Genomic DNA, 107,235 nt, shown 5'->3' with positions numbered 1-107,235 from the left:
TTGTATTCAATTATATAGAGGTTGAAGATACTTGGCAAATAAAGATGATCCCGATTTTGATTCTGAACATGATTTGTAAATCATTGTATTCTGTTTTTATTTATGTTTAACACAATGTCCCAACTTCATTGGAATTGGGGTTGTATTAAATAACATATAAACAATGCAAATACAAATTTTAACTGACTCCATAACATCTTTGTCACGTGACCTTTAAGATGTGTGACCTTCATGATTGAGACTGAGGGGACTGTGCCACCTCACATTGTCAATGGAGGTCTAAATAATAACAACCAGTCGTTCTGCTCCTTGTTAAACACACTTGGTGTTTTATTTACATATGTTAAAACAAGAAAATGTGCCCTTAATGTCAGTCAAACACCTTTTATCAAACCATTATCTGGTATGCACCAGCTTCCAATCCAACATGATTCATGCTCAGCCTCAGTACAAAACATAAGGATAATAAAAAAAAATTACAACAATGTAATACATCCAGAGATCCATTAACCAAACAGACATTTCCCTGGACACCTTGGACATGAATAACAGAATAAAGCAAACTTTTAAAACCAGGCTAAATGGGATAATGGGGATCTTTTTACTATGGCAGTGAAATTCAAAACAGAATTTCAGCACAGTCATTCAAAACAAAAAACCACGATGTGGAAGAAAGAGCCTGTTTTGATTCATTTAAAAAAAAAAAAGATTAGTTGAATAAGATCTTTTTATGACTGTAAAATAATAACCTGTTGAAATTGTTTCTTTTGTTTGATATTTGTTGTTACAGTGCTTCGCTCTACTGTTTTCAAGTAAATTTTCACGGGGACACACTGAATACTAAGCTGACCTCAGATGAATCAATATGACAACATTGTAAATATTTTTCACTCATTTTATATCTCAGGGAATTCATATTTACTGTATAGTTTGCAACCAAATGAATTGTGATCAATAAGAATTTTTCATTTTAACGTTAAAAAAAAAGATTTGGTTACAGTTGACTATCACACCTTGCTAACATGACCCAACTTCTACAGTAGAAATAACTTTTATTGCCTGTGTCTGCACCACAATATGCCTTCTGCAGTTTCATGAAACCTGCGAAACAAGCCTGAGGGGGGGGGGGTAAAAAAAAACAAAAAAAACGGGTCATGCAAAGACCGACTGACTTGGACATGCGGGCGCTGGACACAGTTGCAATGTTTCGGTTTCGAGAAGATTTAAGTGTGAATATTTGGACACCTTTCCAAACCAATTTTAATGGGATGTGAGAATGTTCTTCACTCCTGTTTCGTTTCATCGTATTAATAATAATACGCCGGCCGGATCTCACTCAACTTCCCATTGTCATCGTCATGTCATTCTTCTTCAAAACAATCTTCAACAACCTACTCCACACAATCGGCAAAAATGCTAACAATTATTTGATTATTATGCGCCTGTTAAGAGTACACGGTGAAAAAAAATAATCCAAACATGTATTGTGAGTTCACCAATGCTGTTATAAATGCATGTTAAACAACCTATAATAATGTCATCACCAATTCAATTTACAAAAAAAGGTGACCATCAAATTCTTTTTAATTAAATATATGTTAGTGAGCTACACGGACACATTTGGAAGGCCTGAGATTTCAAGTATGTAGCAAGAAAATGAAGAGAGAAGAATAGAATCATAATGGAGCTGGAAGGAAAAAAAACAATGTATGCAAATATGAACGGTGTTGCATATGCTGTGACTACATGTACATATGCGTTAAACTGTACCCCGTGTATTATTGGCAGAAGTGGACATAATGGAGAAATGCCATTAGAAATAGCTGGAACATATGAAGTGCACTTTTTTTTCCCCCCTTTTGTCCTCGTATGACTCAAATGAATTGATGCCACCAGCTGGTAACTGCAGTGGTGGTGATGTTCAGTATATGCGGCTCCCTCACTGGCTCTCATTGTTTGGAATCTTTCACAGGGCAGAGAGGGTAGGAAAAGAGATTAGGACAAGTGTGTCCATGTGCTGCCTTTTTTCCCTCAGATATCTGAAATCAATCCATCCTATGTGTATGCGTTTGTTTGTTTTTTGTCCTGATTTGAGCAGTAAAAAGGCACTGAGCTGAGAATCGCGTTTGAACTGTCACTTCTGAACATACTACCTGAAATGAAATGGCTGGATTGTTGTAGACTGCAGTTTGCTGTGAGTTAGAAGCAGAAAAAGGCTCGAGTTCTAGCATTTTTTGGCATTAATATTTTTCTATTAGCTTTTTTCAGAACTATCCCCACATTATCGCTTCTCGTCTGTCTCTCCTCAGCCCCGTCCAAATGCTCCTCGAGGGGAGGTGCTGTTGTAATGCACGTCAATGTCCGCAGGACAAGAATTCGGTCGGATGGAAGGAGGTGTGTGTTGTCGTTCACCAGTGGTCCTCAGACGCTCCCACAGTAGTTCACAGAGACTCCCTTCATGGTTTCGTCGTGAAAATCCTAATAATCATTCAACCGACGCATCCGGATCTTGTCAATGCATGAGACCTTTTGAGATTGGAAAAGTTCTTCTTATGACACAAAAGACTGCAGAGGAGAGCTTCCACGAGTGGCTAAAAAGAACCCCGCAAACTAAACGTGCTTGGTTTTCTCCACTATTTAATCCCATGTAAAAATCATATTCATCATCTGGGATGAAAATAATATTTTTGTATGTTCTTCCATCCCACAGCAGTGAGCCCAGGTTGTCAATTGCATATCCACGATGTGTGTTATTTGCTGTCCTGCCGGCTCCACACGTTCAGTTCTGGTAGTCATGTACGCTTGTGTTTGTGTGACACCTACAAACTTGTTTCTCTTAGAAACATGGTCCCAATGCTGTAGGACACTTTCCTCATAGAGGCCGGAGGAGCGGAACGAGAGCTGGTCAATGATGCGTGGCTGTGTGACGTTCCCACCTCCAGGAAGTAGCAGGTTCCTGGAATCTCTTTGGGAAAATTCTCAGGGAGCTCCAGTTGTGAACGAGGGACGAAGGAAAATGATCGGTCGTCTTTTAGCAACCTGAAGTCGGAAGGGAATGAGACATCATGAGTTTGGACGGAATATGTGTGTTTATATATACAGTATAGTACTTCAGGTAAGTCAAAGACCCCGCCATCCAAACAATTCAGAGAGTAGTGGGGGAAATACGACTCTAAAGTCACACACAAACACACAGTATGAACCACTGTCAAACATGATGTCAAACCTCTACAGATCTCATAAGACCCCAGCTCAGTGAGAAGCAAAAATTTACTCTGACATTTTCGTTGTGTTTTTTAATGTCACAACGGGACTGTACCTGTGATGTCAAAGAAGTGTGATGATGACCAAAAAAACGGAAATTGAATTGTAATTTGGGAAGGTGTTGCACTCGTCCTGGCTCTTCCTTACTGTACAACGGATCGATTTGTAGATTTTATAGGGGGCAACATAGCTTCCGTTATATGCAAAAATAAATGCAATAAATGCATGCCACTTACTGGTAGGTTGTAGGACTGACATTGATACACCTGGGATGACTCCCTGATTCAAACTTGCTAGCCAGCGTCACATTGTTCCCAAATAGGCAATACCTTGGCATTTTAACTCCAACCACACCAGCCAGGACGGAGCCTGTGTGGATACCGATTCTAAGCTAGGGAGACAAGAAGAACGACAACAAGTGGTTTAATAAGGTGGACCTACATTTTAGAAGTAACATTTATAATAAAAGTATAAGAAGAAATAAACCAAAAGTCTCAAGAATACAGTACAGTACATTAGGACCACTGTTTAAACACTTTTGGTTCCTCACAGATCAAAATTTACTCTCACACAAGTCTAAAATGAAATCAACTACGACTGTAATGTTAAATGTTAAAACAACACAACACAACATAACACAACACACACGCACACACACTAAGTCAACCTTTCGACAACACGACAAGATTATTGGCAGCTAGCCAGTCAACAGCTGGCTAGCGGCTGACACGAGAAGTCACCAACTTCACTCGGGTTCAAGTAACACAAACAGATGTGATGCTGGCTGAAATGAGGCCGAGTGAGTTGCACTTGCGTGATATGTAGACGTCATGCATTCAGTCTGCATGCCATTGACAACACATTTGTCCTGAAAATTCCAAAACTCCAAATGTTACGAGCTTTAAGACATTCAACATACCATTGTGGTAAAAAAGGGTAATGATTCCATTTCCACACCATTTCACTAACTGGCCACTCGATACAAATTAGATTGTCTTCCTCTTGTGGACTCACTCACATTTGGTGAACAGACAGGGGGAGGCCATGGAACCCAGTAGATTCCTACTGATCTACGAGAGAATCTCATCACCGTGGAAACCCACGCTACTGTCTGCATGCCAGCACAGTGCAAGGTAGTCATGGCAACAGCAGGGGATGGGGGTAGTGAGGCAGAAAGGACAGCGAGAGATAGACCAGGAGACAATTTAGATAAGAGGGAGAAATAGACCTCATCAAAGCATTAGATGGAAAAAGATTAAGGGAGTACAAGCCGAAAGGGATACAAGGGTAATCGTGTTTAAAAAAAAAAAAGTTTTAAAAATAGGTTGTTATGATCTTTGCATCTGATTACAATTTTATCTGGATTACTATAGGATGAGTGTCTGCACCACAAAAGATGAAAACTTGATACTCAATATAAATATGAAATAAACCTATTCTGTTTCCTCACACCGCATTGCAACCATTGTGTGCAAGAAAAGCCATGACAGGTTTTAAAATGAAAAATACATCCCTGGGGATGACAGTTACTCAGCTACTCATGCATTATCACTATAAACCTGATCTTGAAGCAGTAATAAACTCATAATATTAGGCCTCTATGGATATAGTTCTCTCCAAATCTCTATCACACCCTCTCCATCGCTCGGTCACTCGAGCTTTTTTTTCCTCCCTCTAAGCTCTCATGTTAGTTTGCATAACAGTGCAACATTGGCTGGAGTTGAGTGCGCTCACTAAACAGCATTTATCAAGTGTTATGACCATAACATCCATTTTGGACCAACACGAGAGGAACTGGACATTGACAAGCTCAAGAGAGGGTGGGTGTGGGGTGCAAAGAAAAGCAGGCAGAAAAAACCTCTGTGACAAAAAGCAAGACACTACTGTGGCGTGAGTTAGTTAAAATGGAAGGTGGCAGAGAGACAGGAAGAAGAAGAGCAATGGCATAGGGAGAAAGTGGAGGAGCGAACATGCAGGCCAAAAGCGCTTGGCAAGGCCCTTCTAATTCAAGACAAATGGAAAGCACAGAGAACCTCTGTGCAGTCTGTTAATCAGCAATTATGTTGCTGCTTCTCTCACACACACTGTTTCAGTGTCATCTTTTTGATATCCTTAATACTTGTTCATATAGATGAATACAACATTACGTAAGAGGATATGGCTGCTTAACAATACAATAGTTTAAATTATTTGGCGCATGGAAGAACATATGGCAGGAATCTTGAAATCAAATTATATCTTGTTGCTCAGTATAAAAAAAAATAGGGTGTTGTTATTCTGTCACGAAGAAGACACACTATCACAAAACTCAGTGATGTTTTTTCTGTTTGTTCACTTTCTTTGGTTCAAGGCTGTTTGGAATTTGGTTCAAGGTAGTTTAAAAGAATGTAGAAAGTACATGTGTCTTGTGACAGGGTAGGCCAGACCATCCTTAGGAGGTTACCAAACACACACCCACAATACACATTCGTCAACATCTGGCCATCCAATCCAAAAATGAAAACAGGATTATAATAAGAAACCCACTTTAATCGCATTCAATCCACGACACACGTACACATCAACATACACACAAAGAGGACGTGCTGTACATTAACCTGCTGTTAATCTGATTGGTTTTGTATAAAAAACACTTAACAGTAATCAATGTGCATCATTCATGTCTCTTGCTGTTTTCATAAATCCTCATCAGTAAATTGCATTCAATGTGATCATGAACAAATTCATTGTAAGCGGACAGGCCTCATATTACTGGAATTGTGATGGATGCTTTGCAATGCACTGAAGATAATGTTAGTTACTTCAGGTTTTCTCATGCAATTACAACAATGGTGAGGAGGTGTGTTCGTTTGTACTTTAACTGTGCCCGTACTCACCTTAATAGGTTTTCCATCAGGTGTGAGTACTTCTTCAGAAAGTTCCATCATCTTCAAAGCCATGTGTGCGATGGGCTTTGCATGACTGTCGACCTTCTTGTGAAGACCTCCTGCCACACAGTAGGCGTCACCTATGGTCTCTATCTGTGTGTGGGAGGGAGGGGTGAAGTTTAGGACCTTTCTATTGTAACCAAAAAATTTTTACACACACTGGGCAAAAAAAAAAAAAAAAGACTTTTGGATTTAATTTAGCACAGGACTGACAGCAATACCCTCTTAGTTATTTGCAGAGTTGCAAACAGTACTGTTGATGATGACAGACAATTCAAAATGTACAAGTACCAAATGGTGTAGGAAACAAATACAGTACTGTAACAGATTTTTTTTTTCATCAATGGATATTCACTTCTCATTTTTTGTTTAGCGTTAACCGTCTCATTGAGAATCTTCCTCTTTGTTTTTCTATTTGTGCCTTCCAAACATAGAAAGTAGTACATACGTTTTACGCCCAAGGAGGCTTCAAATTACAATTATCGCATTGATTGTAACACAAGAACTGAAATATATCTTTTAAAAGTTATATTTGCAATGGACTTTTTACATAAACACTAAGTTTTCTTCTCAGCATGAATCCAACGAATAGAGGCTCCATATTTGGGGAATGCCAAAGATCCTTTTTCAATTTCATCCATCCATCCATCCATTTTCAACACCGCTTATCCTGATGAGGGTCGCGGGACGCTGGAGCCTATCCCATCTGACTTCGGGCGAAAGGCGGACTACACCCTGAACTGGTCGCCAGTCAGTCACAGGACACATTCGCACTCACATTCACACGTTACTGAGTGGGAACTGAACCCACTACACCATCAGTGACCCATTTTTCAATTTATTATACTGATTATAATCACTCCGGGGGAAATTCAATTTACATTGTACTGTATATAATTTGTGTTGCACTCCACACACGCCCTTGGAACCATATCACACGCAAGGAGAGATGTCAAGAGTGAAAGGAGAACACAAGCAGTGCTACACCTCCAGGTGGTACGTTGCTCAAGGGGACCTCGACAATAGCAAGTCAGCATACTAGAATCTCTCCAACAATTTCCATTTTTACATTTTGTTTACAACGGGACTCGAACTTCACTCACGAAAGTCAAAGCCCTCACGAATCAGCTCCTGCCGCTCCATCATTTATTATTTCTTTTAGCCAAACTTGTGTGGCTTAAACAAACAGGATGGAGAAGACCACAAGACAAGAGAAAAAAAGGGGTGAAGAATTGCTTTCATTTAAACGTTCCAGCGGGTAAGTCATTTAGACAGTAACCATGACAATGTCAATATACGGCTGCCCCAATTTCCTTACTGTGTCCACCTGTGTTTGCATTCTATTTTAAACACATATTCTTCTTCCCTGCACATATACATATATTTACTCTACTCTAAAATAGGGAATGAGTAAAATTAAAAAGCAAGTATCATATCAACAAAAAAGTAAAAATAATGGAATATGGAAAACAACAAGGCAATTGTTTCAAGGCTAAAAATTGAGGAAAACAACGCAGAGGAGCATCTCATCTTTTTATGATTTTTATTTTTTAAGATGTGCCTCTAAATGAGGTATTTTAACTTCACCATCAAACTATGCTTTTCTTATACAGTTGCTTTCAGAATCCTAACACCCAAGTTAGCCCCTTTCACACTTCCAGTAAAAGCAGGCATTTTCCCAGCTTTTTTTCTGTGTCACTGTTTTGTATAAACACCACCAACACAGAATGGGGGTATTAATGTTCCAGCTTCGATTATTCCACATTGCCAGGACAATGCCGGGTTTTGGGGGGGGGGGGGGGGGGTGAAGTTTAACTCTCTAAAAGTCACTCCTCCAGCCCTGTTGTGTAAGAAGCAATCATAAGCTCAGAAGCTGTCACACATAATTATCTGACTGTCGGTTGCCATGTCAATGACACGTTTGTCTGCGATGCACCAATTATGCGGGATCTCTGTGTGAAAGAGGATAGTGTTTATATGGCTCACCCAAAAACAAACATCTTTTTCTTTTTTGTCTACTAACCTTATAAACATCCAGAATGCCACACTGGTAGTCAAAGCGAGTGTACAGCTCATTCAGCATGGAGATGACCTGCATGGGCGTGCACTGAGCGCAAACAGCAGTGAAGCCCACGATGTCAGAGAACAGCATGGTGACGTCATCGAACTTGCGAGCGGGTACCGGTTGACCCTGCCACAGTTTCTGGGCCACATCCCCCGGAAATATGGAATACAGGAGGTCCACGGTTCTCCTCTTTTCCTCCTCCAATGCCTGGTGAGTGCGCTCTAATGTGGCCTAAAAGAGGCAGAAGAGGAGGAAAGAAAAAAAGAGATTAACAGGTTTTCTTTGGGGTGTTGTGCTCTGATGAAGGCGCTGATGACAGTGATGCTGGGATGTGGGAGTACTGCACTGGACTAAAACAAAAACAAAAACCACATGTACATGTATCTGTTTGTTGATTTGATCTATTTTTGTGTGTGTTGTTGTGTGTGTCTGCTTGCGATTACTTGTGTGTGTGGGCGTGCTCCTCTGAGTCTGTCTGATGTAGTGTGCTACCGCTGTTCATCCATGCAACTTGAGTTAAATACATCTATTTATGAGAGTGGCCTGGGGGAGTAGTAGCAGCGAGAGATGATCCACAGAGCAGATGCATGGATTGGGTCAGGACCCAGTGACTTGCTCATGGATGCTTTGAAAGCAAATTATGAGAGCAAGTCCCAGGAGCTGCGCTCATCCAGTCAGTGTGGCAACGTTGAGATTTGACTCATCAGCAGAAGCCATGCAACAGATTTGCCATAGTTGCTCAAGGGAAAGGTGCATGATGGGAACCCCGCAACAGAGCAAGGATTCTATATTCATATGCAATAACGTAGTGTTGTGACTCGAGAATGATCTTGGGCCTGTCTGGGACTTGACTGCCAAAAGTATTGTTCTTGTCTCTGTCCTGGTCTGACCAGTCTGTCGAGACCAGCACAGAGCTGCTGTCCTTTAATGTAATGAGGATAAGCACTTGGTGAAACAACAAACATTTACAGTTAGTTACAAACGCACCCCCCCCCCCCCCAGCCCCGTAATGACTGCAACCTGTGACTGACAGACCCCCCCCCACGCCAAAGTCTCTTATGTTCCTTGAATGCAACCAAGCTTTTCTTTCAATCTTCATTTTTTTAAACACATACATTGATTTATGTTTTTCAGAATTTAGTTGGGGAAAAAAAGAGTTACAGATACCATGTTTTTTTTAATTGAAGAGAGAATGCTCTTTAACTGTTCGATCTTTTCTTGGTTTTTAAAATGGCTTTTTATGGTCTTGTCTCAATCTTGACTTCCAAAGGTCTTGGTCTCAGCGAGTGTGGTCTGGAGCACAACACTACAGTAGAAGAACGGAAAGCACTCTGCAAACTGAGCTGTATTTAGTCTCTTACGGCCAAGCACTAACCCATGTCCATGGTGCATCATGAAGGGGCGGGTATACAATTTATCATTTGAGCATTTTACTATTTACAGTGGTTCGCGTCTCTTCATAATTGTCTGGTGGTTGAGAATACAATAAAGTGTGATGCATGAAGTCTTAACACTCGGCAACTCGCCTTCAGCAATCTCACAAGTCATCAAAAGGAGAGAACATTATTTATTGCTTTATTGTACAGGGTTAACTTATGAAATGTTACTTAAAATATTGCTGTGCAGTAAATAAATGTTTTATGATAGTGACTTGTTTCAATTACGATTATTATTATTATTATTATTATTATATTAAAACTGCTTCTAAATGTAAACAAGTCCATGGTCAAGATGCATTCGGAATGGATTTCCTTTGCAATTGGAAGTTCCATTCTATTAAAAATTTCTACTACATAATAAAATGACCAGCTGCCATTCTACCTTGAGTTTGTCCATTCTCTTTTTCAGGCCGTCCTGAGCTTTGGCCTGCTCCCCCACCAAGATGACGTCCCGCGTGGCATCGTGGATGGGGATGTCTGACAGGTGCAGGCCCCGGCCCATAAGTTCCTCCAATTTGTCAACACGAGGTGAGCCCAGAAACATCAGAGAGCAAGACTCTGGCACATGGATCATCTGACCCTTCAACTCCATTACCTGGCCATGAAATGACAAAGAAGACACAGATGAAGTTACACAGAAGTTTTTCCTACTGCTTTTCCAAATTGGACATCCGTAATTTCCTGATTTTATTTGGAAAAAATGTTTTGCTTGCATTTTTGCACACATTCAGAAACCAAACATTGTACAACAAAGATAAAAATAGCAACATAGGATCTCTGTGGTTTAGACATGAGGAAAGCCTTTAAGTAAGGCTTAATGTATAATGCATGTCCGCTTGTATGGAGAGCAAAAGCTTTTAAAAAGCAAGTGAACTGGTGTCCTACTTATATAAACATATGTCCATCTAAATGTCCTCAAACCACAAATATATGGTAAGTGCTTGTACACATGCATCTCATATGAAACAAATGTCTCACTTGGTGACAAAACAGGTTTCTGGTATGCTGTCGTAAGCTTGATATGCAAACGTTTCCAGCAGTGAGATCAAAATGGCATGGCGGCATAACAGCTCAGGAGATGAAGACAGACAATATACCTCTTTTGAATATGAATACCAGTAAAGGCAAGTTGTAAAAGACAGTTCATTGACCCAATAGCCTTTCGCTCCACATGATTTCTTTTGGCCAGCCTCCACCCTCGTTTATTCCTTCTATTTCATTTATCTCTTTATCTTCACCTGCCTTTCACACACTCTCTCTCTAAGCATCCCCTCCATCCCCTCTCTGTCGCTCTCCATAGTGTCAGATAGATTATTCCGCCGGTGAGCACACTGCAGCTGTTTTATTTATAGCACAAGGCTCTCCTCTGTCTGCATAATACATACAGTCTGCATTATATACACACAAACACACAATCACCAGGGAGATGTCTCTTTTCCAAGAAACACCGACATCAAAAACATGCAACCATAAACTCACATGGAGTATAGACCACACAGGGTTCGAGTTCGAAGCGCACACCCTGGAAGACAGTGGAATGAGTCGTGTGAACTACTGTGTGATGAAAGACTCAGCATATTCACACATACAGGTGAATGCACATGTTATTGCACAAGTGTGGCAGACGGGGCTTCTCTATAAGGAATACACATTTGCGGATAGCTATATAGGCTGCCACACAAAAGCAAGCAGGCATGGCATCACAGTGTTTAACCAATTCGAATTACAATACAAATTTCCAGGTTAGAAAGACAGCAATCAGAAGGGCCAACCACCTCATCTCCATGGAGACAGTACAATCAGGGAACGGAGATACAGTATGCGAGGCGTGTGGGAAAGATTCCAAAACTGGTATCACAAAAGATATATTTCAAACCCAAATCACAAACTACAAGTATTTCCCTTGAATCTGAATCAGATGATCAACTACCACATCAACAAAGACATTATGCGGTGTTTGCTTTGTTTTGCGAGAGATTGGGCGAGAGTTGCGACTGGACAACACGGCTGCTCACAAAGCCCTGAGCATCCGACAGTTCCTGGCTGTGTGTGAAATTTCCATGTCTGTCTCACAGTATAATGTAACTGGAAACATTTTGATTGTGTGGTCTTATTAACGTTGTAGGACAGTGGTGGACAAATATATTTTAAGCAGCTATTAATCTTTTCAATATGCCCTTACACAATTTGTACTAAATAAAATAAGAGAGAGGTTGTGCTGGCTCTCTCTGTTTGGTGTGGCTTAGTGAAATTGCACAGCATGGCAGATATTTATATTCCCATCACAACAGGGCTTGTGTTTCATGTTTTTATTGCTTTATGACCCAATTAGAGTCTAAAATGTGGTGTTGAGACATTTAAACATTTGTATATTCTAAACGAGTACAAATGCCCTAAATTACTATTGAAAAGCTTGAACAATTACACAAAGTACTGTTTTCAATAGCAACAAATCTTACTTCCGTCACAACTAGAAGCACACAAAGAGTAAAACAAGCCAGCTCAGAAACACACAAGTGAAATAAAATCACACTTTTGAGTAGCTGAGCCAAACATGCTCCTTAAAGTGTCTAATCATGCTGGATAGATGTCTCTGTCCCTTTTACTCAGTGACCTTGTTTGTTTCTTTGTCACAAACACACAATACTGTACATACAGTGACACACTCATCTGCACACATTATGGAGGAATTTGTGTTGGTTTGGCTGAGCATCTGTTGAACTCAGCAGCAGTCTGTCCTGCTTGTACTTATGTCACACAGAAGGAAACTGGAAGATGGAAGCAAGAAATATACAAGCAGGGAGATGAGGGTGACTGAACAAGAAAAGGTTAAGATACATAAAAGAAAGTAAATCTGGACAATGTGAAAAATGGGCTTAGAGGTACAGTACAAATATGTGAATCAGTGAGAACTGTTTCATTTGTTGACATATTACAACTCAGGGCGTAGAAACAAAAACATTACTGACAACGACTGTTTTTAATAACCCTGCCATTGATTGATGAAAAAAAAACGTATATAAGTTTATAAAATGAGGCTCCATAATCGTGTAATATCAGGTCGTTGTCTGCGCTCTCACATGCTGTGGGCGTGTCTGCTCGAATGCACTGAAGCTGTGCCCTGCTCAACTGTCAGTCAAATACCCACGCCTAGGACCTGAAAAGAGGATGCTAATTTGTCTCTGAACTGTACTGAAATACTTCTTTTTTTTTTTTTTTACCATATTCTAGTTTATTGAGATGTACCTGTATGAAATTTAGCCATAGTGTCCAATGTACTAACAAGGAAGTACTTACTCCATCCCACCTAGAAACTGTGTTATAGTATTTAGTTTCCCTTCGAGAACCATATGCATTTGAATCTCTTTGAAGCCGGTTTTCTAAATTACTTCTGACCCACTGACAATTTGGTAAATTTTGAATGCAAAAGAAATTTGGTAACAAATTTGGGGGAGGTTTAGCAAGTCAATTTCCAAGACGATGTACTAGTGTTTAGTTTTTGTACAATTCTCTACGAAATGACATGGCGTAAAAAACGAATACAAATATCCGAGATCGATGCAAACACCATTGTTTCTGTTGTGGTCATTTGTCCATGTAGAGTACCTCAAAATATTGCACTGGATATTTAATCTTTAAATAATCTCTCAACAAATCTTACATCCCAAATCTATGCCATGCTGTTGTACTATTGTAGCTCTGTGGCATGTATTTGACCTCTGTGTAGTCCCCCCACCCCAGCCCACCTTGTGTTTACTGGTACACATCAAGTAGGCGAGGTGGGATTTGACCTTTACAGTAGGGCTTTGGATGTCTCTTGCACAGCCAATGTCCCTGGGTGACAAAAGGAAAGACATCTAACTGAAAATGTACTACACAGACACATGCCCACGCGCACACACACATGCACACACGCAGGCACGCACACACACAAGAGTGCGGCATTGGGGGAGTGTCAGACTCTTTACTTTGGCCTGTCGCCTTCTCTTGCTGCCCTTTCTCCTGAAAATGTCAGCTCATCCCTCTCCTTTCTCTCTGTAGTCGATGTTCTTGCCTTGCTCACCCAAGACGTATTTAGCAAAGCACAAGAGGAACAATCTACTCTGCAAAAAGCATGCAGCTGCTGACAGTTGACAGATTTAGACTTAAACCTCGGCAGTACCCACGTGGAGTGTGGGAGAGAGGGAAGGCAACTACGTCGTTTTTGGTCTGCCAATCCTCAGAGGAGAACTGTGTGTACCCTACTTTGTCCCTCGTATAGCCGAATGTCACGACGTGATGGGGTTCATTTTAAAATGTAATTATTACCGTTAATTATGCCATCTTTGACTGCCGATATGCCACTATTATTACACCTTATTATTAAACATGATCAAAATGTGTTTGCTCTCTTGGGGTTAAACAAATTGAAGACGTCGAATGTAGCTCGCTCAATAACTACATCACTGTAATAATGCAATCATTGTCATATTCCCTTGTTTTATAAAGTTATTGTTTGATTGAAATTGAGCCAACTGTGGCTTCAAAAAGAAACTGCATTAAAGTGGTTTTGTCAAGTAAATGGCAACGTGTTGTTATTATTAGCCACAAGTTGTACCGCATACACCCCTTGAAGTCTCGGCGCCCTTTGCACAATGGTCATTGCACCAGACTATTGCAATATTAGTCATTCGAACTGCTCTAAGTGCTAGAAGACTCTGCATCTTTTTGCACAATTGTCCAAAAAAAAAAATTTATCTAAAGGCATTACCAGATAACTAGCAACCCTTTATTGGTCAGCGACTGTTTTTTGTTGTTGTTTTTTTTGTCAATGTCTATGTCTCAAAAGTGTTCTCTGTCAATTGACTGACTGTTGTCGTACTAGAGCAGCTCCAATTACCGGAGACAAATTCCTTGTGTTTTTTGGACATACTTGGCAAATAAAGATGATTTTGATAAAAATAAAAGTGCGCAGAAAGACGACAACAAACATTCAACTGTATCCCTCAACAATAAATAATGGATGTACATAGTCTCAGTACAGTGATTTATACTTCATGCAAACAATAAACATTTAGACATTAAGGGCTATTTAACACATGAAAAAACTTTACAGTCAATCAACTGACCTCCCCCAAAGGAAAATATGATCCGAAAGTCAAAAAAGACGGATGGAGGAACTACACTCGACACTCTTTCACTTTTCGTAAGGACATTAATGATAATAAATCAAAGAGATTAAAAAAAATACAACAGACTGCTAAAAGTGATACTCATTAAAGCTTATATCTGCTACACATAAGATCAGTTTTACCATTAACAATAACTATTAGAATTCATTTTTGCACTTACATGTCAAGCACTTACATGTCAATTAATAATAAATGCTTAAGTATTGTTTAAAACAGTGCTAGTACAGCATTTAGGAATTTGAAACTGTGTAGCAAAAGTTAGTTGGGGTTTTATGGGGAACACTGCTTTAAAAACCATTGCTTTACCATCTATCCATCTTCTGAGCCGCTTCTCCTCACTAGGGTCGCGGGCGTGCTGGAGCCTATCCCAGCTATCATCGGGCAGGAGGCGGGGTACACCCTGAACTGGTTGCCAGCCAATTGCAGGGCACATACAAACAAACAACCATTCACACTCACAGTCATGCCTACGGGCAATTTAGAGTCTCCCATTAATTCATGTTTTTGGGATGCAGGAGGAAACCGGAGTGCCCGGAGAAAACCCACGCAGGCACGGGGAGAACATGCAAACTCCACACAGGCGGGGCCGTGGATTGAACCCGGGTCCACAGAACTGTGAGGCTGACGCTCTAACCAGTCGTCCACCGTGCCGCCCTCATTGCTTTACATCATTGGATAATGTTGGTTTCAATTTTTAAAAAATCTGCCATTAAATCATAAAGCTCACATGCGGGTTCCGACCGAGCCTTTTAGAATGCGCAGTATCAAACTTTTAAATTTATTCCTGCATTTATACTGTGAAAGTATACCCACAAAACAACATTCAGCAGTTTGAACATAAAATATCTTGTCTTTGTAGTGCATTCATTGTATGCTGTTTTTGTTTATGTTTCACACAACGTCCCGACTTCATTGGAATTGAGGTTTGTAAATGTCAGTTCTCCTCACCGCATTTGTTGTTGCGGCTTACTGATCCAATCAATAAAGAACTGGATAAAGCAAACAATGCGGATTGATTTAATGGCGAGTTCAAATCAATGCAAACCTCAGTCCACACACAACAGTCCTGCGGGTGTAATACATAACCGAATGACTTCCATTAGAATGCTCAATAGTTTTATTTTCCACTGGGAATCTTTCTTTTTTTTTTTTAAGTTGTGCTGCTAGTCACCAGCAGCATGTAATATCACTGTTACTCTTTCATCGAGAACATAGTATGATAATAGTGTTTCACATGCCATTATCAATGTTTTGTTCAGATGTAATATTTATGAAGAACTTCAAACCAGATTTGTGTCACATTACTCTTGTCCAAAACCTAATCAAGACACAGACAGGTGTTGTGTGACATTTGTATCTCATTGTGACATTTGTATCTCATAGAACTTTATTCAGGCTGCCAGCCCCCCCAAACCAGTGGATGTTTAACACGTTTCACTTCCAATAGTCCAGTACTTGCCATACTTCCAAGTTTGTTTGCCAATGTGGAAGTGGGCCAAAGCACGTCTTAGACTGCTAGACTGCGTTGGAAGTGAGCCAAATCACACTTGTTTCTGACATTGTGCATCACTTTGTCTAAATGATAAGGAAACGTTAGTCTCAGAAAGAAAAACAAATAACTACGATCCCGACAAAAGCGGAGAGACTTTGTTGCTGCCCTATACGACAACTGGCACGACGGAAATTAGTGAGTGACTGAGATCCAGACCTCAGCGACTTCATAGATGGCTCTTGGCGTGCCCGGAGAGGGGGCGCCAATTGGTAAGGGAGGGGTTAGCGAGGCAGCTGACACTGTTCAGGAACTTGTTTCAACTCAAATCTTTTTAAAATTATGACCGCTAATTCTACAAATCTTTTTGAAATTATGACCGCTAATTCTATTTTTCTACTGTTGAACTTCATATTAATGTGACAAAGATTGTTTCTTGAATACAATAATGTTTGTTTTTGTTAATTTTAGAGCAAGTGTGCAGTGATAAAAGTGGATTTGAGTTAAGCCACATTTAAGACACATTTGGTTAGCCTACCTTTTCTGCGGTGCCCAATTGTGTGGTGTCTGGTCTTGTACGGATGGTAAAAGGAGATGCAAGCCTCAGTAGTATCCCCTGGAACGAAGGCTCCAACTTGGGTGAGATGATCTCAAAACAGTCCCCGAACGAGAGAGTCCGATGAGGATCGATGCGAGCCTGCCTCCTCAATCCCTCGCCAAGCTGCAGAAGTTCCATCCGAGGGCCGAGAACAAGGTGAAATGGAAAGGCACGGCAAAATGTGGCCAAGCCTATGCGTAAATCACTAGGATTTGTTGAAAGGGGAAAGGAGGCCTTCTTGGGAATCACTGGGGCAGCATTTTGAAGGGAGTAGGTAGGGCATGTTTCCTGAATTTGGAAGGACACACAAACTGTAGGAACAGCGGTTGGGAAAGTTGAGGGTGGAGAAGGAGAAGAGGAGGGGGAGCCACATGGGGATGCAGTTGGAGTTGCTGTGGTGGAATCACCATAGCTGTGATGTGTGTCTTCTTTGGGCAATAAAGGAGTCAGAGGGGACACTTCTTCTACTTCCACTTCTGAATGAAAGATCTGTCTGGAAACTGCTCTGATAAGCCCAGGCATGATCAATCCTACCACAGGGGCAGGGTTAAAACAATGTAGGAGCAACAACTTCCCGCGGCTATTTTGTGTTCCTTTCTCTCCAACTTTGTCCAATTTTCTTCGGCCCTTCTCTTCCTCGTTAGGATCCTTACACTGAAAGGAAGGGCTTTCCGAAGAGGCACGGCGACCCGTGGAGGTGCGAATGCGTTCCAAAATGGCATCAAAGCCGTTAAAAAAGTCCTGGAGGTTGCCACTTACAGCTCTGAGCACACGTTCATTTTCTTCAAAGCACAGGCCGAAAAACTCCTCGCCAAAATGCTCACGCAGCTCAAAGAATGGTACTCCTGAAAGAGAGCGAGAAGACACAAAAAGTCAAGCAGGGTCGGAAATCGGAAAAGGGATAGGTATTGGGACACCAGGCCAATAAACCTGCAGCAATTGAAATTGCATGAAAATATAGAGTAGTTAATTTTTTGGGATCCGATGATCTGGAAGAACATTTGAGAGGTCAGATGTCACTGAAAATGGGCAAGAGGGCCTGGCTCACAAGCGCTGTTCTATTTTTTCCCTTAGGTTCAAGTCAAGGCTCTCAAATTCCTTCACACCAAACTCATCCAACCATACATTTGACAAACACATAACAGTAACGATTTAGCAGGCCTGCATTTTGGTTTGCTGTCTTTCTGCATACTGGAGCACATGTTTTATTTTTTTCCCTGTGACACCTTTAGTTTGTGTTAATTAATTAAAGCAACCAAAGAAAATCGATCCGCAACATAATCAAATATTAATGCTTTGTGAAAATAATGAATATGGATGGCATTAAATAAACCTGTTACATGGGTACTGACAGCTTAAAAAGATCAAACATTTAGAGTAAAAATTAAAAGTGACAGTTGATCCCAATAAAATCTGGAAAATCAATCAAAAGCGTAAAAGAGTATTCGTAAACAACTGCAAATGATACTGCTGTTGAGGATTCCATTTCAAAGGCATTGTATCCCAACACTGTCAGAGCAGTATTCATTTAATTTTAAATTAAGATGACAGTCGTGCGCAACTATTCTGCATTATACACATTTTTGGGTTACCCATTATACAAATTTTTTGGTTACCTAATTTACCTAATTGGTTGAATTTTTTTTGTTTAAATGTACTACACTATACATTCTTTAGGCTGTGTTCACACATGATGGGTTTGGCTCAGTTACAAGAAAATATCTGATACCTGATATCTGATTGAGGGTCTCAATTGTAGTAGTATAAGTGAATGATACATGGACAAAAGACATCAACATACTAAAATGACAGTGGAAAGCACAAACAATAACAATCAAGTTTGTACAGGCAGGTTTCCTTCAGTGGGACGGAATAAAAAGAATTGAGAGATAAAGAAATACATAAGTTCCATTTAAACTCAAAGAATGCTAAATGACATGGACTGTATCTCGCATGTAAATAAACTTTAGCGTTTCTTTTGCCAAACACATAGATGTATCTACGTCTTACCCAATATGGTGGCCATGTACTGTAGGATTTGAAGGACATCCTCTTCTGAACCAGAATTTTCTAGAAATGGGCACTTCTCATCTTTACTTTCCCTTTGCCGGTCCTCTTTACCAGAATCGGGAAACCTGAGTAACCCAAAGACAAACAATGACTAGAAAAAAGCAGCAACATACTCGATATTATTAAAGTATTACTTTATTATTAGGTACAGTCATAAACTATATCAACCCTTCATGTGAAAGTTTTCTATATCCTGTAACTAAATGCCATACAATAATAACAGTCATTCATAAGTCTGTCAAAATTGGAATGCATTGTGATCTACTAGGGATGTGCATAATAACCCAGTGTAATGATCTGTTTTTGTTGACTTGGTTTTGATTATATTTAGTTTGTGTCTTTGTCAAGCGTCACCTTCATGTCTCGTCTGGTCGTTTGGTCTGGTCGTCTCCACCAGTTCTCGTCAGCCCTCTACCTTGTGTCAACCAATCATCTCCCTCCAGCCACTCGTGTATTGTCCAGGTGTTCATTGTCTCGTCAATTTGTATTTAGTGCCCTGGTTTCTTTCAGTCGTGGTTGTTGCATTGTTGTCTGCCTTCATAGCCCATGTTGTCTTGTCCCATTGTGTTTCTTAGTGGTCAGTGTTTTGTTTCGTTCGAAGAGAGATTATACCAGCCCTCACTTGTAACTCTCCACACTGATGACTGCCCACTATAACTTAGACCTAGGAGTACAGGTGACAAATTGCAAGCATTTCACATGTGAGAATTTGTGTTCTGTGTGTGTATGTGCGTGCGTGTGTGTGTGTGTGTGTGTGTGTGTGTGTGTGAGTGTGAGTGTGTGAGACAAGGTAGCAGAGAAAAGCTGTCAGGCAGCAGGTAGGCAACACGTGAGATATAAAGCAGTTGAACATAGAGACAGATGCCACAGACAAGACAGCCAGGAACAATCTACCTGATCTCTTGTTGCCTGTAAAACTTCAGAGTCCTCTGCAGAGCCTCTTGAACAGTCTGTGTCTGCAAGAAATTAAAACATTTCATGAAGAGGTACCGCAATTTCTCGTGTATAATGCGCACCCCCAAAGTTGTTGGTCTCAAAATTCTGGAAAACCCTTCTACCTATGTATAATGTATTTTACAATGCTTGATTTTGCTTCTACCCGTATGATCAAAACTAAGTATTTTTTTAAATAATTATTCTGAAGTTCCATCCATCCATCCATCCATTTTCTGAGCCGCTTCTCCTCACTAGGGTTGCGGGCGTGCTGGAGCCTATCCCAGCTATCATCGAGCAGGAGGCGGGGTACACCCTGAACTGGTTGCCAGCCAATCGCAGTATTCTGAAGTTAAGCACTTTATTTGAACATGTAATACTTTTTTTTTATTTACTTGCTCTCATTTTGAAATTCACAGCCTTACTTTTATTTAGTAAATGAGAAAACACACAGTTGTGTGTTTGCTTACCCAGTCAGAATTTGTAAGATGGGTACAATTCTTTAAAGAAAACATGAAGGGCTAGGCAAAACACATTTAATTTTATTTTAATGGGATACAAATTAAACTGTCAAGCATTTCAGAAAATCATTATCACTAAACAAAACATAAGCATAAAGAAATGAATGATGGTTGTTGTTCAGTCATATTTAAAAAAAAAAACAATTTCACAAATTCTGCCAGGATATGTAAACTTATGAACACAACTGTACATACAGTATTTGCAGCCATACATACCCCTGTCATATAGGAAAGAAAGTTTAGGCGACACCTTTTTCATAACCACTAGGTGGCGCCATATTATATGAAAGTGTGCACCTTTCTCATAACCTCTAGGTGGCGGACATTGGAATGAAAGTGTACAGCTTTTTCATAACCGCTAGATGGCGGCATATATATATAAAATGCGAAAGTTTTTTCCTCCTTTCGTTTTCCCCTATACCTATGTATAATGCGCACTATTGACTTTTGATTAAAAAAAATTGGGGGGGGGGGTGCGCATGATACACCAGAAATTACGGTAATTCATGTTTCCTTACACATCCCTGCCTGTTGCCGGTCTCATTTGGCTACAGCCTAAATCTAAAATCGTGTTTCAAAAAATAACAGCATGATTATCAATGATATCAGTAAGAATCCATGTGAAAACCTGTTAATTTCTAATAAATTCCTTTTTGGTGGTGTTGTTGGACCTAAATCTGAAACTCACTAGCTATGTTCTAAACTTTTTAATTGATTTGTACAGCTTAAGAGTCACATCAATTGTTGCCGATTTTTTAAAATTATTTATCCTGGCCTCATTTTTTTTACATAACAAAAAATGGCATTTGAACAGTGTTGCGTAGACTTTTTATATCCAGTTTGTCCGTAGTAGTGTTCATATGTACAAACAAATACTGAGTGTATGTGTGGGCTTGTCAAAGTGTCGATCAACACTGTGCATTAGCATCTTTGTATTTTGTATGTTTCTTTGTATTAAGAGGATTACAGTATATTCACAACACATTCACATCTACATTTTTCTACTGTGGGAGGAAACTGGAGAGAACCCATACAGACATAATGCAAACTGCACACAGAGAAAGGCCTGAAATTAACACATATTTGGATCCAGAACCTTCTTTCTGCAATCTCATCAGATGAGCTGCAATTCTTCTAACTAACAGCAAGTCCGGCCTGCGTGTATTTTTGTGTGTCCGCACAGCTGGTGTATTTTGCACATCTGACACAACAGGCCTGAGAAGGCGGGTCCAATGTGATTATGTGTGATGCAGCTCAAACGCGAGGCTATAGTGACAATACTAGAACACAGTGTGCCAGCTGGAGAGGTCATTCAGAGGCCTACGCCCACTACGGACATTTACAGGAGTGATTTCAGCCGTGTGTATGCGTGCGTATGTGTCTGTGCGTGCATGCGTGCACATAGAAACAGATGAAGCAAAAACAGTACAAGGCAAGTGAGCAATGGGGCAGCAGAGGAAAAAAAAACAAAGGCAGCCGGTAAAAAAAACAACCTTTTTTTCCAATCATGCATTGTTATAAAAAAACAACTTCATTCACCGACTGGCACTAAATGTTGACATTTATAATAAGTCAAAATACACCTGATGAATGTGACTGATGGGATAAAAAAAAAAAAAATAATAATAATAATAGTGATTTCCCACATCACCTCACGCTTGTGTACATGTACGAGACTGAAATGTACTTTCCCATGCCTCTGACTGTGCCCTTGACTCAGCAAGGTATTTATGGCAGAGCATGACCAAGTTTGTGTGCGAGCGAGTGTGTGTCACAGGTACTGTTATGAGCTGCGTACGCATGTGCATTCATGTACACATAAATCATCATTTAGTCTTGGAGTCACTGGCATGTTTACTACCGGTCTGGCTCACGCATTTGCAAAGATAGTAGTCGACCAATAATGGTCCAAACTTAGTCAGTTTTAGCACAGGAACACGTTTTTAGAACCAGGCCAACGATGATAAGTGTGTAGAATGAAGAAAGTTGACAGGGATAAGAGCTTCACTTAAAATAAGATGGGGGGGGGGAGTCTAGTTCCCATATTATTTATCTGGTCTGACATTTCTCTGTTTGCGCTCTCTCTTTACATTGGGAGGGCGGTAGAATCCCACCATTACTCTTTCCCTCCTGCAGTCGCTACACTGCTGTATGTGCAGTTGCCATTACACTAACAGAATACAACCTCAAAATTGATACTAAAATTTGGAAACAAACCAAAATTTGGAGGATAATACACCTCTAAAGTTGTAAGATTTCCGCTTAGTGAGTCATCCATTAGGTTTCTTTGGCTTTTTGTGCCTGCCAAATGATGGAGAAGAGGAAAATTGTCGATGACCATATAACTGGAAATGCGACACTATTGCAATTGCAATGCAGCGGGAATGGTACATGTCTCTGGAATAACCAATAACAAAATATAAAATATTGAATATACACCACACAATTAGCTGTATTTAGAGTAATTGTGAAAAGACATACAGTACGTGTGTAGCTGACTCCAGTTAATGGTGGTTACATGTTAACATTTTACTTAAAACATTGACTGCTGTTAATGAAAGTGAAAGAAAAGGAAGGCATTGGGGTCAAAGTCCCTAGTACTAGGCAGCAAGAGGTTGGGTACATCCTTTGCCAACATACAGTATGTATAAACAGACAAACATTCACTGTGACAGTGCTGGTATTGGCCTTGATTTTAAAAAATGTTTTTAAAAGAATCTATGAGATCATTAATACTGACAAATCAATACTTTGTCTCAGTTTTTAAAAAAGTCGCTAGGTGGGTGTCCGGTTTAATTATGATGACACAATACACTGTATGTAGCCCATAGGCCAGATCGCACCACTGGACGCACTCACTCACTTTTTTTCACACCTTTCTGCATTTGTGGCCAACGTGCTGAGGCCTTGATCAGCGTCATGGATCACTAAGCTGATGAAACGTGTGTGTGCGTGCATGCGCGTGTCATTGCTTCTGGGTCAGCATGGCCAGGGAGTGAAGACAGCCAGAGAGAGAGAGAGCGAGAGAGAGAGAGAGAGAGAGAGAGAGAGAGAGAGAGAGAGAGAGAGAGAGCGAGAGAGAGAGAGAGAGAGAGAGAGAGAGAGAGAGAGAGAGAGAGAGAGAGAGAGAGAGAGAGAGAATGCTCTGTTCTCTCTTGTCACGGTCCATTGCAGTCAACAACAGGCACTGCTGCTGCACGCAGCAGTATGCAGACAGCAATGGTGTTTGAGAGAGAACACAAAAGATAATAAATACAGGAGTGAGTGAAATTGCCTGCTCTACACACTGATACAAATATAGTAGCATTTTCTAAAAGAGGAAATGAGTAGAAATTGTCTTTTTCTTTGTTCATAATTATTATTACATTTAAATAATGTGCCCTAGTCTTCTCTGAAAAGTTAAAAGAAAATAGGGCTTTTTCCTAGCTAAATATAATATTTTCAAGACAATATTGCGATTTAATACAGAAAAACAATACACTTGCATTGAAATATCTGCAGTATTGTAATTGGCTGCCGACCGGTTTAGTTTGTATCCCCGCCTCTCGCCCAGAGTTACTTTGGTCTCACTCGTGACCCTAATGTGGACAAGCGGAAAATGAAATAGAAATATAGAAATATAGAAAATGGATGCACGGATGGATGGAAATGTTTTCTTACTTTAAATCACATTAATTTGCGAAATGTACAACCTTTTAATCGATAGCCACTTTAATATTGACTGCTTATACTATTTACAGTAGATTTATGTAACTAGTTTGTAAACATTGCAAATAAATTGTATTTATAATGGGCTTGAGTAATTTTGAGGACTGTACATTGCATAACATGGACCTTTAGAGCAGAAAGCACTATTTACATTTTGAAGACTGCAAAGTTATTAACGGAAAAACGATAAAAACATTATTTTTGGCTGTTAGTTAACTTGACAACAGCATTTTGGAGGCCAAAAATGCAAACATTTAAAAATGTGAGTTCATTGGAAATGACATCATTATCTGTAAATACGTTTGCAGTATGGTCACACACGAGTATAAGTCAACACCAAAACAACAATCGTGGAGCACAGCACTGCAGAATTGTTTCCGTTTATGTTGGCGCTTCAATAAAGAGAGGCAGGAACTTATGATCTGAAGGCAACTGAGACCTCATTCATCAAGAAAACAATTGGTAACACGATGTGCCATAATGGACTGAAATCTGGCAGAGCACGCAAGGTCCCCCTGCTCAAGAAGACAAATGAACAGGCCCACCTTAAGTTTGCCAGTGAACATCTAAATGACTCAGAACGCTTGGGAGAAAGTGCTAATGGTCAGATGAAAACTAAGTTGTGCTATTTGGCATCGACTTGACCCGCTGTGTTTAGAGGATTAAAAGAAATTCTTCTATTACCCTAAGTCAAGTATGGCTGTGGAGACATGTTTTGGGGTTTTTTTTTCTGCAAAGGGTACAGGGCGACTTCATCGCATTGAGGGCCCAGTGAACGCTGCAATACACTGTACAATTCTGGATGAAAACCTCCTTCCTCAGCCAGAAAACTGAACATGGGTTATGGATGGGTCTTCCAGTATGACAATGACCCACCATATACTGTAAGGGAAACAAAGGAGCGGCTCAAGAAGAACCATATTCAGGTCGTTGTGTGGCCTCGTCAGCCTCCAGACTTCAACTTAATAGAAAACCAAGAAAAACTACATGAAACGTCTCATTGCCATCGAGTACTAACTTGTTTTACAAATGTACAAATTCAACTGGGGATCAAGTAATTATTTCCCCCATTTGTTTTCACAGCACTATTCTACTCTACACCTGAACATTTTTGAAAATTAAAAGATAATACTTGTGGGTACTTTAAGTATACAAATTCTGATCAACGGAATGTACAGAACATTACCACTACATACAGGCCATGGGTGTTCACTCTCAGTGTTGTACTTGTATTTAGCTATCGAGTAATGGCAATTTGTACCACATTTTCCTAACTGCAGGAAAGTGACCATGTTACTAATTTACAACCGTACAAGCGGTGCATGACTCTGATTTTAACTTCTAAATAGAGAGGATTCCTAGAAACAAAAGGATGATGTTGTTGAACTAAATAAAATACAATTAAATTATTCTCAGTAAATTCTACATTATTTTTAAAACCGTATAATTGACAATGAAGTAAGAAATTACTTTATCACGTGCTACCATATACTGTTGGATGTAGGGAATGAAAAATACATTGATGAATGATGAGGTTCGTAGTTTGTTCTCAGTCAACATGTTTCATTATTGTCTCATTTACTTTTAAACTTTTAAATGCAAAGTGAAACTGATATGCAGACCTTCTTTTTAATTTTTATAATAATAATAAAATAATAATAACAATAATAGATGAGACCCCTTTGAGAGGTTAATAAAACAAAGCAGAATAAGGACAAAGAGTTTTTAACATTCTCATGTTTTAACATTCACATTCAGCTACAGTCTACCTGGTTAAGTATGTCGGTGGCCTTGAGAGTATGCAACATTTGAATGTCACATTCCTCTTGTGTGTGACATTTCAACAATTTTTGAAAATCTCTCATAATCTTTTGTATTACGTATTAATTAAGTATTCCAGATGATTTATCATCTGCGATGCAATCACAAAAAAAACATGCAATGGCAAAAACCCACAACGATAGGTATCGGTATCGGCTGATATGTAGCATTTTATGCTGATCGGCTGATCGGCTTTAATGTCATAATTCGCCGATCCGATCAATGACGTCAGTGATCGGCTCCGCAAAAGACATTTACTCTGCGTCGCCATCATGCACAATATATTTTAATCCAAAAGCTAGTTCATTTTCAGCCTTGTATTGCCTTGGGTGCTTTCATTTTCAATTTCCACACCCGCTGCCGTTGTTCCAGTCCACTGTGATTACCACAGTGATGTTTGGCTCAAGTTCACCAATTAAACGACACAAGAAAGTCACATGTCCGCGCAAAATATTCGATTGGGCTTCGCGGGCCAATCAAAGTGAGTCGTGACAGCCGCGGGCGACTCGTGTTTACATTATAGACGAAAAACAACAGCTTTACAACAAATGTGGATGTTTCACCCCACTTCTAACTTGAGAAAACACCTTGCGCTAAGTTGCAGATGTTTTTGCTGTTGGTTTGGCTGTGCATATGGCCGTTAGCCCTATTTTATGGTCATAAGAAATTGCAAAACATGTTATCTTGTTCTCTCTCTTCTCACACAACACACAAACACACAGACACACACACACTATCAATCGGTCTGGTCAGAAAGCAGCTTCTTCATTCAGCCATTTTACTGGATAAAGCAAATAATGTTTTTGTAAAGCCCTATGCATGTGTTGTTTTTTCCCACTGAAAAATTGAAATCGTGGCAGGTGTGTGTGGACTCCCATTGAACACGAGTTTGAATGTGATCTGTTACTTCTGAACACAGCCACATGCCAGTTATAAGAGGGAGTGTAACCAGATGTATTTATTTTATTTAAATTTTATTTAACCAGGTAAAATACCAGTTAAAACAGAACATCTCTTTTGCAGTGGTGACCTGTCAAGTCCAATTCAATCTCATTCAAGTTTATTTCAGTTGTATATTTTGACCTCCCCTTTCAAAAAGATAAATAGATTCTAGGTCACATTATTGGCGGAAAAGGTTTTAAAATGATTCATCTTGGTCAAAAATTTTCTACGACACGAAATCCTGGTATTTGAACAGGGGTGTGTATACTTGTATATCCACTGTAGCCTTGTTCCTGTTTTCTCCCTGGTTAGCCTACAGTATTGTGCTGTTTAACAAGTTTAATTTAACAAACAATATAGTATAAGACCATTTCTTGGAGCTGAATTTGCCTTAATTTGTTATTTTACAAAGATTTTATTTATGTATTAGATTAAGTGATATTGTTCAGCAATATCTTGATTCATTCATATTTCATTTTGTTATTTGTATTTCATTTGATGTTCATGCTCTGATTTAAAAAATAAATCAGAAGTTACTTAATAGTTACTCCGTACTTGAGTAATTTTTTTCACTGAATACTTTCTTACTGTTACTCAAGTAATTATTTGGATGCCTACTTTTTACTTTTACTTCAGTCATATTATTCTAAAGTCACAGTTCTCTTACTTGATTACAATATTTTAGTACTCTACCCACCTCTGCAAACTACATTCTAATATTTGTTCCAGGAAATTCTATTATTCTATTGTTCCAGGAAATTCTATTATTCCCAATTCCCAATCTATTAGTCTCTTCAATTCATATTGCATCCAATCAGATTTCAGCCTCTATGTGTTGCCATGTCAATCGACTCTAACCAGGACTTTCGGTATCAGTAGTGCTGGCCGATGTAACTATTAGCAATGGGACTGTTTCTATAACCAATCAGATTTCAAATTTGTCCTCAATGGACAATAATGTCACACGTCTGTCTGCACACATTAAAAGCCTACTTACATCATGTTTTCTTTAATTTTACTTTATAATCTTTGATGTCCTTTTATCAGATTTGCAAGATAATTTTAGGTTGGAAATGCCCCAAAAAAATTTCAAGCTATTCTAGTTGGTCTTTTTCGTCTTGCATTTGAGACGCTACATTTACTCTAACATTTACTGAAATGACTTTTTTTTTTTAATAAATAATACTTGTCAGATTAGCTTTAATCCAATATACTTTTCAATTGTACTTGAGTATTTTTGTTTAGAAGAAACATTACTTTTATTCTGTTACATTGAAGTACATTCCACCCGCTACTTGTATTTTTATATACGGGTATTTATTATTGCTTGCACGAGCTATTTTAGTTTCTCAGAGAGACTTCTGTCACATGACTGCTGTAACGAACAATCCAACGTAAGTGACCACACAAAATCTCTGTGGCGCCATACAGAAGCAAAGGTTTCAAAATAATTAATTAGTACAAGGTCAAAATCTACCTTACGGATAGGTTCCAGCTCACCTGTAACCAGAGTGAGGATAAGCGGTAAGATGGATGGATCGTCTATGAAAACGAACAGCTAAAAGTGTAAGTGTTCCAACCTCTAAGAACTCCACTTGGATCTTAACATACACCAGGCTGTCTCAGTCTGCCTTTGTAAAATGTAACGCTCTGTGGAATAAAACCAGCAGGTCAACCACAAAACGTGAATGTGAATTGCAGTTCACCCGACCCAATCGGACTCACTTGATTTCTCTGTTCCACGCTGTAGAAAGAGTTGTGTTCATTCAAAAGGGGCAGGAGGAAAAGCAATCCCAAATTGATGCACAGCACTGAAGATAAAGGCGGAGGTTGGCAGAACTCAAAATAGTTTTGGAGTCATGAAACGAGATGTCAGCATTGCTGATAAATGTGGGTGAATCCAGCTGTCAAAGTTAAATATTGTATAATCAGATCATGATTATATGATTTTTTTTCCCCAATTGTGTAAACAAAAAGATTAAAGAACATGTATTTTGGCTGAATTTGCCTTAGTTTATTTTATTTAAAAATGAGTATTGTTTTAAAGTGATACTGTTGGTCAATGTTAGAATTTGCACTTTCCTGTTTTATATTTGTTTGTATTGTCATGTGCTATTTAAAATAATAAATAAATGAGAGGTTACTCACCAGTTACTCAGCAGTTGAGTAATTTTTCGCTGAGTACTTGCTTATATCAGGAATTATTTAACGGACTACTTTGCTTGACACATATTATTCTAAGGTAACAGTACAGTAAGTAGTCTTACAATATTTGGCTACTCAACCCACCTCTGTTGCTGTGTGATGCAAACCCCTATAAATCCTGTTTGATGATTTTACACTTTGAACATAATGTTCTCACATATGCCCTTTGATGTACAGTTTATAGCCAAACAAACAATGAAAACTAGTTTGTAACAGCATAATAACAGTGTCTTCGTTCCATGCAGAACTATCCTTCAAAACAAGTACTTCTATTTTAGAACATTCCGCTTCGAGTCACTTTGTATTGGGAATGAGCAACGAAATACAACGCGCTGGAGAGGAAAACTGATCACTGACACTTTATTTTAATGACCCAAGTGACAACTACCCTGCATTATGAACATAGTGTTTTTTGCCAAGGAGGCCTATATTTTTCACAAAACCAAGCCCGATCAGGTCAATATGGTGGCCGAGACAACAATTGCAAACACCACAACACAACACACTAAAACCACAACACAGCGACATTAAGGTACAACAGAAACGAGTGCTGGACTCCCCTCCGACTGTATCATTCGTCCAGGTTATCAGTGACTCATTATTGACGGAACAATGGACTTCCCTTTATTGTAAATTAGGAAAAACCTATTAAGAAAGATCCCAATGAAATTAAAATTGGGATTAGAGCTTCATACTTAACTCTACCCATATCACCAAAAGCAAAAGAAACACATTTCAAAACCCTAAAAGATATCTATACTTGTAATGACTTATGAATGAATGACTGATAAATAAAGTTGACAACAAAAGTAACTCAGTTTTAATTATTGATGTTGAAAAAGTAAGTGAAAGTAAGCTATTTCTGAGCTAGTTGGGAAAATAAGCACTTTAGGATTGTCAACTCATCAATAGTCAAACTTCGTTCATTAAAACTGTTGCAACTTCCCGACTTCGTCACTTGGTCTGCAATATGAGTGCCCGGTAACCCAGTTGGAGGGACTCGCTTGCATTTTACCTTAATGTCACTATGTTGTGGTTTTAATGTGTTTTGGCGTGTTATTGTAGCGTTTGCAATTGTTATAACCTGTCTTGGCCACTTTCGGTCAAAATCAGGTGGCTAAATTAGCCATCAAACTATGAATAATGTTCATTTGAAAAGATGCTGTGCTTTGATTACAATGCCAACTTTGTGGAAGCATGTTGGAAGCACCTTGCTACACATTATTACAAAGTAAAAAGAATGTGAACAGCTCGTAAGTATCCGTTTAGCACATTAGCTATTATTACATTTTATTACTACATGCTCAGTACCAGACAGATGCATAAATTATGAAGATTTTTTTTTTTTTAATAATCAAATATGTACTTTTGTGGTTTGTTTTTGTGAAAAACATCATTCTTTATCAATTTGTTTATTGCTCCCAAGGGGGGTTGGGGGGGGACATATGTGACATACACACATTAGTGGAAACACTCTCTCGGGGTCACCAAACTTTTTGAAACTGAGAGCTATTTTCTTGTTTGCTGATTAATGATAGGGCTACTAATTTGATACACACTTCTGAAATACGTTTGCTCATACTAGCTTTAACTTTGTTATTACTGTATTAACAAGTAAGTATATTAATTTATCTAAATACAAAATTGTTATCAACGATGATTTAACAAGGTACAGACAACAGATAGATGTCAACATGCAACACTTTATTTCTATACATCTTTGCACGTGTTTACATTTTCACTTCTACAAAATTCAAAATCACAATGTCCCATTCCTGGTGAGCAATTTTTACAACATTGTACAGGCTACTCATGTGGTCCCTGGTGCCTGTTGGCACCACCTTGGTACCATATACTGTTAGAGACGCACTGTATTTGTGACAGATGGACAAGGATTCCCCCGGTGAGACAATTTCAGTTTTTAAGTGCTGTCTTGAGCTTCAGCGATATTGTACACCCAAAGTAAAAGTCAACACTTCATACAATATAAATAGATGACAAGCAAAGGGGTCGTCGTTAGGTATAATGAAGGCCTTACCGTGGGTGACGTCAGCCGCCTCAGGCTCTCCCCAAGCGAGTCCAGGTTCACCCTTCTCCTCCTGGTCACCCTCTTGTGTGGCCCGCCGGCTCCTGGCTGCTCCTCACCCGCCGGGCACGCGAGCCTCTCGGCGGGGCTGCGGCCGTTCCAGAGGAGCGGTCTGTGGAAGGATGAGAAGGGGCATCCTCGGAGCTCCTCAGCCGCCTCCAGTCCGCCGTCCCCGCCGGGGCTTTCTAGCCCGCAATCGGAGCCCACCGAGCTGCTGAAAGACTCCGAGGAGATCTTGCGCGACGACGAGGACATGGTGACGAGGAAGAGGACGGTGAAGCGAGTAAGGCGGCTCTAGTGGTGAGGAGAAAGAGGAGGCGGAGGATGCTATAGCCGGGTCCGTGCCACGTCCACCTATATAACGCGGATTCATCAGTTGGTGAGGGGGGCGAGAGTGTGTGTGTGTGTGTGGGGGGGGGGGGGGGGTATGTGTGTCAGTCTGTGCAATTATGTATGCATAGTGTGTATGCTCAGGTGAGTCTATGTGTGCACAGTATAAGTGTCTGAGAGGGTAGAAGGGGGGAGGGGGGATGCAACCGACAACCAAAGCACTAACTGCACGCAAACATTTACGTAAGAGGTTTGGAGGGTCACTTTCTTAAAAAAAAGAAGAAAAACATTTTACTCCCCTCAAAACTCTCGAGGGATTCCAACAAGACACCTGAGTCGCCCGAGCAGCAAATTTTCGATATTTATAAGAATGGTGGAAGGCTCTATTTTAAATAGCAGGCGTCCAAAATGAGTGAAACATCAACAAAATCCATCACATGTTGACTCAAACCGGGTAATTCCGACACACGTTCCTTTTCGGGAAACAATTACATGTCACATCTTATCTTTTCCCTTCCGCACGTTCAGGGACGAAGCTTCCGTGTCCCCAAAATAAATCAAAGATGCTTGCTTGCCCCTTCGTGTTCGTCCCTTGTCCTCCTCTTCTTCTTCCTTTTATAGTCCTCTGCGACCGCAGCGTCCTCTCATGGGTGGCACATGTTCCACTTAAGCTGCTCATGCGTCGACTCGTCCCCACCGGCCGTCACTCGGAATGCCGCCAACGATGTGGCGACGAAGCGGGGGTGGTGGCGGCGTGGGGGTGGGGGGTGATGGAGTCTGCCGACAAGGGGAGGCAGATAGACGCTGCACGCGATTACGAACCGCCGACAATCAACGACAACACGACACACACACCTGCAGATGTGCGTCAAGTTAGAAAATGGACAGTTTTCGATCATGTCATCGGTATATGTTTGTCCGCCATGTTGGAGGTCCACATTGGGAGGCTTGACTAATAGGGCTGTGAAAAATAAAATGTAATTAAAAAATCGGCTACCACGGCTAAATCGACAACATAAATTGGCAAACGCAAACAATTCTAACTCTATGCAATAAAAAAAATATTAATAAAAGCATATATGCGCAACCTGGAACAAATTTGCTCCGCCCGGAACCTGTTGGCCTCTGTCCCATGTTTGCAGCACGGGAATTTAGATGCGGACGGACATTCTGTTGGGCGAGTGAGAAAAATTGCCAAAACCGACAGAGGTGTGACTGAAAGTGATTTTTAAGACACGATTAAATGTGAAATATACATAATACATGATGCATGAGTTCGCTGAATGGTAGTGTTTTTTTAAAGCTAAAATGGTAATCGCTAGCGTGCTAATGCTAATCGTAAATGCTAATCGTTTCGCAAAGGCTAATTTTGTTATCTCAAATTCTGATGATAATATACACTCAGTACCAACATATGCTGTTTAAGGATTGATGTCCAGCCTTCATAAATGATAATAAAATGCATTTTTATCATAAAAAAAGAAAAAAAAAAAATTTGGGGGTGGTGGCAGCGATTACCCGAGTACGCCACTAAAATATCTATAAAATATCTAAAAAAGATGCGATAGTGACAGTCTTAGACTAATCAGTTGATATCAGCCATGTTATAAATTCTCCAATCTCTTTATATGCAGGGGTGGGTTTACTCAGTTACATTTACTCAAGTAGCATTTTGGGGAAATTGTACTTTTCAGAGTACTTTGAATTCACCATACTTTTTATTTGAGTATTTATGTGAGGAAAACTCAATAAATTTGCTCCGTTACAATGATCGACATGCCACTCGTTACTTTTATTTTTCCATTACTGCGTTTGTGATCTATTTTTAGACTTCATTTGACTCCAAATCACCAATCAGACTGCACAAGGCAGTCAGATGACTGCACACAAAGCCTTCGCAGGCCAATCAAAATGACTCATTTGGGGGAAGAAAAAAAACAGCAGCGCAAGTGTTTACTTAACAGACACTGAAAAACAACAGCTTTGTCATGCAGCTCTTAAATTGCGACTGCCCAAACTTGGATATTTCAACCTACTTCAACTTGAGAAAACACCTTGCGGTAAGTTGCACGTTTCTATTGTGGTTTTGGCAGCGCATCTGGCAACATTAGCCCTATTTTATGGTCTTAAATCACTGTAAAACATGCTTTTTGGGGATAGGTGCCATGCTGTAATCTTCATCTCTCTCTATGTCTCGCTCCTTGCTCGCACACACACACAAACACACACACAATCACTAAATCTGGTCAGAAAACAGCTTCTTTATTCAGTTATTTAAGGGAATAAAGCAAATAATGTTTCTGTAGGGCCCAATGCATGTGTTATTGGTTTCTGGGCCGTTAAAAAATGAAATGGTGGCAGGTGTGTGTGGACTCCCATATATTAATTATTTTTTTTTTTTTATTTTTTTTTAAGAAAGTGACCCCGGGAACCGCTTGCGTAAATGTTTGCGTGCATATTTATGGGGGGCACAAGCCAGTGCAAACTGTAGGCCAGTCCCAAGCCCGGATAAATGCAGAGGGTTGCGTCAGGAAGGGCATCCGGTTTAAAACTTTTCCAAACAAATATGAGCTTTCAGCCAACAAATTCCATACCGGATCGGTCGTGGCCCGGATTAACAACGTCCGCCACCGGCGCCATCAACCTGAAGGCCGCCGTTGCAAATTCAACTACTGTGGGTCGAAGTCGAAGAAGAGGTGGAAAGTGGGTTCTTCGGCAGAAAGAGAAGAGGAAAACACAGATCTTAGAACTGAATGTGGGGACTTTGAAGGTTGGGACTATGACAGGAAAATCTCGGGAGTTGGTTGACATGATGATTAGGAGAAAGGTTCATAAATTGTGTGTCCAGGAGACCAGGGGGAAAGGCAGTAAGGCTAGAAGTTTAGGGGCAGGGTTTAGATTATTTGACCATGGTGTAGCTGGAAAGAGAAATGGAGTCGGGGTTATTTTAAAAGAATAGTTGGCTAAGAATGTCTTGGAGGTGAAAAGAGTATCAGATCGAGTGATGAGGCTGAAACTTGAAATTGAGGGTGTTTTGGTGGTTATGCGCCATATGTAGGATGTGACCGAGAGGTGAAAGAGAAATACTGGAAGGAGCTAGACGAAGTAGTTCTGAGCATCCCAGACAGAGAGAGAGTCGTGATTGGTGTAGATTGTAATGGACATGTTGGTGAAGGAAATACGTGTGATGAAGAAGTGATGGGTAAGTACGGCATCCAGGAAAGGAACTTGGAGGGACAGATGGTGGTATACTTTGCAAAAAGGATGCAAATGGCTGTAGTGAATACTTTTTTCCAGAAGAGGCAGGAACATAGGGTGACCTACAAGAGCGGAGGTAGAAGCACGCAGGTGGATTACATCTTGTGCAGACGATGTAATCTGAAGGAGGTTACCGACTGTAAGGTAGTGGTAGGGGAGAGTGTGGCTAGACAGCATAGGATGGTGGTGTGTAAGATGACTCTGGTGGTGGGGAGGAAGATTAGGAAGACAACGGCAGAGCAAATAACCATGTGGTGGAAGCTGAGACAGGACGAATGTTGTGCAGCTTTTCAGGAAGAGGTGAGACAGGCTCTCGGTGGACAGGAGGAGCTTGCAGAAGACTGGACCACTGCAGCCATGGTGATCAGAGAGGCAGGCAGGAGAGTACTTGGTGTATCTTCTGGCAGGAAAGGAGAGAAGGAGACTTGGTGATGGAACCTCACAGTACAGGAAATCATACAAGGAAAAAGGTTAGCTAAGAAGAAGTGGGACACTGAGAGGACCGAGGAGAGGCGAAAGGAATACATTGAGATGGGACACAGGGCAAAGGTAGAGGTGGCAAAGGCAAAACAAGAGGCATATGATGACATGTATGGCAGGTTGGACACTAAAGAAGGAGAAAATGATCTATACAGGCTGGCCAGACAAAGGCATAGAGATGGGAAGGATGTGCAGCAGGTTAGGGTGATTAAGGATAGAGATGGAAATATGTGTGCATGAATGAGAGGGGTGGTGGGGGAAGAGTGAGGCTACAGGGAGAAGAGATAGCAAGGGTGGAAGACTTTAAATACTTGTGGTCAACCGTCCAGATTAATGGTGAGTGTGGTCAGTTGGTAAAGAAACGGGTCCAAGCAGGTTGGAACGGGTGGAGGAAGGTGTCAGGTCTGTTATGTGACAGAGGAGTCTCTGCTAGGATGAAGGGCAAAGTTTATAAAACAGTGGTGAGGCCAGCCTTGATGTACGGATTAGAGACAGTGGCACTGAAGAGACAACAGGAAGCAGAACTGGAGGTGGCGGAAATGAAGATGTTGAGGTTCGCTCTAGTAGTGACCAGGCTGGATAAAATTAGATATGAGCTCCAGACACGTCCAGAGGAGAGCGAGTGAGTATATTGGTAGAAGGATGATGAGGATGGAGCTGCCAGGCAAGAGAGCTAGAGGAAGACCAAAGAGAAGGTTGATGGATGTCGTGAAGGGAAGACATGAGGGCTGTTGGTGTTCGAGAGGAGGATGCATGAGATAGGCTTACATGGAAAAGGATGACGCGTTGTGGCGACCCCTAAAGGGATAAGCCGAAAGGAAAAGAAGAAGAAGATTTGACATTGAGCATGCAAAATCCTCTTGGTCACCACCTCTTCAAGCTTCTTCCCTCAGGTAGGCGCTATCGAACAATGCAAATTAAAACCAACAGACATTCCAACAGCTTCTTCCCTCTTGCTATTAAATTTCTAGAGGCTAAGTGACTCTCCATAGTGTATCTCAAAAGTATTTACTGTCAGAATGGTTGTGTATTGTCATACGAGAGCGGCTCCAACTCCCAGAGACAAATTCCTTGTGTGTTTTTGACATACTTGGCAATAAAGAGGATTCTGAGTCTGATTCATGCTCTTATTATTTCTTTTACTTGAGTGACAGTCTAAAGTAACAGTAATCTTAGTTGAGTACAATATTTAGCTCAAATGATGGCTAAACATTTGACACTGTAGAGAAACTTTGGATGCAGTGGCAAAGACATGACAAGATGACAAAGGGGCCATTGGAAACAACTACGATCTATATACAATTCAAACATCTCTCACTGCCTCTGTGTGAATACAAGCAGAAATAAAACCAACACTGTTTCAAATCATGACCTAGAATAGTTGACAGCTGACTAAGTTGACTTTAGCTAACACAGCATTGGCTTTGCCAAACATTAGACAGGTGAGAGTCAGATGCCATTGAGATGATCAATGTAGGCCTACATTTAATACAACACCATGACAATAATTGACCGATATCCAATGTAAGATATATATTTTATTAATCTGTTAGTTAAGAGTACTAAACTAGAATATATATGTTGAAAATGGATATGTGTACTGTAGGCTATGTACGGTATGTAACATGCATTTTCTGAGCTAGTTAAAGCATACCTTCAACAAAGTGTTCAGAACAAACATGGACCAGGTATGTGGCCGGAGTAAAATTAGCTCTGCTCATTCATAAAATACACAATTTCCCTCTTGACAAATGACTCTACACGCCCCTGTTTCAAAAAATACACTACATTAAACGGCTTACTCGAAACACGCTCTTATGGTATCTGAATGTGTTCGCGATGTTTTCCCGACACAAACTTTTGTTCTTGTCTAGCAACTATGAGTCGTTGTCGAGCCTTTGAGTTCGCTCAGCTATAATTGGGAAATTTCGGCACAAAATATCCTGTTGCCGGTAAAGTCAGGCCTTCGACATAAAAGCATGCCAGTTTTGTGCCACATACTAAAAGATAACTTGCGGCAGAGAATCTCACCATGAGCTGTCTTGAACGGACCTCTTGAACATTTGGCTACTTAGTGTATCGTTTGGAGAACTTTTTAGCCTCCCACAGGCGCACCAGCGCTTGTGAAGATTATCCAACATGCCGCCAAGATGGCGATGGACATGTGGCAAGAGGCGGGCTACGTGCTAAGCTAAAGGCTAGAGCTACTCGACCACTGCTAAATACCCTGTTGCCAGCCAATGTCCGGTCTCCCAACAATAAGATGGATGAGCTGAGAGCCAGGAAAACAGCAGTATATTTGTTTCATATATTCACAATTGCTGCTGAAACGATGCAAATAAAAGTTATCTTATATTACAAATATTTACTATTAATAATAATATACTTTTAACCTCCCCACGTTCTGAAGTGACGTGTGCAGTGACATACTGTACTTTGTCACATTTATGACAGACACATACTCTGCGAAATTTATAGATACACGTTATCTGTTCGAGTGTTCGAATAAAGAATATGCCATTCAACAAATTGAGGCACGGTATCTAGAGCAGAGACCATTATTTGATGGTATGCTGCATTCATTGTTGTGAGGGGAGGGGTACATGTAGTACTTTGGTATCATACATAACTGTAAAAATACCCAAATGATTTTAACTAAATATCACAAAAAGCCTGAACAAAAAAAGCAGTATTCCAGCCGTGAGATAATAAATAAGGGATCCCTGAGCAGAGAAACTAGCGCATATCCAGGGTTGACATCAAACTCTTTGACGTGGCGGAGCAATCCTTAAAGTGCAAGGGCTGAAATCATTCCAGCTCCCGAGAGCATATGCACATCCGTCACCATGACAACTGGCCAGACTGCTCACGAGGGTCATGGGATAGGGATTTATGTTTTATTTTTTTTTGCTAAATACCTTTATATTATTTTACTGTGGCTGCTCTGTCATTTGCTTTGATATTTTACTTGGTAAGAGCTTTGAGGCGCATTAAGTACAGTAAATGCACAAACAGTTCCATAAATATTGAAATAAATTCCGACAGCAACTGACCAATATCTAACTGTAGCGAGTAAATTGCAGTTTGTGCTTGCGATGTGTTCAACATGGGTGTGCAAGCACTAATACGGCTCTACGGGCAGATAACGAATAAACTGGAAGTCATTGTGCACGCTTGTTGCCTCCCATCAGAGAACAGGATGATGCTCGTGTTTGGCACTAATCACAGCCACGACCTTGACCTCTACTGGCAGAGCATGTCTGCTGATTACGAGCCCCAAAGGGACAAGCGAGAACAGGGGAGCAGGAACGAAACGTGATGCATCATGCGCACATACACACACATAACGCGCTGAACTCGCTGTAATTTCCTGAATCTAGTAATTCATTTGACTTTTGGGAGCGGCATGAACTCAACACACCTCATACTACATCGCCTCTCTCTCTCTCTCTTTCTTTCTGTCACACCCAGACACTTTTCTTATCTGGTCGTTTGCTCTTTGCAATCAAGCAGCTTTCCATCAGTAATAACATGAGCTTTTAATAAAGCAAACACTACAATGGAATAAATAATGTTCCAGAGAAGATAAGCCTGCTAGCTGGCTTGAGCTGGCGGTGGGCCATTTGTCGCTGAGCGCAGACAGTGCAATGGCTCAGTAACTGCGCTATCATGGAATTAGAGAAGAAGGGCACCTCTTGGCCATTGTCGTCTCATTCAATAGGAACGTCTGATTGGGATGGGATGACATCAGATTTGAATAACAATATTATGTATGGAAGGATTGTGACCCCCTCAGAGTACTTGAGCCCGAGTAGGTGAGTAAGGCACTGAAAACAACAACTCTAAAAACACCACCATTTCATCACAACCCTCCACCCTTGCCAGCTGTGGCATTGTGCATTCTTACGGCACATGCTACAAAAGAGTTCCCGAATCTGACAGTGGAGTGTCTCTGAGATAGCAATCTGTCACTGAAGGAGATCCTCTGCTGTGAGAAGGCAGTGTGCTGGGAGGGGGGGTTGGTCTAGAATTGCTTTTGAGCCTGGACAAGGTCCCCTGCTTAACCACTCTCTCAGCAAGATCCAGGCTGAAAAGAAGTCAAGTAAATTTGACACACCACAGAAAATAATGTTGTTAACAATGGTGATTTAAAAAAATTGCCAAGTACATAGTGAAAAATCAAGCGTTTCTCTCCGCTCTTGAACGTTGTGGGCATGTACGCTGAAACCACGCCCCTCAACTGTCAATCAAAGACCACTCCTACAAATGGATGGTTTGTCTTCTTCTTCTTTGTCTTTCAGCTCTGAAAAGAATGTCTGCGTAAAAAAGCCTCTGGTGGCTTGAATAGATGCCACTCGGTCGTCAGGGGTCTGTTCAGCGCCGCGACAATCAGGCGCTCTAACGCGGCCACGCCAGACAAGTGTGTACTCACAGCCGATAACGAGACACTCTACACCACGCCAGCGGAATATCCAAAGGAGAAGATGCATTTTTTGGGGTGTAAGCATAGCTAGCTTGCTAACTGCACTTTTCAATTGTTGCAAAACCGCTGATGTGAACGAAAGCGCTCATGCTGGACTCCATAGTGTGTTACTCTGCCATTTTAGCCTCACCTGAGGGGAAAAGAAAAAAAAAAAATCAGGAAATCTGAAATGGTGAAAAATAGTTTAACACTACTGCTCCACAATTTAGTACAACATAGTTCTCAGTATAGTTAGGGTGTATCTGTCTGGCTTTGGTTCTGCCGTGTAAAACACACACACACACACACACACACAAAGGACAGTAAGAGGGAGCATTGTAGTGCTCTTATGTCTGCCCCTTCCATTAAAAAAAAATACATAGTAAAAATTCCACTTTTTATGAGTATAATACATTTAAAACATCTGTGATCTTCAGTGTACGGACATATATGGTCACGAGAGGATAAAAAGAAATACGGAGTCATCTCAGTTATATGAGTATTTATATCTGTTCTAAAAAGCCTGGAAAACACATACACACCCAAGGGGCATATGTAAAGCATGTAAAATATATGTGGTGTGGTGAAGCACAAGGAAAAGAAAACCTGCGATGTGATACAAGAAAGGTGTGCAGGCATAAATATGTGTCTATAAGTGGTATATCACTATTATTCTGTATTAATATAAGGTATTTAGATTTATTTTTTTTAAACAGTAAAATACATTGACATCAATCATAGTGAGAAGTGTTTCTAATACTTTGCCCCTTTCATGTACAGTAGTTACATAAGATAACCAAAATATTAGAAACACCTCTTAGTACGATGAAGTGCAGTTAAATTACAACCACAATTTAACATAACATGACATATATTGTTAGATTAACACCTGACAATGAACTCCTTTTCCAGGCATGTTTCCCTTGTATTAGATCTTACTATATGCACATTATCATCTATTTTACCACGAAGTACATCTTGCAGTGACAGATTGGTGCCGTGGGTCTAATAAAAATAAATGTCAAAGCAGTGTGGGTGTTTCCAAAATACCACTAGAGATGTGTGTGCATGGAGATAGGACAGATAGAGAGAGAAATGGCTTTCTTGGACATAAATCTACATCCAGCTTAATTGGCCATAACCACACATCACTCCACGGCACTCTGTTACTATAAACAATAAATCTTCTGAGGCACTTGTGCAGCATAAATAACCTGCTGTACAGTCTCTGGAGACATCTTAGAAAGGGAAACCAGATAAATACTGGATCATTAAACGCTGTGGAAACTGTGTGGCTAAAACAAGAAATAACTAATGTGAAAGTTGGAAATATATTGTGACTGAGGGATGCATTTCCCTTTTGCAAGGGGTGAGCCATTTTGCTATTTTATTGACCATCATAGATGTACACAATATTTTGGCAACTGGCTTTGCATGACTGTTTGTTGTGTTCTTTACCATAAATGTCTATGTAGGTATGTTCATCATGTTATGGCAATACATAGCTGTAAAACGTTTGGGAAACCCTGCGCTATGTAAAAACTAAAGTACGGAGACACTTTCCCATTACACACACAGAGGAAATAGGGAATTGAAACTATAATCACTTCAGTTTTTTCTGAAAGACTACAAGATGTCAAGAATTTGTGTCTAAAAGCTTAACTAATGTCTACAAAACTTTGCGTAGGGGTGTGGATGGGATGACAACGATTTATATGTTTGTAGTGATCCAGGTTTGTGTTATTATAGTGAAAACTTTAATCCACAGAAGACAAAATCTTTCCGACTGTCATTATGACTGCTGAAACGGTGCGAATGCCATGTGTTTCTATATCCGTACCCTTTATTCCTGAACCATTTGTTTTTGTTACAGTATTACCACTAGGTAACATTATTGGCCGTTGTGGAGTCTGTGCTCCGAGTGCTATTGTTGTCGTTTAATTACACAGTATTTTGTACTTGAGTGGCAGAAAAAGTCACTTATTGCGAATGGTAAAGACTGCAAATACTGTCTCCACGTACCTCAGGGACTATATAGGAGTTTGACAACAATTAAACAAGTCTTGCTCAGGTGACTAAAAATAACTAAATATGCAACACTTCTATCCATCCATTTTCTGTACCGCTTATCCTCACCTCTGGGAATTTTGTCTTCTCTGTTTCCTTTTGTATACTTGCTGACAATGACAATTCAGAAGGTTAATGGTCTTGTTTTCAGAGCTTAGTTTTACATGAAAAAAATAAAAATGTAACATGAAGTAAACTTGCCTCCAGTGTTGTGTACAATGAATCAAACCAGAATACCTTGAGAATAACAGATATCACTCACTCTTCATCTTAAACTGGCTGCACACAGAGCAAAACAGCTGAATTCGACAGAACTAGACAATTAAACAAATTACAGTTGACGAATGACCCTCGCACAACCAACCTCCTGAATTTGCTGCAACAAAAAAAAATGTTTGCCGTTCCTACGGGGAAACATTTGAAGCGTCCCCTATCTGATTTTATTAAATCACAAACACCATGTTGCGATGGTCACTGTAGTTATCTTTCTCTGTCACCGAAGAATAGAGAGAGGAAATGGTGAGATTAAAGGAGAGACAGTAGATAAAGCCCCATAAATGTTTTCATCATGATTAAGGGGCATTTTCTTCTCTTGTCATCAGGTTTTACAATGTACCCTTTGCAAATTTCCCCAGGATGAATTCAAAGACATTTGAGAGGCTGCTAGCAATGACGGCCCCAGTCATGGACTAGACGTAACATTGTAGAATAAAAGGCAAATTTTTTTGGGATACATAAATGCATAGCTACATATTCACACGCAGAGGATCCTACGGTACAATGTGAACTGTGGTGACCCTTTGCAGTATTGAGCCAATCAAAGAGCCAATAGTATCCTGTGTAAAAAGAAATGATGAGGACACATTCGGGGCCAACGTGACTGATTGCTTATAAGAGGGGATGACTGTGTGTGAGGGTTGGGATGCTGTTGCTTGCTTCTCTGCAGGCGGTTGTCGTGACACTGCAACCTATAACAATTAAGTGAAAGCTGCACATCATTTTTAGGCCAGAGGAACAAATTAAATCCCAAGGCAAAATAACAGGGCCCGTTTCAATGAAAATACTGTACTGCACTCGATCCATCATTACACCATTTTCTATCATTATAAAAGAGGCAGGCATATTCCAAACTGCACACTAATTTTAGCATTCAGCAGCAGAACAGCATCCTATAGACTTGACGAGAAACGTTTGTCCACAAAATATATATTTTTTTTTATAGATTAGCTTTATGATCTGATGAATTTCAATTGTTTTTAAACTACTCTCACAGAGTCTAGCCCTGTATCGAAGGCCAAGACAATCACTATTATTGATCAGCACCAAATGATCCAACTTCCTTGATATCTACCTCGTGCATGCCTCCTCTGCCTCGATAATGTCACTTATTTTTTCCCCCAGAAATACTGTCAACGGATGATGGTGCATAAGCAAAAGGGAAAAATAACAAAACAATCCTGGTAAATCTGGGATATATACAACATGCACTTTGTTCTTTATATATGAACAATTTTTTTCTTTATATATTCTTTATATATGTATATTATATATATATATATTGTATATTATGTATACTATATATGTTCTTTATATATTTCCTGTTTTATTATCTTGATTTTATATATATATATATATATATATATATATATATATATATATATATATATACATATACATATATATATATATATATACATACATATACATATATATATATATATATATATATATATACACACACACACACATATATACACATGTATACATATATATACACATACATATATATACATATATATACATATATATACATATACGTATATATATATATATACATATACGTATATATATATATATATATATATATATATATATATATATATATATATATACGTATATATATATACGTATATATATATATCTTATGCTATTATATATTGTATATATTTATTATATATATTGTATATATTGTAATAATATATTATATAATATATATATTATATATATTATATATTGCTATTATATATATTTCTATGCTGTATATTGGTTGGTGTGCTCGTACATTTTTATAATATGCTGCTAAACAGATGCATGTTATTTTGACACAATAATACTAATTTTTAAAAAACATCTTTAATGCTGGAATAAAAGATGACCCACTTCTCCACAAATTTTAGTAGAAAAGAGACAACAAAAAATGCAACACTGGCAAATTTATTTGTGTTAATTTGCACCCTGTTGATATGAAATAGGGATTTTATCTCTTCATGTATATTTCAGCAAAAAAAGAATTATCCATCCATCCATACCGCTTATTCTCACAAGATGTTGTAACTAAACGTTTTCTAGTTTTATTTTTTCTATATTACATAGTGTCTGCACATGATACAACAAAGGTTTACATCACAGTCTGTCTGTCTTTGTGTATGCATGTGTGTGTTGTTATGTGTCCTGCTCGGCCTCAATCTTGGTACAATCGTACGTTTTCCACCAAAGTGCAAACTGCAGGACTTTTTTCCTCTGATCATCAAAATTCTCACGTATCAACTTCCTCCAAAGCCTTGGCTCCAAGTCCATCATACCTCCAACCACTTCCTGTGAGGAGAAGGTAGGATTTATCATATTGAAACAATTTAAAGTACAGGAGGCTGTCCTCATTTGTTTCAGAATGAACCAAAAAAAAGGGAGTTACAGACACAGAGATTGATATTCTCAACTTAGTATCTAACAAGTAAAATAAGAGAGCACGTGCTGTTTGAAAGTGTTAATGCGTAAACTGACCTTGCCGAAGTAATGTGGGAACTTCTGTTCATTTTCAATTACATGAGCAAACCCTCCCTGGAGTCCAAAGTCTACAGCAAAGTAGGGCAGCCCTCGGGGAACCTGCAGCACACAAACAATTAACCAGGCGTAAAGCATTTCACGACAGAGGACAATGAATAAAGAGGAAGGAGGGAGAGACAAAAAAACGACTGAAATACAAGCACGCACGAAGCAAACAAGTTGGTATACTGGAAAAAATATGTTGGGAGACATTTTGGTTATAAAAGATGCTCGTGTAGAATAAAGGCAAATAAAGAGGCGAAAAACTTACAGCTTTGCGGATGTCTTTTGAAGAAAGGTCAACGACCTTCTTGTTCATGGCCCATTCCTCATCACACTCCATGATCGCTTTCTAGGGGCAGACACATCAGATTTGCTGGCCTTTGACATCCAACTATTGTTTGGCAGAAATGACTCAAATACGAACACACATACCTTAAAGTATATAGGTGCCATATCACCCAGTTCCCGAGGAAGTGGGATACACTCCAGGACCATGTGTTGTCTCCTGCGTGGGTTCATGTGCGTTTCCATGAACACACAGTCCAGCTCCTGGGACTCAAACATACGCACCAAGCTGCGTCGGAACAGCTGTACACCACGCAGCAGGAAAGAGGTGAACTCCGTTATGTGTGCGCACTTAGCTTGATTAACATTCAATATAACAGAAGACTGATTGGTCCACCTGTATCTCTGACCAGACATCCTCATCCAAGGTGGTGGCTGAGCAGTGATGCTGAAGGGGACAGATGAGACAGTGGCCCTCTGTCATGGACACCCCTGCAGGCAGACTTAGGTAAACCTGGATATAATACAACACATATACAATAGCTCAATACAGGGGATTTATAAAGACATTTCCACCATGCAGTAAAGTTAAGTTTCAAACAGTAAGGCCTGTATTTTTCAGAGCTGTGTCAACTATGAAAATCTTACCACACTGACAGTGTAACCCACCAATGAATTCAACAGTGGTTCTACTAATTACATGAAGATTTTGAGCAAAGGAGAGCCCTGTTTTTTTGGTGTATTTCGCAATATATTCATGTTGCATTCTCTGTCAACCAGTGGGTCTGGATCCAGACTTTAGGTCCCATAACACTAGATTTAGTACCCCAACAAAAGGGTGTCAAAAAATGCTACAGTGGGCTCTCAGATATTGAAAACAATCCATTCCAGATGTTAATTTAATTGACCTTTGAATACATTTTCTCACACTACATTTTCTTTTACAAATAACGGGAATAAAATGATCAAACGTTGGCTATCAAACAAATGTCAAACTGTCAGAGATGGGGGCACTCGAGTCAAATGACTTGACTCGAGTCAACTCCAGTTGCCATTTTTTTTTCCAGAAATACTTGACTTTGACTTGAACTACATGACTTGACAAGGCATCTCGTTTATAGTTGGAAATCTGCATTTTAATTGAGACAGTTTGCCCCTTTTTCTACGTACGGGGGGGGGGGGGTCATTCACACCAACCTGGCAACACAGTCTGCATTCTTGCGCACTTGCTAGTGTGACGTAGGCACCTGCATGAACAAGGATGGAAGGAAGCTCCAAAGATGATACAATTTGAATTTAAGGATTTTATGATGAAGTGTTCCAATAGAAGATGGCAACCTGCTTGGCTTTCAACTCGCGCACTGCACCCCGGTCACCAGCTCTTCCAGCTCCTTCCCTCAGGTAGGCGCTACCGATCAACGCAAACTAGAACTAGTAGACATTCCAACAGCTTCTTCCCTCTTGCGATCAACTTCTTAAACACCTAACCTATAATTCCATTACAACAAGCTGGCAATTTTTTGACTTGAGTTCGTTGTCACATTTCTGTGGGGCCAATTATGTATTACTTGTGCACTCACTGTAGTTGTCTCGCCATGCTGCACTATTTGCATATACTGGCCACTCATGCCAGAGTAGCATCTGCTCCATTTGCACACTGATTGAGGAGTATCTGTAACATTTGCACAACCGACATTGTCCCAGATGATCGCACTACTCGTCACTTTAAACCGCATACACTCCTTGAAGTCTCAGCGCCCTTTGCACAATGGTCATTGCACCGGACTATTGCAATATTAGTCGTTCGAACTGCTCTACGTGCTAGAGGACTCTGCATCTTTTTGCACAATTGTTTTTTGTCAATGTCTTTATGTCCCCAAAGTGTTCTGTAAATTGACTGTTTGTTGTACTAGAGCGGCTCCAACTACCGGAGACAAATTCCTTGTGTGTTTTGGACATACTTGGCAAATTTTCTGATTCTGATTCTGATTCTGATGTGTCACTACAAAACTCACATAGACGGTATACTAATTTAACTGTTTAGCCAACTGGTCAAACATTGTTTCATAGACTGGTTTGGGACAATGTAAAAAAATCCAGATTATGTGATTGTGAACATTTTAGTACAGCTAAGTAACGTGACTCGGGGTGGGACGGTTTAGCCTCTCCTCAGTGCAAGACACATGAAAGCCTGCATGGATTTTGCTCAAACAAAACACCTGAAGGACTCCAAGATGGTGAGAAATAAGATTCTCTGGTCTGATGAGACCAGGATAGAACGTTTTGGCCTTAATTCTAAGCAGTATGTGTGGCGAAAACCAGGCACTGCTCATCACCTGTCCAGTACAGTCCCAACAGTGAAGCATGGTGGTGGCAGCATCATGCTGTTGGGGGTGTTTTTTCAGCTGCAGGGACAGGACGGCTGGTTGCAATCAAAGGAAAGATGAATGTGGCCAAGTACAGGGATATCCTGGACGAAAAACCTCTCCAGAGGCCCCAGGACCTCAGACCCGGCCGAAGGTTCACCTTCCAACAAGACATTGACTCTAACTAAGCAAACAGCTAAAATAACAAAGGAGTGGCTTCAGAACAACTCAGTGATTGTTCTTGAATGGCCCAGCCAGAGACCAGGCTTAAACCAAATTGAGCACCTCTAAAACCTGAGATCTGAAAATGACTGTCCACCAACATTCACCAACCAACCTGACAGAACTGGAGAGGATCTGGAAGGAGGAATGGCAGAGGATCCCCAAATCCAGGTGTGAAAAACTTCATTCCCAAAGAGACTCATGGCTGTATTAGCTCAAAAGGGTGCTTCTACGAAATACTGAGGAAAGGGTCGGAATACTTATGGCTGTGTGATATTTCAGTTTTCTTTTTTAATAAACCTGCAAAAATTTCAACAATTAAATTTTTTGGGGTAAATATAGGATGCTGTGTGTACATAATTAGGGGGGGGGAGAAATGATTTTAGCAAATGGCTGCAATATAACAAAGAGAGAAAAATGTAGGGGGTCTGAATACTTTCCGTACCCACTGGATATCAAATTAATTTTCGGAGACCAAACACAGTACATTCAAGATAAATTACCTTGCTCCCTATGGCTACGATGAGGTGCTTCTGGAGCTCCTGGCTGCTGAAACAGTGACGGCATTTCGCCATAGTGGCCGCCAGCCTCCTACTCTCCACGGTGGCTTTGTTCCTCAGCCTCTCCTCCTCCCTCCCTTCACTCTCCTTTCGCGCTGCACTTGACACAAACATGTCATCCAGAGTGTAGTTTTCTCCATCCGTCTTTCCCATCATCTGGAGTGTCCATTGGAACACAGGTCATGGTGGTGCAGAACAGCGACAAAGGACAAAAGACATGTAATAGTTGTTAAGACTGGGTTATTTTTAGATGAGGCTATTTCAGCAGATGCTTAGTTACCCTTTGATCAAAACATCACTGTTTGTAGGTGCTGACACAATTTCATTTTTTATGGTACTGTGTGTGTGTGCATGCGTGTGTGCGTGTTTGGTCAGAACTGGCCTATGAACAGCAAGTTGCAGGAAATGGGAGTATCAACTCAGCCTCTACGGCTCAGTCTTGTCACCATGGTAACCAGGCAACAGATTGCAGAAGTGTGTGAGAGAGAGAGAGAGAGAGATTTGGGGGCAAGCACAGCTGAAGTGTGTGTATGTGAAGTGTGGGAGTGAGTGAGAGTGAAGACTGGATTAGTTTAGTGACATTGTGGGAAAGTGTGTGTGTGGTTATGCGTGTCCCTTAGAAGAACATTGTCTGCTGCAATTGTAATTGGACATGAAATTGCATACACGTAGATTATTCAGGCTGCATAGCGAATATCAACCTTCAACTGTTCAGCTGGATTTGAAGTGTTGTGTTTATGACATTAAATGCACACTGATGCCAATTGAGGGGGGATTTCAAAACTAATTTAAGCCACTGTGGGAAATACAAATCTGCATGCTTTGGCTGACCTAGGTTCAGGCCAATTACCAAACACAACATCTTTAATTAAAACAAAAAAGTCTGATCACCCATTACACACAACTCTGAATAGTAACGCAGGGCGAGCAGCACACATGAGGATTTTGTAACAGACCAGCACTATTATAAAGCACTAAATAAAATAAAGTTGCCATGGCAATCACAAAGATACTATTTTCCATTTATATCCCAGTCTACCATGATCATAACTATTTTATAACTGTTCTTACAGTTAACAACGCTAAATTGCCCGCAGGTGTGAATGTGAAGTGCGAATGGTTGTTTGCTCATATGTGCCATATGATTGGCTGGCAACCAGTTCAGGGTGTACCCTGCCTCCTGCCCGATGACAGCTGGGATAGGCTCCAGCACTCCCGCGGTCCCTTGTGAGGATAAGCAGGCTCAGAAAATGGATTGGATGGATGGATAAATGTCAGTGAATTAATTTTTTTATGGCTGGATCTCTTGATGTGCTTTCATAAGTTTCAACACATTCACTGCCCGTCCTCCATGTTAACATGGATATTTGAATTCCACAGCCATCAATGGCAGTGAATCAATTTTAATTGGGTAAGATTGGGTCACTAATTCAATACAAATGGGGAAGGGCAAGAGGAGAGATTTTGACGCAAACAGATAAAAGGAATATACTGCTAATTAAACAAAGCACAAAAGAGGCTGGTGGAGGTGATGGGGATCTGGAAAGGAATCGTCGGAACAAAACCGATTTTCACACCTTTGCAAATCAGAAATCTATAACCGTGATATTGATATGTATAAAAGCCCTGCCATAGTAACTGTGGGAATATTTTAAGTGTCACTCTTTGTTGGTGCTGGATGGGTGCATATTTATACATGCATGCATGTGGAATGGATATTTCTGTGAGCCTACACGTGTGTATGTAAACAAATATGAGCAGTTGTTCCTCTTTGCCGTTGCATCTCATTGTGTTCATTATACTTAGGAACACATGTAAACACGCACATACACCTAACTTTCACTCTCCCCCCACAGAAAGGAATCAAGCAAAAAAAAAAAAAAAAAAAAAAAGCAGCAGCACAGCAGTCTAATCTATATTGTGACTATTTCAAGGATGAAGAGGGGAGGATAATGTGCTTAGAAAGTGAAAATCTGTCAAGAACTTTATAAATAAAAAAGGTACAGATTCTGATTAATGTATTAATACAATCTTGTTTATAATTGGTACAATGTATGACCAGTCTCATACTTAACCAACTCAAAATGGGCTATCATACTCTCTTATTGTTCACCACTCTTGTCAATATAAAAGTGGACTGTTCTGCTCAATTTATACAAACATTAAGTCAATGTTTGAATCATGTACACTTAGATAAAGTAATAGTAGAATAGATAAAAATACAAACTGAACAACTTTTTTTTGCATCAATTTGTTACAATTGTTATACTTTTTTTTATACTCAAAACTATGCAACATATATTTAACTGACCCGATCACTGTGCATTCATATAATTTTGATCAGTACTCAAGAAATACCTGATGCTAAATGCTATATTTTTTATTTTCAGCACCATCTAAAATTTACAAATAATACGACATGTGCAAAGAGTAAATGTACTGTACGATCTGTATGAAGACATTATAGGAACATACCCAGTAAAGCGAAACAGTAGAAAATGTTCAAATAATTTAATAATTCTTCAAAGGCTGGCTGCTTTGAAGATCAAGTTCTAACTTGATATCCTGCTACAGTTCTGTAGCTTTGGAAGGCAGGATACAAGTCTTTAATAACCAGGCTAAGGAAATAATTAATCTTATCTTCAAGATGGCAGGCTGCTTTTTCAATTCTTTTTGTATGACCAGTACTTACAAAGTTTCCTCAAGGTCACTGTGTTTGCTGTGCTGTATTATGCACTGCACCGTTTGTGATAAAAGTGCCTTCTTACCTTGGCAGCCATTCGAGAGTAGAGGGCGTTCTGATCCTGTGTTGAGCTCATCTTCTCCCTTCTGACCATCTCTTTCAGACCCACACTGTCGTCATCCTCAAAGTACCTCACACGCTGTCCATCAATGTGAGTCTCAATCTGAACAAAGAGTTTGCGCATGACGAACACAGGCTGCAGTTATTTAGAGCATGTTCACACGTGTTTATAACAATTCATCAGCTTTTAATATGGGTTAAAAAACAAGTGGTGATGAACCAGCTCTTAATATGGGTAAAAGAATATTCAAGTGTTGATGAAACCAACTCCCTCAATTGGTACAACAAACATCACTCTCTTGTGATTTTCAACCATTTGCATATTGGAATGAATCCAAATCACTACTAATCACGACCTCTACCGCTTGAATCCAGTTTCCTCTGGATTCAAGCTCCTTCCAAAGAACAGTATGTATACTGTATTACAATTTAAACTGATTAAATTTGACAGTTACAGTATCATCTAAACCCTGAATTGGACATTGCATTCTGCATTAGCTTGATGCAAAATCACAATCTGGATCAGATGTGGGGGGGGGGGGGGGAAAATTGTTAAACATACCAGTAACACTCATTGAAAAAAAATACTATGCTGCATCATATTAGAATATCTACAACTCTTGTATGGGATATCATATTGTGCGAGTGTGAATATAATGCTGTGGATTTTCCACTGGCTATACTTAGTTTTGCCCATTATAAAGAATAACAAGGATGTACTGTAAATGATCAGCAATTTAATTGGAACATATTTAAAAGAATAGGAAACCATCATGAGAAATAGAGAACACGAACAAACCCACACCAATAAAAACATGACCTCCTAAAAAGGCCATTAACATATATGAACCTCACATTCCATAATCACAAAGGAAGGATGATGTAAATGCATTTGATGTTTGGCAGCAGTTTGTTTGTTTGTTTGTTCATTATCATGTTGTGTATCCCTTACCGCCTTCTTCTTGCGACGTCCTCCGTGGGGCTCCTGAGGTCCTGATATAGGCTTGACAGGCCAGGCCTGACCTGAGTGATCAGTTCTGAATAATAGGACCTCCGGGTCTTCACTAGAGCAATCTGCCACCTAAGAAACCCAAAAGACAATATTTTAAAAATAAATTAATTAATTAAATAAAAAAAATTTAAAAAACACACACACACAAAATTTCATTCGTCTGTCTGACAACATTTCCAAAATAATTACAACATTTTAAAGATTTGTATTTTGTGTGATGGTATTGTGTCCATTAAACCTATTCTTGTTACAACACCATTCATCCATTTAGTACATATCTATATTGATTACATTCAAAAGGGAATCAGATAGTGTAACTGCAGGCGACTTGTGATAGACGCGTCCTCAGCAAATCATGAAAAAGCTCTCTTGGAGAGATGGAAAGATGAAACAGGGAAATGAGGGAGGGAATAAATCATCTCCTCCAGTCGCGAGTTAATTCTTGCGAGGCTGCACACATTCGGGCTAGTAAGTAAATATAAATTCAAGTCAAAGCTGCAAAACATGAAGAGCCAAAGCGCTTCCATAACAAGACGGACTGGGAGGATCTTGAATGAGAAGAGGTCAAGAGCACTCAATCACTTTGAGGCTTGGAAAGCCACTTAGCTGATAAGGGTTCTAAAACCGAAGAACAATTACTCTTTTCTGAGAAGTCGTACAGTGGATACCATCACAGTTATGATTAATCTGCCCCAACTTTCACACCATTACTCACAACTTGTACTCGCACATGAAAATCTAAAGCAATGCCACTGTGAAGGTTGGTGTGAATTCATTACATGACCTGAATTACCCGCACATGTATAAATTATTTTGAGTATTCATTGCTACAAAAACAACATCTCTGCAATAACAATGGAAAATGAAAATGGCAATACTGTTGATACTTAGTGGTTGTCAATATTCTGTTCAACTCTGCTTAAGTATCTATCCATTTTCTATACAGTTTATCCTTTTCAATAGCACACTAGCCAACGACTTGAATACCTTCTACTGCTGATTTGAAAAGGACACTTTCACACCCCACACCCACACCACCGACCGCAATCACACCTCTGACTTCTGCGTTAACCATACACGAACAGGATGTGAGACGCATCTTCAAACAACAAAAGATTAACAAAGCGGCAGGTCCAGACCATGTGTCCCCATCCTGCCTCAAAGTCTGCGCGGACCAGCTCACTCCAGTCTTCACACAGATCTTCAATAGATCTCTGGAACCGTGTGACGTATCATCCTGTTTCAAACGCTCCACCATCATTCCAGTCCCCAAGAAACCTACAATCTTGGGTCAAAATGACTACAGGCCTGTCGCCTTGACATCTGTGGTCATGAAGTCCTTTGAACGTCTCGTGCTGGACCACCTCAAGAGCATCACAGGTCCCCTGCTGGACCCCCTGCAGTTTGCCTACCGAGCGAACAGGTCTGCGGATGATGCAGTCAACATGGTACTGCATTTCATCCTAGAACACCTCGACAGTGCAGGGCCCTACGCGAGGATCCTGTTCGCGGACTTCAGGTCAGCGTTCAACACCATCATCCCCGAACTCCTTTCCTCCAAGCTTCTCCAGCTCAGCGTCTCACCTGCCATCTGCCAGTGGATTTCAACACTCAACGCACCCGGCTGTCAAACTCCCGAAGTTTGCAGATGACACCCCTGTCATCGGCCTCATCATGGACGGTGACGAGCCTGCATATCGACAGGAAGTGGAGCGGCTGGAGCTGTGGTGCAGCCGACACAACCTGGAGCTGAACACGCTCAAGACTGTGGAGATGATCGTGGACTTCAGGAGGCATCCTTCGCCACAGCTGCCCCTCACGCTGTCCAGCTGCCTTGTGTCAACCGTCGAGACCTTCAAGTTCCTGGGAATTACAGTCTCTCAGGACCTGAAGTGGGCGATCAACATCAACTCCGTCCTTCAAAAAGGCCCAGCAGAGGATGTACTTCCTGCGGCTTCTGAGAAAGCACGGCCAGCCACAGGAGCTGCTGAGGCAGTTCTACACAGCGGTCATCGAATCAGTCATGTGTTCTTCCATCACAGTCTGGTTTGGCGCTGCTACAAAAAAGGACAAACTCCGACTGCAACGGACAATCAAAACTGCTGAAAGGATTGTCAGTACCCCCCTACTTGCACGCTGCCAGAACTAAGACAAGAGCGTGTAAAATCCTCTCGGACCCTCCACATCCCGGTCACCGGCTCTTCCGGCGCTACCAATCAATGCAAACTAGAACTAGTAGACATTCCAACAGCTTCTTCCCTCTTGCAATCAACTTCTTAAACAGCTAACCTACAATTCCATTGCAACATGCTGCCAAGTTTGCTGTCACATTTCTGTCGGGCCAATTATATATTACTCGTGCACTCACTGTAGTAGTCTCGCCACGCTGCACTATTTGCATATCTGTTGTTCACCAATACTGGCCACTCATGCCGGAGTAGCATCTGCTCCATTTGCACACTATCTGCAACATTCGCACAATCAACATTGAGCTTGAAGTCTCGGCGCACTTTGCACAATGGTCATTGCACCGTACTATTGCTATATTAGTCATTCAAACTGCTCTAAGTGCTAGAGGACTCTCAATCTTTTTGCACAATTGTCAAAAAAAACAAAAAACATTTGTACCGGCATTACCAGATAACTAGCAACCCTTTATTACTCAGTGACTGTTTTTGTCAATGTCTTTACGTCTCAAAAGTGTTCTCTGTCAATTGACTGTCCGTTGTCGTACAAGAGCGGCTCCAATTACCCGAGACGAATTCCTTGTGTGTTTTTTGCACATACTTGGCAAATAAAGAGGATTCTGATTTCAGGGTCACAGGAAGCTGGAGCCCTCCCGATGGACTTTTGACTGAGCAATAAAAAGTAGACTACACCATGGACTTGTGGCTAGTCAATCACAGGGCACATTAGAGACTACTATTCACGCTCAGACTAAGTGGAAGCTAAACCCACACAGCCTGCACAGAAGTCAGGCGAATGAACCGTTACACCGTCAGTGACTGCCTGCTTTAAGTCCTCACAATAACTGCACCTTCTCTGATCTTAAATAGACGTGCCCGTTTAGCAAGAGAAGCCTTTGAAAGCATACATTTGGAACATTTAATAATGAATTCATGTGGATGTTTCTACTTAAAACCTCGAGAAAAGCCAAATTACCTTAAATGTTGCTGTTTGAAATATTTTAATGGTAGTTCACTAATTTCCAGGAGACATAAACTAATAAATTTAGTATATTCAGACCTGGTTTGATGTTGCGGTTTCATGGAGCTTCTTTCGTGCAGCGTGGCTCTCTTTGGCTTTGTGAGCTGCATCCAACTGGGCCTTTAGCTTCTCAACCATGGCCTGAAACACAAAGACACAGAAATATTTATTCATTAATTCATTCATCTTCTACTGCTTATCATGTTCAGGCTCGCGAGAGAGATGAAGCCTATCCCAGCTGACTTTGGGTGAGAGCAGAGGTACACCATGGACTGGTCACCAGTAAATCGCAGGGACACAAAGAAATATAGTATTTCTGGACCAAAAAGTCTGTTTTAGTTCATCTATATTTATTTATTGAACCTTTATTTAACCAGGTAAGGCAATTGAGAACAAATTCTCATTTGCAATGCCAACTGGCTGCAGACACCAGAGTAAAAAAAGCAAATACAAATCTCTCACTAAGTTAACACTGCTTTTGCACAGGGATTTGAGTAAGACAAAGAGCATAAGAATTAAGTTAATTTGACAAGTGCATTTTAAGTGTTCACAGGACAAGATTTAATGAAATTAATACAGAGACCTAATAGAGAACACACCTTTTCCCAACACATCACAAATTGGTATCTTAAGCTACAGAAAATCAATACTTTTATGTACAGCACTTAAACACACAGGAAGTCATCTGCAAATGTCAGTTTGATTGGTGTCGTGGAGGTGTGTGTGTGTGAGAGAGAGGGCGTGCGAGAGAGAGAAAGAGAGAGAGTGTGCGGTATGAGACAGGTCTTCATTGCTCATGCTGACACTGACCTACACACTGATGTGTGATAATGAAGTGTTAAGGTCAATGCACTCTATAGTCTATAACTGCTGAGTTTCAGCTCTGCCGTATGTTTTGTATCATTTTCCAAACATTTGCATGTTAAAATACTAAGTTATGAAGAACATATTTCAGTATTAAAATTTGGTTTGCCAACTTACTGCGTTACCCATAATCTCTGCCTTCACCAGTTTAGCGCCCAGTTTGTTCATCTCTTCCTCAGAGAGAACTAGAAGCTCTTCCACCTGTTCATCACTGTCACTCTCACTTGAAGAAAGCATAAACACACCACATTAAAGAAAAAGGCAACAATATGGGCTTAAAACATGCAGATATTGAACACTGATTGCAAGATTTGACATTTGGCCCTACCCGTAAAAGCTTGGTAAATGTGGTTGTCTCTTACTGATTTTGCCCATAGCATGACCTATAGCATGATAATGTAATCTTACGAACTGTCAATGGGGGAAGTTATATGGAGCATTTCAGTTTAACCATTTACTGTAATTGTCTTTTTCCAATCTCTCACCATGTTTGTCTGTTCTGATTCATTAACATCTGTGAAGCCACGTTCTGGGCTATTACACTCCTCATTGCTGCATGTAATGGGGCAAGGATGGTGTAGAGTCCTTTCATGCTGCAGGGATTCTGTCTGCTACTTTTCTCAAAGTTGGGCAAACAAGGCAAAAGAAAGAATGACTAAAAAGGCTTTGTAATGTGTTCATCCCCTGGCATCAGGCAGATGGCATTGCAAAGATAAGGGGAAAACTATTTTTTTTATAAAGCATTTTATGAAGTTTTTGAGTACTCAAGGGGAGTTGATAATGGCTGAAACACAAAAAGTTTTACACTTCGCCAAACACAATAATAAATGTGAAATCACAGTCGACCCAAAACAATTATCGTCATGCCTACAGAGGACACCCATTTTCAGAAATAGGCAGCTCATAAAAATGTTACTTGGTTGTGTAATTTCACACTTGCAACTTGGATGGTCAGGCACTCAGTAACACTACTATTTTTACACATAAAAAAAGTAAATTTTCCATAATATGTTCCCTTTAAGAAATGCAACAGTAACCCTCATTCAACACATTTCTCTTTCTGTTGAGAAGACAACTGACCTTGATTTAGCAGCTTTGTCATCACAAGGAGCAGGGATTGGCTTTGCAGCATCTCTCACTTCCTGTGCTTTTTCAAAATTATCAGGCTCATGTACAGGACCTCCAGTCTTCTTCCGGGCTATAGCGCTTGTGGTTTGTGGACCAGAATCTTCATCATCTGAGGTGGGTTTCAAAAATCGCATTGATGACCGAGCTCTATGAGGACGACGCTCAGGACCTGTAAAGTAAACGCAATGAAAAGCATATTGAGACTCTCAAGGCAAATTGATATACAAGGAATTTGGCAAAATGGTATGTCGACAAAAGTGAGTGACATGCAAAGAATATGTAATAACAATGTCTTCTTCATTACTTTGTGCACTGGAATAAATAAAGGCCTTCCCAAAACTGTTTGCACATAGCTGAAAGAATACAATTATGCAAATAGTCTTGGAAATAATTAATACTGCCACAAAACATGATTCAAGCCACACAATTCAGAACTCTCTCCTCCATGTGGCATAGTTCGATTATTGGTCGTCGCAGGGTCAAAAGAAGCAAAAAGCATCAAATCAGATATCCTCAGATGGTAAACAGGTCCGTTTCAAATGTAGATACATAAACATGAATCTGAAACTAAGAAATCATACGATTGACATCATCGTAATGCACTGATGCCTATAAATCCAACCAAAAATGCCCACAGCGAATAAAACAAAAAACAACACCTGCTGTGGATCTAAACTACAGGACAGTGAACACATTGACCATTAAATGGTGTAAATATTATACATTGGAGCTGCACAGACAATTAAATATGGAAAAAGGATTCCAGATGGTTCCCAGTGGAGTAATGCTGACCCATTGAACCAACCAAACCCCAGGTCTGTCCAGGCCAACTAAACAATACATAATGTTGAATATTTCAGTTTCTTCATCGATAATTGTTTACCTCTGTGTTATCACTGCCCAAACCCTTACACTCGTGTTATGGTTTGCCTGCATTTTGGGTATATGTGCATGCTGATTATATGAGGCCACAGGACCTCATATGGAACATTAGACAATACATACAATCAGACAGAAATTACATGTACAGTGCACTCGTAAATAAAATTGTTGGTGCCCTTCCGTTAAAGATAAACCGACAAGGATCCCTGAAATAACTTGAACCTGTCAACAGTCGTAATATATAAATAAAATATTGAAAATGAATAAATGAAAATCAGGCATTGCTTTGTTTTTGTGTTCCAGTTGAATTACAAAAAAAAAGTTAGACTCCTTCCTCCACAAAAAAGCAATGCTTGATTTAATTTCTTGATTGTCAGTATTTTTTAAATTTACAATTTTGTTTCTACAAACCCCAATTCCAATGAAGTTGGGATGTTGAGTAAGACATAAATAAAAACAGAATACAATGATCTGCAAATCCTTTTCAACCTATTTTGTATGTACCTTTCAGCATTAATGGTGCCTACACAGATGTGCAAGTTACCCATGCAATGGGCACTCGAACACCCCCATACCATCACAGATGCTGGCTTTTGAACTTTGCACTGACAACAACCCAGATGGTCCTTTTCCTCTTTGGCCCAGAGGACACGATGTCCATGATATCCAAAAACAATTTGAAATGTGGACCATCAGACCACAGCACACTGTTCCACTTTGCGTTAGTCCATTTCAGATGAGCTCGGGGTGTTGTTGATATATGGCTTTTGCTTTGCATGTTAGTGTTCTCACTTGCATTTGTAGATGTAGCGAAGAACTGTGTTGACTGACAATGGTTTCCTAAAGTGTTCCTGAGCACACGTGGCAGTATCCTTTACGCAATGATGCCGATTTTTGATGTAGTGTCGCCTGAGGGATCAAAGGTCATGGGCATTCAATGGTGGTTTTCGGCCTTGCCACTTACATGTAGAGATTTCTCTGAATCTTTTAATGATATTATGGAACGTAGATGATGAAATCGCTAAATTCCTTGCAAATGTATGCTGAGAAGGATTGTTCTTAAACTATTGGACTATTTGCTCATGCAGTTGCTCATTAACAGAAGAGTGCCAACAATTACATCCACGTGTGGAGTCACTAATGTGGACCACGGGCCGCATGTACAAAGACTTGCGTGGATTTCCTACTAAAACATGACGTACGCTCAAATCCAGAAAACGTCGTACACACAAAAATATCCAGATGTATGGAACTGCGTACTCATGAATCCAAGCACATTTCCTTCGTACATCCCAATTAAAGTGGAAATGAGCGCACATGTTGGAGTAGCCGACTCCTCCCTCTCCACGCCCACATTTGAATATGCAAATTATATTTAAATGAACCCTGCACCTGAGATGCCGATCTCTGCATGATCAGAAAAAAAGGAAAATGAGCAACGTAATGAAGAAAAAAAAAAATTCAGAATGTGAAGTTACTCAATGAAGTGGAGGCGCGCAAGAAAATCCTCTTTGGCACGCTGTCCTCCGGCGTTAACAACACGCGAAAGAGGAGTGAATGGGACAGAGCGTGTGCGGCTGTCGAGACAGAATAGCGCGCACACGCTGAACTAAAAAAGCAGTGGTCAGACATTAAGGTGGATGTGAAGCCGAGGACAGCTGCCCACCGCCAAAGTGTGGCCCAAAAAAGGCGGAAGAACCGGCGCGGAGGGCCTCACCCCGTTCATGGAGAGAATCGCTGCGATCATGGGTGACGCTGCTCTCTCAGGGGTGATGGGAGGACGTGGCTGACTATGATCACCCCACAAGGTTAATACCATGTATTTTTATCACTCAGAACAAATGTGTTAATACAGTAACCTACACTCACCCCTGTGCGATAAACGTTCATGTGTAAATGTATGTATGGTATTTGTAATAAATCTTTTGAATTCAAATAGAAGCACATCAGCATATCAAAGAGGACATCAAAAACTTTGACTCCTTTTTGATTACTCAATTTATTATTTTAATACATAGGAGTGGACACGCACGCTGAAAAAAAACTTTTTTTTTTTAAGAGAAGAGGGGTAAATTATGTCAATTTAAACATTTTAATCATGTGCAACCGATGTACATGCTCAAATGAAGTAAATTCAAAGGACTTTTTTTTCCAGTGCATGTGCTGAAGTCACGAAACGATTGTGAGGGAAATAGGCGGAATAAATGATCGCCTTGATCAATTAATAGGTGTCCTAACAAATATCAGTGGTTCATTAAATGCCCTGGTTAACAAATGAATTCTGAGTCCTTGCCTCAATTGCCTTGTTGAAATCAAATGTTGCCGGGCATGAATTGTTCATCAGTGCTAATTGTTCATGTCTCTCTGATGTGCAGATTTATGAGAACAGTTTCCCAGCATCACCTCTAAGTGTCGCCAAAGCACCAACATCTGCAGAAACGTGCGCACGCCAGCCCATGCAATTGGCCTGAGGCACCGCACATTTCCACGGTCATGTCACTCTTGATACATCTGAACTTTGCCGTGAAAAAGAACGGACGCCACGTTTTTGTGCGTACACACCTTTTGTACATGAGGCCCCTGGTCACTTAGATCTGCAGCCTAAATTTAGCCGATGATGCCAGGAGGATTAAGGTTTCTAGTGCAGGGTTGATTAATTTAATACATTTAGAGTCATGTTCTTAATGTCAATTTAATGTGACCCACGTTAGCGGTTGTTGCTTCTATAAAAAAATCGGTGTCCAGTCAGAAAGGATGATATTAACTCACCTCTGCTGTCGTCATCTTGTGAGGGCTTAAGGAAACAGCCTTTCTGCGTCCCAAGAGAAGAGGAACGTTGACTCCAATTTTTGTCAGATGAGGATGTAACACTGGGCCTCTCGCAATCAATGCTTCTTCCTCTATCTTCATCCCGTTCCTTCTCTCTCTCCCGGACCCTATGTCTGTCTTTGTCCTTGTTTGGCTTTCGTTCACTATCTCGAGCTCTCTCTCTTTCTCGATAGAGTCCCCTCTCAGAATATCTCTCATGGGACGAAGGTGATGAGTCTCTTTCATATCTTCTGCACCGATCTATCTCGTCTCCTTTTTTCCGCCACGTCTCTCTGCTCTCCATTCCTTCCATCCGCCTGCCTTTCAACATGATGTCCCTTTCTCCTCTGTTTTTATGTCCATAAACAGCCTTTTCTGCCTCTGCAAGTCGCTGCTGGAATTCCTCCATTGACTGGAAAATAAACAAAACAAAAACTTTTGAGTATTTGTGCCTTCCTAACAGGATTCCTATTTTTGTAAGCAGCGCCTTGTTAGCTACAATCATCTTGCTGACTTTTTCATAATCCAGCCACATGTGTACTGTAAAGGTGCGCCATGCATCAGTCCTTACTCCATATCTGTCTGCCACCACATTGTCCAGGCTGCGCTGCTCTCTTTTTGCCTGCTCCTTCATCCTCTGATAGTTCTTCCTGAGCCAGCTAAGACCACCATCATTCACCACTGAACCTGCTGGAAGATTAATTTGAAGGGGCTAATAGTATATTTCCCATTAAAGCAAAGCATATTCATTAATGCAGTATGTTGTGCTTGAATCTGATGAGCAAAATGTGAACCAACACCAAGGACACCTAGGAGCAAAACTTAGTTTTAATAAAGTCACTGTCATTTTCTTTTTCTGTAAGCGACAGGGAAACAATAAATTAAAATCGGAAAACTGATTATTTTATGGTTGAAAAGAATTATGTGTCATTTTTAATGATAACCAAAAATGAAACTAAAATTTGAAAAATCAAATTAATGACTTTAGGATCGGTGGACACTTTTGGTTAAATAAAATGTATATTAAGTCTTTAATTTATTTATTTCATTAAAAAAATGGTAATTTACTATAAATAATGTAAAGCAATTAGTAAAATAAAGAGCACATATATTTAACATTGTATTCATTGTATTGAATGTGTAAATAATACTACAATAAATTATTTAATCATTACAAAAATGACTTACATATTTTAAGTACACATTATTATTATTTTTTTTTAAATGTCACGGCCCTTCTCTTCATTTTAATTTGTAAAATAAAATCTCAAAGCAGAAATCAAGTAAAATCTTGATAGTCATGTTACCTTTCTTTGCAGCCGTACCAGCCATCTCCTCTGGGGGCAGGCCAGTTCCACCATCCTTCCAGTACGGGTTGAGTTCCAATTTGTGCAAGCCAGCCTAAAATTAAACATACAAGTAATGTTTATACACACTCACTGCTTGCGTGAAAGGTATGTTTTCCCAATCCTTATCATCCAAAAGGTTAATTAGGTAATTGTATGATAATTCTGTAAGATTTATTAATTTAACAACTGGAGCCTATCGCAGGTTACTTTGGGTGAAGGGTGGAACGACACCATGGACGACTCGCCAGTCAATCGCAGGGCTCATACCGACAATCAATCAATCACTCTCACATTCACAAAATTACTGAGTGAGAACTGAACACACGCTGCCTGCTCGAAAATACAGTTAGTGAACCACTATACCATCAGTGATACAGGATAATTAATACATGTTAACTTGTTATATGAATATCTCTATGAGACAATCAAAATTAAACATCCTGTACTCATTTCTTTAGAGCGTACATGTCGTGTTCGAGGCTGTATCTAACACAGCTGGAGAACACATCTGTGAGAATACCACTAAACCCACCACTTTTTTACCTTGGCAACCACAGAGCAGAGCAGCTATACCACCATATGTTACCTTTATGTCTTTTTTTTTTTAAATCAGTTTATTTGAAAGGGAAAGGGGACAATGCAATTTCATAAAACACATGAAATACACATGGTTAAAAAAGCCAGAAGGCTAGTTTTCATCTGTAGTCCCCTAGCCATGATGTAAAAAAGCAGTAAAATACATCTACAAGACGATATAATACAGAATACATAATCAAACTATACTATTAAGAGAGAATAAAACCATAATTTTTTTGATTATAACAAAAAAACAGCATAACATACTTGTCTTTTAGTGTTGGCAGCTATAGGTGTTAACTAGCCACATTTTCAGTTTTTTTTGTGAAGGCCTTGTATGTTGTAAGCAGTTTAACCTCCTCAGGTACTGAGTTCCACTCACCAGCGCTCCTCACTGACCAGGCTGACTTACTGAAAGTGCTCCTGCGCAGAGGAATGAGACAGTCACCTCTGACAGAGCCTCGAGTGACACGCTCAGAGCTGTTTCTTTGGCTGATGAACTCAGCCAGAGGAGCTGGAGCCAAATCATGCAGTACTTTATAAATCAAATTTAAATCTGCAAATATGTGAAGACTGTCCCAGTTTAAAAGACTGTATTTTTTTTAAAATTGCACAGTGATGATAGTGCCTTGGTTTTTTATCCATCACTTTAATTACTTGTTTGTACAAAACTTCCAATGGTTTTTTTGCATTCTGACCAGCCTGGGACCAACTGGTTATGCAATTGTTAAAGTGACTAAGAATGATTGAATCTAAGTAATTTTTTGCGGCTTCAGTCTATGAAATTAAGTGCTTTTGTGCATCAGAGAGGAGAGGGAAAAAGTAACAAATAATAGACACACCTGTTCAATGGCAAGAGCTTTGGCCCGCTCCTGCTCTTTCTGTCGTTCTTTCTCAGCTCTCTTCTCTGCTGTGGATGTGGTTTTCATAGCCAAAAAGTCAAAAGTCATCCACTCATCTCTCTACAGGAAAGAGAAGTATTTTATTAATATATCAATGGATAGACGAACAAACACCAACTGAAAGCATGTCTTCAAATATCCAATTGAATATTCTAATTTATTTGAAACACCTTAGTGACACTAAACATATCGTTTCAGCACCTTTGGATGATGAATGGAAACAGTACCTGGATATTTTGAGCTGAGTCGCTATTGCTCTCTGGAGACTTGGATTTCTCTGAAACCTTCCAGGCTTTAGCAGGCTGTGCCTGAGGCTGAGCTTCAACCCACTCATCGACTGAGTCCTGACAAATAAAGAAAGATAAAGACAAAATATGGCTCCAAATCCTAATGTACAACAATAAATAAAATACCTTAGATAATCCTCTGTTCACAAAAATCGCACTTCAACAAATAAACATTTGTTACAGAGGTATAAACAGTTACTATTGCTTATTACTAAGAGGCACTATACTGCCAATCAAGTTTCCAGTTGGTTAAGAATAAGTGCCAAGTAGCAACATAAATAAATAACAACATAAGTAGATCACAGCAACATTTTTGATTTAAGATGTATACTGTATCATCAAAAAACTATTTAACAAACGCCAGATTTCCAGCACCACGATGGAATACTAAGCCATAGCTCTGCATCCTAAAACACAGATTAATAGTACTTTATGCGTCCCTGCTAATTTTTGTGCGTCTCAGACACAGGTCACACATCAAACGAGATCCCTGCTGTAGTTCTAACAATTACATTTGTGCTGACTTCCAATACGCTACGGATGTATTGAATGATTTAATTAACTCACATTTGAGCTGTCACTTGAGCCATCTGCTGCTTCTGTCACCTTTTCCCTCTTCGCCTTTTTCTTCTTCTTTTTTGATTTCTTCTCTTTCTTCTTTTTGCTTTTCCCAGAGGTTTCCTGAATGGCAAAAGCAAGTGAGAAACTGACACATTTTTGGTGTTCCTTATTATTAATATTTATTTACCACTGTGAAACTAATGACTTGATGTCTGCCGTGTCTTTTTCTCCTTGATTTTTGTTTGCATCAGAGGTCCACCGCTCTTGGAGGATAATTATTTAAATGTTTAATTGTGGAGAAAAAAAGGGAAATCACAGATGTTCCACAAAATAAATTTTATTCAAAATACCACCCTTCTGGTTTTAAGGAACACTTATTAAAAAATAAATAAATTGTTGTAGTCATTTTTGGGGGGGAGCAAGGAGAGAAAAAAATATGGAATCGCTCATTTCTGGGGAAGATTATGTAATCATAAAAACATTTTAAAAAAACACTACAACACTACACCACTAGTACTTTGTTGCGCCAGCTCTGGCTTTTTTAACAGCTGGCAGTCTGAGGCGTCGACTTAACTAGTGACTAACAGTATTCTTCATCAATCTGGCCCCAACTTCCTCTGATTGGTATTACCAGCTCAGCTTTGTAAATTGGAGCCTTGACTGAGCATTTTCTTTCATTTCCACCACCTCCGCCTTGCTGTGCTACATGACCACACCATAGCACAAACTAGTTTATTTCACTCCTTTCATAACCTGGAATCGTCTTCGTATGTCTGATAGCCTGTAGTTGTTTTGTATCAATTGAGTGTCTCTTGAAACGTTAGGCGAGAAAAGGTTGTGCCTTACAGCCTCTATTTTCTTCAGTCTGTCGGTGACCTCAGGGAGCATCCAAGTGTCTTCCCCTCTTTGCCTCTTCAGCTCCTTTCTCCTTTCCTCTCTCTCATATTGTTGCTTGGCCTAAATAGTGCATAGGGAGAAACAAATTAGAATGGGCCTTATAAATTTGAGGTGTTAATTGTAACAATAAAAAAATAAGACTATGTCAGTGGGTTTTTACCGGAGCAAACACAAATGAGTCGGGCTGATAACGTGTTAACACCACTACGAGCAGAATCATCATCCGCTGTGTAGGTGCAGTGTAAACACAGCTTGAAAACAAGTAGATAACAGGCACTGTAAACACGGCGTAGTTGCCGCAACCATGACATAAAACATCGGACAAACACAGCCGGCGAGTCTTATCAGCTTCCGCGATTGTACAGTTCGATGACAACAACGCTCTCCATTAGCATACTTAGCTTGCTAGCTCGTATGATGGCATGGAGTATGTTCCGACGAGTGTCACATTAGGCTTTAAATATACAAATAATTAACTGTAGTTAAACTGTACCCTTTCAATCGCCTCTTGTCGTGCCTGTCGTTTACTGTCCTTACGATCAACTACGCTGCTAGTACTCTCAAACCGAACTGCATGCGCCGCCATGACACTGCCGTAAATGACAGAAATGTCGTAAATTGTTTACGTCTGGTGCAGGGGCTTTGCGGTGGGAGTGATGGCTATCAATGCCCCGACAGTGAAGCTTCAAAGCCAAAACGTGCCTCAAACTCTTAACTAGTGATTGACAGTTTGGTTTGACACTGAACTTTCAATGCGTGCTTCTGAACTCCAATTCCATTTGAACCATTGCTTCAAAGCTCGCTTGAAATCACTTGACGAGTGAACTTTTTTTTTCTCCATAACCAATAACACAATACACACATTCATCAATCTTGATTTGTAAATAGAGGATGATATCTAGTCTTGCTTGTGCATTAAATATTTGTCAGATAACAGATGCGCTGCAAACGGCCATATGCTGCAAATGTACGAATGACACGAAACAAAAAACACACGAGCACATAAAACTGCAAAAGAAAAATGCTCAATTTAAAAAAAGGCTAAAATCATAGAAAACAGCAAAATAAAAATGCTGCAAGATGAAAATGCTGCAATCACAGAAAACAACTGCAAAGGAAAAATGCGGCTTGAAAAAATACTCCAATCACAAATAAATACTGCGAAAGAAAAATGTTGCAAGATTAAAATGCTTCAATCACAGAAAACAACAGCAAAGCAAAAATGCTGCAAAAAAACACACAAAATCCCAAAACAACTGCAAGAAATGCTGCACGTTGACGCTATACAACAGATGCCTGGCCACTAGGGGGCCCAACCTTCGGGACTGACCAGTCCCGGGCCACCGTACCTTACTGTTGTCAGAATGTGAAGATTGTGACTAAATGCCAGCAGAACGCCTGGAACAAACCCCAGACGTAAACCGGGCCCTGTGATTTGTGTCACAGATGATCATGGTAGCCTCACAGGTTTTGAAGAAAAATGCAACAAAGGCTGGCTACATGGAGAAGGCCTGCCAAGTCCCAGCTCATTCCTGACCAAGGTTTTGCAGAGTGCAACGAGATTGTTGACAATTACTGCCTATCAATCATCATGGGAGACATCTTTGGAGAGCTGGATGATCTCGGTGTGGCTTGTGTCATTCACAGCAGATGGCCCACGGCTAAGTTTCTGGACCAACTCCGGTCCATTGAGATCCCACGGGTTGACCTCTCCCAGTCAGCGACAACTTTCCTTCTCAATGTGCCTCTTGTACCACAACAAACCCACAAACTAGGAACTCCAGACAAAGGAAATTATTTTGTGTGCCAGAACTGCATCAAGTTCATGACTGATGCACAAGCAGAACAAAAGGACAGACCCTCATTTGTAAACCTCTCATCGAGAAATTTGAGTTGAATTGTGACCAGATGGGACCTGGTCTGTCAAATGTGCAAGGAGTATGTCAGACAGTAGGGCAGCCTTGTTTGTCAGAAGATCATGTCAGTGGATTCCAAGGATTTCTGTACGACCGCTGGCTTCCGTAGTGCCATTAAAAGTCCACTCCCATGTTGGAAGTTGCAGGCTGCCAAGACCTTGCCTGCTCTCAATCTTGTTCCTGTCACCAAAGTGGAATCTGACAAGTTCTGTGAGTTTGTGTTGAAGCAGTTGGAAAGTATGTTGAGATTGAAGCTGTGGAGATAGTTTGTACATAATTGTTCTCCAGCCTGATTGCTCAGAGCAAGGACCTGATCGAGATCTACGGCCAGGCCATTATTGCACTGCTGGTGCGGCAGGCTGACCCCAAGACAGTTTGCACCGTGCTGATACTCTGCAATGATGTCACACATGCATATGTCCCTGCCCTTCATGAAATCGTTTCCAAGAATGGCGCCTACTGCATGTCGTTCAAGATGGCCGTCGCCTACATCGACAGAACCCTTGACCTGCATCACAAGTCCCAGTCTGAGGTCCTGGGTTCAAATCCATGTGTGGAGTTTGTATGTGCCTGTGTGGATTTTCTCCGGGTACTCTGGCTTCCTCCCAGATTCCAAAAACATGCATGGTAGGTTGATTGAAGGTTGACTTAAATTGTCCGTAGGTGTGAATGATTGTTTGTCTATGTGTGCCCTGCGATTGGCTGGCGACCAGTTCAGGGTGTACCCAGTCTCTCGCCCGCAGTCAGCTGAGATCGGTGCCAGCACACCCGCAACTCTAGTGAGGATATGCGGTACAGAAAATTGATGGATGTTTAAAAAATTGTCAATACCACATTGTGTGTCTTCAACATGCTACGCCAACAGAAACACCTCCTCATTGCCTGTAATAACTACACTGACAATGCGAGTAACTGCCTTAAGCCATGTGTAGATGAGGTAGGGCGAATGACTCTCTCAGCGTGACATCACCACATCTTCTTTAAAATCTGCTGAACAAAAACCCAGAAACGTAAACCAGTGCATTTTCAACACGACCACCAAAACGGGTGGCCAGGAAGCCATGGTCGCTCCTAATCACAGGTATGTAGGCACAAGGGTATAGAAACTCATCGGGTTCTTCAGCTGCAACAGCTGGGGACATCAGGAGCGCACTCTTGTTCTGTGCTACCACACTGCTTGACCCATTTGGGTCAACACCACTCCTAATCATCATACGGCGGAAAATCATCTGGGACTGTACTGCCATGGGGTTGTTTTACCATCCACCTTTAAAATAAAAAGCAGAAAAGTCCATACCCCACAAAAAAATATAAGACAGATGTAACGTAAAACTCACTCTACTGCGAGATCATTAAAACTTCAGCGCTCGGAGTTGTGCCTGTGTTCCCCACATAACACACAAACACAGACAGACACACACACACAGACACGCGCGTATGGGAAAGTTACATGTTTCCAAACCATAAGCACAGCAGCACACATCAATATTCAGGCAGTAGTTGACTTCAGCGAACTCATTTTCAGCATCATTTGATTGACAGGTGAAGGTCTCACGTCACAGTCCAGCAGATCGACGGCGGGCCTTATTTTAGATTTAATCCAATATTTAACCAGGTAAAATCTTATTGAGAGATGAAATCGCTTTTTCAAAAGCCAAGAGGCAGCAGAAATTATATAGTACATAACACGACAATATTCATACAATAAATGAAAATAAAGACTAAACAAATACAGTAGCAGTGATATTAAAATGTATGGCATCTGATTTAAAAACAGACAAGCCCAAATGCTTTTGAGTTCATACATGGTGTTTTTTTATTTTATTTTATTCATTCAAATTTAGCAGGCTTTAAGACATTCTTTGGGTCTCTTTAGTGGGTTAATGACTCTATACTTATGTGTCAAACGTTTAATATTTGTTTGAGTGCAGTTTTTGCGAACAGTCTGTCTGCTTTATTTAGATTTTTTATTTATCCAAGGATATTTAGTGTTGTACATTACAATGCCAATGTTCAATGTTCTTTGATAATATTCTTAAAAAGGATGTACTTGAATTATTATAACCTATCATATCAGTGGCATTAAAAAGGAAAAACATCAACGATACTATCGTTCATCATGATAGTTTTTGGGAAAATATATCGTCATAAAAAAATTGCTATCGTGGCAGGTTAAAACATATTGTGAGAGCAAGAGCAATGGATAACACAAAATATTGTACAAATAAAAATCTGCAATATAGTGGGGATATCGTGCAGGATGACTATATCTGTATTCCGTGATGATAAATTGCAGGGACTCATCATTTCCAGACGTGCATCCTGGGAGTCACTTACAAAGTCTCAACTGTAAAATGATCTGTGTAATTCCTGAGTGATTCCTACTCATTTTGTGAGTAAATGGCCGAAAAAAAGCCAGGAAATTCATTTTTGGAATGAGTGGCTGTGTGAGTCCTCCTTGCTGAGGTATTTCAAGGAGTTGAACTGCAAATTCTGCTGTGAATACCTAAAACATGCGTGGAACACGAAATTTGCTTATAATACTGGCACTGCTGACTAAACATTGACTTTACATTTTTAGTATTTAAGCTATATAACTTGTTGTACCCGTGTTTTTTTGCGTCAAAACTAGCACAATAATATGTGAAAAGACATTTATCGTGAAAGTAATTACCAGTAATACAACGTAAATTGAGTTGAGTTAAAAATTTGAAGACATTTATATATTTGATTTGCAAGTCGATTTACAGTGAGTGCCCGAAAGTTTCTGTGTTGGCCCCTAACATTTTAAATAAAGGGCTCATAATAAAGAACAAAAGCAAAGTCATTCTGGTCTAAGGGTTAACTTTAAAAAAAAAAAAATCAATTTCAGCTATCAATTTCAAAACCAAAACAAAAAAAACTATATGAGACCCAGCAGGTTATATAGATCACAACTTCATTAAAGCTCCATTAAACTCCATGAATTTCCTACGGACGAAACTATCGTTCAAACTTACTTGTGCAAAGTAATTTTTTTGTGCTTTGGCCTTGGCATTACGCTCATTTTTGCAACCGCGAGCCACACAATAATCCGGCATCTTCGTACCTTCGAGGGCCTTAAATGCAAACATAAATGTAATTTGTTACGATTCTCAACACACCACGTCTTGTATCATAGCTACGAACATGTCTGATGTTTGTAACAATCCAACCTGTGTCAAAATCCGTAAATTCAGAGTTGCGATTGTTACAACAACGCCAGACATACCTCGATACGAGTAGTTCATTTTCCTTTTCCTTCTTCAGCGGTTTGCAAACTGTCTTCGTCCATTAGACGCCACCTATTGATCACAAACGATTACTGCACAAGCTTAGAGACCACCGTCTCAGGCTTGGAGACCAGTCTTCTACAATAATAATTCAGGACAAATAAATCAAAAGAACAAAATTGAATAATAAAAAAGGAGCCTGGATTTTTAAGGTTTAGATTATCTATAATTGCTATCCTCAAACATTCAAATACATTTCTTTCATCTTTTGCTTGTTTTCTCAAAATTCCTCTCTCCTGTATTAATTAACCATCTATTAATTTGTTCCTATCTATATTTTTTACACTTCATAATTGCATGTTGAATTGATTCCATTTTAGTGCATATTTCCCATTTTCATGTTTTCCCATAATTCAGTCTTATTTAATCAAGAATGTCCTACTATCAGCGTTGAAAGGATTGACCTTGTCTAATTTCTCCCACTAAATTGTTGACAATTCTATCCTCCTACTTCCTTTGTTCCACCAAAATAATTATATTTCTAAGTTGTTGCAGTTGCAAAATTGTGTCCGTTTCAGCATTAGAAACAAAAATATCAATACATTTTACGAGTGAAAACCTTTAAGCGTTGGCTTGAAGTATACACTCTCAAGTCCTCTTGTATTACATCTATTCGAATTACCTTGAAAGCACAAAGGGTTGAAGAGGCTATAGATTTGGGGACATTTATTTTACTTCAAGGGAAAAAGTAATGCTAAATTTCACCGGACTTGCAAACCAAAAAATAACTATGGTCCATTAAACTTTATGGAGCGGTAGTGCATGTGCCAAGGAAGTAAGAGACAAGGTGAAAGATGGAAATTCTGATTTAATTTAAAAAAAAAAAAAAAAAAAAAAGTGGGAGTTAATTTACTTTCTATTCACCTTTTGTCTCATAATCAAACACTAAAAAATACAAACATTTGCACGTTTTATTTCCACTTTTGTTAACAGTTCGACCATGGCAGAGGTCTGCACTCTACTGAATACATTGATATTGTAGGTTCCATCATGTATTCTCTTTGGCTGTTAAAATAATCTTTGATTTTACCTTTGATTACACTGCATTCGCTTGCAGAAATTTAGATCTTCTGATTGACTTCAACTCTGAGAGTTCTTCTTTAAAATGACACACCAGTTGCCCTGATCATGGTAGCTACTCTGCACATTGACTCCCTCCACCTGCACACACAGCTGCTCTAGCTCTCCCTGCTGGAACACGTGGTAATAACGGTGGAAGACGGGCGCTGGGCCGCTCTGCTTCTCTGACTCATGATGACTGTCAGCATTACTGTGGGATCTAACGCTGGAGACAGGGCTGTCTAGACAAGAGTCTGTTGAAATCTTTTTACATTTTGTTTTGGCTATATCCGTCCTCGCCACTCCTAAGTCACCTTCCCTTCTTTTTCCTCCTTTCCCCTCTTTCAGATGCCACGGAACCAGAAGGTCCTGGGAGTGGAAAGCTGTGCGATTAACATGAACACTAAGTTTGTCATCAGCCACTTTGTAATGATCTTCAAGACTATTCTTGTCATCTTCAGGGTTGCTACTGGCACGGGCACCAGATTTTCCATCAGGGTCAGGGGTGTCTTTGGATGTGTCGTTTCTAGTGTTGTGGTCTTTGAGGTACTTGGATTTCTGCTGCTTGTACTCTTGCTCAAAAGCCCAGACATAGATGAGAGCATGACCGCCAGGCTTCAAAATTCTCACCAACTCCTTCACAGCTGCCAAGCGACGCACCTAAGACACAATCATTCACAAACACACACACGTATAATTTTTATTTTATAAATAAAATTTAAAAAAGTCAGTAAACAGCTATACATGCCTACATAAAAAAATGGCTGATTTGATCTGAGAAATGTCATTTAAAAATATAGTGGCAGAAGATTAGGGAAAGCATGACTTTGGCCTGCAGGAGGTGAAAGTGGGAAAATAAGGAGTGAGACATAATTGATGCTGGATAAAAGGATTTAAATTTCTGTTGTAGTTAATCTCAATGTGTGTCTGCATGTGTGCTTTTATTCTACATACTGGTGTGGAAAAGTGGTGTATGACAGCTATAGAGATGCAGGCATCACAAGTCGCTGTTCGAAGCGGGACACAGAGGGCATCGGACACAAATGCCTGGAAACCTCGGTCAGCACAGATTTGGACGAGGGCACTGCTCCGGTCACAGCCCACCTGGAAAACAAGAGAAAAGGCAAACATCGCAATCGTGATATGATCTTTTCCACCCAAAGACAGAGTTGACTATAAACAAAATGCTACAAAAACAGTTTTTAAGTGATGCAGGTGCTCAATGCAGGTAACAAGCATAAGGATAACATACAGACACCACACAGGAAGGCCACGGCCTGGATTTGAACCTCAGAAATGTACAGCAAAAATGCTAACCACTTACCACAATAGGTAACTAGTACTTAAAAAAAGAATGTGTAAAATCTGCAAGTTCAAGAGGTTTCACATGTGGAAGAGGTTGTGGAGGAAAGTGCAGGGTTTGTCTCATGCAAATATTTTCCTCAGTTTTGTGTGTCTAAATAAATTACTTCCTCTAATAAGATACTGTTACAAGTCATTCATTTGTCAGGTTTTTAGTTGTTTGTGGTGTGCAGACATTTTATTTTGCTATGCAGGAAAAGGGAAGAAAAATGATCACAATTGATGATCCGTAAACTGTGACACAGCTGCACTTGCATGAATGACTGTTTGGAAGCTCTGTTGTTTTGTCAGTTGACGTGACTCTGAGACACTTGAATGATAAAGTGGCAATTACAGTCACGCAATTACAAGATAATAGTAAGATAAATCAAATAGTACTCACACTAATTACCTCCGGGTTGACACCCAGATACTTCCCATTTCCACAGCCAACATCAGCCAGCACATTTCCAGGCGAGAGCGAGGACAAGAAGTGGCACACACGTGGCCAGGGGGAGTGGCGCGTGCTGCTGAAGTGGGGGGCGATTGCATCGTACACCTGGTGAACGTACTCCTCCTCCAAACGGGCTGCATCACAGTGGCCTTGAGGAAGCGAGGGGGGAGATGGTGGAGAAGGCGATCCTTGACTATCGCAGGCAGAGGGAAAAGCTGAAATGTGTGTGATAAGAGAAGAACAAAATCAGCCAAACAAGTCCCTGCAAAGCAATTTCTGAGAAGCAGTGAGGAAAACGAACTGTAACCTTCAGTATTTTAGTTATTTTTGTTCTTTCACCTGCTGTGTATTTTACTTTGCACTCTCTGTATTATACAAACCATTACACAATGTAAGCTTGATTGCATTGGGATGTGTGACAATTCATATTGTTACTGAACCTAACCAGTATTTGGACACAATTCTGTAATCTAAGTAACAAAACAACCAGGAAAATACAACTTCGCTTTGACCAGCAAGCCAAGAGATCATTATCTTGTACAAAAATTAGAACACAGCAGATGTGGAACATATTTTTAAAATATATTTTAAAAAGTTAAATACAGCATCATGCCATTGTGCACTTGAATAGGGCTCACCACAGCAGCAGGGTTCACGTCGAATCTTGCGGAAAGTGAAAGATGTGCGGGTGCCCCTTTTATTCAAGGTGAGGTGGTTGAGGTCCCCTAAGTCACATGTAGGATTCTGGCGTTGTGAGTCGCAGGCTGGCACCATGTCAAATTTACGAGGAGTGATACTAGTAAAAGAAAAGAAACAAAAGAAACATTAAATACAGATCAAACTACATGCAAAGTTAAAAGAAAGGTCAGTGTATATCCATTATCCATGCCTTTAACACAATGGGAAAGAGAGAGGCACTTTCTGTCCTCTGAGAGTCCAAAAGATGTTCATGATGAATTGAATCAAAAATGGAACCCCTGCAGTGAACTCACCCATGTGTCCAGAGGTAACGGCTCTCTCCTTGCATCACCAAGAGGCTCCGTCCTGGCAAAAACACATTTACAACACGACCGTCCGGATGACGAAACTCCATCACGGTCTGTAAGAAGCCAGGCAGAAACTATAAGATCACAAACAATAACATGAAGCTAGCGAGGGATGTAGGAACAGCACGTCTGTAAACAAAAGAAATGAGCCAATGCTTTTTGTTTAGTGACCTCAACGGCACCAAATAATATCCTGCTGATGAGCCTATTATATTGCTTCAAGGCTGTAACATCTTGGACCGCTACGATCCCAATTCCTTCCTTTCACTGAAATATTTAAAATGTCACCTACAGAAGAAAAGACAGTCACGGTAGTGCTCACTTTGTCACTAACAAGTAGCAGAAGCATATCCATAACAGAGTCAAGTGTTTGATCCTAATGTTTCCTGTCCTTTCCGGACTCCGGCAGAACAGCGGGAACTCTTGAGGGAAATTACACCAACACGATTTCCAGGTGAATCAGGCACAACTTCTAAGACCAGGTAAATTACATTTTGTGAAGAAAAGACCTGCGTGCGTGCGTATGTGTGCAACGTGCAGATGTGTGTTGATGGAACACTGGCAAATGAATCTGACTTTTCGCTGAAACAACAGTTGAACATGTTCCCCTACAAAGACACACACATCCTGCAGAGGGACGACAAATGAGACAATCAATGCTGCCAGGGACACTTCACTGTACAGTAGGATAATTGTCACAAACGTACACACATATGGACACGATATTATGTGCAGTAATCATGATCTAATAAGATTGATCATGATCTAATAAGATTGAAGACCAGAGAATGGGATAGATTATGCATTTATTTCACAATTGAAAATAATTCCCATGTGTCTTAATGACATGACTGTGACATGCGTTCATCAAAATACGCCAAGAAACATTCGAGAGTTCAAACGGTTGCTATTTGCAGAAGAGGAGCCCATATAGAGCGGGGGTGTCAAACTCAAATTCACAGTGGGGCAATATTAAAAATTGGGAAAAAGAGCCAAACTCAATATTTATTGAAAATTGACTGCGATTATGCATATTTGCCCTTCACTCCGGATATGTAATGTTAAACCACATTTTATGGATACAAACTTAACTGAATCTGGAATAAGCAACATGAGAAATCAAATGTGCAATAAAAGACCAAGACAGTAGTATTTGTTTCTTATTTAAATAGATAGAATCTGTAGATCTGAAATCTAAGAAATGGTCATGAACATATAAAAAGCTCCCGTTTTCCATCTTTCGTTTGGCGTTTTCCATCTTTCGTTTGGCGATTTTTGGAAAGGGGAGGTATAAATTTGCCAGAGGAGACTGGCAGCATGGATGCTCATGACTGCAACAAAAAAGGAGGGGGTGTCTGTCGGTCTTGACCGACGCGCCAACACACTAGCAAAGCATTTTGGAATTTGTAGTATTAGTGGCGCATGCGCTACACATTGACGGGCCAGCTCTAATACACATTTGATATGGTTTCACGGGCCGAATGGGCCTGAGCTTGACATATATGCTATAGCGTGTGGGAAATAGCAAGCAGCAAGTCATAAATTTCGTGTGTGGCTCTGCTTGTGGCTTATGCATCGGACACGTCGCTAAACATAAATACTCATCCACCCTCAACGTGTTGACAACTTCACTGAGCAATCAAATATGTGCCACTTATCAGAAGCTAATGCTAATCTGTGCTCCCAAGACACGGCTCTTTGTTCAGCCTAGCTGCCAAGTCATAGGTGGAATAATAATGAAAAATAGCCAAATTGTGACGAAACAATTTGGCAACAGAAGCGAGCAGACACATTTTCAGAAATGGTCAAATAACAAAATGTTTCCTTCGTTGTTTTGATACTTGTGAGTGGTGTATGGTACTCCGGAGATCCAAGTATTAGTATTCTGTGCAAGTGATTAAAAAGTCAATTTTGCATGATACGTCCCCTCCAAATGTTTCTTACTGTGGTTGTAATTTGCAATAGTTCAGGACTGAACGATATCATACTGAGAGATTTTAGAAGTATTTGGTTACCGTATAGATATAATATACATTATACAAAATACATTTATTTCAGAACTTCTTTAGAAAACCCTTTTGGGGATGGGTGAATGAGAACAATTGCTCAAAAGGTGCTTGTTTTTCTATTACATTACAGTATGGCTGAAAGTACTTTGGTGTCAGTAAAAATAACTTTATACCTTTGCCCCCAGGCTTAGTGAAAGGATGGTGTCCTCAAAGGCAGAGTGAGTGTCCACGTGAGGAGGTATACCTACAAATGTGACAAATAATCATTTTTGTAACATGTTTCTTTCATACTTAAAGACAAAGCTTGTTTGTGAGCTCAAACATTATTTTTTTTTATGAATCCCACCTGAATAAAACGTTTTCTGTTCATTTAATTAGATGATTCGACAATGACTTTGTAAACGTGACTAATGAAACTGTACCATATAATCCCTGCATACAACCGACAGTGCTGTGAAAAAGTATTGCCCCGTTTCTCAAATTCTTATATGTTTGCAGTTTCCCCTTAAGATCCTCATACAAATGTAAATATCAAACAAAGATAACCCAAGTAAACATAAAATGCTGTTTTTAAATCATAACTTTATTTATTAAGGGGGGGGGAAATATTCAAAGGTACAAAAGCCTATATCAGAAAATTATCTTAAAAAGGCTGTTCATGCCCAAAAGCCCTCCATTGTTGCTGAATTACAACAATTCTGCAAGGAAGAATTGGCCAAAATATCTCCACAGAGTTATAGAAAATGCTTATTTTAGCTGTGGCTGCTCAGGATGGCCCAACCAGTTATTAGGTTTAGAGGGCCATTAGTTTTTCACACAGGGCCCGGTAGCTTTGAATAGTTTTTTTTCTCTTAATAAATAAAATCACCATTTAAGAACTGTATTTTATGTTTACTTGGGTGATCTTTGTCTGATATTTACATTTGTTTCATCTTAAACACTAAAGTGGGGAAACTATGCAAAAAAACTAAGCGTTTGAGAAGGGGGCCAATACTTTTTCACAGCACTATATTGATATGATTAAACACGTTTACGTGTGCCTGAAATCCCTCCTGAGCCCTCTTCAAGCTACGTTTATTGTTTTTCTTGTTCTTCCATCCATCCATTTTCAAAACCGAGCAGCTATGATGGAATACTGTATGTGTACATATGCAAGAACAAACCCTGTCCAGACTCATACTGGTTCACAGTCAGTTGGTCGGGCATATACTTTGTATGTCGATTCTCCATACACCTCTCCAGTACAGGCTGACACTCCTCTGGAAGACCTGGATACACACACCTTTGCATTCACATTCTGCTTCCACCGTTAATTATGCAGATGAAAAGGTGTGAAAATAGTTACAATTACTCTTACACTTAAATGCAACTCATCTTACCTACAGTTAATGGCTTGTCCTTGTCCACATTGTTGCTGTCATAGCAAAATTCAAAGCCAAAATGTTTGACTCGTCTATGCTTCAGAGCTTTTTGAGCTATAATAATAGAACATTACATTTGAGTTGGCAAACCAGGAAAACGATAAGTCATCAACATAATAAAATATAATATTGTTGTGGTTATATACCTACAGATGTAGTAATAACAGCAAAGTGCATTTAAGGCTCCAAGATACATTTGGAATAGATTATGTTCCGATTTTGAAGGTTTCATTTTGGATGAATATTGAGCTTTATGTCAAACTTCAGCCGTGTACTACCAGCTGCCTCCATGTCAGCAATGTCTTATTGTCATTTTCATCTCTAAGTGCAATTCTATTTTCGTAGCATATCAATTTAACAATTTACATTTTGTTGCTATCTTATAATTAAAATACCAGAAATCAACTAAGTCACATAAACATTTTTTTATATGTTTTGTGTAGTTTCGGAAGGACTTACAGTTGATTTCAATATGCGTCAGCAACCATAACATATTACACACATCACATGGGCCCTCCTTACCGGTGACATCATCATTAGTAGACGACCAGTCAATTGCAGCAAGCAGCAGAGCTTCTTCCTCTGGAGAAACAAAGTCCTCCACTAACACCAGTCCAGCTGGCCAAGTCACATATGCCTGCTGCTCACACGGTACTGTAAATGTACATATAAACGTCGTTTGGGGCGGGGGGATGTCTTTCAGAATGACCGATAATGACTGCAGTGTCATGGAACCAAACTAGCCTCTTTACAACAATGAGTCTCAATTTTCTAGAGTTGGGTGCACAATGCAATTTATCAACCCTCTGGTCCCAAAGCCAAGTCAGATGGCAAAATGCGCAGTACCTGAGTCAACAAAGCTAAGATAAAGTGTGACACCATTCTCCTCTCCACACTGAAGTTTTTGACCATTCAGGTGGATGTGAGCTTTCCGGGCATTCTCCTCAGAGCTGTATAAAAAGCAACACTATAAGGAGGCAAATATATTAAAGCTTTCCAAAACATGGGAGTATTATTGATATTACCAATATGTGACAAAAGCATAGGGCTTGTGAGGGGGCATCAGGATGGTCTCCACCTCTCCCATCTCTTTCAGCACAGCAGACAGCTCCTCCCTACTGACACCATTCCCCAGGCCGCCATTAGCCACAACCAAACTCTGTAGAGGACAAACAAATACATTTCCCATTGGACTATCTGATGCAAAACTGTCATAAAACAGTCATCCTAAAATGTATTCTCACACAGCCAGAAAACAATATCTGAATGTTAGATGCCGCTCCATTCCTTAGCTTCTCTGCGGTGCATATTGTTAAAGATAACAAAACAAAACAAATAAGATGGATTGTTTGTTGCTTTTTACGTATACCATAAATACAACCCCAATTCCAATGAAGTTGGGACATTGTGTTAAACATAAATAAAAACAGAATACAATGATTTGCAAATCATGTTCAACCTATAATTAATTGAATACACTACAAAGACAAGATATTTCATGTTAAAACTGATAAACTTTATTGTTTTTAGCAAATAATCATTAACTTTGAATTTTATGGCTGCAACACGTTCCCAAAAAGCTGGGACAGGCTCATGTTTACCAAGGTGGTACATCAGCTTTTCTTTTAACAACATTCAATTAACGTTTGGGAACTGAGGACACTAATTGTTGAAGCTTTGTAGGTGGAATTCTTTCCCATTCTTGCTTGATGTACAGCTTCAGCTGTACAACAGTCCGGGGTCTACGTTGTCGTATTTTATGCTTCATAATCCGCCACAATGGGAGACAGGTCTGGACTGCAGGCAGGCCAGTCGAGTACCCCCACTCTTTTACTACGAAGCGACGCTGTTGTAACACATACAGAACATGGTTTGGCATTGCCTTGCTGAAATAAGCAGGGGCGTACATGAATAAGATGTTGCTTGGATGGCAGCATATGTTTCTCCAAAACCTGTATGTACCTTTCAGCATTAATGGTACCTTCACAGATGTGTAATTTACCCATGCCATTCGCACTAACACAGCCCCATACCATTACAGATGCTGGCTTTTGAACTTTGCGTCCATAACAGTCCGGATTGTTCTTTTCCTCTTTGGCCCGGACACGACATCTACAATTTCCAAAAAACAATTTGAAATGTGAACTCGTCGGACCCCAGAACACTTTTCCACTTTGCATCAGTACATCTTGGATAAGCTCGGGCCCAGAGAAGCCGGCGGCGTTTCTGGGTGTTGTTCATAAATGGCTTTTGTTTTGCATAGTAGAGTTTCAAGTTGCACTTACGGATGTAGCGCCGAACTGTATTTACTGACATTGGTTTTCTGAAGTGTTCCTGAGCCCATTTACACATTGATGGCGGTTTTTGATGCAGTGCCGCCTGAAGGATCGAAGGTCACAGGTATTCAATGTTGGTTTTCGGCCTTGCCGCTTACATGCAGTGATTTCTCCAGATTCTCTGAACCTGTTGATCATATTATGGACCGCAGATGATGAAATCCCTAAATTCCTTATAACTGTACGTTGAGGAACATTGTCCTTAAACTGTTCGACTATTTTCTCATGCACTTGTTCACAAAGAGGTGAACCTCGCCCCATCTTTGCTTGTGAATGACTGAGCAATTCAGGGAAGCTCCTTTTATAACCAATCATGGCACCCATCTGTTCCCAATTAGCCTGTTTACCTGTGGGATGTTCCAAACAGGTGTTTGATGAGCATTCCTCAACTTTCTCAGTCTTTTTTGCCACCTGTGCCAGCTTTTTTGGAACGTGTTGCAGCCATATCAATAAAGTTGATCAGTTTGCACATTAAATATCTTGTCTTTGTAGTGTATTCAATTAAATATAGGTTGAACATGATTTGGAAATCATTGTATTCTGTTTTTATTTATGTTTAACACAACGTCCCAACTTCATTGGAATTGGGGTTGTACGTACATACAGTTGTGCTGACTGTATTGTCTTTTATTATCTTTGTCTAAAAAAATTTGTTAAATCCTTCTCTCACTATTCTGGCCTTTAGCAATTTTGGAAATCCTAATTGACCTAAAACAGGAAAAGTTTAGTTTTATTTCATGTCAGACAGGCAAGAAGGGGGGGGGGGGGAGCAGAATGTGTCTTTTTATACAGTCATGGTAAAAAATATTGGCCAGGGGTTCCAATATGTTTTAGCACGACTGTACGTACTGACTGGGCGAGAGGTGGGGCAAACCCTGTAGTGGTCGCCAGCCAATCGCAGGGCACATATAAAACATATACAAACAATCATTCACATTCACATTCACACTCATATGCACATCTTTGGGCAATTTAGAGTCATCAATTAATTTACCATGCATGTTTTTGGAATGTGGGAGGAAACCGGAGAAACCCCACAAAGGCAAGGGGTGAACATGTAAACTCCACACAGGCGAATTCCCTAACGCTCACATCAAACTCCTAATGCGTTCAATGTTAGAAAAACGAGTGTTGTCGCTGTATGACACTGATAGCGTCCACTTCCTGTGATCAAAATATATACACATATATTGAATTGTATGTGTTACCTTAGTGGGTTCCAACGCAGTACTGATTCCTTCGTGTTTCAGCAAAGTGTGACTGGATTTCATTTGTTTACGGAGGAGTTTCTTGTCAACTTTACTCCTTCGGAAAGCTTTCAAGTTATTTTCCACATTTACGTCCATTGTGCGTCTGTTCAGTTTTGTCGGGAAGAAACATTGAAGAGACATTGATGGTTCCTAGACTGATTCTGGATTATCTGAACCAGAGAGAGGTGGTTATAATAATAATAATAATAACAATTGCTATTATTATTATAATTATATATTATAATAATTATTATATATATATAATTTTTATTATATATTATAATAATATATATATATATATATAGAGCGAAAGAGAGAGAGAGAGAGAGAGAGAGAGAATATTATATAATAATTATTATTATTATATTATAACTATAACAAAGCTGGCATAGGCTCCAGCACGCCCGCGACCCTCGTGAGGAGAAGCAGCTCAGAAAATGGATGGATGGATGGATAATAATTACTGTGATTGACTGGCGACCAGTTCAGGGATAGTGTGACTCTCCTGGGAGACTTTGCCAAAGAAAAAGTCGTTCACATATTAGCAGGCCCTTGAATTGTAAGTGATAAATGGGTGGATGCACGTGTTAGTCTGAATTCATGTCAGTCACTATTAATGTATTTCTGTAAATCTTTGTATTTGCTGGTTTGCACGAACCATCGGGGTTGTGTATCCTTGTGTGCCAACATACTCTAGTTCGCGCGCGCGCACGTGTGTGTGCGTGTTGTGTAATGTAGGAATCACCTGTCTTTAGCCATCTAAATCCTGTAATTGCAGGCTGGGTTTGCCAGTGGGAGCCCTTTGTCGTCGGAATAGTCTGCAAAACAGCAGCTGGTCAGAAAGGGAAGCACATGACTGATCCTTTCTACATGATAACAACAGACGGCTCCATCTATTTTTAAAGCACTTCAAATTATTTTTTTATTTTTATGAACACGGGATGATCTGAGTTCTACTTAAAAAAAAAAATAAAAAAAGCAGTCAAGTCACTGGGCAGTAAGTAACAAACTAAATTAGAATCTCCAAAGAGGACCACAGTCTGTTCCGTGTCATTGTAAAATCTTTATTAACTGTACATGCAATGTGTTAATTCCGACTTTAACATTCTTGACTGCAATTTAAGTGTAAAATATGTTAACCATTGTTAAAAGGCTGTATCAATAATAATAATGAGCTGAAACAAACTTTATAAAGTTTGTTTTGGCTTATTATTATTGAATGACACGCTTTATTAACATTCGCCAAATTGGTGATTGCACAGCAGAAGGGAGGATACAAGTCGCTTCATATACATACAGCTCACTTTCTGTTGTGCATTCTGTTCTTATTCTTTATTCATTATTATTGTAGACTTATTCATAAGTGAGTGCAGCGCAAAAAGAGTTGTCTTGACATGAATGGATGCCTTTCTCAACTGTGGAAACACGGCATCTTGGGTGATTTGCTGACATCAGTATTTGTGAGCTTATATAAACCCCAATTCCAATGAAGTTGAGAAATTGTGTAAAATGTAAATAAAAACAGAATACAGTGATTCGTAAATCCTTTGCAACCTATATTTAATTAAACACACTACAAAAACACGAAAGATGTACAATATATGAACAACACCCAAAAAAACAGCGGCTTCTCTGGGCCTGAGCTCATCTGAGATGGACTGATGCTAAGTGGAAAAGTGTACTGTGGTTTGTCCACATTTCAAATTGTTTTTGGAAATCATGGACATCGTGTCCTCTGGCCCAAAGAGGAAAAGTACCATCCGGCTTGTTATAAAAGCCAGCATCTGTGATGGTATGGGGGGATGTTAGTGCCCATGGCATGCTGAAAGGTACATACAGGTTTTGGAGCAACATATGCTGCCATCCAAGCATTGTCTTTTTTTCAGCAAGACAATGCCAAGGGACATTCTGCACAAGTTACAACAGCGTGACTTCGTAGTAAAAGAGTGCGAGTATGAGACTGACCTGCTAGCAGTCCAGACCTGTTTCCCACAGAAAGTGTGTGACAAATTATGAAGCGCAAAATACGATAGCGGAGACAGTGGACTGTTGAACAACTAAAGCAGTACATCAAGCAAGAATGGGAAAGAAATCCACCAACAAAGCTTTAACAATTAGTGTCTTCAGTTCTCATACGCTTATTGAGTGTTGTTAAAAGGAAAGGTTGAAGGCATCAAGTTTAAATTGAGTGAATATTTGCACAAAAAAAAGTTAATCTGTTTGAACCTTAAATGTCTTTGTAGTGTATTCAATTGAACATAGGGTGGAAAGGATTTGAAAGGCATTGTATTCTGTTTTTATTTACATTTCAAGGCTCTCGTTTGATGTGTGTCCCTCGTCCGAGACGCACAAAAATGAGCAGGGATGCATAATGCATGGTGAACCTGCGTCCACAGATGCACAGCATTGGTTACCCACCTACAGTAAATGTGTGTGTGTGTTGCTGAAGTGCTTCAGCGAATCATTATCCACTAAAAGTACGAGTCCTATCTTGATGCTAGCCAGTAGCCAATCAGAGGCAGAGTGGAGCGGGTTATCGTTCTATAAATTCAACCGAAACTTTTTTCCGGACTTGATAAATTGTCATTGTAGTGGTAACACCTGGCACGCCGCTCACGAAGGCAGCAAGCCGCTGGTGGAACGCCGTTGGCTCCGTATGCACACACGTGTGGCACTTAAGGGAATGTCAACTATTTATTCCTGGCTTAAACTACTCCGGCGTAGTGCCGTAAATCTGGTGTATGATTTTTTTTGACAAGACTCGCCCTATGTATGTGTGTGTTAAATTCCAGTCCACCTCCGCAATATGTGAAAAAAAGTGAAACAGAAATACCAAATTCATTTTTTGTTGCATTTATGGCACTTACATTTTTTTGAAGGCCTATAATCACTTAAAAAATACAAAGACATTTAAACATAATATATTGAGAGAGAGCAAGAGCAATGGATAACACAAAAATACAATACAAGCAATATAAAAGATGGCAATGAAAGGTAACAACTGCAATAAAAATCTACAATATAAAGGGACTGCAAAGCAAGAAACTTGATATAGTGGAGGACTACTGTATCTGCATTCCATGATAATTGTTTCTACACATGTGCATCCCAGGACTCAGATAGTCTGAAGTGTTGAATGGTCTATGCATTTTTCACAACATCCCAACTTCATTGAAATTGGGGTTTGTACTTTCTTGGCATATTTGTCATGAAAATTTGTGCAAGGGCATTTTTAAAGTTCCACTGTATGTTCTGTTGTCTAAATCTGTTCTGAAACATTTTGCACGTTTTGTTAAGGTCCCCTTTCTCATATTTACTTCAAAGTTGAGCTTCAATGATTCTTTGACCTTGAACACAGCAACTGAGTGGTGAAACACTGCAAACTTGAGTGGCATGGTGTGTCTACCCTGAGGAACGCCATCACCCTTTGAAATGCAGGACTGGTTGCCAGACGCCAAACCCTAGCCGAAGTCATCTTTGTATTCTAATTAGCTGGGGACTGCAGGATGGAGACGGGTATATGGAGAAACCAGATCTGGGTTTTTAAAATAGAGGTTCCGTTCTTACTAGTCCAAAGGGATTGGGTGTTAAGTGATCAGCCCGTACTTGGAGGAGCATGAATCATATGAAAACCAAGGTGATGAAACAGAAAGATATAAAATATGAAATCAATCTAAAGTGGCTGGGGTTATTTTTGTAGAAGGGAAAATCAGATTACAACTTTTATGTATGGTGATTTATTTAAAAGTATTTAAGTGTTTTAATCTTAAAGGTGTTTTCATCTTAAAAGTAATCGTCAATTTTGGGGGAAAACTACTGTATCGTAAAGCTCAAATGCTGTTTTTATCTGGTGAGGACTGTATTTAATACCAATCATTTCAAATTAAGTTTCAAAACAATTTGTAATTCAAAAAACAATTTATAAAGGACAGAAACTTTTGAGGGAGCAAAATAATAGACTTGTATATGCCTGGTGGCAGAGAAAAAACAGATTTTATAATGAAACATGATGCAAAGGTGGGTTTGTAATCCTTAAACATGCATGATCTTTGTCAGGTTGGCCTTTAGCTGGGGTGAATTCCTGCCTCTCATCTAATTACAGCTGCCCTTGTATAAGCATGTAAGACCCTTCAAATGTGGAAAGATGAAGGCTCAATAAACTTTTTACTGCAATTTATTTATTGGTCTACATGCAGGTATAATTAGCGCTTATTTAAATAGGCAAACATTCAGTGATGTATTTCTGTAATAAAATTGGGTCTTGTTTTCCATGTCTTTTTCATTTGACTTATGTTTAGATGAGCAAACTATTTTATACATGCCATTAATAACTGCCTACAAATTCCAGGAAAAGGTAGAAAATGGATGGATGGATCATGGAAACCTTTCATGGGAATTTCTTCCTATATGTCTGTTAAACAAGCTTAATTGTTGTGGGAAAACATTGCAACATAATCCTGTCCCCTGCCATGTATTTGTACCAATATCTGTTCTCTATGTAAAAGATGACAGATTTATTTTTAAATTAATTCTCATTGATTAGCGTTAAAAGTGTGAAACTTGTCAAAATTAATATTGAGCTTTTAAAGTTTTGTTTTTTTCTTGGTGAGAATTTCTCTCTCTCTTTTTCCTCCATCCAACATGTCACACAGAATGTATGGAATGGTGTCTTTGATGTGCTGTGGACACTTCTCTGCCTTTTCTGCTTTAGTGGGTAACCCTGCCAGCACTTTTCTAACACACACATACTGTACACTGCTGTCAAGGTCCTCTGTGGTCTATCCTGTCTGCACACCTCAGCCCGTTTTATATCTAATCAGAGTCGCACTGGATCTTATGACAATGGGTGTCCCTGGGTCAAGCAGCTACTTGTCCTACATAGGCAGAATTGTACAAAATAGAATGGTAGCCATTTTGATCTGCTCAATCCCTCGGGACTGCCCTGTGATGGAAAGGTTCAAGATAGGCCCACTCAAACACACTTTGTCCTGCTGTGACCCCGACGTGTGCACAGGAGAAGGTGTGTGTGTCATGGGTTTAGCAGCAGTTCAGAGATAATGCCAATCGTAGCAGCTGTCAAGTGTGAGATGAGCAGAGAGGTTTGCTGGCCGACTGTCAGATTCTTTCTTGGGATCAGCACGGCACAGAAGAGGAGAAATGCAGAAGTGGAAAACAAACAACCACAAGAGTATCACTTGGTACTTGATAATAATGTAGGTCACTAACATAGGTCACGTGTTTTAATCTTAAAGGTGTTTTCATCTTAAAAGTAATCGTCAATTTTGGGGGAAAAAAGGGTTGCATCTGGGATTGATGCAAAAGTTCAAATGTCTCAGATGTACTAAGAAGTGTTAGACCACTACATATCCTACCTAGTTCCTTCAATTTTTTGTTATACTACAGTAAATTATATATGTGTTTTTTTTTTTTTCAACAAAACAATCAGGTTCCAATAATGATGTCAGCACAAGTTAAACTGTTTACTGGCTCTTTACTGACGCTGAATCTCCAAGAAAACTACCATAACTTGGAATAATGGAAAAAGGCAATACAGTATCATGTTTGGTCCAAGCACTGTAACAAATAAATTTTGACCGGAATGGCCTGTGTTTTGCACGCAGAAAAACCTATAGAGCAAATTAACAAAACATCTTTTTATATACACTAACATGTCTATGCGCCCCCTATTTTAACAAGTTTTGTTTTTTTCAAATTTTAATCTGACTCAGGTCCAACATTCTATGCACCTGATTTTATGCTACAGGCCTACTGATATTGTTAATATATTATTTTTTTATTTAAACAAATTCAACACTATTTGTTATTTGTACCCATAGACTGTTTATGAAGGAACCCAACTTGATGAACACAGACATGTTTACCGTTTATCTTACCCCCTTTTAAGGTCTGATTTGAGACGCTACAGTATAACAGTTTTGAACTTGTGAGGCATGCCTCCCATGGGAGCAGCGGTTTGTGAAAAATAAAAGTGTTTTAAACATATGTAGGTAACAATCACCTACTGTACATGTTAAAGGCAAAATAAATCGAGAAGACAGTCTGAACAGAGCAGAAAATAATAATAAAAAATAAAAACAATTTGGAGGCCTGAATTATTTTGGTTTCCTCCATACTAAAAAATTATCTTACTTAATATCAACCACAACACTGTGGAGTAGATGTTTGTTGTGGTGGCCAGACAGGACATGTCAACATGATGAATTGTAGCTTTAGTTGGACTTGAATTTACAAGCCTCCAATGTTACCTTATGAAAAGCTGATTGCATTATTCATCTTGTGCATAGCTTCACCCCCGATACTGTTACACATTCCTCTATCCATGAGACGACGCATGCATTGTATTTGGAGCAATTGTAATCCATCTCGTATCTGCAATAATGTGTTATAAATAACCCAGACAGAGAGAGGCTTTCTATGGTTATGTGTAGAAGAGACTCCAGTGGACCAGATCGTGGAAAATAACACACTGGATGGGTTGTTCACTAAAAAAAGTGTGTATGACATCATTATGTTTGCATGTGAACTTTGGGCGGTCCACATTGGTTGACTACTTTAGAGGCAGGCCCTGCCCTCAATGAGGGCAGAAAGCTGGAGATAGACACACAGAGAAGAAAACTAAAGTGACCTGACAGCCTTTTTCAGACTGAAGTCAAGCTGCATTTTTTGGGCGATCAAACAAATGCCCTACTGGAGCACATGACATCCTGTTTATGGTGATATCAGAGGGGGGCAAAAGGTAATAGGCCAAAAGCAATGCAAACTGAAAATATAATTTGTTTCTCTTTAGGTTGAGTAAATTATATCTGGATTTGTTGTGTTGACTGGTGACCATGATCTATGGTCTATCTATCATGCAGTTTGCTTATACTTTCTATGCATCTTTGCTTCTTTGCTTTTGCCAGGTGTGGGATTGGACAGCAAAACGTCTCTGAACACTTCTTCACTTCAAAATCTTCCTTCCCCTTGCTGTGTATTTCCTTCAGCAGCCGTTGTCTCCTTGCCTTTGTCTCCTTTCCAGCCTGTTGCTGCCATGGATCGCTCGGTGCAGGAACTCTTCCTCAACTTCATGATCGTCTTAATCACCGTTCTCTTGATGTGGCTGCTGGTAAAAACATATCAGGACTAACATGTGGGACATAAATATTTCTCCCATCTCCTGTCAGAGGAGATGGGAGGCATTGTATGGAGTCTGCATGGTTTCTGCTGCTATTTTAGATCAAATTTCAGATGTAGTGTTTACATCTATGGGAACGCTGTGATTTTGATGCAGTTACCATATTAAAGGTAAACTGTTCTGGGATTGTAAGGTGCCTTCAGAGTTACTTTTGCACAAGGCATTGCTCAGGAATTGAAAACCAAAAAAATTGATTCCCGGAACAGGAAGGATGGTCAACGAAAATGTGCAAATACGTCCAGTGCCTGTTTTCAAAGAATATAATGTCATCAATAACCAGTTGGCATTTTTTAACTCACACATGCTGTTATGTCTCAGTCTGTATGATATAGCATTCTGCTTCGAAGTGATTTGAGTGTCAGCTTTATTAAAAAAAAAAATGATATATCAAAAGTTAAGGTAATGCTGAATTCTTGCAGAATAAATTCACTTTTTGGTTTCGTCTTTCTATTTTTTCCCCACACAAATGTATTAATTTAAGGGTCTGTGACACTTGAAAAAATAAAGCTACACATAAAAAAAGGAGGTCGATCTACTATTATTTTGTAGCTTGAATGTGCAAAATTGCATTTGGAAGAAACTTTCCCAGAGCAGTCGAAGGGAACACTGAATAAAATGTTAAAGATTTATTCTACCTGTGTAAATCTAGTCTCATGGCAACATCTTTTACATTTTAAATTTGGTTCGGAATTATTTATATACAGTGAGTTTTTCTATGGTTGCCGAGTGATTATCACATTCGCCTCACACTTCTGAGGTTGGGGGTTCAAATCTGGGCTCTGGCCTACCTGTGTGGAGTTTGCAAGTTCTCAACGTGCTTGCGAGGATTTTTTCCAAATCACTGGCGACCCAAAAAAAGATAAGTGGTATAGAAAATGAATGGATGAAATTATGAAACATGTACAATATATGATACACATAATATTCAGGAAGTATGGGATTTCAAATACAGGCTTCTGCTTAATGTTGCTTCTCCATGGGAGGGACCACATCTAATCTCAGGTTTATGATATTTGTATATGATAAATGGATTTGATTTTTAAATTTAAAAAATAGACAACATCTCAGGAGCATGGTAAAATGGGAAGATGATCTTTGGTGTGGTGTTAGTGAGAGGTTTTAATCAACAATTTTTAACTTACATAATGAATGAAAAACATGCTTTTTACAAGGTTATACAGTCCGCTTACAGCCTGTGTGCATCATTCTATGTCACTCCATGGGTTTGTGTGCTTGTTAAAACTGATGACCTGGCAGTGGAATTCAGTCAGGGCTCTGGGCATAGGTGCCACTTCCTCCCATTGACTCCTGTCACTGTGGTACACCTATGAAGAACAACAAAGTAAATATGCAAAACTATCCACTCATCGTCTATTGATACAATCTGTCCCAAAACAGACAAATGTGCAAGGTCCCCAAACTCTATCTCGCACCTTTGTTATAACATGACCAGAGGTTAACTTGGTCAATATAAAGGGAAAATGAAAAATTACGGAATTTTACCTGGACTTCATCTGTAATCTCATCAGGGGAATAGTCTCCACCTAAAATGTAAATTTTATCTCTGATACCAACTGCTCCAGCATTGAACCCTGCACACTCAAATGACCCCTCCCCTTTCCACACACACGTCTGTGGGCAGAAACTGTACACCTGCAGGATGAAAAACACGCGTCAAAGATACAAGCATAATTAAACACAATCATTGTTTGCTTAATCTGTCTATTTTCTTAGTGTTCATAAAGCCCACCTTGTAAGTGGACAGGTCACAGAGGTGCAGTGTTTCATTAACGGACATAGCCTTGACCAGTGTTGCATGGAAAAACTGGCAAAACTCTACCACCAGGCGGCACCACTGGTCCTGTTGCGCATCATAGCTGAAGAAACAGTCCAGTGAGGGGTTAAAGGAGTCTGTTATCTCCATCTCTGATCCCAGTGTGTAGATAATACTGCCACAAACACTGGCCTCAGGATAGAAGATTGCAGTGGGCAGAGGACTGACTGAGAACCAGCTCTTTACCAGTGGGTCGTAATACTCCACCTAAACATATAACGTGTCGTACTGTCAACGATGTTCTGACACTGGATCCCATAGTTGGACACACTCGTACAAAAAATAAGTAAAATCACCTCGAGTAGACTGGGAGAAGCCCCTCTTGATCCCTCTGTCCGTCCCCCAATGACATACACTCGCTCCAGACAGACCACTGCTGTATGCATGGTTCGGGGTTTCAGCATCGCTGGAGCTGGTGTGCATGTTCTTGTTACAGGGGAGAAGCACCAAACCTCATCGGTAGCATCATGGAAAGGCTCTGCCACGTGGATGCGTACTGCCCGGCAACAGTTTCCACGGCAACCACCAGTGACAAACATCTTGTGTGCAATAGAGGGAAGAGAAAGGGAAAACGTAAGATTTACTTTCACATGCCACTATATTAGGTCAATCGGGATAATAGTCTAATGAGGGCCAATACAAGAGCTGTACTGATCGAGTCAATCAAGTATGAGCATCATTACCTCTGCCAAGCACAGAACTACAAATGTTGGTTATTTAGCAAGATTACGCAAAAACTACAGAATCAATTTCAATTAGTTTGTTGTGGGGTGGCACATGTTCCTGTGAAGAACCCATAATGATGTGGATCTTTAATAGCAAAATAGAACAGCGCATCAAACTCTAGCCCCACAACTTCATAACACTTTGTGACAACCTACAAAGATTTTGGTCAAGAGCCTGATACAGATGCAGATACAGGATTTTTTTTTTCACAAATTCATGGTCAACAATGGACCAGCTTTGTCCAAACCTGACATACAGGTGGCTGACCAGACACAACTGTGGTGAATTGTATTTATTAGAAAGTCATTGTTGGGAGATCCACAATTTCTTTTATTCACTTTTTTTGTATGCCATTTTGTTGGCCTATCTGAGAGATATGACTGAGCACCATGAACTCTGCCATGCAAAAAAATTACCATGGAGTTGGTGAGTGTGAAATTACCAGGTAAAAAAGAGCCTGCTTTCAGTTGTGAAGTTTGATTATGCATCATGTGTTATCTGTACAATTTATGACATTGTCAAAGGAAGAGAAATTGTAACTATAATTCTTTTTTTTTAATGTGCTGCAGCCCTTCTACTGGATTTCATTAGATTGTGTATATATGAGTTGTGGTAGTGTGTATACAGTACATTCACATATATTCACATACCTTCTCAGCATAGCCAGTCAGATGGGAGCCTGGTGGGTCTGGCACCGTGCTCATTCCCTGCCCCTGGCCCATTTCAAGCTCTTTCCACTGGTCTGTTTCCAGACAGTAGCAGAAAGAGTGGTGGACCACTCCGTTCTCCTCCGTCTTGTGGATATAAATGTAGCTCTGTGTGGTGGCAGGCCTGGCATCAGTGAACAGACCACTGTGCTGACTCTGTCTGCTCTTAGCCACTGAGATCAGAGCCATACAGGAATTATTGTTGCTCATCAGATCTGACTCATGAAGAGTCTTGAAGACAAGAAATGAAATGACAAGGTGAATTGATAAATATATCCTTGCCAGCAATGAAGTACAAGAGTAAAAAATAAAATAAAATTATGCACCTGACCTTGTATGTGTGCATACCTGAAGCGCATGCGGAGGTAGATGGTGAAGTCTCGTTAGAGATAACAATTTGGGAAGCAGCTTCTGTCGTCCAGGAATATCTTGGCGGATCCACCTTAGAAGTGACATGACCGCAGCCTCCTCACTGGGCACACAGAGGGCATCTGACCTGAGGCATTCCTCCAACACATTCACCTACAATGAATTGAACTGTATTTAGAAGCTGCCATGTAAAGGTAATTAGTTACTTGTGAGTGCATTCTCTGCAAATCATTGAAAATAAATAGATTCAGGGTAGGTTTGGGAGTTAGTGCTAGGGTTTAAGTTAAGGTTGAGAATAAGGGTAAGGATAGTGTTGGAGTAAAATTAGTATTGGGTTATTATTAGAGCTCATGTTTTGTGTGTTAGAAACGTCTGGGTTAAAGTAAGTTGAGGGCATCTTCAGACCTGCATGTCCAGGAAGTCTTGGGTGTTGGAAAGGTCTTGGAAGTTTTGAACCACAAAGTCCGTGGCACTTTGCAGGAGGGAAGCTGAACCATATGCCTCAGCAAGGGCAAAAAGTGACAGGCAGTTACCAAGATCTATCGTTTCTAACAAGAAGTCACTGCAGGCTTTGGACAGAACTGGCACCTGAGGACACAACACCACCAAGTTAGAAAATTAAATAAGATATCCATTCATTTTCTTTAGTGATTGTCCTCATTAAGGTCATGATCTGGAGCTAATCCCAGCTGACTTTGGGCAAGAGGTGGGGTACACCCTGGACTGGTTGCCTGAAAATCGCAGGCCACGTATTGGCAAACAACCATTCACACTCACATTCACACATAAGGACAATTTAGGAAGGATCACATAAGGACTTATGTGATCCTACCATGCATGTTTTTGGAATGTGGGACTAAAACCCACCCAAGCATTGGGAGAACAGGGACCACTGCCAAGATTTAAAGTCCAAACCGCAGAACTGTGAGGCAGACAAGCTAACCACTAGGGTCGCCGTGCTGCCCTCAGTAAAATGTATTTGACAATCATGTTCAATTAAAAGTGCAGCTTTCTTTTTCACAGCGTTGACAAGGCATGAGCATAATAATCAATCAATTGATTGTTAAGAATTAAGTAAAATTATTATTTGGAATTGATTGTTCATTAATCAGCACGGTGGCCGTATGGTTAGCACATCGGCCTCACAGTTCTGAGGATCCGGTTTAAAATCCGGCCTCGCCTTTGTGGAGTTTGCATGTTCTCCCGGTGCCTGCGTGGGTTTTGTCCGAGTACTCCGGTTTCCTCCCACATCCCAAAAACAATTGTCTGGCGACCAGTTCAGGGTGCACCCCGCCTCTCGGCCAGAGTTAGCTGGGATAGGCTCCAGCATGCCCGCAACCCTAGTGAGGATAAGGGGTAGTGAAAATGGATGGATGGATAAGTAAGTCTTGAGGCAATTGATGTAACCTGCTGAAGTGCTGTTGATGCAGTCTCAAATAAATTGCAGTCTAAAGAACATAATGCCAGCTATAATCTACATCCATGCAGACCTCCACTGTTTTGCAACCCCTCCGTGCAGTATTATATGAAACAATACAATACTGGCATCAGAACAGGAATTCAGAACATTCAAACAGAAATTATACTTTGAAAGATAAAGTAAATTACAAAAAAGATGAATTCATCAGATCCTTTAAGTCTTCATTATATTGTCGATCAAGGGAGGGAAATTCCCTTGCAGTCACTTTGATATAATCAAAATATAGTGCATTTCATTGTTTGTAGCATTTGACCCTCCTGTTATGTTGCGGGTTACAGTGACCATTTTATAATTTAAAGGTTTTGTTGTAACCAACATATACAATGAAAACAGTTGATGTCACATATTTCCAAGTCGTGTTAACAGTGACATTTTGTATTTTATTTCTGACAGTTCTGGATTATGATACATGCCCCCTGTCAAACTGACCCACTAACATTAGTACTGTTCCTGATGTAACAAGAGGGTTAAAAAAGGACAGATTTAAAAATGTACTGGTACTCTTTATTCAAGTGTTTTGAATTGCAATGAAGAGTCTTTGCAGATCCTGGGGCACTGAGACATGTAGTGCAGCTCCAAACCATTTATTTGTAATCTGTTACTTGGCTACGGCTACGTAACCGTGGGTTGTATAAGGCACTTAAAAGTATGTCATGTTATCAAATATTGTTATTGCATTGTCCACTTTTTCCACAGAGCTACGGGAAAAAAAGTGGAATACATGCTACAGGTCTGCAGAGACATGTGTTTCTACCTGCAAAAAGGAGGCAAGCTGAAACAGTGAGTCTACGTTTTCTTCCGTGATAAGAATCTCGCCAGAGTAGGCAAAATCCAGGAAGGACTCCACCACAGCCGGAAACTGGTTACACAGTGTTACTGAACCATCATCACGTTCCCGCATAGCCGCCTCAAACATGGCCCTAAAAATTTTTTAATTAAATAAAAAAAAAACAAGGTTGCAAAACAGATAGTCCCCCATTATACATTATATTTGTATGCAAAATGTACAGGGAGAAAGTGACGCACCTGAAGAAATCACTGCATGCTGCCAGAACACACCGATGGCAGGGAAAACTGCGTTCCTGGACTTTGATGGTGAAGTCAAAAAGCAGGCCTTGCTCCCGAAAAGATCTGAGCACACCCAGCAACTGAAGTCCATGTGAGTTGGACACCTGCAGCAGCGTATGGTGCTCCCGGATCACGCTAGATGGCTCTTTCAGCTCAGCCATCTTGATTGCATGAAACAAAAAAAAGAGGAAAGACAGAGATAGCATATAAATATGCTTATGCTGTACATTATTGACCTAGTAATTGAGTTTTCAGTTGCAGGACCTTAGTACACTAATATTATGAGCTACATTAGGCTTATGGAAATATTTATACTGTGGGAACATATTGGTACAGTAACTCAACAAAGGAACGTATTTTAAATAACGTCGCTGTCAAACGTTTGCCCTGGCACAGGAAGCACAAATTCGACTCACGGTAGCAGCACCATGGATAGCGCTGTCTTGTACTTCCCGGAAGCGTGAAATCCCACGAGAATTTTGAAATACAGTGACTTATCACTACGCAATACCATACGCTAACGTCATTGCTATTATTATATAACTATTATATTAACGGGAGGTCTAGCGAGTTTAAAGTGGACATGTATCGTTTTTGTTTGGGGCGGAAGTAAGCACAACGACTGATGGGAAATGTAGTTCTAATTCGTTGCTTTATAATAACAAAACAAAAAAACACCGGAAGTCCTGCCGGTGGATTTCTCAGTGTGGAGTTCGTTTTGGAGTTTGGTCGTTATGCAACCGCAGAAATGTGACCACCCCTCTGGGGACACACCCAGTGCCATAAATAGGAGGCATTGTTGCCAGTAAATCACTTGTTTGCTACATTTAGCAACATTTCAAAGTTTTTCAACTTTTACCAACCCCGCCCACACGAAAAGCACTAACCAACCAGGTGCGTCACTAGGCCTAGTTTAGGGTGAGGCCCCCCTATAAACTTCTCAACCCCCCCCCCCCTATTAAAAAAAATAACATAAATCAAAAATTTTAGTAAGTGTTTATAGTAGTTATGTTACAAGATGTGCCGAGTCTTCGACGCGTGTGTCGAGTAATGAAGGGGGCATTTCCACAAGGCACATATCGAGGCCTGCTTAATTTAGAGAGGGGCCGGAAGTGATGACGGCCCGGCCGTAAAACGTGACACAGCAAGCGCTTCAGATTTTGCCATGAGGTTTAACAACAATATAACCCCTCATGCAGGCTCCATTCCAAATGTGTTTTTGTTGTTGTTTTTTTCCATGGAGTTTCTTGATTTATTCAAAGGTGAGGTGTTTATTGTATTCCAAGAAAGTAGGGTCGGATTAAAGCTCACTGGGAGAGGAAAAATTACTGTACCCCAATTTACTGTACATAAACTTGCTCTTGAATGAATCACTTCAAACAAAAAAAGTGTTGATAAATTGTTATTTCTGAATAAGCACTTTCAAAGACCTCTACCTCATTAAGATCATGCCATTTTTCCAAAAGTGACAGAAAAACATTATACAACCTGTCATATCAGTAATGATGCACATTTTACGCTCACAGAGTATGTTCAAAAATAATTTATGATACACTTTATGTCGGGAAATTACATGGTCAAACATTGTTTTGTAATACATAATCATTCACAAGAGCCAAATGGATGCAAAAATGCAACGCATTAGACGTGGTTAAAATACGGCTGCATGTGATTATACACATGGCCAGCAGGTGGTGTCGTGTGCACATGACGCATATCAAGAAACGAACCAATGACTGAAGTGTTGCCTCTTGAAAATTCATCGCGCGATCACTAGTTTATAGCTTTATTGTTTTAGCCCCCATAAAAGAGATCTACAGCCCCCCTAAAATAAATAGTGGTTTCCCAAAAATGGCCTACCTTTGGCAACAACCCGTAAAAATTGGAAAATGTGGATTTTAAAGAGGCCTTTCGGACTAAATGAGTTTCGATTTTCGCAGATTATCGTGACCTGGATGATTGAGAAACTCGACATGACGCAATGTCATTTATCGCCGCTTGGTGTCGCTGTCTTACCGTGAAACCCAACGTGTGGTTTTCAACATTCAAATCCACGCAATCTGAACAAGGGAACGTTAACTTGCAGCTGTGTGCACTGTCAGTTTAAAAACACCGCGTGGAGCTGATAACGCTATATGCAAACACTAATGACAACAACAATGTATTATTGAATGAAGAAATTGCAATATCTTATTATTTAGCTTCTTCGACATCGCCAGTTAAATGCTCACTTTACTTAATTAAACGCACAAACCAATCATCAACACACTCCTAAACAGTGGGCCTGACGCAACCTTCATTAGACTTACTTAAGTACTGTACTGTATTCGGAAAACATCAGTCGATATTAACTGACCTTTAAAAGTTATTGATCCAATGCGACCAGTCACTCGGGGTTTAATTAAAAGGTGTGCCCCCACCCCCCCACCCCCATATCTTATCCTTTATTATAAGCCATTTGTGTTTTTGTTTTGTTTTTTTTTAAACAGTGATCGTTTACCGTCCCTCTTGCATCAATACATCTCACCATCGCTCCCTCCCTCCCACCCGGTAGTGCATCCCCCATCCCCCACTCGTCTGCAGCGTCTGACTGTAAGCAGCGCCACTTGGGCCCACTCAAACACAGCTCAAGCTCAGCTAGTCCGCACCGAGCCCACGGCAGAAGTCCACGCGAGAAAAAGACGATTACACTAATCCACAGCACGCACGGGAGGAAAAAACAACAACACTTGTTTTCTTCGACCGAGTGACGTTGGTAAGTGTCGTCGTCGTGGCCTCGTGTGGGGGGTGGGTAGAACACCCACAGTCCGTGTTGTTTGTTGTGCGGCTCTTTCTTTTCCTCGTATGGTCCCAATTGTCCTCTGCGTTGGTTTGGGAGCTAGCGGGCTGCTAGGCTAAGCAGGCTAGCTGAAATAGCAGAATGGAAAGGGAACGTAGTTGGGATATCGCTGTGGCTTTGGGTGGGACAAGTTTGTCGACGGGGCGTTCAAAATGTGTTGTTGTTCTGGTGTGGTCCGGCGTGGCCCACTGCGGTTGCACCCCCACCCCATTTCCACCTCTTTTATTAGTCATCTGCTAATCTTTCTCCAGCTAACTCGCTGATTAGCAATTTGAACCGCGCGTGCCTAAGCAAAGATGCAGCCGGGATTCTTCGGCGGTTTACTTTGCAGTTTGTAGCATGCGAGCTAAGCTAACATTCGTCCTACGTTATTAGGAGACCAGATTTCTGCATGGTCTACCACGGAATGGAATAATATAGCCATGTGTGCACATTTAGACAATATTGCTAACGTGGTGATAATTGGCAAGATGGCATCTCTTAAGTTGCTATTCAAAATGGTGTATTGAGCTTGTTTGAGTGTGACCATTTTTGTCCAACAATGGTTGTTTTGGCGTTGCTTGCTATCTTTGGAATGTGACGCACTGCCAGTGCGTGCTACGTTGAGATAGATATAAAAACATTAACCCGCGATGGGCATGTAATAATAAAAGCTTCGGCCATTGTGATGAGAAATACTGTAGACAGTATTTGATTTGTTGCTCTTCTGTTGTTTTAAAGGGTAACCTAATGTTTACACACAGAACCATCACAATGGTATCGTATTTCCTCTAATGGTCCAGTTAATGATACAACTAAATCCTGATGTGAGATGTTTTGGTGCATTATGGGCTGCTATTTAAAATCTTTTTATCATCCATTTACGTTTTCAATTTGGCCTTGATTAAAGGTACGCTGTCGTAGAAAATGATCCAGAACACGATTATTTTGTCGAAAAGTGGATAATGCAATAACAATATTTTATAACATGACATACTTTTAAGTGCCTTATACAACTCAAGGTTACGCAGCCGTAGCCAAGTAACAGATTACGTTGGTTACTCTTCAAAGAAACTTTGAAACAAAATTTTTAATTTATAAAATGGTCACTGTAACCCGCAACATACCAGGCGGGTCAAATGCTACAAACAATGAAATGCACTATATTTTGAAAGTTAATTTGTACTGAAGTATATATATTTTTTCAATAATTATAGATTATTGGAGTGCTCACGGAAGTAAAGTGTGTTATAATTCTGCACGTGCATGAAATTGACTGGCAGAAAACACAATCCATTGGCTGAGAAAACTCATTTTCGAGGCGATTTCTTGCAGTATGTACGTTTGTGCCAGCTGATGCGAAGCAAAGATATGGAGCAAAGCTTCTGTACAACAGTGGCAACCAGGATTTGCCTGATCAATCCCTAGTTTGGGATATAATGGGACCCAAAATCCAGCCTCTCCAGAAGTGATATTTGTATTACATTGACACAAATATACCTGTACACAAAAGATTTATTGAAAGCCTGCAAGTCTCTTGACTACAAGTGTTAATCATCTAGATGTTAATTGGATAATAGCGTCTCTAATAAGCGTCTCTCGCTCTATATGTGACGTGTATTTGGTTATTTGGTTGAAGCTAATTTGTTCAGGTCCAAATCCCATAATTTGTTACAGTAGTAAGCCTACTATAAAGGGTAAAATATTACCAAAATGATCGCAGGTATAAAGTATTTGAGTGAGATGCATGTTATTAGCTACTGTGAGAGTAATCTTTCATTGTTACTGTTTGTGCCTAATACAAAGATTAAATCTGTGCGGAAAGCAAACACAGTCGTTGTCCGTCGGTTCCACTTGTGTTGCTTAATGGCATCATGAGCCAAAGGTTTTGACGAGCTTCAAAGATTGTTTGGTATGCGGGAAAAGCTGTTGGGATCAAGATCATTCTCATCAATATTTTTAATGCTGATAACGCAAAACGACACATTATTAACATGACTAATTAACGGAAACAAGTGTGAATAACCTGTTTAATGTGATTGTGTAAACTCCCGGTCAGCTGTTAATAGAACACTTTTTCAACCAGTACATCATGTGACTATTTGGTGGCGACATGGCTAGCACTGTTATAGCTTAAGAATTTGATTAAGAAAGCAATTGAGGCGAAATGGAGTGCACAAAGTTAGCAGAGGCGCAGCTTCTGTAGTGTGTTAATAGTTTCTTAAAGGTCTCCTTCCATCAAAATCCAAAACTTCCCCTGTTTTATGCATAACATAGGTCAAAATTAGTATATAAAATAGTTTAGGTTTGACATCTAAGCGGTTTGTGAATTGGACCCGAGGATGAGACGACACCCACGTCCCCTTTCATCTTACGTTCCCTATTTGTGGGCTAACAATCCAATGCTTGTTGAATTGTGCTTCAAAATGATAGTATGACATTGAAGGATTCTAATGTGATGTCGTTATTAACGCTTGAAGACGCCGTGTAATCACCAAGGACTAGTCAGAGCAAATCTGTTTTCCATATTTAAAGAAGAAATATCAGCGATCCAATCGGAGCAAAGCATTTTTACATACTGATTGTTAATGAGAAATCTGTCCATCTCCAGAAATTTGAAGTGTTCCGGTTTGGCTGTATTTTGTTACAGGCAGGTGACATGTGTTCCACTGTTACGCAGAAGTCAGAAATGTTCCGGAGAGGACGAGATGACGTGCACAATGATAACTTGGAGTTTGCCAGTTAGCGAACGAGGAGCTATTACCTTTTTGGCCTTTAAGTACTGTGGCAAGTGATTGAAGAATTTTAAAAAATTGAAAAATTTAGACTCTATTGGTTGTACGACACGGGCATCGAATCAGGAGAAAAGGACGTTCAAGACAATGGAATTCAAGTCGATTGAGGAAATTTTGTTAAATGGTCATTACTACAAATAATACAAATATTAAGCTGTAGTACAGTGTCATTTGAGATTTGTCTAATGCAATTTAAAGATAAGAGCACTGCCATACTGTGTAAATCAGTTGAGTAAAGTTCAAGGACTGCATTGCAGAAGCCAATGTGATTAGTATGTTGGAAATGTGAATCATTTTCATTTAATTCAAAATCTGCTCATGCTGAGCTGTCCCAAATATCTGTTGAAGTCTGAGAGGCTAGTATAATTTTATGTTCAATCTAGGGTGACCCCCTCATTCTGGAGGAGGCAGAAAAGGGAGAGGGTGGGGCATATTATGCTGTTTTTGTTTTTTTGGGGTGGCGGGTGGCATTGAGTGCAGCCTCATGTGTATGAATGGTGGGCTGTACAAAGAGGCTGTAAAAGTGTCAAGACTATAGAAAGCTGGAGTCTCTTAATGTTCCAAGAGGCTAGTCCCATAACAGACTGTTTTAGGACACTTTATTTCTGTGTAGTTCAAGCACTCAATGAGTTGTTCATTGTCAATTAGAGAAACATTACACTCCCAGATGTCAGTTTTCACATTGCTCCTCATCTTGTTCCCCTGGTCAAGTGTATGTTTTGTGACAGCCTTGCAATTATGTTAATCTGTTTTGACCATACCAATCCAGAGCTGCCAAATGTTACAGAACGTCTGTCTTTTTTTTTTTTTTTTGAATTGTTACGTCCGAAACCCCGATTGTTCCGTATATTGTGGGGGGACGGGGGAATTACCGGCCAGTACAGTGCTGGGTCCAGCCACTGTGACAAAAAGAGAGAGGAAAAAAAAGATGCTTCAGATTACGCTATTTTATTACTTCAGACCCCCCCATCCGTTCGGTGTCAACACATTGAATGTCACTAATCATCGCCTCCATGGTAGCGAGTAAGGTACACTTCTTACCATGCTTCTTTGTATCATTGACATGATCACAGAGGGACTGAAAAGCATGATGCTAAGCTATCGTGTCGTGAAGTTGCAAAACACTGAACTAAGTGTTTGGGTGATCCAGTACACTTGTCGTACAGGTCTGGCTGGAACCGCGTTACAGCAGAGGGTAACCAAGTTTGAACAACAAAATAAGCCAATGTACGTCAAGAGGTATATACTGTAAATGTAAAATAATTCACGGCCTCACAAGACTACCCCTGAACTGGAAACAAATTAATACGTTATGGGAGACGTCCTCTGAGAACAGGGTCAGGTTAAAAGTATATTATCATGAATAATAAATATTTGTAATATAAGATAACCTATATTAGTCCCGCAATGGGGAAATTTTCACAATTTCAGTAGCAAAAGTGGATATAGGAAATATATAATATAAATAGCATGCAAGAGAAGACATCTCTATTTGTATATTCTATTCTATATATATTTGTATATTCACAAAATTGAAATCGAAACTATTGTCAATGCATAAACTATCCAATTAAATATATCAGCAATGTTATTTGTTTTTGTTTGTTTTGAAAAACCGAGTGCTGAGTTTTGATTTTGACATTTGGTATCTGAACAATCTGATTTAATAGACTTTATTTAATTATTATTATTTTTTTTTACCAACGTTCAAATCAGAATTAGAAATGTAAAACATTAAAATAACAAATATTGAAGCCATACTTTTTTAATGATTACGATTATAGAGGCATGATTATGTTGTGCAATTGAACAGTATGTAGAATTATTTTTTATCCTATTACATAATATACTGCAAGGGCACAGGGCACATATAAACAAACAACCATTCACACTCACATTCACGCCTATGTGCAATTTAGAGTCTTCAATTAACCTATCGTACATGTTTTTGGGATGTGGGAGAAAACTGGAGCACCCGGCGAAAACCCACTCAGGCACGGGGAGAACATCCAAACTCCACACAGACGAGGCCGGATTTGAACCTGGGTCCTCAGAACTGTGAGGCAGATGTGCTAGCCAGTCGTCCACCGTGCCGCCTTCCTCGTTTCAATTAGATATATTAACTATATAATTGACAAGTGCTGATATCATTATCAGTTCCCTGAACAAGGACTAATATGTTGAGTAGTATATGGATGTATGTGCGCGCACACACATATATTAGGGGTGGAACGGTTCACAAAATCCATGGTTCAGTTTTGTGGTCACGGGGTTCGGTTCGGTCCACGTTTACTCTTAGGAAAAATCATTTCAATGCTCTTCCATGGGATGACAAAAAGCTATAATAAAGCTGTGTATCCACCTGGTGCCATTCATACAACAGAAGTCATGGCTTCCTGCAAATATATCTTTCCTTTGTGTTCAATTAAACAATTTTTATACGTTTTATGATATTTTTGTTTGGTGGTTTACCGTGAGGTGCCTTGACGCAACAAAGGTTGGAAAACGCTGGTCTAAAGCTCCTAAATAGTACGACAACAGGTACACCTTTGAGACTTAAAAACATAGTCACTGAGCAATAAAAGGTTACAATTGATGTGGTAATGACGATACATTTTTAAAATTAAATTTTTTTTGACAAACAAACAGAGTCCTCTAGCAATTTAGAGCGGTTTGCAATGACTAATAGAACAATAGTCTGGTACAGTGACCATTGTGCAAATGGCGAAGAGACTTCAACAAATGTATGCAGTTTAAAGTGAATAGAAGTGCAATAATCTGGAAGTGTCAATTGTGGAAATGATGCAGATACTTCTCAAGCACACGAGTGGCCAGTATTGGTCAACAACAGATATGCAAGTACTGCAGGGTGGAGAGGGAAGGCAAGAGGGAAGAAGCTGTTGGAATGTCTGCCAGTTTTAGTTTGCATTGTTCGATAGCGCCTACCTGAGGGAAGGCGCTCGAAGAGTTGGTGACCAGGATATGGAAGGTCCAAGAGAATTTTGCAGGCTCTTGTTTTCGTTCTGGCAGCGTACAAGTTAGGGGGGGGTACCGACAATTTTTTCCAGCAGTTTTGATTGTCCGTTGCAGTCGAAGTTTGTCCCTTTTTTTTGTGGCATTACCAAACCCCAGACGGTGAAGGATTTAGGGGACCTGTGATGCTCTTGAGATGGTCCAGAAGGAGGCGTTCAAAGGACTTCAGATGTCAGGGCAACAGGCCTGTAGTCATTCAGTCCCAAGATTGCAGGTTTCATGGGGACTGGGATGATGGTGGAGCATTTGAAACAGGATGGTACCTCGCACAGTTCCAGAGATCTATTGATCTGTGTGAAGATTGGACCGTGTTGGTCCGGGCAGACTTTGAGGCAGGATGGGGACACAATGTCTGGGCCAACTGTTTTGTTGATCTTTTGTTGTTTGAAGATGCGTCTCACATCCTGTTCGTGGCTGGTCATCGCAGGAGGGGTAGTCACAGGTGTGATGGTGGTCGTTTGTGTGGCTGGTTGGGTGTGCAAGTGTTCTTTTCAAATTTGCAGTAGGTGTTCATGTCGTCAGCTAGTCCTTTATGTTCTCTGCTTGGGGGGATGATCGCTTGTAATTGGTTAGCGATTGTAATCCATGACAGACTGATTTAGTCGCTAGTGGCAAACTGTTTTTCTAGCTTGACGGCATAATTTATTTTTCTGATTTTAATTTCTTTCGTCAGCTGGTTTCTAGCGGAATTATACAGGACTCTTTCCCCACTTCGATAGGCGTCCCCTTTAGCCTGGCGAAGTTGCTTAAGTTTGGCAGTGAACCCCAGCTTGTTGTTACGGAACGTGTGAAATGTCTTTGTTGGTACACACACCTCCTTCACAGAAACTGACATAAGTTGGAACCGTGTCCGTATATTCATCCAGGTTGCCGATTGAAGTTTCAAAGACACTCCAGTCTGTGTAGTCTAAAGAGCTTTGAAGTTCTATCTTCGCGTCATTGCTCCACTTCTTCACTGTTTTCACTGTAGGCTTCGTACATTTAGGTTTTGTCTGTATGTTGGTATTAAGTGAATTAAGCAGTGATCAGATGAGCCCAGAGCAGCACGGGGGCAAGCACGGTATGCGTCATTTAGCGTAGTATAGCAGTGGTCTAGAATGTTGTTTTCCCTGGTAGGACAGTCGATGTGCTGCTTGTCTTTAGAGTTTGTGGTTGAGTTTAGCTTTGTTAACGTCCCCAAGAATAATGAGGGGTGAATTTGGGTGCTTTTTTCCCCAATTTTATTTACTTGTTCAGCGAGCGTTAGCAGTGGGCTTTCGTGTTAGCTTGAGGAGTGTAGACACCGCGAGTATGAAAAAGGTGAACTCACGTGGCGAGTAGAATGACTTGCAGTTCAAAAACATGACTCGCAGTGTGTGTTGAGCCCCTTGACAACTGTACACCATTTTTCGTTGATATAAAAGCATATCCCGCCGCCTTTTGTTTTCCCTGATAACGCCTTGACGCGGTCTGCCCAGTGTAGTTGGAAGCCCAGAACCATTGCGGTGTCATCGGAGATGCATTCACAAAGCCATGTCTCCGTGAAGCACAGGGACAGCGGAATGTTTGAATGTCTTTGTGAGGAGATGACGCTCCTCCATTTTGTTGGGTAGGGAGCGTAGAGTCATCACATCATCCACATCAGTTAAACGGTGTTGGAATTATAACAGTCCGTGTATATCTACCACTTTTATGCATACGACCTTTTATGGGGGCTGGTGAGCTGCATGCTAGCATTGTGTATCCTCGGGTTGCTCAAGTAGGTATGACGCATATCTCTCAATACCAAATTAGGAATCACAAACATATATATATATATCATTGGAGGTTTGTTTCAGCACTATAGATTTTAAAGGAAATCAGAATCAGAATCATCTTTATTTGCCAAGTATGTCCAAAACACACAAGGAATTTGTCTCCGGTAGTTGGAGCCGCTCTAATGTGACCAAACTTATTTTTCCTACCGTACAATGTTGTCCGGGAGCCAAATAAATGCGAAGCACAAATGTCTATGCGACAAACCGAAAGGTAGTGGGAAATGTGTTTTTTTTTTTTAAATTTAAGATCACAACCCATTGACAGCAACACAAACGGGCATTGTGACTGTTACCCAGCATTTAACACAGACTCACGAACGTCTATGGGTGCGTTTGTAAATATCCTTCACTCCGCACCATTCGGAAACTCAAGAACATGGTTGGAATGTACACTCGCAGAGTAGCGTTGGAGCATCAAATAGTATTTCCGAACACACCTTATATGCACCACTGCAAGCATACGCGCCACCATCTTTGCTTGGATTAGCACTGTTAGCGCAGTCTTAAGATTCCCTGACTTCTTTGCCACATTAGTGGACCGAAACCGTTTGATGGTTTTTTTATATATATATATATATATATATATATATATATATATATATATATATATATATATATAGATAGATATTTACTTGCTTGCCAATAACGCATTGTAACTTAATGGCAGTTAATGCTTAATACACAACACAGACTTAATTTGAAAATCCCCATCAATACAGAGAATTTTCAAGGATGGTTACGTCTCCGTTGTTCTGCTTGTTCGTTGGTCAACCGTGCTTGCCCCATGCTGCTCTGGGCTCATCTGATCACTGCTTAATTAACTTAATACCAACATACAGGCAAAACCTAAATATATATATATATATATATTAGATAGATATCTCAGATCGGTGATCGATCCCAAAAATTCTGATCAGAATCATCTTTATTTGCCAAGTATGTCCAAAACCACACAAGGAATTTGTCTCCGGTAGTTGGAGCCGCTCTAGTACGACAACAGACAGTCAATTGACAGAGAACACTTTGGAGACAGAAAGACATTGACAAAAAAAACCAGTCACTGAGCAGTAAAGGGTTGCTAGTTATCTGGTAATGCCGGTACATTTTTTATTTTTTTTTGACAATTGTGCAAAACGATGCAGAGCATTGGAATGCATGCCAGACTGATTTAGAGTTGTTGGCGCTAAACTGTTTTTCCAACTTTACTGCATAGTTCCTCTTTGCAATGTTAATTTCTTTAGTCAGCTGGTTTCTAGCTCGATTATACAGGGCCCTGTCCCCGCTCTGATATGCGTCCTCCTTAGCTTGGCGAAGCTGCTTAAGTTTAGCAGTGAACCACGGCTTGTTGTTGTTGAATGTGCGAAATGATTTTGTTGGTACACACAGATCTTCACAGAAACTGATATAGGATGTAACAGTGTCCGTATATTCATCCAGGCTGCCTGCTGAATTTTCAAAGACACTCCAGTCTGTGCAGTCTAAACAGCTTTGAAGTTCCATCTTTGCTTCATTGGTCCACTTTTTCCACTGTTTTCACTGTAGGTTTCGTGCATTTAAGTTCTTGCCTGTACGTCGGTATTAAGTGAATTAAGCAGTGATCAGACGAGCCCAGGGCTGCACGAGGTATAGCACGGTATGTGGTCTAAAATGTTATTTTCCCTGGTATACAGTCGATGTGCTGCTTAGTTTTTAGGGAGTTCGTGGTTGAGTTTAGCTTTGTTAAAGTCCCTGAGAATAATGAAGGGTGAGTCCGGGTGTTTTTTTTCAATTTCGTTTACTTGTTCGGCGAGCATTAGCAGTGCAACGTTCGTGTTAGCTTGAGGTAGAATGTAGACTCCAGCCAGGATGAATGATGCGAACTCACGCGGCGAGTAGAATGGCTTACAGTTCAAAAACAGCG

At 40.1% G+C, this 107,235-nt stretch overlaps 6 protein-coding genes and 1 pseudogene across 15 annotated transcripts in view; 3 read left to right on the top strand and 4 right to left on the bottom strand.

Moving 5' to 3' along the window:
• Positions 1-306: 306 nt before the first annotated feature.
• Positions 307-32,282, bottom strand: gucy1a2 (guanylate cyclase 1, soluble, alpha 2). Of its 4 annotated transcripts, none has more exons than XM_061682098.1 (10): positions 29,097-29,230; positions 19,918-19,979; positions 19,378-19,687; positions 18,964-19,088; positions 16,894-17,798; positions 10,078-10,290; positions 8,215-8,487; positions 6,141-6,284; positions 3,501-3,655; positions 307-3,039 (listed from the first exon to the last, which is right to left on the bottom strand). In XM_061682098.1, exons 4-10 carry the CDS (start codon positions 18,977-18,979, stop codon positions 2,820-2,822), a joined length of 1,926 nt encoding a protein of 641 aa, XP_061538082.1. In that variant the 5' UTR covers positions 18,980-19,088; positions 19,378-19,687; positions 19,918-19,979; positions 29,097-29,230; the 3' UTR covers positions 307-2,819. The 4 variants fall into 4 exon arrangements, with proteins under 4 accessions (XP_061538082.1, XP_061538084.1, XP_061538083.1 ...); XM_061682100.1 differs by lacking the exon at positions 29,097-29,230 and adding an exon at positions 28,674-28,767; XM_061682099.1 differs by lacking the exon at positions 29,097-29,230 and adding an exon at positions 28,449-28,529.
• An 11,752-nt stretch (positions 32,283-44,034) lies between these two features.
• On the bottom strand, positions 44,035-65,957 carry cwf19l2 (CWF19 like cell cycle control factor 2). 2 transcript variants are annotated; one of them, XM_061682471.1, is made up of 19 exons: positions 65,865-65,957; positions 65,321-65,431; positions 64,481-64,594; positions 63,854-63,970; positions 63,567-63,686; positions 62,107-62,200; positions 61,371-61,489; positions 60,761-61,211; positions 57,062-57,278; positions 56,099-56,204; positions 55,157-55,258; positions 51,851-51,979; positions 50,864-51,001; positions 48,039-48,251; positions 45,345-45,461; positions 45,095-45,250; positions 44,931-45,011; positions 44,618-44,719; positions 44,035-44,431 (listed from the first exon to the last, which is right to left on the bottom strand). In XM_061682471.1, exons 1-19 carry the CDS (start codon positions 65,955-65,957, stop codon positions 44,279-44,281), a joined length of 2,733 nt encoding a protein of 910 aa, XP_061538455.1. In that variant the 3' UTR covers positions 44,035-44,278. The 2 variants fall into 2 exon arrangements, with proteins under 2 accessions (XP_061538455.1, XP_061538456.1); XM_061682472.1 differs by having other exon boundaries at positions 61,371-61,486.
• Positions 65,958-66,027: 70 nt separating this feature from the next.
• LOC133405354 (prosaposin-like) lies at positions 66,028-68,251 on the top strand (annotated as a pseudogene).
• A 3,192-nt stretch (positions 68,252-71,443) lies between these two features.
• alkbh8 (alkB homolog 8, tRNA methyltransferase) lies at positions 71,444-81,613 on the bottom strand. 2 transcript variants are annotated; one of them, XM_061681528.1, is made up of 12 exons: positions 81,473-81,613; positions 78,954-79,087; positions 78,775-78,878; positions 78,451-78,582; positions 77,887-77,982; positions 77,671-77,775; positions 76,681-76,751; positions 74,445-74,551; positions 74,091-74,248; positions 73,402-73,667; positions 72,612-72,761; positions 71,444-72,317 (listed from the first exon to the last, which is right to left on the bottom strand). In XM_061681528.1, exons 1-12 carry the CDS (start codon positions 81,608-81,610, stop codon positions 71,679-71,681), a joined length of 2,100 nt encoding a protein of 699 aa, XP_061537512.1. In that variant the 5' UTR covers positions 81,611-81,613; the 3' UTR covers positions 71,444-71,678. The 2 variants fall into 2 exon arrangements, with proteins under 2 accessions (XP_061537512.1, XP_061537513.1); XM_061681529.1 differs by lacking the exon at positions 77,887-77,982.
• A 6,508-nt stretch (positions 81,614-88,121) lies between these two features.
• Positions 88,122-89,223, top strand: LOC133405264 (sarcolipin). The gene is made up of 2 exons (XM_061682086.1): positions 88,122-88,271; positions 88,438-89,223. Exon 2 carries the CDS (start codon positions 88,566-88,568, stop codon positions 88,659-88,661), a length of 96 nt encoding a protein of 31 aa, XP_061538070.1. The 5' UTR covers positions 88,122-88,271; positions 88,438-88,565; the 3' UTR covers positions 88,662-89,223.
• A 597-nt stretch (positions 89,224-89,820) lies between these two features.
• On the bottom strand, positions 89,821-95,511 carry kbtbd3 (kelch repeat and BTB (POZ) domain containing 3). 2 transcript variants are annotated; one of them, XM_061681835.1, is made up of 10 exons: positions 95,310-95,511; positions 94,852-95,054; positions 94,580-94,745; positions 92,751-92,933; positions 92,325-92,498; positions 91,920-92,207; positions 90,840-91,082; positions 90,460-90,750; positions 90,213-90,362; positions 89,821-90,034 (listed from the first exon to the last, which is right to left on the bottom strand). In XM_061681835.1, the coding sequence occupies exons 2-10, from the start codon at positions 95,052-95,054 to the stop codon at positions 89,912-89,914; spliced, it is 1,821 nt and encodes a 606-aa protein (XP_061537819.1). In that variant the 5' UTR covers positions 95,310-95,511; the 3' UTR covers positions 89,821-89,911. The 2 variants fall into 2 exon arrangements, with proteins under 2 accessions (XP_061537819.1, XP_061537820.1); XM_061681836.1 differs by lacking the exon at positions 92,751-92,933.
• A 1,946-nt stretch (positions 95,512-97,457) lies between these two features.
• fam168a (family with sequence similarity 168 member A) overlaps positions 97,458-107,235 on the top strand; it is a 31,761-nt gene continuing 21,983 nt past the window's right edge. For all 4 annotated transcript variants that reach the window (XM_061681439.1, XM_061681438.1, XM_061681437.1 and 1 more), the window contains exon 1: positions 97,458-97,648. The gene's annotated coding sequence lies outside the window, so the exon portion shown is untranslated. The remainder of the gene's footprint in view (positions 97,649-107,235) is intronic.

The sequence above is a fragment of the Phycodurus eques genome, chromosome 7, assembly GCF_024500275.1.
Source record: "Phycodurus eques isolate BA_2022a chromosome 7, UOR_Pequ_1.1, whole genome shotgun sequence".
NCBI lineage: Eukaryota > Metazoa > Chordata > Actinopteri > Syngnathiformes > Syngnathidae > Phycodurus > Phycodurus eques.
This window is presented reverse-complemented; position numbering and strand designations above follow the sequence as displayed.

What these genes read in the sequence shown, in the direction of transcription:
- gucy1a2 (XM_061682097.1), bottom strand. Translation starts at nt 31,494, where the DNA reads ATGTCCTCGTCGTCGCGCAAGATCTCCTCGGAGTCTTTCAGCAGCTCG. An exon ending in GGCGGCTGACGTCACCCACG is followed by an intron (nt 19,980 to 31,191) that starts GTAAGGCCTTCA and finishes AATTTCTTGCAG; the next exon opens with ACACAGACTGTTCAAGAGGC. An exon ending in GCATTCTGGATGTTTATAAG is followed by an intron (nt 6,285 to 8,214) that starts GTTAGTAGACAA and finishes TCCCACACACAG; the next exon opens with ATAGAGACCATAGGTGACGC.
- cwf19l2 (XM_061682471.1), bottom strand. Translation starts at nt 65,957, where the DNA reads ATGGCGGCGCATGCAGTTCGGTTTGAGAGTACTAGCAGCGTAGTTGAT. An exon ending in GACAAGAGGCGATTGAAAGG is followed by an intron (nt 65,432 to 65,864) that starts GTACAGTTTAAC and finishes TGCACTATTTAG; the next exon opens with GCCAAGCAACAATATGAGAG. An exon ending in ACTCTCGAATGGCTGCCAAG is followed by an intron (nt 48,252 to 50,863) that starts GTAAGAAGGCAC and finishes TGGACACTCCAG; the next exon opens with ATGATGGGAAAGACGGATGG.
- alkbh8 (XM_061681528.1), bottom strand. Translation starts at nt 81,610, where the DNA reads ATGGACGTAAATGTGGAAAATAACTTGAAAGCTTTCCGAAGGAGTAAA. An exon ending in CACTAAGCCTGGGGGCAAAG is followed by an intron (nt 74,552 to 76,680) that starts GTATAAAGTTAT and finishes GGCTTCTTACAG; the next exon opens with ACCGTGATGGAGTTTCGTCA. An exon ending in ACGTGAACCCTGCTGCTGTG is followed by an intron (nt 73,668 to 74,090) that starts GTGAGCCCTATT and finishes CACACATTTCAG; the next exon opens with CTTTTCCCTCTGCCTGCGAT.
- LOC133405264 (XM_061682086.1), top strand. Translation starts at nt 88,566, where the DNA reads ATGGATCGCTCGGTGCAGGAACTCTTCCTCAACTTCATGATCGTCTTA.
- kbtbd3 (XM_061681835.1), bottom strand. Translation starts at nt 95,054, where the DNA reads ATGGCTGAGCTGAAAGAGCCATCTAGCGTGATCCGGGAGCACCATACG. An exon ending in GTGACCTGTCCACTTACAAG is followed by an intron (nt 90,363 to 90,459) that starts GTGGGCTTTATG and finishes TTCATCCTGCAG; the next exon opens with GTGTACAGTTTCTGCCCACA. An exon ending in AGATTACAGATGAAGTCCAG is followed by an intron (nt 90,035 to 90,212) that starts GTAAAATTCCGT and finishes TGTTCTTCATAG; the next exon opens with GTGTACCACAGTGACAGGAG.